We start from the raw sequence: 144179 nt of genomic DNA on the forward strand, positions 1-144179 counted from the left end.
AGCCACGCCATCAAAGACAGCCGAGTCAGGTCCGGGTGAAGGCAAGGACCCTGAGACAGAAGGTCCGGTCGTAGCGGCAACCACAGAGGACTGTCCACGGACAGACCCTGAAGGTCTGAGAACCAGTGCCGTCTGGGCCACGCGGGAGCTATCAACAGGAGCGTCCCTCCTTCCTGTTTGAATTTCCGGATTACCCGTGGAAGAAGGGAGACCGGAGGGAACAGGTATGCGAACCGGAACGTCCACCGGACGGACAGAGCATCCACCAGAGACGCCCCTTCGTCTCTTGTGCGAGACCCGTACACCGGCAACTTGTTGTTGTGCCGGGACGCCATGAGGTCGATTTCTGGAAGACCCCACCTGTCCACCAGTAGTTGAAAAACGTCCGGGTGCAGGGACCATTCCCCCGGATGAACGTCCTGGCGACTTAGACAGTCCGCCTCCCAATTTAGCACTCCCGGGATGAAGACCGCTGATATGGCCGGAAGATTGCGCTCCGCCCAAACCAGGATCCGAGAGACCTCTACGAGAGCCGCCCGACTGCGAGTTCCTCCTTGCCTGTTTATGTAGGCCACGGTGGTAGCGTTGTCCGACTGGACCTGCACCGGGCGACCCTGGAGAAACCGCTGTGCCTGCTGGAGAGCATTGAAGACCGCACGGAGTTCCAAGATATTTATTGGAAGCTCCGCTTCTGTCGGCGTCCACCTGCCCTGGAACAAGTGTGGACCCGAAACTGCTCCCCAGCCCCGAAGACTGGCGTCCGTTGTCAACAGGACCCAATTTGGAACCCAGAACGGACGTCCCTTGTTGAGGTGGGTCGTCTGTAACCACCACGCAAGGGACAGGCGAACCTCCTGGGTGAGCACAATCGTCTGGGACTTCAGAGACTGAGTCAGCCCGTTCCACTTGGACAGGATCAGGTGCTGCAGAGGTCTGGAGTGAAACTGGGCGTATTCCACCATGTCGAACACCGACACCATGGAGCCCAGTAACCTCATCGCCGAGTGTAAGGACACCCGGCGGCTGTGCAGGCAACTGCGCACCCTTGACTGTAAAGCAGAGATCTTGTCCTCCGTCACGAAGATCCTTTGCTGTCCCGAGTCCAATAAGGCTCCAAGATGCAGAATCCTCCGAGACGGGATTAGAGTGGACTTCTGCCAGTTGATTAGCCAGCCGTGCCGTTGCAGCAGTGCAATGGTCAGGCCCAAGTGGCGTAACAGGAGCTCTGGAGATCCTGCCACCAATAACAGGTCGTCCAAATACGGTAACATGCGGACTCCCTGCAGCCGCAGAGAAGCCGCCATGACCGCCATCACCTTGGTGAAAACACGTGGTGCTGTTGCCAGGCCAAAAGGTAACGCCCGAAACTGGAAGTGGTCGCTGCGGATTGCAAACCTGAGGAACTGTTGATGGCGCAAAAGAATAGGGACATGCAGGTAAGCGTCCTGTATGTCCAATGACACCAAGTAGTCCCCAGGTTCCAGCGCCAGAATGATGGACCGTAGGGTCTCCATCCGAAACTTCGGGACCCGCAAAGACTTGTTGAGTGCTTTGAGGTTGAGAATCGGACGATATGACCCATTGGGTTTCTGTACCAAAAATAGATTTGAATAGAAACCCTGGCCCCTCTGGGAGAATGGAACAGGCACTATAACTCCAGCCTGGAGCATAGTGTGCAATACCTTCCGCAGCTCCGTAGCCTTGTTCCGGTCTGATGGGAGACCCGTGGTGAAGAAGCGAGCCGGGGGTCTGTGCCGGAAGGAGAGGGCGTATCCGTGGGAAACCACCTCCAGAACCCAAGTGTCTGTCGTAGTGGTCGACCAACACTGGGCGAACTGTAGCAGGCGGCCTCCCACCCTGGGATCCCCCAAAGGGAGGCCCGGACCGTCAGGCCGCAGGCTTGTCATCTGGCTTGGGGGCCGGACGTCTGGTACTCCATGCCTGCTTCCGGGGCTTGACCGATTTCTTAGGGCCAGCCTGTCGAGGAAACGACTGTGGTTTGGGCCTGCCCTGGGCCCTAGATGACCGAAAGGATGATGGTCCCGAACCAGAAGGATCAGCGGCCGACGGGAGACAAGCAGATTTGGCTGCCGCCAGCGTGGCCACAATCTTATCCAGATCCGGACCGAAGAGAACTTCTCCGGTAAACGGCAACGCTTCCAGACCTTTCTTGGAATCTGCGTCCGCCTTCCAGGATCGCAGCCACAAGGTGCGACGAGCAGCTACCGCTGCTGAAGAAATTCTAGACACCAGAGTACTAATGTCTAGAGCCGCCTCGTTGATGTAGGTGGCCGAATCACGGAGATTGCCAATCAACTCCGCCTGTTCGGCCGGACAGTCGGATTCAAAAGAAGCCTCTAATGAATCCGCCCAGCGCTCCATCGCTCTGGCAACCCAGCAAATGGCCATAGCCGGCCGTGCTGCCCCCCCTGCAAGGGAATAAGCGGACTTCAGGCAGATTTCTACCTTGCGGTCCGTAGCATCCTTAAGGGAGGACATGGATGGCATCGGCAATGTGGCACTACGGACAAGACGGGTCACGTGAGAATCCACCTGTGGAGGGGATTCCCACTTAGCAAAATAATTATCCGCGAACGGATAAGCCACCGCCAGGCGTCTCTGCGGCTGGTATCTTTTGCCAGGTTGTTTCCACGCCTCCTCTAAATGGTCCACCAACTGACCCGAAAGAGGAAAGACTGTGGCATCGCCCTTCACATCTTTGAAAAAGGCATACTTAGATTTAGCCGCTGGGGGAACTTCGTCCTCAATCACCAAGGCTGTGCGGACCGCCCGAATAAGTCCAGGAATATATACTTTGGACTTAGCATCAGCGTCCTTAGTATGGAGAGGTTCCTGATCGTAAGGATCCAGAATCTCCCCATCATCAGAAGTCCCTTTGTCATCCTCATAAGGAGCGGACAGAGACGCCACCGGCCTTTTATGAGGCCGCATCACAGACTCCCCTTGCAACACATCCGACAAGTGCTGTACAGAACTCGTCAGGGAGTTAACCCACGCTGGCTCCTGAGAACCCGGGAGCGGGGAAATAGGGAGACTGTGGAGTACCACCAATTGTCGTGGGAACCCCTGCACGGGTGACGACACCACAGACTGCTGGGACAAACCCATCGGAGTAAACGCGGGCTGCGGAGCTAACTGGCCCACTAAAGCTGTTAACGCCTGAGCGAAACAAGCCCAGGGCGGCTCCTGTACCGGTGCTGTAACCGTAATAGGCCGCGCCATGGACAAACACTGCCGGCAAAGGCCCTCCGCGCTACCCTCCCCCTCCGCTAACGGTACTTTGCACGTGGTACACTGTAGCCGGAGGGGAAAATCACTTTCAGACATGATGGTACCACGTATGTGACCTCTCTCACCAATTAAGTATTAAATAGGCGAGAGACCACCCTGCAGCACCGCACCGCAAGGGCTTTAGCAGAAGAACAGGGACAGTAATAAAGCTGACAGTTTAGAGAAGAAAAGTTACAGGCAGCGCTAGCACAGTCACATACAATGCAGAGAAATAACAATTCCTGCACTAACAGCGCTGATTACTCAACTACACAGACACAGGGCCTGGTAGGACACAGCGCTGCATACACAGACCTGAGCCACAGCGGAGGAGAGGTATGCGGGGGGACCCAGACCACGATGCTTCCGTCCAGCGCTTCCAGCAGCGTTCACCATGCGTTCTGGAGAAGATGGCCGCCGAGGAGCAGAGAGGAGGCTGGCCTGGGGGAGGAGCGCTGCCACAGGACCAGTCGGCAGCATGCAGAGAGGGCTGTGTGCAGCGGGGGAGGCGCCGGCTGTGAGACAGGGAAGGCGCGCTCCCCTGGCATGCATTTAACCCCTGGGACGCCGCAGCACTACCGCTCTGCTGCGGTCCGCTGTCCCAGGGGGTAGTGGAAGCGCAGGTTGGTCGCCTGGCTCCACGCTGCAGCCAGTCCCCAGGGAGCCCCCTGCCTGGGGACTTAGGACCATGTGATCAGCGGGGACCCACCGCGGGACCCCGCTGCTTACCTCTGTCCCCCTTGAATCCGGCCATGGTCCGGAGCATCTGGGGTCACCGCTAGCTGTGACCCCAGACGCCCACGAGCATCCCCGGATCAGTACCGGCGTTCTGGTACCGGCGGGGTGTAGGGAAGACAGCATGGACGTCAGGACTGACTGTCCATGCTGTTCATCCAGATGTGCAGCCACAGCTGCATGAAGAAAAGCTTCAGGGGCTCTTCTAGCCCCCACTCCAACAGGTGCACCCGACTCCGGCCGGGCACCAAACTAAACTGAGGTGCCTTGGCCCGGGGGCGGGGTATAGGAGGGGGACCTAGTGCATCCTGGGAGGCTGAAAGCTTAACTCTTTGGTGCCCTGCGACTGACGTCACACCTATACCCCAAGGTATCCTGTGGATACCCTATGGACCCTGAAGTAGAAACAGATAATACGTGTGTGCTTTTTGTCAACTGGGAATGCTCTTCTTGAGAGGGCAAGGGACAAGTTACATACTGTATACCTGTCCATCAATTCAAGGGTTTAACAAAAATGGATGCCCAGAGGAAATAAAGGCAGAATGGTAATTGAGTATAAGTCAGCAAAAGGCTGCTATAGGTATTGTGGCCACTGGTTTGACCCAATTTCAAATGGACCAAAATACAAGATGCATTTTTGTACTCGATCCAATTGTATTATTCACTTTTAAAAGTTGTTAATTATGACAGAACTTAACCTCTTAATGAACAGGGAAATTTAACCAGACCATAAAAAAAACGTTTTAAATGAAATGTCAAACTGAGAATCATGAACTACTTTGATTAAATGCTTTTTTTTCTTGGTGGGTGGGAACAGGTTGTTTGGACCGGCAATTTCATTTGTTGATTAAAATAAAAATGTTTTTTAAAGTACTATACACAGGGAAACAATGGCATAAAAATATATAATTTTACACTTCTTCCTATGGTAATCTTTATGCAATGAATGCATAGTTTCTTTAACCACAAGAGATTACTCTGCCCTACAGAAGTTGTATTTTCAGGGTATACCAAATCTAGTAATAGACATATCAGCTACCATTATAACAATATTATACCAGATTGTGTAGAACTGCCTTACAAGGGAGACATGTTTCAGAAATTCTCTCTCACGACCTTAAAGCCTCCATACTTCTGCCGGCCATTTGCCTGATCTGACCGAAACTGCTGAAATCAGTGAATTATCTTTGTGTTAAAAATCCCTGATTTGCTGATCCCGATCATATTTCTGTCATGATTGGCAATTTTAACATTTCACTGATGTCCAGACCCTGGCGTCTGGGGAATTGCCCCAATACATCATGTATGTTGGCTTTAATACAGGGAAATGACATGACTTCCCAGGGCTAATGCAAGTGTGCTTTCCTCTCCTACATTGCACTACACGCTATTCACACTGTACAGAGGGCCTGATTCAGCTGAACGCAGATTCCAGATGTTCGGGAATCTGCGCAGGACCCATTCTGCGAGTGTGCACAATGGGTCCTGCTAACACGCTCGCAGACTGTCAGCAGACTGTCAGTGATTATCAGTCTGTTGCCGTTTGTGGGCGGGGAGGGGGCAGCGGTGCCCTCCATTTCCCAAAACGGAGGCGTGTTGCCGCCGTTGCAGGGGGAGGGAAGCAGCAAGGATTTCAGTCGGCTGACTGAGATTTCCTGGCCTCTTCCTCTAAACTGCGGCGGCCGGCTGTGGGACCCCATGGGTTACCGCAGCCGGCCGATGTTACGCAGATTATCCGATGCTGCGTTGGACAACGCAGCTCGGATAAGTAATGCACAGGAGGCGTGATGCCTCCTGCTTCATTACCATATCTGCAAGGATCGCAATTGCAAAGCTGCCTGCGTGCACATATCATATATCTATAGCCTGCGTGCAGCTTTGCAATTACAATCCTTGCAGAATCAGGCCCAAAGATCGGATGACCAAGAACTAACAGCAGTTATGTCTACTTTCCTTAGAAATTTATACATTGAAAAGTCTTAGCCCAAAAATTCCACTGCAGTTCTGTTACACAACAAAGTTGAGAATGTAGAATTAAACCATCACTATATTTCAGACAGATGAAACCACTCCCATCATCTGTAGGGCAGTGTCCTAAAGGTAAAACAAAAAAGATACACACCTATCGGCCGGCTGCAGTCACTTAAGCTACTATGACATATATAAAACAATAAATAAACAAGTCTGTCGATTATACTAACAGGTTATAATGGCACATCGCCCAGGGAACGGACCTCTTAGAAACCACATTGAACTACACTGAAGGGCTCTGCAAGTTTGTCAATAAAATTCTGCTCATTCAGATATAACATGATATCCTGCTAAAGGGTCATAAGCAGAGCATAATCGCCATATCTAGAATAAACATATTTGTTACTTCATGTATATTATTCAGCTCCATGACAAAAAGTAAATATTCATGTAAACAATGATTGTTACCTAGAAGAACTGATGTACATGATGATATTCACCACTAGATCAAAGCCTTATTTTAAGTTTGTAAATTATGCTGGATATACATTTTAGCTTAAAATGATTGTTTAAAAAAATATTACTGTCAAATCTTGTATTACAAACATATGATCTGTTTTTCAAAAAGTACTATGACAATGATAGAATTGTAAAGTTTATTTTAAAAAGTAAAAATAAACATTATATACACATCACAAGGCTAACTGAGGGCGAAGACTGTAGTCTACCTTTATGGGACAATCAATATTGTAGAGATCTGAATGTTGAAAATATTAACTGTGACAACACTGAGATTCACTGATGGACCCAAAATAATGGTTCATTTTCCGATAATGTCCTAGTATCATATGGTGGCAGCAGGCTGTTCTTCGTAGCTCGGAGACCAGTGTATGAGGACTGCCTCCTGTTTTGCTCACATGGGATAGTTCAGGACCACATCTTGTTTGGCCAATTCCAACAACATAGGATCGTCGAAAAATTTGCTGATGCTTACGTCTTCACTCAATCCCTGAAATGAGGAGATAGGAGGTGCAACAGGATTAGACTTTCTGGATGGGCAGAGGGTGTTGGGCTCATCAAATGTCACCCCTGAATGAGATGTGTGTATTTAACATTAAAACCTAATTACATTTATAACAATGACAGACCACTGAAGTTACAATTTAGGAGCTTATATTACAATAATGTTGTGGGATGTTTCCTGAAGGTTTTTTGTGTTAAAACCAAAATTAAACTGTATTTGCAGATGCTTTCATTTCATTTTGTAACCTGCATTTGACAGAAAATATGCATCTTTACACCAGTTTTTCACTTGGCTTAGACATGCAGTTTGTGGTTATTACTAACTTTGATATGACCAATAGGAGGTGAAAATCCCCTTACCTATACCGGACCTGCCAAAACACCTAAACAACTTGGTCGGGTATATACTTTTCACAGCCACCTTTTTAATAGCTAACTCACAGGAAAAATACAGAGCCTGCCAAATAGCAGCTCTGGGGAAAAGGGTCTAGAAGACTTAGAAGATGGAGCAAATGACCAGTATATTACAGAGCTGTTGTGCTTCTATTCTCAAGACTCTGAATTCCCTGGAGTCCGTGTAACAATTTTCCACCCCTACAAGAACCTCTCACATGTGGGTGTCACTGACACTGCTAAGGACTGTGACTTCCCACCTGTAGCATTGTATAGGAGGACTCCTGCCACACACTGTTAGCCATTCTCCTTCCCCTTTACATACAGAATCTACAAGCATCAAAGTGTCTTCCTTTACATTATTGCTCATTACTATGGCACTCTCTTGCTGGTTATTTACGCTGGTCTCCTCTGCCATGATATGTATTTGTATCTAGGCCTAATTGGTTTTATTAGGGTTTCTAAATAAACAATTTAAATGCACTCATGTAAAAATGTCTTTAAACAATTATTTCAACATTAAAAATATATTTTGCTAAATTCCCTTTATTTTCAATAACTGGACGCACGTACTGTTTACCACTATTTCTCATAAGGAATATGAAATATACAACAACCCTTAATTTTTACCTATTGGAACTGTATTAAGAGACTTATCACTTCAAAGCAGTGATGTGATACTCTTATCAATGTCATGCAGGATGATGTCGTGTCTAACAAACCTTACATATAAAACTTTTTTTTTTCTTTTGATTTTATAGTTACCTGTGTCTCCTAATACAGTTTTGGTAATGTACTTTTTTTAAACTAAGGGGCATAAGTATCAAAGCTTGATGTGAGATAAAACTGTGAGATATATATCACCAACCAATCAGCTTCTAACTTACATTTATGCAGGCTGTGTTTAAGAAATGATAGTTTGGAGCAGATTGGTTGGTGATATATATTTCACAATTTTATCTCACATCAAGCTTTGATACATAAGCCCCTTAGTCTACCAATATCAATGATAATTTAGCCTCTGCAGCTACACTACGTAGAAAAAAGATATTAGACACTAACAGCAAATAGATCAATGAGATTTTATTGGCGTTAATAGTTTGTAGGTCCACCATGTGCAGTGATTATTGCAGACACCCTTCTTGGCAAACTGTCCACAAGTTCCTGGACACAGCAGGCGGTGTGTTTTGCCATTCCGCCTTAAGTACAGTGATCAACTGACAATGAAGGTCGAGTCGGCCTAAAACGGACCAGTAGCTCCAATTCGTCCCAGAGATTCTCAGTGGGGTTAAGATCTAGATTCTGAGCTGGCCAGTCCCTCCGGGTTACCGAATTTTTCGGTATACCAGTCCAGCGTCGCCCTGGAAACATGACAGGGGCACGGTCGTCCCGATATGTTTCCATAGAACTGCAAGTGCATGGGCCTCCCTATGAAGTGTTCTTGTCGAAACCGCCACATAAGTAGCCATTTTGTACTCGTGTGCAATGGTATGCATTTCGCTTTCGCAGGGGTTTCCAATCAATTTTGTCTACATAGTGTACCTTAGCAGAAGCAGCAGTATGGCAGCAGTTACAGGCTCTTCTGCTACATAAGGTGTAATCCCCTCTATTTAACTGCAAAGTCCTGTATACTATAAAATAGCACTAGAACATGCTACTACATATAATACCTTATAATATAGTAGAGGAATCAGGCAGCATGCTGTAAATATACATTTTCAAATCTATCAAGTGTTAGTTTATATTGTGATCATAAGGAGTGCATTAAATTGCCTCCTTATATGAGGAAAGGTAAATTTAGTTACAGAAACTCGCTTAGAAACTCTCCAAGTCCAAACATACCTTCCTACGCCTGGTCTTTATCATAAACTCTCGGGCAAGATGCGGTGCTGGCTGAGGTTCCAGTGGGCGTATAATGATGCTTTTATCCAAGGGATCACCTGGCACAATCTGTGTGGAGACATATTAGTGAGTGGTACTGTACACAGAAACAGATGAAAGAATGCTGTAGCCCACCGTTCCCATGTTACCTGCCAGTGATGGAAGACAGACAGGGAGAAAGCCTGCCCCTGGGTGTGAGTGCGCAGATCAGTCTCAAAACCAAAAGAATCTATTGCTGGGATGAACGCTTTGATGGTGTAGAGGGGTGACCCAGGAATAGGGGCATCCTGAGTGACGTGGCCCCTACAGGAGAGAAGTAGCAATGAAACGCCAATTGTACAAGAGCAATGACGCCCCAAATAGGTATAAACCATCATCCCATACCCACCTCCGCCTGGCCAGGACAGTGTACACAGCAGAAACACAGTCAGCAGGAGCTTGCACTTCTACAAAGTAATAAGGTTCCATAAGACGGGGAGTGGCCTGAAAGAGTAAACGGTACAACGAGTGAGCACCTTACCACTGTTCACTCTGTCTCCTAACTCTGCTTAGTAAATAGACCCCAAAATATTGGAGCCATAAAACTATCCAATCTTAGTTTATGCACATCATAGTGTGATGCTCTGACCAATCACTGTAAAAATGTTCCTAGGCTTCATCTGCTCTCGGTCTAATCTCAGTTTTAGGGGTCAATTAAATTAGCCTCGATACATTTGCAGATGCGAGTTAGAGCGGCAGCCGCACTACACTCAAAACTGCTCACAGACCCATATGGCTGTGTGCAAATATGAGCAGATTTGGGCTGCAAATGCACTGCTGTTACCGGAGTTTTACCGCTGTGGCAATGGCAGCTTGCACCCATCGCAGCTAATTGGATTGACCCCTTAGTGTTACATAGAGACGAAAATTTGTAAAGTCACATACATATATTGAACAGTTTATCAAATAATAGTCCCAAACTTCTAATCTGTGATTGTGAGACATGGTACTTGTGGCAGAAAAATGAGTAAAGCGGTTGTAAAATAAGTTTCATGAAAACCAGGAAGATTGCTGAGGACAGTAGCAGAGCAGCGGTATTGAGGCATGACATGACCATACCATCAGGAAGGCAGAGTACACCACTCTGCGGGCTGTAGGAATGATCTGCCCTCCTCCACGGTGCAAAGGTTCCTGGGCGATGACCGCATCCAAGATCTTGAACTTCACATTTCTGATCACTGAGTGAAAAAGAAAGGAAAAGCTGAGAATGGAAAAGGAGAAATCCAATATAATGTTGCAATGATTAAAGTCAGAAAAACAAAAGATGGAAATATGCTTTTGGAGCTGGAATTGTGTTTTTTTTTCTCAAACCATGCAATGTGCCTGGCCAATATATCTTACATACTCACACTCATCACACAGAGGCCCCTCCCTTGTTCCCCATTGAAATCCCTGTACGATACTGTCCTTCACTGAACTCAGCAAAGCTTTGTCCACCTGTAGTGATACATAGAAAAGGTAATTGTAAAATAGCTACAAATTAGTACTCTGGAAAAATCAGGCCAGGGATAGTAGATGGATTTCATTAACTTTTGGAGTTTATATTAAAATCAAACTCAGAAAAATAACATTAACTTGTATTCTCTTCACTAACACTATACAACCAATCTAGCTACAGAGGACAAGACTGAAGGTTGTTACTAAGTCACTTGGTCCAGCAAGACTTGCATTGCAACAAGTGGCTGCAGCCAATATTGAGGGGCTCTTACTCCTCCCATGTAGAGGCAAATGCACCAGGCAGCTCATGTTGCTGGCATCTATCACAGCTGGGAAACCACACTTTCACTCAGGGACCCCTGCAAACAGCAGCAATGGACATTGTATCCATGGGCCCCACAGTTTTGCTGCCATACAGGTGAGTCCCTGCAGCAGGGAGGATAGGGTCATTATTAGGGGAAAGTAACAAGTGGTAACTATATATTGATATTCCTTTGGGGATTTCAGTTATCCAGGTGAATTCCCACAGACTGCAATTTATATATTCCCCCTGCTTAAATAGGAGAGCAGTAAGCTGTACACCTACTAAGGAGTCCCTATAGTGCTCCTATATGGATTTTAATGAATTAACCAGGATTGCAAATTTGCCTAACAAAACTTATGCATGCAAAAATCAAGTAAATAGTCTGTGCCCATATAATAACCTGAGTAATAATGGTGTATTAACCATAGTAATTTGTGCTGTTCTATTAATTTTAAACCTTTATATGGATTTATGGTGATGTATATGAACAGGACACTTATTTAATGTTTGTTTTTTAGAAATTGTGATATTATGTACTGAAAAGAGCCTCTATATAATCTTTTGGATATTTTATAAGGGAGTACCAGGCTCCCTATTAGAGGCAGCAGAAGAGTATATACAAGGTTTATTTCATGATACACATGGTGAGAAACGGCTATGTTTTTCTTTTACCATGAGCTGCTGTTCGTAGCAACCAGCCCCATTGTTATTTTAACTGCAGTTTAGTAAATATAAGAGTACATTTCAGATTGCATGCAATGAGAAACATCTCCTATAAAAGTTACTTCGGTTTACTTTAGGTGTTTTGTATAAATGAAGAGTCATAACATAAAAGCATTTGCTCAGCCCTATAAGCATAAGTAGGCCTGCTATGAAGAGATGACAAGATTTGCTCCTATTACCAGCTCACCACTATACCTATTCTCTGATTTTATAGTCACACATTCTCCTCAACGGCACCCCCATCACCACTAGTTTCTAAGCTCTCAAGAGCAAAACCCTCTATCCTGTCATTGTTTTCCATGTATACAGATACCCAACTGCTGCAATGCTTTGGCGCCTTACAAATAAATACAAGATGTACAATGGCAAATATCGTGGATTACAAAACAGCCAGCAGCTGTCAGGCACATACCTCAGAAGGCAGAGTGTCATCTACTAAGATGTTAGGACCAGTGGTGTCTGGCCCAAAAGCCCAGATAGAACGGGCCGCTAACAGATCCCAATCATATTTGGTCTGGAAAAATTCCCCAAGTTTCTTCCTGTCAACCAAGAATAAAGAGAACAGGGGAAGAGTGAGAGACGCCATTAATAAGTCAGAGAACAATTTCATCACCACTGCAATATTAACAATTTAAAGGAAATTTACTGAGTCAGATCTTTGTTTGTGGAATTTCAATTTGTGTAAGAAATAATAAGTTAAGTAACTCATCTAACTAGATTTAGTAACAATTCTGTGGGTTAAAACCACTATTTACCGTAATAAAAGCGCAGACCAGAAAGTGCACTAGTCCCTAGTGAATAAAACAAACAAAAACGACTGACTGATCATTGCTTTAGCCCACAAAATGGCTGCCTAACTGTGTAGGCCACATATATTTTAATATTGCATTTTCCAGCTCTCCCTGCTGCAGTGTAAAGCTGGGTACACATTAGACGATGTATAACCAGCACGACATAGTTCGTGATGGACCCAGCGGGGGTGCAGGCATTGGCAAGTGCGACGGCGGAGGGTGTGGAGGGGGTAGCGGGGACATGCTGCATTCGGCAGCATGGCAACGCTGGCAACATCCTCAGATCTTTCTGCATGTACAAAAGATCTGAGGATGCGACGGACTACCCGCGGGAGTGAATGTCGGCACCGTGATAGCGCGTACACACTGGATGATTTGAATGATTTGTTGTTCCAATGTGTTGGAATCGGCCAAATCGTTCAAAACATTGTCTAATGTGTACCCCCAGCTTAAGAGTTCATAGCTAACCAGCTGTAGCGGAACTACACGTGCCATTATGCCCTGCCATAACACTGCAGCAGGATGAGGAGGTAAACTATGCAACTATGAAGACATTTATTTCAGTGTAAAAATAGTTCAAATAACCCCATTTATATGTGCAAGGTCTGATATTTTCCACCGAACAAACTTTCTTGTTATTGTTCATATCAGATAAATAAATGCATAATATAGTAGTCAATGCTCTATCTCTGGAAACACACTATGCCTTATGGGACTTGGATTAAAGTTTCTGTTCCTTCATGCATAATGCAGTCTCTGGTATCTCATGATATGCTGTAGAATTGTACCTGTTCCATGATATCTGTACCACTTCATTTTCTATGTCCTCCGCCAGACCCTTCTCCAATGGCTCAGCAATCATTGTAATTTTATTTCTAGGGACAAATAAAACGGAACAATGTGAGCAAAGAGAAGCACATTCTTCAGTGCAATTAAAGCACGGCTGTGAATAGGAGGGTGCAAGACATATTGGACACATTGGGGCTAATGCAGAGTTGGTCTGTTTATTGGTCCATAAGTACTTGCATGCTTACATCCATATGCAGGGGAGAGGAAAAGCAGTCTGACTGCAGAAAGGGTGTATATGTAACAAAGCAGATGCACACAGATACACCTCTTCAGAAAAGCAGCTGTAACCGACATGATCTTCGTGAACACCCTCTGCGCATTCACCAGGCCATAAAAAGAGCCCAAAATTGTAAGGCTTTACTGTCCCAAATCACAATATGATATTTACACATCCTTGATGCCTACAGAGAAAGTGAACTAGTTTTGCTCCACAAGGTTTATGACATACCTCAAAGACTCCATCTTGATCCTGTCCGTGTTTTGGTATCTTAGGTTCAAAATTAGCCAAGAAGAGATGTGAATAGAAAACACAACCCAGCTGGCTAGGGGGTAGTAAAGAGAGTTGGTAGGGTGTATAGCTATTTTTAAAGTGCCCTAACTGCTGGATGCACTTTTTTTTTTAACCCAATATTCCAGGTGTCCCTCAAAATGATTTACAAAACGGTCAGGTCGCAAAACATTAGCAATGCACAAATGGATAGAGTGAGGTGTAAGTATCTGATGTATGCCTGACACAAATCTGGTACTGTCAAATAGAAGGAAATACAATACATTTAAGTGGTGTGTGTAAGGGGGGATGCATGTCTAACGAAGCCGCAGCATTAGTCCCATTATATAAGTCTTAACCCTTCTGACACAGTGAACAAGTCAGTATGATATTTTAGATTGACCATTAATTATGAAGCCTGAGGATCTTACTTCTTGTTTGGAGTCTCAGCAAAACACTTCAGTGATGAAGTTTCCACAACGGTCTCACAAAACGTCACCACTGGATCTGCCACCTGAAAGTAATGCGTTAAACTTGATTTTACAATTGAGAAAAAAATATATATATTAGAAAAACAAACAAATGTGGGTATGTTACTTGCATAGAAGCAGGTAGCCATGTTGTGAACGGAACCTACATAACACGGCTAGCCTCAACTGTGTGTTCATATAAAACATAACCCCTTCTGATTTCAGTACTCACCTTAATGTCAATCTCGGAATACATCTTGCGCAGGTCGTGCATGACACAGTCCAGGTACAGCTCCCCGGTGCCAAGAATGACATGCTCACCAGACTCCTCCACCTAGAGGGAGAGCTAGAAATTTACTAAACTGGACTGAGACATGTAAAGGTACATCTGACACATGGAGGACACCTCAAAGTGCCAATATCAAATATATATCAGTCACATAACGGGTGCAGCAGTATTCAGCAAGAGGAATTTCACTGTCTATAATTAGTGAATATTGGCACAGGTATTTTTTTACAGATCAAACATATTAACAAATGTCAGCTGCCTCATGATGGAGTCTACCAATGATAAATAGATGGCAAGTACCTTCGTGGTAAGGGAAGGGTAACTCTTGTTGACTTTCCTCAGCCCATCCAACATCTTAGGCAGCTCTGAAGGGTTAACAGGTTCCACTGCTATTTTAATGACAGACGTTGTGTTGAACTTCAATGGCCTGAAGATTTGAGCCTAAACAAAAAAAAAAAAAAAAGTACACAAAGATGTCAATTGTGTAAGCATTCAGCAAAAGCTTCTGCTTATTCTTAATTTGCACTAATGAAAAGAACTGCGGTTCTTATTATCCTGGAAAAGGGGCGAATGAGAGCAATAGCAGGGTGAAAATGCTCGCAGATGGGACCAGGAAAATGCTGAGCACCCAGATCATCCTGAGGATGCTCCAGGCAGTGGATATCTAGGCTGCCAACCCCACAGCCCTGCTCTGAAGGTTCTGCATTTATTACCACTATGTGAAAATATTATTATTGTCAATAGAACAGTAATAACTGCTTAATGTTAGAATTATTTCCCACTGCACTAAATATGATCTGGTTATTCCCAAGCTTGTAAGGGCATCATTACACTTGTAAATTGATTGTTTTATCATTATAAAGGTGCCAGAAAAGATCAGCGCCGCTGTGCAAAGAAATTCATTAAATTACAATATGGAACATTACACTATAACATACAGTAACTAACAGCAGAACAAACAGCAGCGAGGCACAAGGTGGGCCGAATGTTCTCACTATAACCTGAAGAGAAAAACAGGCTGAAGAGAGTAGACAGAATAGGGAGCATATAGGATACATTTGAAGTAATGGATACTGGTGGATAGTCTAAGCGGGCATGGGAATTCCAAAGATAGGAGCAGTGCTTTTTAAAGAATGTATAACATATACAATAAAAGGTGTCTAAATATTGCGCTGGCAGTTTTAGTATACAATGTGGGAGGTTGAGAAATAAAAAAAAAATCTTAATATGTGCTCAGGTGTTTTGCAGAACTGTTTTGATCAGAAATCCCCACATTTCTGGAAGGTGGTTGTATGGGGCATATATGTTTTGGTGTTGCCCAATGTCACTCTTATTGTAAACAGCCAGAGGAATACATTTATTATCAAGGTTACGGTTAAATCAAAGGCCTCAATTTTGTTTTTCGAGACTGCCAATTAATATTTTTGTCTTTTTAATTGCATCCATTGGGGGACACTGGACCTTGGGGACATAGAGCCCCAACTTGGAGTTTAGAATCGGAACTTCTCCCCTACCATATCCTCACCCTAAAAAGAAGTCTTATTTACTAGCCATGCACATAAAGAGAAGATGTTTATTTTCCTGAAAACTGAATTTCTATAGTGATACCTACTCTCTATATATGTATACAGAGAAGCTGCCGTCCTATTCTTTAGGGGCTCCTATGTCCAATTTTCTACCTATAGTGAAGAGTACTTTTCTAATTCCCTACTAACCTTTAAGAATTACATATTTACTGCTACTTTAACTATTCTCTTTTTAATATATATCAAATACAAAAAAAAGTAATATTTTATTAGTTATTCAACTAAAGTGTGCCCCCCACAAAGTTTTTTTTTTTTTTTTGCAATCTGGCAAGAACCACCCTTTCAGTTTTAGTGTTGTGGCGTCAACAGCCACACTGTTAAAGCCAGTAACTATAAGCATATTTTATGGGCAGAGCTGATTAATAAATAGACCCCTGCATCACATTGGAGAAATGCCGCAAGTCTCTTATCAGATATATGCGAACCTGAAATATTACATATACTAGGAAAAATGTGGTCCCTGTGAACAGAGTTTCCCCAATGGATGCCTCCTTTTGGTGCCCATACTCCTCCAACTCCACCATATGCCCAACGTATTCCAGTGTCCCCCATGGATTGCCAGAGAAAATAAGTTTTTTTAGATGTAGTAATTGATACACCTTTCTTGCACTGATCTGTGATGATCGTATAGTATATTTTTACTTTCGGTGCACCTGAGGTTCCTTTAATATTTAATACTTGTGTACATTTAAATACATATTTTTTTTTTAAACAGAAGATGTTGTTACCTCCTCATTGCCCCGTGGTTCAGTGATTGTGGCAGTCTTTACAATAGGCTGGTCTACGCCCTCAATAAGAACCCAGTTTCCAGCGGGTACTCTGTTCACCTCGATGTGATACCTATGTGGAATAGAAAACTGCGCTGAATGGAATGAACAAGCCAACATATATATTACCAGGAATAAGAAACTATAGACACCCCTCCCAATAATATCACTTACCTGGCCACAGACACCCACAGTCTTCCCACAGTGCAGACCTGGGAATCCTCTTCATCCTCTAAGGTATAATTCTCTCCCAATACCTTGACTGGTTGCCCAGCATGAATAGTCCCACTCAGCACACGGCCAAAAGCATGAAACTGCACCCCATCATCCGTGCTGTACATCTTAGTTGTGTGACACATCAGGGGGCCCTAATACAAAAAATACATTTGTTACCAAGAAAGGTTTTATCATGTCTACTAGATCAGGTTTTCTTCATGGGGATGGAGACTCAGAAGATGGTAACCATTTAGGCTGTGATCCCACTATTATCTTTTTTTTTGCAAAACTATTTGATTATAAAATATTTTTTTCCAGCATTAGTTTCTATTACTCTTTTTTTTTTTTTTAGATATACATAACCCACAAACCGTAATTAGAAGGAAATTAGGATATACTTTAAAATTATGGCTTTTTATCACAAAGATAATATGCTAATCTATGACTTGTTTATGGCAGGTTAAACCTGGGAAAATATTAGAAGTCCAAAGGAAGAAAAAAAAGAAACTCTCTTTGTGAGAAAGACAACAAATGAATCCTCATTTATACATCATTGGGATTATCTACATATTCACACCCAGAAAATTCCAATCTATTCAAACAGGTGCTTTTTGGATAAATGGAATGCACTTATCCATCCAGAGAGTACCTGTTTGAACAGACTGGTAATTGCAACCTGGAAAAACGCATTCCATTTATCCAGAGAGCACCTGTTTGAACAGATTGGAAATTACAACCTGAAAAAACTGCAACAATATATCTGATGTACCGCAAATAACTTTTTTCAGGAGATATTAATCAAGTTAAGAATCTGGTTGTAATATAATACCTGGAACAATTGCTGGATAAAGGCTAATCTGAGTGCAATACTGGACATAAGTGCCTTCCATTTATCGAGAAAGCACCTGTTTGAACAGATAATCCCACTGATGTATAAATGAGGATTCATTTGGAATCTTCTGTTTCTGTACGTCTTAGTATTTTTGAATGTTTATGGATTTATAATAAAGTTTTAGGAGACAATAATAAAGTAGTGCCCGAGAGTTTCTTTTTTTCTTCCTTTGAGCTATTTATCCACACAAACTCTAGGGGAACACCACCACAGTATCTATCCTTAGTTCCTGCATTACACAGGCTGGATTTCTCTCTCAATTCTGGTTAAACCATTATAAATACACTTATCTAATTAAACCTGTGCATGGCAACTCCCCCTACATACTCTAAGGATATTAGAAGTAACAGAGTTTGAAGACTTTTCCAACTCTAACCGACAAAACCTATTGGCTTGTACTTAACATTTCTACAATCTTTAGTGTGACGTTCCCTTCTGCGTGTTTCATCAAAATCTTTATATAATCATAAAGATAGTTACTGTTATTTCCCTGGAATAGGACAGCTTTGGATACCTTTGTATACAGAGAGCCATGTGGTTTTGGGGTACAAAAGAAAATCCACTCTTCCTGATTATATAAACACAATACTAAAAAGCACAAAGCCAGAAATATCAAGTAATCTATTTAATAAAAGGTGCATGAATGCATATAAAAAAACTGAAAGTAATCTTCAATCTGGTTTAAGTTGACCTGTTGAATATATCCTACCCATCAGTTGCTCTTAAAGGACCGTTGAAACAACAGAAATGCACACACAAGATTCAGGGGTTTATCAGAAATTATAGGTCATGAAATAATGTTCTGATCGCAAAAGAGCCACTATGCTCATCTGATTCCATGTATCTTATAAATACTTGCATAGAGCTTTATGGAATGCATAATACTTAACAATATATTGTTTGTCAAGTGTAGGGATGATATATTGCATAGTGTGTTCCCAGCATTATTATAGACATGCATGTGAAAGTTAAATGTTCATATAAGAATGTTACATTTCCATATAAGATAGCTTTGTCTTTTTGGCTTTGGGAACTTCAATAGATGGCACCACTGTGCACCCCCCCTCAATATTACATTCAATATAAGAACAGATGCAAAAATGTCCATTCTACAAGCAAGGAAATGTGATGTATCTGCATAAAGAGAGATTAGAGATACTCACATCGGAATCACAGAGGCTCATGTCCTCCCCTAGCTCCGAATCTATGCCACCAGTGTAGGTGTGCTCAATCTTGGCTCTAGCACCAGCCTTTGGGGAAGGAATGTGCTGGACACACATGTCTACAAAACCTGTACAGTGAGAGAAAAGTGCCAAATACATGGGTACAGAAAGACAAAACGGAAAACATAGAACAGTAATAGCAAAGTAACAGCAACACACTGCATATAGATAAATAATACTTAAATGAGGGATTAGATAGTCTTTAAAATACATTTAGGGAAAGCACAGCCTATTTATAGCACACATCAATAATCTGAGAATATGCACAATTGTGCTGTATCCTATAGCAAGCAGATGTCTAATAAAGCTATGCTAGAGTAAAGGGACAGGTTCAATCTAATTAGTTGCTATTGGTTACACTGCACCTTCTATTAACAGCCACAGTAGCCATAAGGTGAAGTGTCTGAGGTTACCTGTAAATTCCCCGAAGAAGCGGTTACACACGAGTCTAAGCAAAGGACGGATGTTCAGTTTTAGCTCCTCCTTCGTGAGATGGATTCCTAACTCTTCCAGAGTCTGAGGTAGAGATGTATCTACATCCCCTACCACCTGCATGAGAAATACAATTAAACACAGGTCCATGTATTAAAAGCAAATAAACCAAAATCTGAATTTGTGCTGACCTGAGCTAAGATCTTGTACAGTGGTTCTAGGACAAATTCCACAAAACTGCGTTGGGAGTTGCTTGTTGGAGCTTTCTTGGTGAACTTACGACTGGAGAAAGACAGGAGAAGACAATTTACATATGTGAATGCATTTAAAAAAAAACTTGTACACCTTTGTACAACTGCAGATAGATACAACTTTCCTACGTTGCCATTAACTGGGGACCCCAAAAACCCTAAACCAGTTACCATAATTTAGTGAAGGTAGCTTGGTGCGGAGTGAGCCACTAACAAAGGCCGACTCATCCTGTCCTAGCTGTTACATAATCCACGATTGGGGTGTGTGCTGAATCAGATCATGCACTGGCTCCTGACAATCCAGGATCTCATAGAGGGAGGGGAAATGTGACCATTAAGGATATAAGAATATGTACATTCACTTTAACATAAATTTTAATTGTTACTAGGACATTTTTCAAAGGAGAGTGGGAATGTAAATATACAACCATAAAGCACAAAACAATGAATGAATGTATAGAAAGCCAGCTACACGTTCTGCAACCTCAATAATGCCCTAGTACATTACTTTCCAAGGATACACACAATAAATGCTGCATATATAAGAAACCAAGCACACGAAGGCCAAATACTAAGAAATGTGATGCATTAAAAATAACAAAAAAAAATAATAAAAATGTCAATAGAATGTAAGGAGAAGTGATGGAGGCAAAGTAAAAGCCTATGAGGTTAGTATAATCCTCCAGTTGGACAGCCCTGCACTAACCCATATTGCCCCTGGTTACTGTAGATCTATAAACAAAAGTTTCAAGAACTACCTACGTTTTTGGATTGAAGTAGATATCACCCCACAATCGTTTGGCGAACTCCTGATAGTTGATATCACCTGTAGATCCGAAATTCAATATATATAAAAAATAAAATAAAAAATGATACATTTTCAAAATGTTATATGGGTCTAGGTACATATTGCAAATACCAAAACACCACACATGATGTAGGGTATAAAATTGCATCCAAAACATGGGAACATATATACCCCTTTTTAGATTTATCATTAATATAGTCACAGGATTGCTCCCCCAAAGCAGTGATGTAACAAAATGATAAATATTCTAAAGTAATTGATTTAGATTACTTACAATCAGTAGTAAAACTGGGTGCCTACCAACTGACCCCATCAATTTCCCCTACACTTAGAGCAATTGAATTGTTTATCAGACAGAAGCCCATTAGCCGTGGCAGCCTCCTGAGATGCGAGAATAAAAATGTGTATAAAGCCTATAGTTTAGGCGCCCAAACCAGGAGTTTAGTTGGGTTTAGCCGCTTTGCGCAACTAAACCCGCTGCTTCTAGCCGCGTTAAACACTAATGGGCATCTATCAGAGCAATTCAATTGTTTCTCAGATGCCCATTAGTTAAGACGCCCAGAAAAACAATTTAATTCCCCCCAAAGGTTTGAAACATATCTCAGACTTTCTTTTCTTCAATAATTATCTCCTACAGAGTGCATGACGTGTCCAGAGTGATAAAATGAGAACATACCATACGTATCTGCGTAGATCTTCGCAAAAGAGCCCAGTGTAAAGCAGATGCTGTACTGGGAACTTGCAAAGCAGACATTGCCCAAGAGTGGGGATAGAATCAGGTTCTCATCTGTAGAATACATGCTGGGGATAGACACAAAGAATCATTGAGGAAAGATTATATGGCTACAGAGGGTGGTTTAAAGGCACACTATCCCCATTTTTAGTCATATGATTTATCCAATGGACTTATAAAGAACTACATTGATCTAAACATTTTTACAGAAATGCTGTGTGTGTAAAAAAAATTAAGTTTGCTAAAATTCCCAGGTCCAGAATATGCACAATTTCTCTCACACAATGAAGCACTTTACTCATCTGACTTTTACTTAGCAGGAAGGAGGATGGGAGGAACAAAAAGGACCATCAATGGCCATACATGGCTGCCTGCGGTGCGTATATAAACTCACTGTGTACCACAGAATTGTCTGAATATATAGACAGAACAGACAAAAGGAAAAATACATTAAGGACCAAATGTAATACGGTGACAAAAGTTTACAAATGTGAGAGAGTTTAGCAGTAATCTCTCACATTGGTCGAGTTTTAGCTTCAAAATGGGAAAACATCTGGATGAGATTTACATTGTGAAATTTTTTTGAGTCTGAAAAACATGCGAGTTTGCTCTGTTGCTTTGTTCTCGGACTCTATTACATTGGCCGAGTTTAAACAGTGTTAGAAAACTGACATTTTCTTATCTCTCCCTCTATTATATTTGGCTCATCATATTGAAATCCCTGTAATTTGGTCATTATTTATAGAGAAAGACAAAAAAAAAAAAAAATAGACAAAAGTTCCATGTACCTCAATAATCCATTAACCTCATCCACAATGTGCCTCAGCTTGTAATAGGCATCAGTGGGGGGTAGCTTGAGCTCCAGAATTAACCGGTCTATCTTGTTAATGCAAACTGTAACAGCTAAACGTTCCTGCACAGCGTGTTTAATCAGGCGCTCAGTGTTTAGCATCACCTGGTGGAATCAAAAGTGGCAGATGAAAGAAAAGAGATATTGGGTAAGGAAGGAGAAACAGCATTGCACAGGTCAGACATCAAACAATGCGTGGAGAAAAATATAGAGTGCTGGGCTTTTACACAATCTGGTTCTCATAAGGAATGGATGAACTAATTCACTCTTCCAGCACTTTACAGAAAATAGGTGAGTACCTCAAACATATAATTCAGTAGACTCATGATGGTTGGGAAACCATACCAAATAAATCAGTTGAGGTGGTATGTCATGCTTGGGTGAGTGATTAGGGAAACGGTAGTATCCTACATTATCTTCCAGCTGTGACTATGTAGCCAAATGACCTTCAATTCTGCCAGACATTCAGATGCGCCACTACTGCGATCAACAAATTCTATATATTGCAACCCATTACAGGAATTTAACAGTGAAGTACATCAATAATGTTATGCAGGTTCTAAAAATGGCTGCTCAGAAACACAAAGCTGCTAAGCATAGAACTCATCCATGTAAGCGGGGTTCCCCAGCCTGATTCTGAGAAAATGCCCAAACTATCACCATCAGAATATTGTAGAAGTACAAAAGACTAGAAATATCATCCCTGATCTATGACAGAACGGCCCTGTCTCTCTCCTGCTTTCTGGGCTCTGACGCAACCTCTCTAACAAGGGACACGACTAAGATACTTGCTGAGAATCTCACCCCTTCTGCAGCATCAATAAACAGCACTACGCCATCAGATATGCGAAAGCCAGCTGTCACCTCATCAGAAAAGTTCACGTGACCTTAAACACACAAGAGAAGCACATTTGTACTGCATGTTTTGTGTCATGTCAGGCAATGAAGGAACATTTTAATTGATGACAAGAGGGAAATATGTGCAAAATAAACAGATTATTGGCCTCACACAACACCAGACATGTTGTAAATGACCCTCTTCCACCAATGCAAAGCTGTGAGCCAGTTGACTGGATGTACTGTACCTGGCGTATCCATTATATTAAACAGGTAGGATTTTTCCTTGGTGTCTGGAAGAACAATGGTTACAGGTATACTCTTCATACCGACACCTCTCTGTGGGAAGAAAATAAAAAAAAAGGCACATTATAAGCGACAGAAAAAGTGACATTCTAAAAAATATTTTTTGCAAATAAAATTACTGTAAGGTGTTCCACTAAGACACTTACCTCCTGTTCTGTGAAGAGAATATCCGTATAACAAAGCTAAGGGGGGAGTGGGGAGAAAAAAAAAAAAAAAAAAGTTAAAACATGGTCACAGTGGCCTCATACTAAGTGTAGCAATGGGCATGAGGCAGCCATTTGTGGGCAATAGTCATAAGAATGCAGCCCTACCAATACATTAGGCAATAGTGACGTCACTCCTCGCTAGTAAATGGATCTTTTTTTTTTTTTTTTTACAGTAAAGCTGAGAACACACCAAGATGCATCTCATGATCTATCTTCCCTACGCGGATCGGAACGATACATCGTACATATCGTATAGTGTGTACACCCGATCAGTTGCCAACAGATGATATATTCTATTTTAATGAAACAGGGGAGTGACATTGGTAAAGGATAGCCACCTATACTCACATCCTGGTCATGGTGTTTGCGGATCTCTGGATGTGTTTGTTCGATCAGACAGTCCACAAAGCATGTCTGTGAGGAAATATACAGATTAGTTACTTTTTTTCCTTAGAAATGGAAGTATCATACATGCTGGTCTGAAACCCAAACACTAGTAGTCAGTTTAATTGTCACATATTAGAAACAAGGACAGATTATTCCCATAAGTGACTAAGGCAGGTCTACAGCCTTTAGTGAACTCATTGATGAGAGAACATTTGCAAAACCCAATATAACATACAAAAGGATGATTGTGCTAGTGGTAACATCAACTTTAGCAGGAATAACTTCAGCTAGGTATTTACTTAAGTAAATCTCATACATTGTTTCCATCTTTACAGAGCTGCTTTAATGAAGTCTTCCTTTGTGATCAGGCAATAGCATAAAGTGAGACATTTAAAACAGTCACTCTAAAATGAAAAACCTCTACATCAGCCATTGTACTGTAGCTTAATTGCCAGAAAGCCAGTCATGCCCAGAGATGACAAAACTGACAATAGCTATGTAACTCATGTTCCTGCTTCATGACATAATTACGTTTCCTTGGACAAGACTCTATTTTTTCCTAACAGAAGGGTACAACAAAGTCATAGAAGGGATTATTCATCTGAGGCAAAATAGCAGTAGAGGTCTTTCATGCAGAAGACAGCTCCTGCAAAATGGCCAGGTTCTAAATTTTGTAAAAAATATAAGACTATGATCAGTGCTCCATTTGCAGACCTGTTTTGCTGAAATGCCTGTACGCTATATGCTAAATTCAAGGGAGAGGTATATAGAGAGACAGACCAAACCTCTGAGACTAACTGCTACAGCCGTGGACAGACGCTAAACTGCACGTGTCAACACATGAGGTGGTCATTTATACCAGACACGGGAATCCGTACCCGGAAGATGGCGTCTGGGGGGAGGAGCGGCCGGGGGAGCTCCTTATCTCCCCATAGCTGCGATTTTGATGGCCGGGTACGCTGCACTACAAGGTAATAAAACATTGACTAGTGCGCTCTAGTGCGTCTTACCACCCGTCCCTGGCAACAGACGCTATGGCCAGGCCGCCTTAGTGAGGGCTCGCAGAGCGTCTTTCACCCGCAGCGGCCTCTGGCGCATCTCAACACCTGAGGCTAGGGTCTGCTTTGCGCATTATTCCCTGAGAGGAATCCTTACCTGACATCTCCATTTACTCGACCGCAGTCTCAGACCTCGGCGTCTTTAGGCCGCCAGCTAACCCACGCTGAGGCCTGCCGAGAATCTCAGGGCTTACAGCGGTACTGGTGTTTCGGAGTCGGCAGATGGGGCCGCAGTAGAGCGTCATTACTGGCGCTAATACCGCTAAACTCTTGAAGTCTCACAAACGTAAGGTAAAACATATAAGAAAAAAGCCTGTCCCACTGTTCTAACAGGTGCATCTTGCCGCGCACCAAACAAAAAAACTGAATACCTGTGGCTGGGGGTGGGGTATATAGGGAGGAGGACCAGTGCATGCTGGGAGCACCAAAGCTTTGATGTCTGGTACAATGGACGCTGTCCAACTATATATCCCAAGCCAAGGTAATTCTTGTGGACCCTATGGAACCCGAAGAAGAAAGTCCCTTCTCATCAGAATCAGTTTTATTGGTCAAGTATACAAACATATACAAGGAACTCTTTCCGGTTAACCACTCATCCAATAAACACCACAATACAATATCACTGGCAAGCCACCTCATAATAGACAATCAGCAAGTAATCGCAACCACTAGCTACTTTCTAAAATTAAAAAAAAAAGTTACAGCACCCTACCGCATACTTCCCACTCCACCGCCATCTCATTTATTTCACAAAATAACAGCCTGTGGGAATAACTATTCAAGTGTCTAAGAGTTTTTACATGCTGCGATCTATAACGTCTACCAGAAGGAAGCAATTGAAATGGATCATAACCTGGATGTGTTCAATATACAACAATATTACTTGCCCGCTGACTAACCCTGGACAAATATATTTCCGAAAGAGGGGGAGGTCAACGCCAATAATTCTTTCCATGGCCCTTACCACCTTTTGTAGTTTATCCCTATCCTGTTTCGTAATCAATCCATCACAGAATGATTGATGTAGAGAGAACAGACTGAATTGTTGCAAAATAACAAAAAAAACAACTCCTGTGGCAGCTTAAACTTTCTTAGCTGCCATAAGTAGTACCTCCTCTGCTGGGTCTTCTTCACAATGACATCTGTGTTGGACCCCCACTTCAAGTCCTGAGAAATCACAGAACCCAAAAACTTGAAGGCACCACAGTGTCATTGATAGTAATGAGTGACACTACCGGTGGATGCCTCCTAAAGTCCACTATCATCTCTACAGTTTTAATTGGATTTAACTCCAAATTATTCAGACTGCACCAAAGGGCCAACTGTTCAACCTCCTTTCTATAAGTGGACTTCTCACCATCCTTGATGAGGCCAATGATCATAGTATTGTCCTCAAATTTCAGGAGTTTCACAGACTGATGGCTAGAGGTGAAGATGTTTGGGTATAAAGAAACAAGCAAAGGGGAAAGAACAGATCCTTGGAGTGCCCCCGTGCTAATTGTCCTGCCACTAGATGTAAACCTCCCCACCCTCATCTGCTGCCTCCTATTCCCCCCCCCCCCCAAAAAAAAAATCAACATTCCAGTAGCAAGTAGGAACTGGGACCCCTAACCTAGCAAGGTTTGTTATTATTGAAAATACAGAAGGTTTTGGTCAGCACGCACAATTCCTCACAAAAACTGATATACAATGCTACAGTATCAGTAAAATCATTAAAATCAACAGCTGCAGCCTCAAGTACACTCCAGTCGGTGCAGCCAAAACAAGCCTAAAGTTCCAACTTAGCCCATCTCCTCACGGTCTTAATCACAGGTTTTACAGACCTCAGTTTCTGCATATAAATCCGTAATAATTGAACCAAACACTAAACTGAAAAGATCCAGAGCAGCACGAAAGATAGGTAAGCATCCTTTAAGATGGTATAACAGTGATCCAATGTATTTGCACTAGGGATGTGCAGGCTCGGATTAGTTCGGATTTTCCCCGCCAAAAGTCCATGAAAGATGATGTTTGTCCATGAAAGATGATGTTTTGCCTCTTTCTGAGACCCAATTTTTGGCGGGAAAAATCTGAATTTGGCGAGAAAATCCGAACTAATCCGAGCCTGCACATCCCTAATCTGCACCCCTGGTCGGACACTTAATGTGCTACCTATACTTTGGTAATTCCCAACTGAGATTCGTTTTATTAAAATCTCCCAAAACAATAAGCACGGAATCTAGATGTACTTGCTCCATATCAGTTTTAGTAGCAGCCAATGATGTAGTGCTTCAATTACACAAGCCTGGGGAGGAATATATACCCCAATCAAAATGAATGAGAAACTCCCGCGGTGAATAAAATGGCTTACAATTAATAAAGAGTCTCCAAATAAGGATTACATGACCTATGTAACACTAACATCCGTGCACCATCCTTCATTAACAAAAGCAAATTCACCCTCCCCTAGCTTTCCCCGACAGCTGCATAACAAGGTACCCTCTCTACAGGCAAAAACCCGGCAGGTGCAGCAACTCGTCAGGGACATGCTCTCCAAGCCAGGTCTCTGAAGCACAGAACAGCAGATCCCGAAATGCACCACTTGCACTGCCAAGGAGCAGCAGCAGTTCATCCACCTTATTGACCAAGGAGCGAACTTCGCCAGCAGCACAGCCGGGAGCGCAAACCAATGCCCTCTTCTCCTCCACCTTACCAGTGCGCACCTCCGACGCTTCCTCCTGAGGCCACCAAGAGCCATTCTACCTCTAGGCTCCTCGATCCTACCAGGAGTGCAGACAGCAGCCACCTCCTCCACACCTCCAGCCCCAGAGACCTCACGCTCCAGGCCACCTCCCCCAACAGCACCCCACACTAGACTCACAGGGAGCAGCTGCACCTCTAGTCCTGCAGGAAGCTGCCACGACTCCGGACCGACACGCACATGCAGCCTACACACCTCTGGTCCCACAGAGAGCCCCTGTACAAGGAACGTCAGCAGGGTAAGATCCCCATTCCCCAAGAGCTCTTTTCTGCCATATGACATCAATAGTGCAGAGAATGGGCAAACAAACAGGCACAGCAATAGGGAGAGAATCGTCCACGGTGCCATCTTGGACAAAGGCCAAGATGGTGGCACTGCAAGTACAGCAGCAGCTTGGAAAGATGTAAGAAAATTCTTCTCCTCATACCAGAAGAAGTAGGTTTCCTAAAATCTATGGCAGGCACGGAAAGAGGAAGGTTTTCTGCATGTACTCCGCCTTAGATGAACTGCTGAAGGCCGACTGTTGGATGCTTTTCTTAAAATAAACGGTGCCTGATCTTTGGAGTCCTGATTATTTTGAACTGAAAACAGTGCAAAGTCCACTAAATCAGCCACCAGAAGAAAGCAGTCATGACCGTGAGACCTCAACATATTCAACCGAAGCACTCACAAAAAAGAACAACAGAGGACTGCAAAGGCTCAGAAGCATCTAAGAGCGAGAGGTCTGCATGTTCTCTAACAGACAGGTCTGTAATACAAAAGATCAACAAAATATTTAATGCATGGATAGATTAGCTATGCTAATAGTCTTTCCTGCATCGAAAATCAGGAGAGGCAGACAACTGACTAGCCCAAACAGATGCAAGAACCCTGAGCTGGAAATACTCCCAGGATATTCAGTTGGCAGTAGTGGTCTGGCTGCTACTACGGTAATTTAATCTACAATTTAGCAGATGTAGATCTGGATGGAGGGTTTGGGTCCCTTTGCATTAGAGACTCTTGGAAATACGGCAATGTTTAGCAATATGAAGGATGACATGCAATCGCCAATAGGAAGTGCTAGTATAAGGAGCCTGAACATAAAAAAACCCTCTCACAAATGGTATTTTAACTCTGCGTCGTTGTTCAGACAAAACCAGCAGCATATAATCTTCTCTTAGAGTACACCTCAAACTCTAAATCTTCCTTACCTTCATATTTTATTATAAAAAAAACCAAAAAAACTCTACCTACCCGATTAACAAGGAAAGGTGGACAAATTAAAAAAAATAACATTAGCCCTTGACAGGCTACAAAATAGTGACTACTCACTGGCAAAGGAAGAAAAAAAAAAAAATGTGACAGTGGTGAATGGTTGTCCTCTGGTCACACAGACCAAATTTTCCTATAGGAGTTCAGCAGGAGTCTACAGAGACACTTATGCCATAAGAATTGTTATGTACATTTCAGCCATGTAATATCTTATTACTTGCTAGTGATAATAAACATGTTCTTAGAATGAATTTCAGATCACTGAGTTTGCCACAATTTAGCCCTCTACTACACAACCACTGCAGTACACAAATGGTGAACCAGAAATCTGCAGGAATTGCAGCCACAAATATTCTCCTAACACTAGGCGGCTATGTATTAACATGACAAGTGACAGAAGAGGGGGCGTGGGAGCTCCGTAGTAGAAGCAGCCACAATGTACCCCCTGCAACATTTCAGACAGTTGTCTCCTTTCAAACAAATATACAATAGAGCATAAAAAATTAAATAAAGCCAAAAGCCGTGAGACTCTTCTAGCACCGGGCATCTTTTCGCCGAAAATGCGTCTAAGGCACAAATCGTGCTACAATGTAGCAATCACAGCTTTTTTTATTCCAAGTGTTGCTGTGCTTCATATACAAACTCAGGTGCACACAGACAGACAAGCATCACATATCAAATTAACCAACAGTCTGCTGGGGCATCCTAGTCACATTGCATCCTAGAAGCATTTTCGCTAGGAAAAAAAAAAAAGATGCCAGACGCTTGCAGAGTAGCACAGGATCTGGCGGTTCACACATGCCAGGCAAGTCCAGCTTAATTGCAAATTGAGGCTAGATGTATGAGGATACATCTGTAGAGTGGAAGATCTTTTTTTTTTTTTTTTTATTTGTTTACTATACCTCAATACACTCCAAAAATCTGATTTATTTTTTTTTATAAAAAAAACAAAAAAAAAAAACGCATTTATTTGATTTAAATCAGATTTTTTGGATTTAAATAAAAAAAAATTGTATTAAAATGTTTTGTTAATTAAAAGGTTTAATTTTAGATGTTTAAACCTTGTTTTAGTAATAAATGAACAATTTTTGAAGTGAGAACAGTAACAATGAACACAGTAATAGAATAAATACACACTAAACAGTTGCGTCAAGAAGTACAATTAGGCTCTGAATTTCACTCAATCATGTCTTTGTCCACATCCTAACGTTTGTCCTCAACAAAAAAGGCTCTGTAGAACGCTACCTGCTTATTCATTTCCAAATCGGTTGCGTGTTTTGGATAGTACAAAACCGTACGTTGAAAAAAATCCTTTCAATTCCTGCACTTGATGAAACTGCGGTGCACATCTGCTTCAGAAGATTTACTACAGAAGTGTCTAACTGAAGTTGAGCTGCGTAGGATATCCACCAGGCTAGAGGAGATACTTGGTGTCCACTTCAAACATGTATAGTGCAAAATGGTTTCATGGATGAACGAAAGTTGATGATGACCGGCATAATTTGACAATTATTAACATGAGCAAACTCTATGACAGTCTCAATTTCAGCAGGACTAAGCTTTTTTCCCCCTGTAACTAGGATCAATTAGATTAGCCAAAAACTGGGCATCTGTGAGTGCAATTTTAGCTATTGCCTTTGCCATCTTTACTACATTGCTGTGGTGTCCAATCTCTTCAAAATCATCAAACAGCTTCTTCCACACTTGTACGACATCACTGATTGTGCACGATCCAGAGCTACATCGTTTGATTTAAATCGTGCAACCCTGATGATTAAATAATGATTTAATCATCAGATTTAAATCGTTCGATTTAAATTGTGCAACCCTGCCTACCAGTATAATAACTTTCACTGGACAAGTTGTTTAAATAATGGTTCTGGTATAGATTAGAAACATTTCCTCCTAAAAGGAAATTTGTTGACACTAACTTTTCCCTCCGGTATTTTTTTTATATTTCCCACTAGGACCATAGTTTCTTCTTATTCTCCTGTAGATTTTTTAATTTATGTGTTCTAAAGCCTTCCATTTCCTATCATACATGTCTCTCTACATCGTTTTATATGCTGATCATTAACAATGCTATTGTTTACTTATACTCTTTGTATCTTTTGTTATGTCTCACTGTTATTGTTTGACTCTTTCAATAAATACATTTTTCAAAGGAACACCGCTAGAGACAAATGCCAGGAGCGCTTACAATATAAGAAAATTGCTAATGTCTTTTTAACACAACCCAGTATAACTGCATTCTTTCCACTCCCCCTTACAGATTATAGATTTACAGATTATAAATATAGTACAGCTGTATGTTTAACAGATACATTAAATAACATGTGGTAATTATTTGCTGAGCCGATTTCATGCATGGAGTAGGGTTTACAGTGAGAGGACTTGAGAAGAGGTCCATAACCTCAGTTTACTTGAAGGCAAGTCTCTGCCATCTGAACAGACAAGTTGTGGTGTTATATAAAGCAACCATTTATATTAAGATGTTCCCAAGTGTAAGGGGTGCTTTTCATAACCCTTAACTGGAAGAATGCCTACAAAAAGGAGTCCAAAACATTCAGTAACAGGCACTAAAGAGTTTAGTACTTGATGGTTTGGTGAATGAACCCCTTAAGAGTTTGCTATGGCCTTTACCTTTCCATGATGGAGGTGCCCACACAAGGTCACATTCCGAATAAGCTCAGAGTTATCCATGAGATCAGCCAAGAAGCTAGAAGAAATGAGAAAAATCAGCAACAAGCCAGTCACTAATACAGATGAAGTGGGTTGCTGAAAAAGATACTCACTCCATTGCATATACGGTAGCTGGCAGTCCTTGTTCCATTATCGAAAACTTTTTTGCCTTCACAGGTTTAATAATAGGCTCTTAAGAGTAAATGAGAAATACAATTATTGTATAGTACAGCAGAGACTGTACAAAGACCACTTCATGTGTGTCACTAGATCAGGATGTTTGTATTACCATAATCTTTAGACAACATGAAAAATCTTAAGCGGGCCATACACGGTGCAATGGATCCAACGTCCGACATATCGGGCCCCCCCAAACACGATGGCCGACCACCCAATATGTTGGCTCCCCCCTCCTCCTCCCGCATAGCACTTCATGGGATTGCACATCGCATCCCCTGATCGACTGATCCTGCAGTAAGATCAGGGGATGTGATGTACGACCGCCACGGGAGCGCGCTCTGTCAGATATCATGGCCATACACTGTGTGATATAGCAGCCGTATCGTACCAATCCGTCGGATCGGCTGCTTTATCGCACAGTGTAAGGCCCGCATTACAGTAATTTAACATTGGTGTGTCACAAAAGAACAAACTGTATCACAACACCAAGGGGCAGATTCAATTAGTTGTGCACAGCTGATTTCTGATTGCACCTCCAGAGGGTATAAGCAGAAATAAGTTAACTGCTACCTTGGGTTGTTCGTGGGTCTCTAAATTGATTATTGATATTATAGGCTTAGGTAAAAATATAAAATTACAGGTTTCACGTTCATTTTAGTTGATTTTATCGGTATATATTTGCTTATTTACATTTGTAAAAGATCTCACAAATATACACAAGTCTAAATGAATGCACATAATACCATATAAACAACCTGGGTAGAACCAATTATCGATTACAACCTAGAGCCAGCAAATTACAAACAATACCAGCTAAAAGCTAAATGTTCTAAAAGTATGTTAGAAGTGCAGTAAGACTGTATGGAGGAGATGAGGCAAGAGGTGCAAGTCAAAAACCGAAACTTATTAATGTTAGAAACAGCAACCAAAGTTGCACTCCTGAATTTATCTAGTGTTGTAAAGCACTGAGCTCCCCATTGTAGAATTTAATACTTGGTGGCCAGTTACATAAATCCTCTAAAACCATCCAATATAATTTGGACACATTATGCTTCTTTGTTTGTAATAATATGTCCCTAAAGTGGTCATGTAAACACTCTTTCTTTTTCAATGCTTAGGGATAGTGTTTATGGCCACATTTCTGTCTCTTCTCTTTTTAAGTTAGGAGAACTGACTTGTGTGCATTCAGGAAAACCTCTACTGATCCGCTCATTTGCTTGACGTATACACTGCTGACAATCCCCACGGAATCACATATTAAAAAAAAAAAAAGAAGTTATAAAAGATTACAGCAGGGATTCAATTAGACAATATTTTTTGGGGTGAATAAAACAGGATTTTAAAGGATTCAATTTGATCCAGTCTTATTTGCCCGAAAAAAAAATAAAAAATAATATATATTTATTATATATACACACACACACAGGTTCATACATATATATATATATATATATATATATATATATATACACACACACACACACAGGTTCTGTGGTAAGTCCACAGACCCTATGTGTTAGCGCCGGTGCCTGCCCGAAAACGTGTGTGGCCAGGGAGACTGCTGCTGAGCAGCAGCAGTCTCCTCTCCCTGTGCTGGGGTGTGGGGGAGCAATCACCCCGATTGTGCTCAGCTCGCATGACACTGGTATTTTTTTTTTCTAAAGGTGATGTGGCCACTCCTCCCACGATTAGCCCCCCCCTCCCCCCCGATAAGTGCATACTTGAATTAGCCCGGGAAATCAATTAGCCAGCGGTAAAGTACTGCGGCTAATTGGACACCCCTGCCCCCACCCAAGTGTGCTCTGAGCAGCAAGGTATACATGTTGCCTTTAATGATGTTTCTACTTGATGGATGAATGTCTCTGGTTTTCCCTGGACATTGTTGTAATTTCTGCTACTACATAACCATCTTTGAAGTTACTACAGCATGTGTGTACAATTCTCAACAACTTTATTAGCAGGATCAATCAGAAAAAAATTCCTACATGTAAAATAGCGTGTACTGAGCCTCAATTGTTGTGTCAAAATCTTGCTTTTTTTGTTACCATTCTGGTTCATTACTTTGTATATATTTGTAATGAATAGCAACGTTCCATAATTAATTACCGACATAACGTTTGAATAATTTAATATCCACATTTTTCATTCAGATAATGTTAAGCTTTGGGGGCGATTGCAATTGTTTCTTGCGCGCCTGTTAGTTATGGGTGCTCAACAAAGAAATTCAATTCTTGCTCAGATTGGGCACTAGTGCCGCGGATGCCCAGATTTCTGCTTGCACCCCCCTGACAGTTGTTTGTGAGCTCTAACCAGGACTTTAGACAGGTTTAGCCACTTTGCACATTGGGTCAGTAATTTATACAAGCAGACAGAGGATGGCAATCATTCCCATTCATACTGTGTTTTTCCCACCTGTGAGAGGCTGTGTGTCCTCCTCCTGCACAATAGTCTCCACCTCTGGGCCATAAACTTCTTCAGCAGTGGGGTAGTACTTTTTATCCTCATGGAGAACAACCTCCATCCCTGCACGATCCTCATCAGGATCTCCCATGTATTCATCATCGTCATCTTCATCTGCCTGCAGCAAGAGAAAAGGCCAACATGGAAATTAATTAGCAGTTAATGCCAACTTGCATAAAGGATACTGATGATACAATGTTGCAGACTACAGATATTATTATTATGTGCATTGCCCTGCACTAAGTAAATATACTGACACTGAACCCACAAATGATATACCGCTGTAGAATGATGTCAAACTGTTTTGGTAAATTAAATGGTTAAGTGCAGCTACACATTCCTATGGGATTCCAATAGTTTATACTGATTTCGCTCGACTGATATAGGCAGGAATCATCACTTACATAAAAGTGCTGTACCATTTATCCGTATGTCACAGTTGGGAACAAGCACTTCAGGAAACGTCTTTATTTAACTAATTGATAAGGGATGCTGCTAGTTTAGTTATATTATTCTTACTATGTACATTATATATTTCCTGAGTAGTTTTTACATGAATAGAAAAGATGGTACATAGAAGACTTTAGGGTCTATATATTAATGATCACAGAACTGCCGCAATTATTAAGAATCCATATCGCAGGGGATATTTTCATTTTCATGAAAATATCCCCGCTATGTACAAAGGGGAACTCACAGGGACAGTGGTTGCGGTAACCGCTGTCCCTACAAGTTATATCATCAGCAAATTTGTAGAAATCTTTCACTAACTATGGAAACTTACACTGCGCATACGCACATTGTCAGATTCCGGAGCCTACTGTGAGAGAGAGATTGAAAGACCTCTCTCCTGCTCCTAGAGCCTCCATAGGCTTAACCCTGCGTCAGAGGCAGCTGGCCTGACAGGTGCCACAAAGCTGTTCTCGCTCACCTTTCTGCTGCAAGGGGGTGCAGGGGCCTGTCCCTCCCAGTACCTTCCTATCTCTAGGTGCTGTGTGAAACCCCCCATGTCACTTTTCCCACCGCATGCGTGGAGTGCAGTAGTGACCTTCCTGGCCTCTCGGGCTCATTCCGCCCGAACTAGTCCGACTTTTGCAGTTACGTATTTCTTTTTATTTTCTCACAATTTTGTGTATTTTGCTCATTTTATGAATGAAAATTACAAAGGTTGTGGGTATTTGCGGAAATATGTAGGTTTGTCCAGGGTGGCCTCTTAGGCACACTGTGCCTCTTAAAATGTAGCATTTTTTGTTTTACTTGCTTTAAGGTTAATAAATGTGGTTTTGGGAATCAGATTTCCATATATTCTCTCTTTGTACATCCTAATTAAAGTCACTGATCACTTTAAGAATGTTAGAGTTAATTAGGTGCTAATGACGATTTTATAACAGGTGCCTGTCAGGCGCACTGCGCCCAAACCTGGGAGTCCCAGAGGTGCGCCTTACACAGGGTTAAAGCAGTTTATACCATCTGAAGATGGTGTAAACTATCAGGGCCAAACTCCAAAAAGCTTTGCTTTCTGGAGTTTGATATATAGGGGGCAGATCATAGTCCCCATTGATAATAATGGAGACAGCGATCTGCTGTGCTTAGCAGCACTTTGCCGGAGATTTCTGTGAAATCTCTTGCATTGTGCTATTAGTACATAGGAGCAATACATAAAATTATGCAGAAACTGCAGTTTCTACATAATTTTATGTAAAAAACAGATGGGCAGCACAGACAGTGTAATGGGTAGCGTTCCTGCCTCACAGCACTGAGGTCATGGGTTCAATTTCCACTACGGCTCTAACTGTGTGGAGTTTGTATATTCTCCCTGTGCTTGCGTGGGTTTCCTCCGGGTACTCCGGTTTCCTCCCACACTCCAAAAATATACTGGTAGGTTAATTGGCTCTCAACAAAATTGACCATACTGTGTGTTTGTGAGCATGTGGTAGGGAACATAGATTGTAAGCTCCACCTGTGTTAATGGCCAAATATTCTCTGTAAAGTGCTGCGGAATGTGTGTGTGCTATATAAATAACTGGTAATAAATAAATAAATACATAGACCCCTTTATCGTGAACAAACAATTATAAACAAACAGAATTTTTTTAGACTTCAAATTAAATGTAAGTAAGTAAAGGCACTCTTTTAGATGCTATAACAACATGATACCTTTACAAGAAAGTGAAAGGTATCGCTTCACAAACTGGTACATAATCAAGGATTAGTGGCCTTATATAAATGTGAAATTATAAAATAAGTATATATCTTATATGCCAGAGAATCCCAAACGCCACCATTACAGTCCAGGCTTTAGGGATATCCATGTTTGAGTTCAGATGGTTAAATAAAATTGACTGAGAAACTAATTAAGTCTCCTGTGCTCAAGCACGGAGATCCTTAAAACGCGGACTGTAATGGCAGAGTTTGGGAACCTCTGTTATATGCCTTTGTAAATTGATCTTAATGAACCCAAATTACCAGCATTAGGATGAATATCAATTGACTCCACTCCCTCATTAAAAAGGCACAGTACAGGAGCATAACTGTATTCAGCTACACAAGGACTAGACTGGATTTTTGCTGGAACTAGAACGTACCACATCTGCATCCCTATCATCTCTTCCCATGTCATCATCGTCGTCATCATCAGAGTCCAGCTCAGGTCCAATGTAGTTACCAAACTCATCATATGGGTCAGTATCCATGTCTGCAGATTCTGCAAATGCAAAAAGGGAGAATATGAATCTCCATCCTAAATCACTGACACAAGAAAGTAAGTGTTATTTTCTATCGGGGGACAATATAACAGTATATTCTCTCATAAATGTAAAATATAAGATTCATATTCAGACAGTAACAATAATATATAAACTGTATGTACACAAATGCTGTAGGCCTAAAATCATGGGAAAGCAACAAACAATTAAAAAAAACTCTCCAAGCATGGACAAAAAAAGTGCTACTAGAATGTATGTGTAAATAATACATATAAAAAATATAGTAATAATTAAAAATATACACCAAATATCTTGTCATTAAAAGCGAATGGTTTTAACATAGTATTTGGTCTGATAAACTAATGTGGCTCTGTTCTGTCTGTGAGCCCAAAACAAAGGTCTGTCCTGATCAACATTAATTTGAAACATATGTCGATTGGAGCTGCCTGAATATCTGACCAATGTGTGCAGCAAAATTCAGGTTGCAGCAACTGGATCAGCCAATGAATGGGCATGTTAAAGAGAATCTATTACCACGCCCTCCAATATACAGATCGCTGTATATAGACCACTGAAACAAATGCCCTCTTTGGAAGAGATTCAGGCAGCGTTTAGAATTGGTGTGAATATGTCAGAGTATAAACTGGGTCACAGCATATTATATAGAACATATGTGCAGTGACTTTTTTTTCCATTTTTCAAGACATGCCAACTTACTAAATGTTTCTTTTATATGGTTTCAAATAACAGGAATATGGAAACGTAAGACTTAACACATGTAATGGCATTATTTTCCCATGTATACTGGCAAATGAGCTTAGGATAATATATTCATTTACATTTACATTTTATTGGCATAAAACTAAGACAAAAAACAAACTAGTTTGTAGACACATGAGCCCCAACTAGGCCACAATTACACACAAAAAAATAAAATACAAAGACCACCACTATGGTACATTCAAACTCAAAATAACTGAATGCTCATTATTAGGACACATATTAGCGCTACAACATTACCAGCAGACAATGGGGAAGCAGGCAAGAAGTAATGATGGTTGTGGGAAAAACAGGTGTAGTTCCAGAGAGCTACTATTTCCTGTCTTGAGAGTTATTTCAGCTGCTATCCTGCCCCTAATGCCATCCTTGACCCCCTCTGTACTCCCAGTACTGCCTGCCCCCCTAACCCCCTCCTTGCTCCCCAGTACTATCCCAGCTGCTGTCTGTCTTTACCCCCTGCCTACCCACAGCACTGCCTGCCCCTAACCTCCTCCTCCTTGCCCCAGCTGCCCTTACCCCCTCACACGATCGGCATCACACAGAGGGGACATTTCCCTTCTTTAAGCCACACACAGACCTATATCAGCATTTTAGGTCTACTTTGGCTCTAATAAAAAGACACGGGTATCCACTACAAAATCTGAAAACGACTGCACAATTACGACATTGTAATTGTTCAGTCATTTGTCAGTCGTGTGATGAGCCTGCACTGAGCGAGCAGTCGTTCAGTGCAGGGTCATCAATCATCTGGAAACACGCTGAAGCTGACGATATAGTCAGGTTAACCAGCATGTTGGAAAGATGATAAATGTCTAAACGACCAGCAGGCACGCGCATCGCTGGTCGTTTTAGACACTTTTGCAAATGGTTTACAAACGATTGAACGATCGTTATCGTTCAACTAAATTGTCTAGTGAATATCCAACATGAAGAGGACTGATTGTCTAGCACCCATGCAAACATAAGATCGGTGCGTACAGCATCCTGTACCGTACAGGTGAAAGAATAGGGGAGTCTAGTCAGGAGGTTTCCCAGCATATTATACTCACCTGCATCACGATCACAAGGACTCTACGTCCTGATCACCAGCACAGGGAAATGACATCAGAGTACAACAGCGACAATAGAATCTCTAAACATTCACAATATAAACGTGAAGCCAGAGCCACCCTTCCATTGGTGAGTACTTTAGTCTTATATTTACTGACACAAGTGACACTTTCAGCCCTATTGCACATCACACTGCAGATACAACACATATAAAGGTGTAGCGCTTGTACTACTGACTATGGGACAATCTGGCATAAATGCCATAACGTGTAAGAAGTTATGGGCAGCCTGCAGCTTTCTAGTCCCAGTACTCCGCCGCCACTGCCAGTTGCACGACAGGTGCAGGGACTCAGTAAGCACAGGCAGCCTCGCACAGTGACTATACCTGTAGTTTCCGGCCACCAGCTGCGTATATGAGAGCGATCTCTTCACTCGCACGCCGCCAGTCTCCCACACACACACAGGCGCTTCCTGCGATACCAGGCAAGAAGGACCCAGCTCGTGGAGGAAACGTTCCTCTGCGTGCTGTCCTACATGCCTGCAGTAATGACAACATAAAAAAACTACACGATGTGCACATATTTTATTTCTCTTCACTCCATTACATTATTTATTCCGTTGTCAGATAATTTAAAACAAGATCCAGCAAAAAAGAAAAATTCGACCGCGAACAGGCACATAATCGGTCATCCATGGTACGTTTGGGCCTTTTATAGAGCGACTGCTGCTTCTGTTCTTATTGGCCACATGGGGCTATGGGCGACTCGTTGCTATGGTGACCGAGTAAGCTTCCACCGGGCTGCTTGCGTGTAACTGTAACGAGATCTTCATAACAAGGTATATATCATTCAAGATTGCATATACAGTAGTTCTTGTGTTTTATTTATATAACTATGCAGATCCTGATCTATACAGTATAGAATAGATAGATGTCAAAATATCATTTATAATAGCTGGCAGCATGTAGAGCCTGAGGTACTGAAGTTAAATATGAATATGTAGTTCAGTGATACAGATGGACTAATCTAACTTTAACTTAGATAACTATGTATTTTCTCGTTACCATTTTTAATGATTAGGTTGCAGTCTATCAATGAGCATTATTACTGAAATAGCAATTACTTGCTTGAATTTATGCATTGGTATACAGGATTTAAAATATTACTACTCTGGCCCTGTCGCAACAAAATACAATTAATAAAACAAGTAACAAAATGTATTACTATAAAGCCACTCTTATATTTAAAAACAATATAAAAAATACATTGATTTCACAATAAAAATGATTACTATCACAAGAATACTGGAATAGTGTTTAAGGGTAGGTACATTTGTCCCAGGTTTCTGACCTACATGTTTTAAAAAGCCGGTTCAGGGTTCCTGGGGTTATGGATGGAGAATGAGTGCGGGCTCTCTTCTTTAGGTTAATTTTGGGGTCTCTAGAGCCCCCAACCCTAATTTGGGTCATACATCAGTTCTGAAATTCCCTAACGCACCAACTCCAATCCGTGAGCAAAACCACCAATCTGCAGGTATCGCTCGCCGATCTGTCGGGGATTCGTGGGAAATGCTGCATGTTAAAATTCCCTGACTCGCTGGTCCCAATAATATTTTGGTTGGATTTGGCAAATCAGGAAAATCCAACATGTTGGATTTCCCTGAGGCCCCGACCCAGATGCCAGGGGATCGGCGAATTGCGGTAATCAGTCACAGATGTAAAGGTCCCTTAAGAGTAGGCTGATTAGTATTTGCACCTGTGTGAGTATGTCATAAAGCTGTTATGCTGGACTTTCACTGTCTCACTGCCTGGGAAAAAGTAATGCAGAGTTTCTGTGTGAGAAAACCTGCTACTTGGTACAAGTGAGCTATACTTGCTGAAACTTTTAATGTTTTTGTAGTTGACAGTTAGGAAGGATTTATGTTTAGTTAGTGCCGGACAGGCAAGGTGTTTACTTTTAAGTTTTTTTATTTTTTTCTTGGCTTAATAAAACTGTCTGACATCAGTTGTACCCGAAACCTTGGACTTGTGTGATCTCTCAGCTGCTGTTCATTACTGTCTACCCCAGGAGATAGTACCTGCCCCCCTAATCCTGTTACATTTCATAATTGTTAAGTGCTTTTGTTTGAATCTTGAATTTTATGTTTTAGTTCTCAAAGCTCAAAGAAATAAAGAATTTATAAAAATATTTCAAATAATTGGCCGGACATTTCAATCTCCAACCTTAATCTTGCTTAAAGACAAATTCTTCTTCTGAAATAATTCTAGAAATTGGACCCTAAACCTTGAATAAAAAGTAGTTAAATGGAACAAACTTTCCCTACAACCTAGTTTAATCAGTCCCAATAGAAATGTATCTTGTTTGAAAGAAATGCCATCTGGCTGATCGATACATAGCAAGAGAAGAATCTTTAAGGGGCCTATCCATTTATAGACTTGAAAGTCTGAACGACTAGCGTTCAGACCTCCAAGTCGCCAGGTGCTGAGCGGCACTGAAAGACGTTCACTGAACCTCTTTTCAGTGCTGCCGCTGCTGCACGTCCGGCTTCCTATCTCCTAACATGCCGAACCTGACGACTATCGTCAGGTTGACCGGTATGTTGGAGAGATAGTCAGGGTCGGCAAGTACCCAGCGTGCACGCGCATCGCTGGTCCTTGCCGGCTATCCACTAGCAGACTTTCTGCACGTTCCGACCAAAACCTCCTGGATTTGGTCGCATCGTGTAGAAAGTCGGCAAATGAATAGGTCCCTTTACTTGTGTCAACAAGCTTTTATCAAAATAAAGTTGAAAAAGTAACATCCAGTAGTAACAAACCAATATTTATTTCAGATAGTGGGCCTAAAGATGTCTCGTGCCTAAAAAGGGGGTATGGCTCTTGGGGGGATGGTCATGGACTTGCATCATGCTCCCCTTTCGATCACTCTAGGTGGCGTGCCCAGCACTCACGGAGATGTTAGTCTGTCCCCCTGGCTCTCACCGCACTGTGAATAGATACCGTGCATTTGAGCAGGACACTGAAGATGGTGGGGACAGGGAGAAATGCAGCTGCATAGTGGAAGGAGGGATGCCACAGGCCCCCCCCCCCCCCCAGTGCCAGGCTGTGATCATCTGGGCACCTCCATAAGGGCAGGGTGCATTTTCCCATTATAAAATCGGGCAAGGTATGGCGTCATGATGAAACAGCCTAGCATGAATGCCAGAAGATGTCAAAGTCTCTGGCACAATGAAGGAGTCCTTGTTGACGCCTATGTCTGTGCCATTTTTCAAAAGACATATATAGACCCAAAATTAAGGCTACAGTTATCAGAGCTACTGTGACATCAATGATACTGCTCTGTCTATGAATCCACAAATGCACACAGTGACTATCTGCAAAGAAAGTCTGCCAAGTTATCATTAACGGGAAACATAGGTTATTACATTTAGCCCGATGTATGGAGACAGCACATACTTCCCCCTTCCCGTTCAGAACCCAATTCAAGGTTCTTACACTCACCTACAAAGCCCTCACCCAATAGTCTCCCATTTACATCTCTGGACTCATCTCCTTTCACACTCCCACCCGTCCACTTCGCTCAACAAATACATGCCGCCTCTAGTGCCAACTGATTACTTCCTCCCACTCCCGCCTCCAAGGTTTTGCCCGTGCAGCTCCCTACCTTTGGAACTCTCTCCCTCTCCCTATCAGATTCTCCACCTCTACAAATCTTCAAACGGGCTCTCAAGACCCACTACTTCATCAAGGCATCAGCTCTTATCCTAACCAGCTACTACATGCTCCTTCCTCCCTGTCTGCCCTTCCCCTTTAGATTGTAAGCTCTTACGAGCAGGGCCCTTTTCCCTCATGTGCTTCTTATACTTTCCTTTACTCCTTACTCCCCACAAGGGCATCTAACACTTGATTGCTGACTCCCTGCTGCTTAATTTGAGTGTTATAAGTCGTTAATTCAGCATATCCTTGTCCTGTATTGTACTGTAAATCACTGGTTTCTTGTTCATTTATGTTTATGTACTTTGTAAGGCGCTACAGAACACTTGTGGCACCATATAAATAAAGGATAATAATAATACTTTGGTCTTCCAACTCCATCCAACCATTTTAGTAAAAGGGGGTATTCAATTTGGAGCGAAAAGTCAGTGCTGGACTTTTCACTCCACATTGCAGGTTTTCCGGGGATAAAGTATAGATAAAGTAACGGGCGCGTGCCCGCTTTATCCCCGTATTCAATTAGAAATCAACGAAAACGGGAGCCGGCGGAAAGGTAAGTATCGGCAAAACACAGGAATTTTCGGAAAATATTCCAGGGACCCACCTAAAGGTGTCTAGACATGGGGGATCACTATGGGTACCCACAATTTTACCTGCTGAAGGAAGTTGGGGTTTCTAATAGCCGCGGCAGGTGCATATTTGCGGCTATGAAGAAGGGGTGAAGAATAGCACTTAGGAATAGTTATTTTTTACCAAAAAAAAAATCTATCAAATTTGGGGTACATGAAAATGGGGGTAAGCATATTTTTAAGTCCGTAAAATGATTTTTTAAAATTCTGCAAAAATGCACCTGCCGCTACTCCCGTAATTAAGAAAACACCTGCCGCATACTTGGGGACCCCTCTGAATTTAATTTTGCTATTTTAGAAGTGTGTTCCCTAATTTTTTTTTTTAACCCCAAAATGAAAGTAAATTTTTTGGGGTGTCCCGATTTTTGAAAAACTTTTTTCGACAGTTTATTTTTAAATGACATTCCCAGGGGTGCAGGCTATTTAAGCCTGCACCCCTAAACCCCTATTCTGCACTTTTTTTCGCCACCTATTTCAGTGGTGAAAAGTTATCCCCGTTTTTTTCAAAGACTTTTCGAACTTGCGAAAAGTCTTTGAAATTGAATATGGGGTTCATTGAAATAGGCGAAAATGACGTCATCTGCGATAAATTAAAATAAAAGTGTGAAAATACTTGTGTAACCAGTATGCAGTGGGCATGTATAATTGTTTAGAAGGGCTGAGCCTCCCTTCGGCAACTTCCTCACCAGAATCCATGAACATTATATTTATTTATTTATTAACAGTTTCTTATATAGCGCAGCATATTCCGTTGCGCTTTACAATTGGAAACATTGATAGAACAAAACAGGGTAATAACTGACAGACATAGAGGTAAGAGGGCCCTGCTTGCAAGCTTACAATCTATAGGGAAATAGGCATTGATACACAAGGATAGGTGCTATATATATTGCAATTTGGTCCGGCCAGAATGCAGAGTTCCTTGGTTGGCTGCATGATCCAGTCACACAGGAATGTCGGCAAAATGTCAGGAGTATGTGAAAGAAAGACAATATGTGAGGTTATGTGTGGACTGTAATAAGACATGGAAGCTATGTGGTCAGTTCTGGAATCTGATAAGCTTGTCTGAAGAGGTGAGTTTTCAGGGAACGCTTGAAGGATTGAAGAGTAGAGGTAAGTCTTATTGTGTGTGGTAAGGCATTCCATAGAGTGGGTGCAGCCCGAAGAAAGTCCTGTAACCGTAAATGGGAGCAAGTAATGCGCGGGGATGAGAGACGCAGATCTTGTGCTGAGCGGAGAGGTCGGGTTGGGAGATATTTTGAGATGAGTGAAGAGATGTATGTTGGTGTAATTCGGTTAATGGCCTTATGTGTAAGTAACAGTATTTTGTATTGAATACGGTAGAAAACCGGCAACCAATGGAGGGACTGACAGAGCGGGGCAGCAGACGATGAACGTTTGGCAAGGAAGATAAGCCTTGCAGCTGCATTCATAATGGATTGTAATGGCGATAGCCTGTTTTTGGGAAGACCAGTAAGGAGACTATTGCAATAGTCAATGCGGGAAATAATGAGTGCATGGATTAGAGTTTTTGCAGTGTCTTGTGTGAGATATGGTCGAATTTTGTATATGTTTTTTTAGATGTATGTAACATGATTTTGAGACAGATTGAATGTGGGGAACAAAGGATAGTTCAGAATCAAGGATGACACCAAGGCAGCGATCTTGTGGGGTGGGGTGGATTGTTGAGTTATCAACAGTGATAAAGAGATCAGATTGGTAACTGTTATTGGCCGGTGGAAATATAATTAATTCTGTTTTAGAAATATTAAGTTTCAGGTAGCGAGATGACATCCAAGATGAAATGGCAGAAATACATTCAGTGACACGGACCAATATAGATGGTGATAAATCTGGAGAGGATAGGTAGATTTGAGTATCATCCACATACAGATGGTACTGAAATCCAAAAGAGCGGATTAGTTTGCCAAGAGAGGTGGTATAGATTGAGAATAGCAAAGGACCTAAGACAGAGCCTTGCGGTACTCCAACTGATAGAGGTAGCGAAGAGGAGGCAGAATCAGAAAAACGAACAGAAAAAGAGCGATCAGATAGGTAGGAAGAGAACCAAGAAAGAGCTGTGTCCTTAAGACCTAGGGATTGTAATGTTTGTACGAGAAGAGAGTGGTCAACAGTGTCAAAAGCAGCAGAGAGATCTAGAAGAATTAGGAGTGAGTAATGGCCTTTAGCCTTGGCAGTGACCAAATCATTCACTACCTTAGTCAGTGCTGTCTCTGTGGAGTGCTGGGAACGGAAGCCAGACTGAAGTGGATCCAATAAGTTGTGGGTGTTAAGAAAGTGTGTGAGGCGGGTGTAGACAAGTCTCTCCAGTAGCTTGGAGGGGCATGGGAGCTGGGAGATAGGACGGTAATTAGAGAGAGTGTTAGGGTCAGAATTTTGTTTTTTCAGAATGGGAGTAATCACTGCATGCTTGAACAGTGATGGAAAGATGCCAGTAGAAAGAGAGAGATTACAGATTTTAGTTAGGGTTGGGATGAGCACAGGAGACAGAGCTTTACTAATTTGTGAGGGTATAGGATCTAGAGGAGAGGTAGTAGAGTAGGAGGATGAGAAGAGTGTAGATACTTCATCTTCATTTGTGGGGTCAAATGAAGAGAATGTGCCAGAGGGTTCAGGTAGGGAATTGAGAAGGTCACTAGCTGAGGAAGAGAATAACATTTCATTTCGGATATTATCAATCTTGTCCTTGAAATAGGAAGCAAGATCTTGTGCACAGATAGTAGCAGGTGGCTTGGGTGAGGGAGGGGTAAGAAGCAGTTTAAATGTATTAAAAAGTCGTTTGGGGTTAGAGGCTTGAGCAGAGATAAGAGATTGGAAATATATTTGCTTGGCAGTGTCCAGAGCAGTACGATAAGAGTTGTAGATAGACTTATATGTGAGGAAGTCACTTGGAGTGCGAGACTTTCGCCACTGACGTTCTACTTTACGTGAGAGTTTTTGTAGATGCCTTGTTAAGTTAGAATGCCACGGTTGACGTCTAAGTCTACGCGGAGTGTGATGGGTAGCTGGAGCTACTTCATCGAGGGCTTTTACTAGAATCTGGTTTAGGTGTGATGCAGCAGTCTCAGGAGAAGTGAGTGCAGAAATTGGTGAGAGTCGTTGTTGTAGAGAGGTAGATAGTTGTTGAAAGTTAATCACATTAATATTTCTGCGGGTTTTAGGAGGTTTGGTTGATTTCACTGACATTGAGGTTGATGTAATGGAGGAGAGTGTGCAGGTGATAAGATTGTGATCTGAGAGAGGGAAAGGAGCATTAGTGAAATCAGAAACGGAGCATAGTCTGGTAAATACAAGATCAAGGCAGTGGCCCTCCTTATGAGTAGAGGAGTCAGTCCATTGGGAGAGGCCAAGAGAGGAGGTTAGAGAGAGTAGTTTGGAGGCATGAGGAGATTGTGGACTGTCAATGGGGATATTGAAATCACCCATAATGATGGTGGAGATGTCTGAGGATAGGAAGTGAGGGAGCCAGGCTGAAAAATGTTCCAGAAATTGTTGCGGTGGCCCAGGCGGGCGATAGATAGCAGCAACTCGCAGAGAGAAAGGGGTGAAAGTCCTGATAGAATGTTCTTCAAATGATGTAAATGTGAGTGAAGGTACCTGTGGGAGAACTGTGAATGTGAAAGATTGGGAGAGTAATATTCCTACCCCACCTCCTTTACAATTGCTAGGCCTGGAGGTGTGTGAGAAGTGTAGGTTACCATGTGATTATATATAACTATGGAACAAAATTATTTATAGTGCTATCGCTATCCCAAAACAACAATGCTAAACAGATAGATAGATAGATCGATCGATCTATCTATCTGGTATGTAGTCAGGGGGAGGGAGGATTAGATGTAGGGCTCCCGGGGGGGACTTAGGGTTAGGCACCTCCCCCCGGGGGACTTTAGGTTTAGACACCCCCCCGGGGGACTTAAGTTTAGGTGGCGGGGAAGGGGGGGTTAGGTTTAGGCACTTAGAGGGGGGATTAGGTTTAGGCACTGGGGGGAAGGTTAGGGTTAGGCACCCCTAAGGAGGGTTAGCATTAGAGGGGGAGGTTAGTAAATACTTACCTGGGAACGATCAGGATTTTCACCCATGTCGGGCAGTCTCTGTCGGGATTTGAACTTGCGTCTGGCGGTGATTCATACCGATTCCATCTATCTATCTATCTATCTATCTATCTATCTATCTATCGCTATCATAAAATTATTAAATAGATTTCAGCATGGAATGCAATTCTTGTATTTTTTTAACTGTGTGCAGTGCTAGTTTGCTGTGTGCAGTGATCTCCCCTTCCTCCTCAGTATGCTGCTGCCATCTCCAAACATAAGAAAAAAGTAGCTTCATGTCTCCACCTTGCACTGACTCCTCCTTACAATAAGGAAAAAGAACCACCCAGTGCTAAACAATGAGGAGGAACAGGCACTACTGCAGCAGTATATAAAAAGAGGTATTTGCCAACCTCACTCACAAAAATCACAAGAAAATGATACTATGCTAATATACCTTTGTTGAGATATTCAATTCTACGTAAAATAAGATAAAATTATATTTATTCAATAAATTAAACAATCACTGAAACAAAACCCATACAAAGCATAAGACATAAGTGCATAATCAGATCTTCAAACAAACATCTCATGATTTTTCTCATAATTAGTAGGCGGTTTTCTTATATTCAAATTCGCATGTGAAGATTTATACAGATAATATACTTCCACCTATATATTGTAATACTATCTCATAAAAAAAACCTAATCCCCCTCATTCCTAAAAACAGTGTTAGACAGTATCGATGCGTTGAAAGAGGGGAAACCTCATTTTAGGGGGCGATTTGAATTGGACACTTCATCCTGATGTGGATACTTCCATTTCCTCCCGTAGTCGCCCCTCTAAACCATACCGAAGTGTTAGACACACGCTACACGAGCACCAGCTGATCGATGCGTGGCGTTTACAACACCCTACTGACCGAGACTATACATTTTTCTCTTCTCCCCACAACTTATTCTAGACTGGACTATTTTTTTGCCCCATAGGTTCTTACATCTCTTACAACTTACCTCTATTGAACCAATGACTTGATCTGACAATGCCCGGATCACTCTTACACTCTCTACCAGTCTTCTTTCTCCTAAACCTTGCACTTGGCGCTTAAATGAAAGCCTTCTTTCGGATGCTTATTACAAACCTCAGTTGGACCAGACTCTCACTGACTATTTTTAACTAAATGACTCTCCTGAGGTTTCCAGCCTCACTGTTTGGGAGGCTCACAAATGTGTATTGAGGGGGAAATTGATCCAACTGGGTTCTTATATTAAAAAAACAATGATAGGATTGTTGTAAGCTACACTTGCTCCAGCAAATTAGATTGTTTGAATTGAAACACAAAGCCTCTTTGTCAGCTGCAGATCAGAAAGCTTTATCCTTGGCCCAATCTGAACTCAATAAACTATTGAATGAAGGGGTGAAAAGAGATTTTCGTTTATGTAAAAATCGTTATTTCAATGGGGCAATAAACTAGGTAAATTATTGGCACGGGCCTTGCCGGCTCAGAGAGCGGTATATTTTATAGAGGTGGTCAAGGATGGGACTGGTATAGATTGCAGATTGACCCCTGATATTTCATTTTTGCTATTCGAAGCTGTATGGCCTTTCGTCCTTTGGCTCTCCCTTAGAGGTTGCTGCTTTTCAGGAGACTGTATCTAATTATCTCCGGAAGGTTAGTTTCCCCTCTATCTCTGGCGAGGACAGAGACTGGTTAGACAGCCCATTCACATTGGAGGAATTGGAAGAAACTCTAAAATACACCCCTACTGGTAAAAGCCCGAGCCCTGACGGCTATATGGGTACGTATTCTAAAATGTTTATGACCACTCTTTTACCCAAGATGTTGTCGGCTTTTAACTCTGTATAGGTTTTTTTCATCTCAGTCCCTTGAAGCCCATGTTGCGGTTATCCATAAGGATGGTAAGGACCCGGCCGTGTGCTCTAGCTATAGGCCTATCTCCCTACTAAACACAGATATTAAACTATTTGCCAAGCTTCTTGTGAACAGACTGAAGATTCTTCTTCCTGCATTAGTTTATTCGGACCAGGTTGGTTTTGTCCCGTTGCCGGGAAGCACGAGACAACACCACCAAGGTAATTGACCTGATGCATCTTGCTGTAACTGAAAAGTCCCAAGCTCTTCTGTTATCCACTGACGCAGAGAAGGCTTTCAACAGAATAAATTGGCAGTTCATGAGGGGTTTGTTGGCACACATGGGGTTGGGTCCTGCCTCCTTGCATTGGATCCTGGTTTTATATTCCGCACCTACGGCACATATTAAGATAAATAGTGCCCTTTCCGAGCCAGTGCAGATTTTTAATGGCACTAGACAGGGATGCCCCCTATCCCCCATAGTTTTTGTTTTGTGTATGGAGGCATAGGCTAGGGCTATCAGATTAAACCCTGACATATCTGGGTTTGTTGTAGATGGGCGTTAATACAAGCTGGCCTTGTTTGCCGACGACCTTCTGGTCATCCTTGCCAACCCGTCTATTTCGGTACCTAACTTAGGGTCTCATTCAGACCCTGTCGCAAGTGCTGAGCGTTCGCAACCGGGTCGATGTTAAGACCCTGCACACTTGCAGCGACCGCACTGCGCGTGCGCATGCCCCGATGCGAGGGAGAAATGATCTCGCTCCGGGGCTCACTACAAAGGGGGCGGCTGTACAAAAGGGGCCGTTTTGTAGGCGGGGCGGGGGGGGTGTCTACACAAACGGAGGCATTCCTTAAACGCCTGCCGTTTTGTGGGTGGCCGCACTGACATCAGCAGTGATGTCAGTGGGGAGCTTCCTGCTCGATCAGAGCAGGAAGCTTCCTGGGGCTTGCGGTTGCCGAGACCCAACCTTAGGGTCTCGTCGCAAGCCCATCGCGCCCATCACCCTGGTCGGTCGCTAAAGCTGTGGGTGGTAACCCACAGCTTAGCTAGCGACCAGGAGGCCGCAATAAAAAAAACAAGCGGCCGCCCTCATTCAGAACGAGCGCTCGCTTCTTGCGAGCGCCTCTGAATGAGGGCCTTAGCTTCTGTGTTCCGGGACTTTGGTGCTCTCTCTAATTTCAAAATAAACTACTCTAAATCTATAGCAGTTAATATTACACTCCCCTTCCCCTCCCCACAGTGGCAGAAGGTTTACAGGCCTTTTTACCCTTCTCCTGGCATCCCTCGAAACTTAAATACTTGGGGATTTGGTTGAACCGTGACCTGTCCAGGTTGCATTCAGATTACTTTTTACCTCTTTTGACAAAGATCAGAAGTGAACTTCGGGACTGGCATCGGGGTACGTTCTCGTAGTTGGGTAGGGCGAGTATAATCAAAATGAATATACTTCCTAGAATACTTTATCTGCTCCAGACCCTCTCGATTTACGTACCTAAGAGCTGATTTCTGAACACTCACCGCTTGGTGAGAGACTTTGTGTGGGGTGGAAGACGGCCTCGCTTTAGACATTATGTTCTCTTCAGACGGAGACACTTGGGGGGGGTTTCAGTTGCCCCATTTCTTTGCTTACTATGAGGCGGTGGCCCTTAGTAGAGTCGTCGAATGGACCCAACCAGATTCTGACATACAGTGGGTGAGGCTTGAGAGCCACGGTCTCCCAGCATGCCTTGGATTGACAGCGTGATTTCAGGCCCTTCTCTCTATTACCAAACCCACTGTAGGCCCGACGCTTACACTTTGGAAATCATTAACGAAAAGACCATGTGTTTCCTCTACAATCTCTCCTATGACCCCTCTTTTTCATAATACAGAATTTCTACCAGAGGTAATTTTCTCCACATATCAACTTTGGATACAGATTGGGTGACGCGTGTTGGTCAGCTGGTGTCCTCGTCTGGGGTGCTTTCTTTTGACCAAGTTCGGGAAACTTGAGCTCTATCGGCCTCCGAGATTTGGAGATATCTCCCTATTCAACATTTTCAAACTAGTAAATTGATCCGAGAGGCTGCCCGTAGACTCCCGACTCCCTTTGAATCGATGTGTCAGTCTCAGTTCCCTTCCCCAACATTTTCTCTCTTCTGGATATAAATTACTTATTGAAGACACATTTTCCACATTGCCACGCTTCACAGCTGACTGGGAAAGGGATCTGGGTATACAATTAGTCCCTAAAGATTGGAATAAGATTTTTCAGACCACTATGTCCTGTTCGGTAAGCTATTCAGTAGTGGCGACTCGGTTTAAAGTTTTGGCCTGCTGGTACAGATGCCCTCGGTTTTTGCTAAAATGTACCCTGGTGTTTCCGCTATATGTTGGAGATGCGTCTCAGCTGTTGGTTCCCCTCTCCATATATGGTGGGACTTGCTTCTTTACGCCCCTTCTGGAATTTGGTGATCTCTTTATCTAAAGAGATTGTAGGCCAGGACGTTAGCTCAGAACCTGATTTCTGGCTCCTTAATAAGATAGAGGGTCCTGTGTATTTATATTAAAAAATCGATTATGAAACACCTCAACAGTGCTGCCAAGGCTGTAATCCCAGTCCACTGGAGATCTCCGAACCCCACAACCATAGCAGAGTGGTTCTCCAGATTGGATTTCTATATGTCTATGGGTGATCTTATGATGTCTGGTGCTACTAGATATAGAGAGTTCAGTGACATATGGGGACCTTGGTTTCTATATATAGATTCTCCCTCCTATTCAGACCACATCAGTGCAACTTGATGACTCGCCTCATATATTAATTCATTTTTTAGGATATTATCTCGGGTGGTTCCCGTTACCTTATCCACTTTGATAGTCGCGTATATGCACGTCAATAGTTAGGGTCCCCGTGATACCTGTAGCTGGCGACTCGGGCTCAGTGTGGTAATAGACAACGGCTGTGGCACCTGCTGTCCCGTGTTGAAAGACAAAAAAAGTCTGTCATATTACACTAATTTGGCTATACAGCGAATTCACAGGCTTATTGAGACTGGATACTTATTTCTATACAGCAATAAACGGAGAGCTGGCTTAATGCTACATACTATCACTGCATATGTCAGAGGAAATCCCACAGGGAACTGTATCTTTTTAGACACAATTAGTAACAGCGTCAGTTACACTGTTCCGGATATTGGCCAATAAAACCACAGTCTGGATTTTAGGTCATTGGCCACAGCAACATATATGATTCTTGGATCATTAAAGAAGATTTGTTGAAATTCTGCTTATAATACTTCGTGACCACTGTTCCTTTTTTACCTTTTTATGGGAAAAGCCTGATCAGCTCTTTTTTTATGAGATAATATACTTCCACCTATATATTAGTCGTAATACTATGTGTATAAATCCTCACATTTGAATATAAGGAAACCGCCTACTAATTATGTGAAAAAACATGAGATGTTTGTTTGAAGATCTGATCATGCACGTATGTCTTATGCTTTGTATGTTTTTTGTTTTATTGATTGTTTAATTTATTGAATAAATATAATTTTAACTTCTTTTATGTAGAATTTAATATCCCAACAAAGGTATATAATGAGGTGTCATTTTCTTGTGATTGTCCTCCTTACAATAACCACAAGACATCATTGATGGCTGTACAGAAATGCGTTATTATTGGTGGCTAATAATGCAGCGGTCTTCCAATAACTACTGTGATCACACTTTATCCACCAGCAGCTACAATTGTTATTATGCAAACTTATCTATGTTCCTCATGTAGGTAGTATCATCTTTACCTTCTTTTTCATGTCATTATATGTCATTTATTGGTATCATGATCCCTTCAATGATCAGTGCTATGTAATAAAATATAAGAATATATCTCTGTAACTAGCCCCCCCTATCCGCAGACATACCACCATTTCTCAACTAATCCTCAATATGGTTTTTATTCGCCATCTTCATAATACCGCCTCATTCTTCCATCCTTGCTATTTATGACCCCTTTATATTATCCCCCTTTTTAACCCCCATCCTTATTATTCACTATCCCTTTCATTCCTGCCTCTTCTCTTATTTATACATAGAAACTGTAGAGGAGCTGGGATCCATCCCTGTATCTGATTGCATGATGCTGCCGAGCTCTGGTAAGGTATGTGATGAGCTGGGAGGGTGTGGTGCAGTAATTCAGTCTCTGTGATCACAGTATGGGGCCCATTTATCAATGTATATTTGAGGTATAATCCCCGAAAACAACCGTTTTCGGGGGTTAACCACAAATATTTAGTATCCCCTGGATGTATGAAGGAGGGATTGCAGCATCTCTGATACCTGCTGTGATCCCTCCATTCCCGCAGGCAGCCGCACCCCCCCATGGCGGATGTGATGCTGCCTTATTTACCACACCCACAATGTGATACATTCCGGATATTGGCCTCCGCAGCTAACGCCATCTGAAGCCTATGGGCTACACCGCACATAATTAGCCGGTGGAGGGTTCCTCTGGAACCCTCCCCGGCAATAGCGGCCGTGCATGTGCAGTCAGCGTGACTGCGCATTCGCAGCAGTCCTGGCACTGGCCGGCAGCTCTCCGGGGACATCGCAGGAACGGGCTCCTTTAGGAGCCCATGTCCCAGATGATACATCCAGGCGCTATGATTGCATAATGCAATGCGATCATGGGCGGTAATGTCATGCCAAGATCGCATTGCAATAGTGATCATTAATAAATGGGGACCTATATCAGCAACTAGGATCTGCAGCAACATGTCAGCAAATGCACTAATACTATGGAAGGTAAGAAAAGAGTCAGTGACTGCAGGATGGCACCTCCACGTTCCTCCTGCTTTTAAATAGTTTTACACTCTCTCACCCACTGTCCATCAGATGCCCGCTGTAGAGATGAAAGAACTGTTCACCACTGCGATATAAGCCTAGCTGTGAGCCTGACACATAGCTGAATAGGGAATTAATTGGTGTTGATGAAGTGCCCAGTGGGTGGTTGGCACATGGAACACATGCTCCAGTTGCTCAGCCCATGTTTCAACCCTGGTTGTCAGTCACCCTGTGTTTGCTGTATTAGTAAAGGGCCTCCTTTTTCACAATGCAACCTACTCCAGAGAAATGAAGGAGAGTTTGTTGGATCTGTATAGATGTAAAAACACTGAAGTTAATAATACACAACCGGGGGTGGCTTAAGAGAGGAGGGAGCTTGTGTGCACTCTGTGTGTGTGTGTGTGTGTGTCCCCTCCTCTCTCGAAGGCGGTGCCAGTGAGTAGACTCTGACACTGTACCAGAGTTTACTGCGCATTCGCAGATCCCCGGGAACTTGGGAGGCGATTCAATTCAGCACGATGTGTATAGTGCCGGGAAGGAGTCCCCGGAGCTATTCAATTGACAGCACTGTTATGTCTGACGAGTCAGATTTCTGCTCACACCTCAGGAGGGTGCGAGCAAAAATCCTCTAAAGTGCTGGCGACTATGCTGTTTTCCTGCACTTCATTTGGAGAATGCCGGTTACTGCAACTTAACACCCACTAGATATACGTATGTAATCTATCAGGAGTGAGGTATAATCTATTCAGCAGTTTGACTTGCATTTACGTATGATTCAAACAGCGAGACATACGAAAGGACATAGAATAGACCATATCCCATTGTGCTTCAGAAAGTGGGTGACCCAGATCTATCTACCTTCTCAACTGGGCAGATGATTTAACAGAGGGGCACAACCCCAGGAGATATTTATACCAAAAAGAAATACTCCCTCTAGTCCCTCCCCTCGTTAGATGCGTTAAGAGGTCAGTTGGCAGAGTTTGCAGTGGGCCACAAGAACGAATCACACTATTGAACCTCATCTTTGTAAACAGCGGCTGTGCTAAAATGAGCAAAAGCCACAGGAGGCGTCTTGAGTAAAAAGACTCCCACTGCTGGCTTCTTTGATCTGATGCTGCTTCCGAAGAAGCGGAGGGTTACTCAGATGTCCTCTGACATATTTCGCTCCTTCACATGTTTAGCCCCTTTAGTCTTTGAAAAAGCCTCTATGTGAAGGGGCAAAACATGTCAGAGGACCCCTGAATATCAGCACCCCCAAATGTGTCAAGTGCACTGGAGTACTGGAATATTTTCTGGACATAGGCCTGTATTCAATTTGAGGTCGAAAATCTGGAATCTGCGGAAAAGTTTCGCTGATGACGTCATTTCGTCAGGTGGAAAAGTATCGCCGTATTCAATTTGAAAGGCGAAAAGTCAATGCAATGTAATAGGCAGAAAAGTTTTGCCTATGAATAGCAGGCGGAAAAAAGTGCAGAATTGGGGTTTTTGGGGTGCAACGTTGCGGGAACCTCCGTGCAGCTTTCAGACAGTCCCCCAAAGGTAAACTCTGTCAATTTTTTTTCAAAAACACTTAAGAACACCCGAAAAAATCACTTTGAATTTGGGGGCAAAAAAAAATTAAATTGGGGGACAAAGTTAAAAACTAGCGAGCTAGACTCCGGGGGGATCCCCAAGTATGCCCCATGTGTTTTTTTTCATTGCAGGGGCTTCCGGAAGGTGGATTTTTCATGATTTTTTTAACTTAACTTTAGCAACTTTAAAATATGCTGGCCCCCAATTTCAAGTACCCCAAATTTGCTGGGATAAGTTATTTTCTGCAAAAAAATTCCTGAATACTATTCTGCATCGCGTATACAAAAACGCTATTGAGCCAGTTTAAAAACACCAAATACCTTCAGCAAGCCAAATCGGGGGTATCATAGGGAACCCCCATGTCAGAGCATCTTTTGGGGGGTGTCAGGCTGATTTCCCCAAATCTGACAGGACTTTCCGCTTGTTTTGAGTTTCGCCGGGTCCTGCTTTCGCCTACTTTCAAATTGAATACGGGGATGCATGGGCATGCGTGCGATACTTTTCCGCCTGCAAAACACGCGATGTAGGCGAAAAATGTCCGGCAGGCGGAAAAGTATTGTGGGTCTGCTCAAATTGAATACGGCTCTTAGACGGAAAAGATACGGCAAGTCGTTACTCCAATCCCACTGGGCTGTTATTTTAATCTGGATACACACACGCGGCTTTATCAGCTGTTCACGAACGGGAGACAGAGAGACTACTAGAGCAGCGTATCCCGGCTCAGAACGCCGCTCACTTTACTCTGGATAACTTAAACGGACCAAAGTGTGGTAATTATACACGATTTGGGATAAAACTTTTTATCTCAGCTCGTTATTTCTGTCTTGAAAGGAATTGTATGCTTCGTTTATATTCCATTTCACATGGATTTCCACTTAACTTTGGACTCATTTCCAATGCTGGAAACAATCTCTCCACCCCCCCTCCCCCTATACTCAAGGTCAGAGCCGTAACTAGACTTTTTGGTGCCCTGTGCCAGAAAGAGCATTGGCGCCCCCCTCATTTTTCAAAGGGACATAATGCACCCAAAAAAGGGCCATGGCTTCATGGGGAAGGGCCAGGGTAGAGATAGGAGAGGCCAGGAGATAAACAAAAATTTGACAGGCCCAAACAGCGCCCCATGACCTGTGGTGCCCTGTGCGATGGCATCGGCTGCACTACCCTAGCTACGGCCCTGCGGAAGGTGTTTCATAAGGTACATTTTCATAATTTAATGGGAACAGATTCTATGTCCTATTCTACCTCAACCCCCTCTCCAATAATGAAGTGGATGGCTTGGCATGAATACAGTCAGGTGCATAAATATTGGGACATTGACAGAATTTTCATATTTTGGCCTCTATTCACCACCACAATAGCTTTGAAATGAAGCAAACAAGATGTGCTTTAACTGCAGACTTTCAGATTTAATTTGAGGGTAATTACATCCAAATCAGGTGTAGGAATTACAACGGTTTCTATATGTGCCTCCCACTTTTTAAGGGGCCAAAAGTAATGGGACTATCAACTTAAAAGCTATGTTATGGACAGGTGTGGGCTATTCCCTTGTTATTTCATTATCAATTAAGCAGGTAAAAGGTCTGGAGTTGATTCTAGGTGTGACATTTGCATTTGGAATCAGTTGCTATTGACTCTCAATATGAGATCCAAAGAGCTGTCACTATCAGTGAAGCAAGCCATCATTAGGCTGAAAAATCAAAACAAACCCATCAGAGAGATAGCAAAAACATTAGGTGTGGCCAAATCAACTATTTGGAACAGTCTTAAAAAGAAAGAACGCATCGGAGAGCTCAGCAACACCAAAAGACCCGGAAGACCACAGCAATCAACTGTGGTGGATGACAGAAGAATTATTTCCCTGGTGAAGAAAAACCCCTTCACAACAGTTGGCCATATCAAGAACACTCTCCAGGAGGTAGGTGTATATGTGTCAAAGTCAACAATCAAAAGAAGACTTCACAAGAGTGAATATAGAGGGTTCACCACAAGATGTAAACCATTGGTGGTCCACAAAAACAGGAAGACCAGATTAGAGTTTGCCAAACAACATCTAAAAAAGCCATTACAGTTCTGGAACAACATCCTATGGACAGATGAGACAAAGATCAACTTGTACCAGAGTGATGTGAAGAGAAGAGTATGGAGAAGGAAAGGAACTGCTCATGATCCAAAACATACCACCTCATCAGTGAAGCATGGTGGTGGTAGTGTCATGGCGTGGGCATGTATGGCTGCCAATGGAACTGGTTCCCTTGTATTTATTGATGATGTGACTGCTGACAAAAGCAGCAGAATGAATCCTGAAGTGTTTCGGGCAATATTATATGCTCATATTCAGTCAAATGCTTCAGAACTCATTGGACGGCGCTTCACAGTGCAGATGGACAATGACCCGAAGCATACTGCAAAAGCAACCAAAGAGTTTTTTAAGGCTAAAAAGTGGAATGTTATGCAATCCCCTGACCTGAATCCGATTGAGCATGCATTTCACTTGATGAAGGGAAAATGCCCCAAGAACAAGCAGGAACTGAAGACATTTGCAGTAGAGTCCTGGCAGAGCATCACCAGGGATGAAACCCAGCGTCTGGTGATGTCTATGCGTTCCAGACTTCAGGCTGTAATTGCCTGCAAAGGATTTGCAACAAAGTATTAAAAAGTGAAAGTTAGATTTAGGATTGTTTAGTTTGTCCCATTACTTTTGGCCCCTTAAAAAGTGGGAGGCACATATAGAAACCGTTGTAATTCCTACACTGTTCACCTGATTTGGATGTAATTACCCTCAAATTAAATCTGAAAGTCTGCAGTTAAAGCACATCTTGTTTGTTTAATTTCAAAGCCATTGTGGTGGTGAATAGAGGCCAAAATATGAAAATTCTGTCAATGTCCCAATATTTATGCACCTGACTGTATGTGATGTGATGGGGTAGGTGCTAATCTTCTCTGCAAACCGTCTATGTCCGACCCTTTACAGTTTAGCTTAAGTGAATCTGATGCCTCTAGTTGATTCATAAATGACCAGGGAAGGGGGGAATAGGGGGATATAGTTTGAGCACAGGATATAATATATTGGATATAATTAGTCAAAAGAATAATGAAAATCCACAATTATAAATATCAAACCCTAGTATAGGTGACAAGCAAAAATATTGTAAAGTGTGGAGGTGCTCCCCATGAGAGTATAGATAAACGTAGTATGGGGAAGAAGAAGAAAACTCTCTTGTTGGGGGCACTCGAATGTAAAGGTTATAATAAGAATAATAAATAAAAAATAACTTTTATTAGATATATTTTAAAATACCAAAAACAAGTCTGAGCCTGTTACTTATTGGCATTACTGTTGGAATAACAGCTATAAATTATCACAAGCAGAACACGAACATACATAGAACATAAGACAACATATAATACAATACTTATCACAATTATGTGAAGCTAAGTGAAATATTACAAATAGGTCTATAATTCTCTGTCTCATACAATATTGAGACCTATATAAAACATATACTAGTTCAATGACCTCATAATGTCGTCATAGCACAATGGCTACTCAGAATTACGGCAGAAGCATACAAGGAAATCTTCTAGAAAAGAATGTGATAATAACCATACAATATTCAATATAGGTTACGTGAGATATCACAGCACAATAACACTGAACAGTAATCAGAGAAATACAATGATAAGGGGGTCAGATGAAATAATAGCTGACCCTGCAAATATCAAAATGAATATAAGTAAATCACAGGTTGTAATGAGAGGCAGATCACACGTAGGTCGCCTGTGATGCCACCCAGGTACTTGTAGACAGTAAGGTTATAGGAAAAAGTAAAGCTACTCCTTTATGTGGAGTTTACAAAATAGCAGCTGCTGCATGCCATTGTATAGCCATTGAATGGCATGTGAGCGTACTATAAAGGTACTCCCAGGGTAGGGAATAAGTACAATGAGTATCTGCTGTTGGACTGCGTTAAAAAGAAGGCCCTGGTGTAAACATTGCAGGAACCTCTAATAGGCGCACCCCAATGAGAGTACTCATAGAGACAATAGTTATCGTAATGAAATAACACAGCATAGGTTTGCGATCTGTGCTGCTGCCAGTCATATACCAAAGGTAGTGGTGAGTGGTGGGAAACCCAGATCGCATATGCAGTGATAGGAAGAAAGAGTATGAGTGTAGCTGCACTATGGCTAGTACAGGACAAGTGGAGCTCTGTTGCCCTAAAGGTATTGCAGGGTCACAAACTTGTCTCTGTTAAATAAAGCCACTCAGTGCGCTAAAGAAAGTGTAGTATGAAAAGTACCTGAGCGCTCACCTCCAGGGAGCCGGTGTGTAGTATAGAAAATCTGCCGCTAGAAGAGCCTGTCAGTATGCTGCCATGACGAATCCCGCCTGTACACAGCCGGATTCGCAGGTCTGAGACGCGCGTTTCACTGTCGCTTCCTCAGTCAGATGTACTAGCCATAGTGCAGCTACACTCATACTCTTTCTTCCTATCACTGCATATGCGATCTGGGTTTCCCACCACTCACCACTACCTTTGGTATATGACTGGCAGCAGCACAGATCGCAAACCTATGCTGTGTTATTTCATTACGATAACTATTGTCTCTATGAGTACTCTCATTGGGGTGCGCCTATTAGAGGTTCCTGCAATGTTTACACCAGGACCTTCTTTTTAACGCAGTCCAACAGCAGATACTCATTGTACTTATTCCCTACCCTGGGAGTACCTTTATAGTACACTCACATGCCATTCAATGGCTATACAATGGCATGCAGCAGCTGCTATTTTGTAAACTCCACATAAAGGAGTAGCTTTACTTTTTCCTATAACCTTACTGTCTACAAGTACCTGGGTGGCATCACAGGCGACCTACGTGTGATCTGCCTCTCATTACAACCTGTGATTTACTTATATTCATTTTGATATTTGCAGGGTCAGCTATTATTTCATCTGACCCCCTTATCATTGTATTTCTCTGATTACTGTTCAGTGTTATTGTGCTGTGATATCTCACGTAACCTATATTGAATATTGTATGGTTATTATCACATTCTTTTCTAGAAGATTTCCTTGTATGCTTCTGCCGTAATTCTGAGTAGCCATTGTGCTATGACGACATTATGAGGTCATTGAACTAGTATATGTTTTATATAGGTCTCAATATTGTATGAGACAGAGAATTATAGACCTATTTGTAATATTTCACTTAGCTTCACATAATTGTGATAAGTATTGTATTATATGTTGTCTTATGTTCTATGTATGTTCGTGTTCTGCTTGTGATAATTTATAGCTGTTATTCCAACAGTAATGCCAATAAGTAACAGGCTCAGACTTGTTTTTGGTATTTTAAAATATATCTAATAAAAGTTATTTTTTATTTATTATTCTTATTATAACCTTTACATTCGAGTGCCCCCAACAAGAGAGTTTTCTTCTTCCCCATACTGCCTCTAGTTGATTGCTATGTTTTACTATTTATATTAGTGTTTGAATATATTAACCTTTAATGTGTTTACATTTTGTCGTCTTACTATGTTTGGTATTATTTTGTGTGTATCGTGGAATGTGTATTATAAATCCTCATTATGTACATCCCCCTCCCTCCCCTCCCTTTCTTTTTCTTGTACCCCTTAACCTATAAAAATTTTCAATAAATATTATTGATGTTTAAAAAAAAGTTTATTTCCTTTGCCAGAAGTGTCCCCCAAACTCAAATCGACTCAGAGTACTTAGCATAAAAGACCAACAAATTCTATCAAAGACTTTCTCTTCGTTAATAGAAGGCACTAGCGATTTCCAAAACTTAATAATGTAGATAAGGCTGATAGTCTTAATAATAATGTCACTGGCGGTATCTGAATATGGATAAGCATAAGTAGCTTTAAGGGAAAGGCGGCTATTGTACTGTAGATGAAAATCTGGGCAGTCTTGCCTACCCTCCCGATTTGGCCGGGAGCCTCCAGATTTTCGGGAGCTGCTCCCGGCCCCCCGGAAAGGCAGGCCAGCCTCCCGACATTCCCCAGCCCTCCCGACCTCCCCCCAGAATACACTAGCAATCCCCGCAGGGGGGGGGAGGTGACGCGATTCGCGTTATCGTGGCCCCGACCCCTGCTTCACAGTGCCGAAAATAAAGGCATTGTTAAGACGGGGCGGGGCCACGATGACGCGATCGTGCTGCCCCGCCCCCAACGTGTCACAGCTATCTGGACACGCCCCCCGCTGTTAGCCAACAATCAGCTCCCTCCCGGAAGGCGGTTCTAAGGGTTTATCACAAGTGTATGGTGTTATTTGTAACGCATAAGTTAGGTACAGACTAGACGACTTGCAAACAATGCAATGTCGTCAACTATTTCCCTTGAATTCCCGGACAAACAATCTAGTACGTACATACACACTGCAATCTAATGCTGGGCATACACTATACAATTGTCTGTAAAAATCTGGCTGGTTGAAATGAAAACCTGGTAATGTATGGTAGCAAATGACAGTCGATCATATGGTTTTAAATACTGGAAAGCGGACAAAAAAGAAATTTATAAATTGATTAAATTTGTGTGTTTTAACCAATTTGTCTGAACAACCATTTTTGTCTGTTTTCCAGTGTTTGTGAGCAAATGGTCGATTGTCATTTGCCCCCATACATTACCAGGTTTTCATTTCAACCAGCCAGACTGGACAGATATCTGACGGGTAATTGTATAGTGTATGCCCAGCATAACAAACGACCAAACCATATATCTTGCATTGTTTGGTGGTTAGATCGTCAATTATATAATGTAACCATGTCGCATGGTCGTCCGGTAGAACGTACATACTGCACGATCTGCGGGGAATCGTTAACGAGATTGACAGATTGAGCTGCATGTAGAGAAGATCTGAAGATGTGACGTACGCCACTGCAGGAGCGTGCATAGGGCCTGATTCAGAGCCGCTCGTAAGCGGCCGCTCGCTAGTTCCGAGCGATGTTTGCACAACTGCGCATGCGTACGGATCGTAATACACATGCGCGAACCAGTCAGTGCGGCCGAAAATCGTTTGTTCGCTAAGTACCGAATGCCTGCTATTTTGAGTGACAGGAGGAGGCGTATGTGGGTGGTAACAGGGGAAGGTGCTTGAAAACGGGGAGTGGAGATCCGAACGCAGGCGTGCCTAAAGGTCAAAACTGGCGTTTTATGGGTGTGCATAATTAATACAGCAGCGTCATTGACCACGTCACTGGGTTATTTTATAGTCAGAACTGCTCGCAAGATTGCGGTAGGAAAAACCAACCACAAGAATAGCGAGCAGTTCATAAGCTGGTCGATGTACTCGATTAATCTAATAAATAGCGGACATGACATAGGATGCGAGTGGCCAGGGGGCGTAGTTTTACAAAAAACGACCGTATGTTTGGTTCGCTTGTTCAGACCTAGAGGCGTGAACAGACCGCAAAGAGCGAACGGTTCATTTGAATAGCCACCCCTTTTTTCTGAACGTGCGAGCGCAAACAGCGTCCGGCTCTGAATGAGGTCCATAGTGCGTACACACTTGACGACATAAAATCGTCTGTCCCGGCTGACATGATTTATACTGGCTCCAGTAAAAGCATGACAGCCAACAATCCGTATACATATATATTTATCTTCAGCTTCCACTATAATATTGACATATGTGTAACCTTGACTCTCATATATTCTCCACTCAGCAATGAATGATTCAGAAGCACTTGATTTTCGGGAGCTGGAAAGGGAACTGGCCAATGCTGTGGCCGCAGATCAGAAGTATCAGAGGGAAAATGATGCCAAGTTCCGTGCCATCCATCAGAAAGTGGCATCGTATGAGGAGTTCAGGTACATAGCATCATATATCGCCTCAACTGATGCAAATCTTATGCAGTATACAGCAAGTATATGGTATCCAAATAATAAATTGAAGGAAAAGACTATCTCTATGTTTAAAATACTCAAATACAAACTCGTGGTCATTTTAACTAGTGGAGTGCCACACAGTATCTGTATTTTAGGACCTGATTCATTACAGATTGCTATTGCAATCACAGCTGCGATTACACACGCAGTCCCACTGTGGAAATATGCTAATAGTTGCAATCACAATGCCCTCGCAGCCAGGTGCATAAATATCGGGACATTGACAGAATTTTCATATTTTGGCCTCTATTCACCACCACAATGGCTTTGAAATGAAACAAACAAGATGTGCTTTAACTGCAGACATTCAGATTTAATTTGAGGGTAATTACATCCAAATCAGGTGAACGGTGTAGGAATTACAACGGTTTCTATATGTGCCTCCCACTTTTTAAGGGGCCAAAAGTAATGGGACTATCAACTCAAAAGCTGTTTCATGGACAGGTGTGGGCTATTCCCTCGTTATTTCATTATCAATTAAGGAGGTAAAAGGTCTGGAGTTGATTCTAGGTGTGACATTTGCATTTGGAATCAGTTGCTGTCGACTCTCAATATGAGATCCAAAGAGCTGTCACTATCAGTGAAGCAAGCCATCATTAGGCTGAAAAATCAAAACAAACCCATCAGAGAGATAGCAAAAACATTAGGTGTGGCCAAATCAACTGTTTGGAACATTCTTAAAAAGAAAGAACGCACCAGAGAGCTCAGCAACACCAAAAGACCCGGAAGACCACGGAAAACAACTGTGGTGGATAACAGAAGAATTATTTCCCTGGTGAAGAAAAACCCCTTCACAACAGTTGGCCAAATCAAGAACACTCTCCAGGAGGTATAGAGGGTTTACCACAAGATGTAAACCATTGGTGAGCCACAAAAACAGGAAGACCAGATTAGAGTTTGCCAAACAACATCTAAAAAAGCCATTACAGTTCTGGAACAACATCCTATGAACAGATTGCTAACCTCATTGCACGCAGTAAAAACCTAAGCTGTGTATGGCATCACAGTGGCTAATTTATGCTCATCCCAGTAACTGTGTTCAAAAGCACTAACACGACTGCGTTTCGCTGCCCCCCGTAACCACTCCCAAACAGTCACTTCCTGTCAATCACTCTGCGGTGGGTTCGCATAGTCACTGCGATCGCAGTGAGACCTTTGTGCATGTGCACTGCGATGCATACACGCACAGAACGCAACAATCATCCGTCTGTGTGCGTAATCGCAGTTGCGATCAGTAGTGAATCAGGCCCTTCATTCAGAGCTGATAGTGATGGGAATTCCAATATATTGGAAACGGTCATTACTTATACTATAATGGATAGTGTATATCCTTAAGATATCAGGTAAGACCTAGGGTTATGATTATTGAATGTATAACCTTGGAACTCTATATACTATATTTGGAGAACATTTTCTCCCCTTTGTCCTGAGGCTGTGTTTTGTCTTCATTTTATCCCATGTCTATTTAAAATGTATTGCTCGTTATATTTTTAGGTTTAATTGTTGTTTGTGTTATTTATGTGTGAGTGTAAGTGTTGTTAGCGTGATTTTTCATCCTGTTACATTTAATAGGATTGGTGATGGGATTGGTAGTAGGAAGAGAGAGGATGAGGCCAGGGATAGTGATAAGAAGGAGACAGACATTCCCTAGGATCTCAAGTAGCAGAGGATGGTCGAGAGCAATTTGGGAGCTAGGTAACTACTCCATTAGGGAAAACAAACACCGACAGAAATGTCATATTTACTTTAAAAAAAATTTGGGCAACCTAGTTATTAAAACATTGATGACCAGAAAATGTCATCTGAGGGCAGGCGTAGGCGGAGCTGGCAATTAAGTGGGTTCTTCAAAATGGAATATGGACAACTGCAGAAAATAGATTTTATCATGTAAAAATATGGGTTTAAGGCAAAATAGCTAAGGAGAGAAGAGCATAGCCTGGCACAGGAGAAGAAGAATTGAAGCAAGTTTTTCCTCGTGAGATCCTAGAAGGAGTTAATGTCCAAGGACAACCCCTCTCACAAAGCCAGTCTGGTGAGCATGCCCAACACTATATCACCATAAGCATATAGTGATACATTGTATTTAATTGATCCCCCCCGCTTGACATATGTATGTATATTAATATGCCATGGCTAACACAGGCTTTGACTTTACAATAGGAGAAAAAAAAACCTTGCATCAAATAATATATAAATAACCCAATGTTTACATTCACATGTCAGCACAAAGCTAGGACCACCATTGTAGGTAGCATAGTAGTAGCCAGCCAAAATTAGTTTCAGACATAGGGGTAAATTTACTAAAGCGATAGTTTTTAGAAGTGAGTTTTAAAAGTGATGTTGCCCATAGCAACCAATCAGATTGTAGCTATTGTCTTCTAGAAGGTGCTAGTTAAACGTTAAGTAGAATCTGATTGGTTGCTATGGGCAACATCACTTCTAAAACTCATTCTTACCTTAGTAAATTTACCCCATAGATATTCTCCATAGCTGTACATACACGAATGTTACTTTTTACAAGACCTCTTAAGATGACACGCACAATGATGCAGAATGTCGAGGAGCAGTATGTGCCACAAGCTCAAAAAAAGAACTAAGGGCCTGATTCAGAGCCGCTCGCTCTGAATCAGGGCGGGGATTTTTTTTTTCCTGCCCGCCTGCTTAGCTATGGGTGCCCACCCACAGCTTGTGCGAGCGGGCTGGAGATGGTCGCGATTATCGCGACCATTGGGCTTGCGAGGAGACCCTGTGGTAGGGTCTCGGCTCCCGCAAGCCCGAGTGGACTTCCTGCTCTAATAGAGCTGGTTCCTAAGGGAACGCCTGCATTTGTGCAGCCACCCCCCCTCCCCGCCTACAAAATGGGGCGAGCTGTCAATCAACATCGAGAGCCGCCCCTTCTTGTAGCGAGCCCCAGAGCGACTGAACTTCAGTCGCTCGCTGTGGCTCGCGCATGCCGGATGCGGCGCATGCACAGGGGCCAAACATCGACCCACTTGCGAGCGCAATGTGCTTGTGAGAGGGTCTGAATCAGGCCCTATATCCCCAACACCTTGCCATGGCTGCTAAAGCTGCACTTGATCTTCATGTGGCTGCAGCTCTGTCTGAGTTCCAGACAGTGAAGAAAAACTACATGGATGTACAAACAGCCCACATGCGCAGGGGCCTAAAATATATTTGCATCCTAACACCACAATCAAAAAAGAATTGCACATTTACTAAACCACATCGATACTAGTCTAGTCCAATCAATACATAACTGCTTCAACAAAGACAAGCCAAACAAACACACCAGCCACTCTGCCAAGTTGCTGTGTGAGGACCACTGAGGCCGCAGGTGGGAACTCAGTGGGAGCTCGAATGAAGAGGGACCTGCAAAACAGAATTATTAGTGCTCATTTAAGCATATTTTGTATCCAATATTAACAACAATTAAAGATACTTGATATTGCAATAAAATGTTTGTTTTTTTTGGTCTTTCGCTAAGGAGCATAGACCAACCTGCTTGTGCCTCGCTATATGACGCTTCCAACAAATGACCCTGAGACATGTATTGGGCAAAAATCGGTCACAGCTTTATTTTTCCATTTACATGATTGCAGGATGAGGAAGCCGTGGGAAAGGCTGCCATAAATTTTCAAGTTCCTAACACACGGTTCTGCCTTCCATGTAGGCCTCTTCAGCCTACCATTTAGGTGCTGCAACCTTAAATTCTTCAAGCTTTGTAAGTAGGTAGGGACATGTGTCCTGCCATCATGTGGACATCTTCAATTTGCCATGTAGTTGCTGCCACATGCCATCTGTGTTGGCCCAACTGTTAAAACTGGAACCAGGCGTGCGGCCGTGCTCCCATGGTAATTATACAAGGCACTGCTGGCTCCCCCCAATTACTGTGCTTTGTACACCGCTTTCCCCCACAACACATGGACCTTAGGAGCCCATGAGGACTGAAGCTCCGCCCTCTGCTCCCATTTTGTGCTACCCTTTAAGCGCTTAGTGCATTACCTTGCTGAATAAGTCTAGAGCAATGTGCCATGTTGCTGCTATTAAATGGGACCCATCTATAAAATGCTAATGTACTTGTGCGTTCACCACCTTCCGATAGTGCTGGTGCTCACCTTGACTTTTCCCTCACTATGCTAATCCTGTAATGTAATTGGGCCCTAATAGTGTCCTGGCACTGTCACACTTCATGACACATTGCCTCTTGAAAGCGCTGCTGAAAATTTTAGGGCCCACCATGACGGACATCAATTGTTCCAAAACCACACCTGCTGAGTGCTGTCAGGATTCTACTATAAGGTTGTTTTAATATTTCAGCGCTGAGAACCTCAGGTACCTATTGCTTAGAGTCCCCAAAATAATCCCAACTGTGTTTTTCTTATCACAAACCCCATGTGCCCACTGCATGTTTAAACTGAGTAGTGGGTACATTATTGTTCTCTTAACCCAGTGGCTCCCTAACTGGGTTCCACAGTGCACTTGTAGTGGTGCCACGGGTTGGTGGTACAGAACCAAACTATTTATGGTCAGTGTAATAGGCTAAACCAGTGCTGGTTTAGCCTATCATCAAATATAGATGTGTCCTCATACATCTAGCCTCCTGGCGCGTTAAACAGCCCTTGTAGTTGTTCCATGCCGTGGCGTGACTCGATAGCACCGAGCTTCTTTTTGTGCGACTTGTTAATCTTAAAATGCGTCTTATTCGCACAGCAATGTGAATAGATCACATAGATCAGCTTCTGCTGATTAAAATGATATGCGGCATGCCTATTCTTTGTGCAACTACGGGTGTATCTGCATGCAAAACGCTACGTTACAGTGTCACAGCCGCTGACACTATGTGCTAAGGACTAAAAAGGTTAAAACAGTACAACATTCTAAACTGGGCTTATATAACTATGTTATTATAACTATTTTATTTTATTAAATGTTTTGTAAAACATACCTGTGGTATTCTCTTTTCTACCTTATCTGCACTGATGTATTTATGAACATGGGAAGGAACTGCCACATTGTTTGCAAAATAACATTCATTGGAAAAAAGAATCTTCCTGCTGGTTAAATTATTAAAACTCTTTGAGCACTTGTGATGTGACCAATGGACCTTGGTCAGAACTGAGTCATGACCCGTGAACTGGGCTGACAAGTTATACAGAAATTGTGTAGGCTGGTTTAGATGTCTATTCATGGGTAGGACTCATATGGTATATGACCTAGTGTCTTCTAAGAGGTCAGCAATCACTGGAAGGCTCCCAGTCTATCCCTGGAACCAATTGAGTGGAACTCAACGCCCTAGTCCTGAACGCAGGAGTCAGGGGCTGGAACCAGTGTTTGAGAACTCAAGGAGCAGTTAATCTGTAGCCTGTCTGGAATCAGCTAATGATAGAGTAAAAATGATTACCAGAGCTGGGTGCCTGGAATCTACACCCTCAAAGAGGGATGCAGATCCAGTCCCCAGCACCTAGAGTGACTACTCCAGCAGAAACTCAGCATGAACCCCAGCACTCAGAGAGCGGGTCATCAGGACAATAGCCACCATCGATGGTGATACCAATGGTATGGAGAGCAGAGAGTCCCTCTGAGATAGGCAGTAGTCTCAGTGAGCAGCAATACAATATAACGATACTACCTTTGAACCTCTATATACCCCTGCCTATACCTTCTAATATCCTGCCTATAAACCTCTAATGATGACGCTAATTTGCGTACGCAGTCATACAGTAAATAAAGACTCCAGATCTAGGACCTGTGGTTCCAAAGCACAAAGTATTATTCAATTAAAAGTACAGCAGTTACACACTATGATCCTCATATAATCTTAGCGCAAAGAGATTATACAGACCCAAGTACAATTATACATACGCAGCGCTCTCTGGTCCAGATGTTAGACATCAGCAAGAAACCCCTCGTAAATCAGCATTCAGCACAAAGACTAGGAACCCAGGGTCAGAGCACACATATTTATACCCCCCAGGAATAAACAACACAATAGAGAAGTTTGTTGCTAATACCATTGGTCCTAAAGGAGAGGGCATATGTTACAAGGAATTTAACACTTTGGTTCAAATAGACACAGTCCAGCCTCTAACACCTGGAGGTCTCTGGTTTCCCGCCTCATGCAAATCCTAACAGTTGTTCATATAATGTACATTTTGTTGCTTGAAGTCTCTGCGGTCCATAAGTTGAGAATGCATGTTGCGATCTCTCCATCGATATTACTGGAATACTGTTGAGAGAGTACGCATCAGTACAATACCAAACATGGCTTACTTATCACGTATAAAACCTTAGTTACGAAATAATCTTTATTTCATCGCAATTATAGTAAATGTGCATACTTGAATCTTATACCTTAAAGCTTATGGAACCTTGTATGTGAATATGTAATGTGTGAGTATGTGGGGTTTGATGTAAAGTCGCTAGTTAACTTGGGGCAGATGCGTGTGCATGGAGCTAATATTCAGCGTATTCATACAGGGTCTTATGCATTCGCTAATATGCAACTAGTTAATAGCGCAATTGTGCGTATTAATGTGTGTATGAGAAATGGTGCACTTTAATCTCACTTAAACTCACAGTGATTACGCAATTACAGCATGAGCCTCTACAGGCACGTGAATTCATTAGAGCACAGAGATGACGCTGATCTGAAGTCTTAGAGAATCTGTGTCGAGGGAGACCACCATAGACCGACATGGGGAGCACTTCTTCGCTCTCAGCTATCCCTAGAAGGGAACACCTAGCAGTGTGGAATGCTGAGCATTATAGTTCCATGACTTGCTCATGCCCCAGCAGCCCCCACCCTTTTCAGGCTCCAAAATACTGGTCTTTGTTCTCTCAGGGCCTGTGTAGATGCAAATTAGCACAGCTACAAGACCCAAACCTCAGATAACACTCTTGGCTTTGAAGGTATTTTATTGTAGGAAGCCTGCTAAGGTAAGGTGCTACAAACGACCCTCTTGCTGCATTCGAGCAGGACCACCTGGAGTGAGAGCAGACGTTATGTCCATGAAGCTTGTCTTCACAGGCTAGTTGTCATGTGGCCATTTGCTCTGTTTAGCTAATGCAATCCAATTTTGACATACTGTACAGCCATTTCTGAAATATATCCTTTAGGGGAATTATAATAATGTACACACTTTATCCAGAGCACCCAAACAACGTAAAGTCATGAAATGGACTTTTGATGAATCGCCGTAACTTATGGCGATGGTCACAGATGCAATCGCATGATGCTAATAGTAATATCGCCACATGTACTAAAGTGTGAATTTATCTAAAATGGCGCTTAGGCGGCCATTCGCAAAATGGCGTCTTGCGATCTCATTTCCAAGATGGTGTCTTGCGGCCAGTCGCAAGATGGCATCGCTGCGATCCAATTTTAAACTGATCTTGTCTCAGCCAATTATCCAGCTTCGACAAATATGAAGTGCAAAACAGGACTTGAGGCCGCAATGAGCAGGCGAGTTGTATTCAGAAGACTTGCTTGAAGTCAGGATAACAGCAGACTGGATTCGGAATGAAAGACACAGGTTTTGCTGCTAAAATGTAGCTGTGAAGGTTTACAGTGTACACTGCCGGAAACTGTATAACCGCAAACGCGTACAGACGGGTGGGGGAATCTGAACAAGATACAGCGGGGCTCTGGGGAAGAATTCCATTTGAAGATGGTGTCACTACCAGCAAACACACTCTGAAAATAAATATATATATATTTTCGGAGTCCTTTGAATATGGGGGAGGCCTTATTAGGCCACTAATATTGATTGGGCCCATTACATAAAACATGCAGAAATTAGGGTTTCACATGTGTAACGGGCACCTTAAGCTTCCAAGAAATAAATTGAACAAGGTAACCTTTAGCCCAAATGTAGGCTCTTCATTTGTTGTGGAAATCAAAGTTCCAAACATGGTGGGGTCTATTGTTCAAAAAGAAATACATATGGCAGACTGGCAGTCGGGATCCCGGCGGTCAGAAGACGACGGTGGCATCCTGATGCTCAGATTCCTGATGGGCTCGGTAAGTAACCTAACCCTCCCTTCCTGCATCCTAACCCCCCTCTCTCCAAGCAGAAAACCATAACCCTCCCCATTATTGCCTAATCCTAACCCCCCACCCCGGTGGTGCCTAAACCTAACCCACCTCGCTATACTTACATTCGGGATGGGATGCTGGCTGACGGGATTCCGGCGTCGGAATCTCAAGTGATGTCGGGATTCTGGCCGCGGGTCAGGATTCCACAGCTGGGATTTCGACTGCCGGCATCTAAACTGCATCCCGCTCAAAAACACAGTGGAAAAACAATATTCTTAAATAGTATTCAAATTATTTTTTGAGTTCACTAATCAGAAAACAACATGTTCCTGTTGTCATGTTGGCTTTTTCTTTTCCCAATATATTCCTCTTTCTCTTGTTCTCCGCAGAGATATTGTACTAGCATCTAACCTGAAACCCTTGGAGCGGAAGGACAAGATTGGAGGTGATAGGAAGCAGCCATGGAACCCGACTGCCTCAACAAACAGCTCGTCCAGAGAGCCAGCTTGTGCCGTGTTACAGGTGAGGCGGAAAGAGAAATTGATTACATCTGCTTGTTCCAACCACTCTGCTTTATTCTTTATAACACTATTTGAAACTCCATCTTCTCTTATAATCCAGATGTATCCGTTTGATTACCTCCAGCAATGCTCAGTTCCCATACTGTGATTTACAAATTGTAACAATGAAAAACTATACATTTTAAGAAACATTAGCCTACAATAATATTTTAAAGCGCATCTGTCACATGCAGATAGTGGAGATAGCAATTTTGTGACTCATCGTCATTTATTTGTATGTTGCCCCAACTCTATAGCATCGGACAATGTTAATAAGGAGTCATTCATAAAAGCTGCTTTCTCAGTGATGTGATTGGCTCATAGTGATAACTGAACCATCATCTGGAACTTGGTTTGCTGGTACCTGTGTACTATTGACTGATACTAAATCTCAACAATTTAGCAGCTCATAGTAATCCTGTTGAGTGTATAAGTACATTGATTGTATATACAGTTTCCCAGTGAATTAAAAGGCTGCATTCTAGGAAATATCACTGTTTCCTAGTGAATTGATAGGCTGCATTCTCATGCTACAAAATAATTTCCTCAACTGTGTATAAGCAATAGGTGCACTTTTGTGAAGTAGTGTATTTTGCATAACAGCATTGTAAGTCTAATAACCAGTCGATTGGATGTTTCCCTGTCCTCTATGCCAAGAGCCTGGCTTCGATGAGTAAATAAACTGCGGTATTGCCTATAATTTATGTACAACTGGCTATTTTTCTTATTTTATTGATTATAGCTCTGGTTTTGTTTTGTTTTAGTTTAGCTACTTCACACCCTCTCATTGTGCGGCTTATGCTGAGTTTGTCACAGTTTGCATCTAATTGAAAACGTAAAATGCGTTCTGTAAAAATACAAGCATTTTGCTACCAATGCAGAGTTGAGTGTAAAAGTGAGCTGCAACCCTTATGGCGTGGCTGGCTAATTGCATTTCATTAATACTGTAGACGTTAAGCAAAGCAATATATGTAAACACTGCTTCAAACTGGTGACAAGACTAGAATCGTGCCGTTAGTGGTTGTGTTTGCAGTGATGAGCTTCCAAGCCATTTTATTTAGTACATAGGCATTTAACCATTGTTTATTAACCTTCAGGTGCAAATCTGCACTAAAACCATTGAAAACTAAAAATTAGTTTATATTTTTTAGACAGTGAAAACAAATGACTTTGGTTGCTATGGTTTTAGAGCCTGATTCAGAGATTTACGCAATGCCGATATTTATGCAGATCAAGCGATTATTTTCCAGTGCACTTGAGTATAAGCCGCACTGTGCGTGTGCAGCGATCGCATTGTGATTATGGATGCCCAAAGGATCCACTTGCAAAGTGAGTGACCGGTAGTCAGCGTTTGGGGGTGGTACCGGGGGGGGTGGTCAATAAAACGCAGGCGTGTGTGACTGTTGAAATGCCATTACATGGGTTAGCCCTTGCGATCTACTACGCAGCATGAGAGCTCTCTGCGTGTCTGCGGCTGGTCAGACCTGCTGCACGGGCAAGATGACCACTCGATGTGCATCGATGTTACCGATATTTACGCAGGTAAGCAACGTCGTACACATCTAACACATCTAAGAAGACAGCAGTGGGCTGTGCTTTGGCATGCATTAGCATATTTTCACAGCTGCGTTCTGTGCAAAATTGCAGCGGCGATCGCATTAGCGTCCATCTCTGAATCAGGCCTTATAACACTGCCCCAAATTCATAAGATGTTATGTTCCACAATTCATTATACAGTATACCACACAGCTGTATCCCCAATTTGTAATTATGCTACACATCAAGGCCTCCAATACATAATATGCCACATGCTTTTTCCCCAATACATAATATGCCACACATTTGTGCCCAAATACATAATATGCCACACACTAACGCCCCAATACATCCACATTTGTGCCCCCAATACATAATATGCCACACGTGTGCCCCCAATACATTGCCACACAGCTGTGCATCAAACTTATTGTTTGCCACATGGCCATGAGTTATGCCAAACAATGCCCCTAGTACATATGCCACACATGTGCCCCAAATTATTTATATGCCATAAAGCTGTGCCCAAATACATTATGCCACATATCCATGCCCCATTATATTTATGACACACATTTGTGCTCCAATATATGTCAGTACCCATTACCCCCCCCCCACACACACACATTCACTCACATTGCCAGCACTCATTAAACCTACACACACATACACTAACCCTGTCAGCATTCAATAAAACCACCCCCACACACACTAAACCAACCTGACTGGGACTAAGAGACATCCGTTTTTTTTACTCAGCGTTGTCCTCCAGTGGCCGGTACCCCTAGGCAGCCGCCTAATGATAGCATCGCCCCTGCCTGCAGATACATATATATGTATCTTTATTTCTGCGGTTTATAGTTTTGTCTTTTGCTTTTTTTTTTTCTTCTCAGTAAGAACATGTGTATACAAGTATATATATCAACTTTATATTGCCTTTGTAGCTGAATCCCAGTACATTGGGAAAGTAATTTGGGGTTATTACATTACATACTATTTGCTGTTTGTTTCATCCTTTATGTCTTTGTTTTATTTTAATATGTTACATTCTAAACTTCCTACACGTTCTGTTACTGTTTTGATAATTTTTACACACAAACTTCTGCAATTTTCACAGCACTTTTGGACTAATCTACATGTTGATGCAATTGCAGTAGAAAAGCAATACAAAGGGAGGAAAAACTTTGTCTACAAAAAAAAAAAGAAAGATTCACATGCATATTTATACATACGTTATGCATGCATTTACATTTTTGTTAACACATGAATCCTGTTTGTGATCTTTATCTAAGGAAGCTCTGTCAGAACCCAAAAATGCATTTGAGTTCACCCGTTACTGGAGCAGGACAGATGTGAAGAAAAAATATGACTTTCTTTTGGATTTCGGGGCAAAGAAATTATCCTGTATATTCCAGACGGAAGTGTCTTCTGGGCTGGTGGGCGAATTTCTCCTTGTGTTGGGGGAGAACTTCCAAAGCATTCATCTGGAGGAGGTGATGGAGATCTTGCAGTGCCTGGCAGAGACGCAACGCTTCCATCTCAGCCTCCTCTTCCTCAGTGATCTGGAGAAAGAACGCTGTAGGGAACTATTTGTGAAGCTACAGACTGTGGTAAATGACAAAAAGGAAATGTATGATGAAAGGAACCTGGAACTAAAGCAATTAATGGATCTTTACAAGATCAGTGTGTGAATTTACAAGAGTGCCATATTTTATGTAATATTTAGGTGGTCATCTTCTTCAGTTTAAAATAATATGAACATTTCTATCTTTAACCTGCAGTTAGTAACATCATAGGGCTATATTTACTAAGCAGTGGCTTTTGTAAGTCTCCAATCCTCATCCCTTGTGACCTCAAAATTTAAAACAATAATAATTTTAAATGCAAAACATGCCTGGATTTGAAATGTAATATTTCCATTTTAATCTCGGGGTCAAACCCACAAAGAATAGATGATTTGTGAAAGCCACTGCTTTGCATCAGGTGAGCACTGTTTGCTCTTACCTTGTCACTTATCAGCCCCCTAGGTACCAGCTTGTCTTGCCGGCAAATTTCTCCTTTTATAGTATAAACAATATCCGTTTAAAACATATTGGAGTGTTTTTTAAAATGAGAATTCTCATGGGATTGACGTGCGATAATGTCATTTCACAAATGCTTAAATATGTGTTTCAAAATGTTTTTGACACTTACAAAATACACTGCTAGCAATGCAATAACTATATAAATACACATTTGTAAAGTATGTGAGTTTGTGTATAGTATAATTATGGAAGAAAATAAATATGAGAATTATTGTGGTTTGGTGAGTGACTCAGGATGAAACATATATATGTCGGTGTCAAAGTTTAGCCACAGGGAATACACATACATTTAGAGGCCAATAGCCATACAAAGTCAGGATGGGTTATGTGGAGCAAACCAGTGCAAAAGAAAAGAATTGTGTTGCACTTACTCATTTTATCACAATTAAGTTAGATCCACAATACTAATTAAAGATCTAGAGTTCAAAATTGTGGTGAGCCACTTGTAACCTTTGGACAAGCTAGGTGGGTCCTATATCTCTACCAAATCTTCACAGTTAGTCCAGATTAGATGTATTTATATGTACATATTGGTTTTGCAGGTTATTGAAAAACTTGCATATACATTCTTTCATACTAGAAGTTTGAATATCGAGCATATGGGAGGTTCTGTTTTCTTGATCATTTTTATTCTCATTGGTGATACTTCCCAGGAGCCCTCATCTTACGTTCTTGCAGATGCTGCATTCCTGCTGTACCTTCCTCCCGCATGTAGCTTTGAGATGGTAGAATAAGAGGACATACAGTATACAGGATGGTTCACTGCCCAACATTCTCGGTGTTTGACACAGCTGCATACCTTTCAGACATGACCTTGGAGCTTCCTTGCCATTGCAAGTCTGATGATATTAAGGGGTATATTTTACTAAAGTGAGAGTTTTTATAAGTGGTGATGTTGCCCATAGCAACCAATCAGATTCTAGCTATTATCTTCTAGAATGTGCTGGATAAATTTAAGTAGAATCTGATTGGTTTCTATGGACAACATCTCCATTTCTAAAAACTCTCACTTTAGTAAATATACCCCTTAGTCTGTAGTGTGATACTATCAAAAGACCTTGGGGAAGATGTATGAAGCTCTGGGAAGTGATGATAAAGTGGAGAGTGATAAACGACCAACCAATCAGCATCTAACTGTCATGTTTCAAACACAGCCTGTAACATAACAGTTGGGAGCTGAGTGGCTGGTAATTTATCACGCTCTAATTTATCACTTTCCAGAGCTTCACACATCTGCCCCCTTGGGTGGTGAGCTCATAGATGTCAAACCCAAGTTTATAGTGATAACATTCATAGTAACTATGATGTCCTGCAGGTGTTCAGTATCTGATTGTTAAGTCTAATTTCCTTCTAGGCACAAGAAAAAGATTCAGGGCATTACATATGTGGCAGGTGGGAGAAGTAGCATTTTTATGGATATACTGTAATGTTGATATCAGAAATCCCAAAAAGCATATGTACTGTAGCATGTGAAGAGCAGAAAACTACATATAAGAATTCAAGAGCACTTATGTAATATTAAGAATAAAAAGGATACACACAGCATTCCAGTACACTTTAAAGAAGCTGACAATAGCAATCCTGAGGACCTGTATTTTGTAGGCCTCAAGAAAATAAATATACAGTGGAGAGGAGGGGATTACAACAAAATACTGTGTAAAGAAGAAATGAGGATGATATATGACCTCGGTACCCTCACCCCGGAAGACCTGAATATTGATGTAGAGATCGCACCTTTTCTAAAATAACTAAATATTGTTTTTTTCCATAACTTAATTATCCTTTTTAGTAATGAATGATCCTCTTTCGAATATCTCCGGACTTTGGTATATTTTATTATTTTTTATTTTTATTTATATTCTTATTCTTATATATATATTTTTTTTTAATTAGTTTTATTAAATAGTGTTTTTTATTCATACTCTCAACAACTCTTATTTATCTACCAAATTTAAATAGGGTAGTATAGTAACTAGTGAGACATAAAGGACCAAAATTGATATTAATCGGCAAAATATACTTCCATCAGGGAATATTCCTTTATTTAATTTTTTTTTCTCTAATTTCTATACCAGGGGCGCCCATAGAGGATTTTAGATTAAAATATACATATATATATATATATATATTATTTTTTTTAATGAATTTTTATCTCTATATTAATTTTTAGTCATTTTGATATGTATAGTTGATACTATTGTTATATTTGTGGATTAGACCTATTTTTAATATATATAATTAAAGGACATACTATTGCTATATATATATATATATATATATTTTTTTTTTAATCTAATAGAGATTTATGAATTTATGCACTGTTAAATGTTTGTAATTGTCATATGTGTCTGATTGTGTATGTTAAAATTTGATTAACAAATATGGGTACATCAAACCACCAATTGCCAACTAGAAACGGTGATTGTTATCCTTTTATGCCATCCGGAACCGGAAGTTATGTATAAGAACGGTGAGAATCACGAAACAGCAGATGAGAACGTCTGCCGGAAGTTAACCATCACGTGATTCTGCCAACCAAAGAAGCCAGAAGCATACATTCTGAGGGAGGAGCTCGCCCACGTGGAACCGCCAACCACAAGCAACCGGAAGAGACAACGTAGAGCCGCCAACCAGAGACAGGAAGTAAAGGAACAGGACGGCAAGGAACAGCCCCAGAATGAGGCTACACGTACACTAGCGAACACGTGTAGGCGCCATCCAGTACCGGATATGCAAGTAGACCTAAGGCTTACTCGCGACTATACATATCAGTCGAATAATTAGCCAATCGTTACCCAGAGGAGGTATGGAGAGACAGGAGAGATGCCAACCATATGCTAACCTGCCAGCCAGGACCGGAAGTAATAGGACACAGCTGAAGCCCGTTGTGATTAAATCAAACAGTATAAGTAGATGAAAGAAGATGGTGAGTACTTCTCTATTGTTTGTTCCTGAAGAAGCCCTATCATAGGGTGAAATGTTGGACAAGGAAGTGACAGTCTGCCGGCAGACCTCGCATCTACCTACATCTACGATTATCCCTGCTAAGGATACCTACCTTTTACAGCAAGGTAAACTAACCGATGTTATTGGATATACCAGATCAGATCTCAAGATCCCTGGGGTAGAGACCTGGATGTCTCCCTCAATATTTATTTAGAATATCGGAAGGTACCATTGCTCACATTTATATGACACTTTTTTTCCCAATACACAAATTGGGTACTGATTTTTATAAGGAATCATTTAAATGCCTACTTTCTTGGGTGGCATAATAGACTTCAAGTACTTTGCCACTTCATTTATGTTCTATGTCATAATGTTTGTTGTCATTATTGTTGTATACCGGTATTAGGACCACATTGATTACTATATTGTTAGGATATACCTTTGTGATTTACATTCGATCTATATTTATTACAATAAACCCTTTTTAAATTAAAAATAAGGTTGACTATTATGATTTTATTGTTGAATATACTTTATGTGGTATAGCGCTTAGACTTGGAGATGGGATTACCCGCACAGATATATAAATATCTTCTAAGTCCTTCCTTATAATAATCAGAAATTTGTAATATATACTTTAAATAAATAAATAAATCAAAATTATCATTATTAATAAAGGAGGTGCACCTTGGAATAGAAACAACAGTATCAAAAGATCCAAAAGAGGAAAGTAATTCCTTAGTGGGGCACTCATGGACTTATTACTGAAACATTTCAGCAAATTATTTATCAACTGTTACAAGGAAATTATTGTCAGTTAAAATGTAACCTTTATTGGTATTTCAATTAAAATATTTGTCCGCGAAATATAGAAAAAACAAACATAACCGAGTGTCAAAATAATAAACAATGTGATATTAAAATCCAATTATACAAATCCAACCACTACGAGTCTCCTGTGTTTAATGTTCTTTAATTAATGATATGATATAATCATAAATCATTCGGGTGTCTGTAGACCTGAGGACATCTCATTTTGATATATGTATGAAAAGGTTAATATATCAATGAAAGAAGAGTATCCTGAGTTTTAGTAAACCATCAATATCAAATTCTATCAATCAATGGGAAGGTATGTATTACAGACATAGAGGGTGTGAGTATCATAGTCTGTTAGAAAAAATGTGTATATAATTCCTTAATATTTATGCAGATCTCACTTCAGACTATGTCACAAAGAGAACATACAATTACATCAATTTGGAAATAAAGGATAAATCCCAAACTGGACTTATATGGTATCACACAATTCCTGTGCTTAAAAAAGAGAAAGAAAAATATGTAATTTGGGAATTATTAGAAATCCCACCTATATTGTGACTCTTAACTAATATGCTGATGCCATATCATTAGAAGGTGCAGTTGCTACTTAGAAGTTGTTATATATCCCAAAAATAATGTAGTTCGCACTGTCACCTATATTTCATATCGTGTTCATTAACACAACATTATTAGGAATCATAAGCATAAATTAGGCACATAGATATATTTCTGTATGTCTCTTAAACTATATATAATATTGGCAACCAAGTTGCATTAGTAGGCATGTATCCACTTGTTATGCCTGCTTATCTAAGCTCACATCCCTCCTACAACAATTTAGCTACAGCAGGTTTATTGTACTTAAATTGTATATAATTGACAACAAAATGTCCATATAAGTTGTATCATTTCATATATACCCGCTCTTTGTAGCTATTTGTCTGTACATGTATCCCTCTTAATTTATATATTTCACAGTCCCATGATAATCATGTGGAATAATGATACAGATTTTTGATAATAACTTCTGCATATTCACTCTAATGGTTACTAGTTCAGGAGAAATTGCAGGTTTGGCATGTGATATTCCTTCATATAGCTCTCACACTATCATCTAGTCTGGTTACTAAACTAAGATGTATAAAGGTTCCTTCCATACACATGCGCCCACTTTTTGTGTCCACCTGTCTAACAGACACCCTTATCGGCAATGTATTCACACTTCCGTAGTGGATATAAGATTAATACTTTATAACAAACATAGCACATGCTTATTAGCGTGTGCCGCGTGTCTCCTGACGCGCGTTTCGCTTAGCTTACTCATAGGGTCAACCCGTTCTCAGGGTTGACAGTTCTATTATACTGTCTACTAGCCAATCACAGCATTATCTGCATTGATGGACAGCCCAATAGACCAATCATAAAGCTTCTAGCTGAGTGATCCATGTGAGAGCCAATCAGTGCTGCCTGTCAGCTTTCTTATTGGTTGAAAAACGTCTGTAGTAAATACTCCAGGTAAAAATAGAGATAGATGACGATCTCTTGTATAGACAAATGGTTTATATAAATATTACAGAATTTTAATAGGGTACCACTCATAACTAATATAGCTTAACATGATTCACATATATTCCATACTATTAAAGAAATGCTGTATGCTTTATATAAGTAAAGTTACCAGCTATATATTATTACTCCTATTCAGGTATAGTATTAACCTTAAATGTGGTATAAATAAAAATTATATGTAAGGTATTGTGATAAACATTAATTACAATAATTAAGTATTCTACATAATATAAATACATTTATTTGCATTTCTATTATTTAGTATTTTCAACTAATATATAATATGTGTAAACATTAGTGAGTGACAATAGTGCATATCAAAAATGTAACAATATATAATATAAATAAAACTATCATAATAGTGTATAATATGAAAAATGTTGTGAACATCAAGTGGTGATAAAACTAAATTCAGAAATCATTATAATAAATAATATAATGATAACGTGAAAGTGTATAGTGCATGGAATAAAATTAAATAATAATTAATTCATAAGTAATATGAAAATAAAATATATAAAATGTCCCCTTATTCGGGGAGTGCATATATATTATTAATCAATGTGTAAAACTGAATAATAAAACGTGTAATATATCAATATCATCAAACCATTCTATAAGGTATAGCGCTGGAAGGTATTTGTTTGGAGTGTATTGATATTTGATGGGGGTAAGGTGAAGTGTACCCTCTTACTTCCTAGCAGCATAATACACATATATAAGAAAGAGGTTGTCTAGTATCGAAGCGCAGTGTTTACTCCTGTATTATGTGAAGAGCAGGATGGCCACCCACAAAAAGATATGGAAATGAAAGACTTTTGAGTCCTTCACTACTTTTTGAGACTTGACCATATGTGGTCGCTGTGATTTGAGAGAACAAAGGAGACTTGGCTTCTGCTATACCAGGAGCGCACAAATCACCCGGGATACTGCGGCTCCCTGTGGATCAGATGCTGTTCTAGCAACATTTACAAAACTTACATTTGATCACAGACCCAAAATCATGATCAGGAGTTGCATGTCCATGCAGCAAGAACGAATCAGACATCCTAGGCAAGAATTACAGTCTGAAAAGTAGTGTAATCAAAAGATCCTTGGCTTCTAAAGGTACCAACTCAAATGCACACTCACACTCACTCTGTAGGCAGCAGCCTGATCATTGAATGTCTGGGAGCAGGGCCAGATTAACAATGGGGAGGATGGGTCTATGGCTACAGGCCTCCACATAAAAATAGGCCCAACATCATTACAGCATAATAATAATCGCCCTTGATTATTTTCAGCCCCAGGCCCATTTGTCCCTTTATCCATTCCTCTACAGGAGCCAAGCCAGGACATGCTGTGGCTTGGGATAAAGATGACCAAAGTTTTTATACTATTAGGACTAAGGAGTCTACATAGGAGAGTGTATCATAACCATGGAAACCATCAGTACAACTCGCTGACAAAGGAGTCTACTATTGCTAGCTTCAGAGGAAGATGAAGTTTGGATTCAGATTGGCCGTACATAGCGACATTGAACGGATATGCAAATTAACTGATTAAGACTCTATGCCAGAGGTGGTGAACCCACGGCTCTCGAGCCGCATGTGGCTCTTTTGTGTTTCCCTTGCAACTCCCAGCTCGGCAGACCCCACTGGTACTGAGAATGCTGGTCTCTGAAACGATCAGAGACTAAAGAAGCCTTTGATTGCTTCAGTGGCCAGCGTTCCCATAGAGCCAGCAGTCAGCGGAAGTGGCAGCAGCAGCGACGGTGGGACTCTGGAGACCTGATGGCGTGGAGCGGTGCCAGCATGAAAACAGGTAAGTTTCTTCATAGGGGTGTGGGTGGGGAGGGGAAGCTAGTATTGGGGGCACTACCTTAGAGGGCACGACTGCAGGGAGCATTGCAGAAGGGGCACAACTACTGGGGTCATTGCTTAATGGGCTCAACTACTGGGGGCATTGCATAGTGGGCACAGCTAGAGGGGGAATTGCATAAGGGCCACAACTACTGGGGGCATTGCTTAATAGGCACAACTGCAGTGGGGCATTGCAGAAGGAGCACAACTACTGGGGGCATTGCTTAATGGGAAAAACTACATGGAGCATTGCAGAAGGGACACAACCACTGGGGGGGCACTGCTTAATGGGCACAACTAAATTCCATTTGGAGTGACACATGAGGGGCTGCTGCAGTGGCATAGGGGGGGCTGCAATGACACATGAATGTGGGCTGGAATGGCAAGGGAGGGGGCTTGAGTGACACATGGGAGATCTGAAGTGTGTATTATGTGAATCTTGCTTTTTCAATGTATTTTATGTGGTTCTGGATTTCAATATGTAGTTTATGCGGATCAGGCTTGTTTCTGTGTAGTTTATGTGGACGTGGCTTTTTCAATGTTTTCAATATTGCTCTGGCGTTTTCTTTCACTTCAACAGTGAAAAAATTATAATGGGAGGTTAATGTAAATTGTGTATTTTCAATGTGCTGGGCTTGCCCCAAGTGTGACTAAAAACGGGTGTGACACAAGGTCATGCCTAAGGTGTGTGCACAAAAATGGGGCATGACCTTGTGACAGCTAGGCCACGACCCATTTTTTGCGTGCGCATGCTATTGGCTCTTTATCTTGACTACAGATATTTTTGGCCCCTTGCCTCTGACTGGTTGGCCACCCCTGCTCTATGCCATCATATGCATTAGCATGTATTGTCTCTCTTTCATTATTTTTGCTTTATTCAGAACTTCAGCTGTTTGCCATTTTAGTTACAGAGTACATGGACTCATAAGACGTGATTATAAATCTCTCAAGAACAAGTTTTTAAAGTTTGAAAATAAACTTCTAATTGCCAAGTTTTTTTACTTTTGTAATATCATTTGGCATAAAGATAGTGGCAGGACATCTTGTGAGTGGAACTTAATATTCAATGGAAACTAATAACAACAAGGTCTATCTTGTCTGCTTTTTTGAGGAAGAAAATCTTATTTGGATCAGATTTTAATAGCAGACTCAAAGTGAATAGTATTTTCTATGAAACTGTTGATGCCTTTACCAAGGGGGGGTCAGTAGTTTCTATCTATCGGATAAGTCGCCAATGATTACTTATCCCACACTAACATACACTGTATGTTAGTGTATTATAGTGTATTATATTATATTCTGAAGTTCCTAAAGTTATGGGATAGGAGCCTAGCATCGTGTAGGGCCCTCTCTAGCCCGGCAAGTACAGCAACTCGATGTGGCATACATTCCACAAGTAGACGGAAGACCTCTGGAGAGATGTTGACCCGTGCGGGCTAGATAGCTTCCTACAGCTCCCTGATATTTGTAGGTGCAGGATTGTGGGGGCGAATGGACCTCTCTGCTTGATTGGGTTCATGTTCAGTGAATGGCCACAGCATTCATTGGAACTCTCCAGAATGCTCCTCAAACCAATTCTGGACAACTTGGGACCGATGACACTCTGCATTATCTTTCTGGAATATTCCATTGTTGTGGGGGTACATGAGGTTTATGAAGGGCTGCAAATGATCATCAAGCAATGCAAAGTAGTGGTTACAGGTCAATGATATGTTCAGGAGGACCAGTGAACCCAACCCATACCACGTGAAAACACCCCATACCATTATGGAATCACAACCAGCCTGCACAGTACCTTGTTGACAACTGGGGTCTTTAACCTCATGGGGTCAGCACCACACCTGAACCCTACCATCAGCCCAAAACAACTTGTACCGTGACTCATCGGAACACGCCACATTTTGCCGGTCCTCCAGCAACAGCACAAGCCCAGGTGAGGCACCACGTCCAGTATTGTGTTAACAGGGGCACTCTGGTGACTCTTCTGCTCCCATATCTCATGGAAGCTAAAGAATACTGCACTTACCTGCTGGATATGTGTCTGGTTCCTTCTGCATTGAATGTGGATGTGATTTGAGCCAGTGTTACTTGTCTGTTACCACTGACAACTCTGGCCAGATGCTGCTGGTCACCATCATTATGCACCCGTGGTCGGCCTCTGTGCTGTCCACGGTGGGTGTTACTGTATTCCATGAGATACACACGTGACACCGTAGATCGAGGAATGTTGACAGCACAACTTCAAAAATAGAATGTCCCTTGCTTCGGGTACCCACTATCATGCCCCATTTAAACTCCAATAATTTACATCGCCATGCCATGAGCAGCCGAACCTGTGTGCAAACTGACTCACAAGATGTCAGATTACAACTGATGCAGGTCTGGGGATTTCCAAGACATCAAAGTACGGTGGAAACAATTTTATCTATTATACTATTATGTCATGGGCTTAAATTCTGTTACCACAGATGCGCATTAGAATGAGGGGAGGCCCCCTCTTCCTAAGAGCTTTTAGTGCTGCTAGATAGACATAGGGCCCGCTACACCTGCCTCTGCCCCACCCCATAACCTACCTTCAACACACTCATGCTAATCCCTTATGCTCCTCACCTCCTTTTTGTGTGACCATTGGGGGCACCACGAAATGCAAGTGTGCCTAGCGCAGCAGTACAGAGCACTTCTAGTTACCAGTACTATCGATGATCGCCTGAACTTTATACATCAATGGACTGCAGGGAAGAGAAAAATGAATGGGACAACGACATGGTGGGGGTGAGGCGATAGAAAGGAAGGAGATGTGACAAGAGATAGATGCTGGAATACTAGTATAGAAAGAGAGAGAGAGAGAGATTGTGTGATAAGGAATGGGGGAATGGCCAGATAAGGGTACAGAGAATGCAAGAATAAAACACCAATTCCTGCCACACAAGCTAGTGACCTGGCCTGCACGCTCACAACCCCCAGCACCTGCAGCGAGAAAAGGAGATGCAGGGGAGAGAGAAATAGGGGAACAGAAAAGATGGAGAGAAGGGAGGAGTAGGAAACCAATAATGAGCTAAGAAAAACACAGAAACATTAGTAAAAGGGGGGAGACAGGAGGAGTAGGAGGACACTGGAAGAATAGGGGAGGTGGGAGGAATAGAGAGAAAAATAGGTGCGAGGAATAAGGGAAATAGGGGGCGATGGTAGGAATAGGGGGAAGGAATAGGAGGTACAAGGCAGGAATAGGGGCATGAATAAGAGATGAGAGGAATAAGGGAAAGTATAAGAGGAGAGGGGAGAAATAAAGGGAAGAATGGAGGTAGATAGGATGAATAGGGTGAGACGTAAGTATGTTAGCATATTATAACATACCTAGCACAATAGCTTGGTATGTTATAATATGCTAACATACAATGCACGCACACCAGTGATGACCTGTCTCCGAGGGATGCCCTTAGGGATGTTTACAAGTGACTGGAATCCTCCTCTCTAGCCGACTAAAAAAAAACCTGTCCATGGCAACCTCAAAAAAATATATTGGTGTAATGTGTATGATTCAATGGGAATGGGATTGAAATGCCTCTGGCTGCTTAGCCGCCGGTTCAAATCCCGACAGCGGATGCCCGACAGGGTCAAGATGCCGACAGGGGCAGGTAAGTACTCTAACCTCCCCTGTCCCCCCCTTAACCCTAATCCGCCCTTAGTGGTGCCTAACCCTAACCTCCCCCCTTAGTGCCTAATCCTAACCTACCCATGGTGGTGCCTAACCCTAACCCCCTCTTACCGCTCCCTAAACCTAACCTCTCCCTGGGGATGCCTAACCCTAACCCTGCCCCCTAGGGGTGCCTAACCCTAACCCTGCCCCCTAGGGGTGCCTAACCCTAATCTCCCCCCCCCCCCAAAAAAAACAAACAACTTAACTCTAACCCCGCTAGACTCCCTAATCCTCCCCCTCCCCCCTGCGGCTAACGCTATGGGCGCCCCGAACTTATGACTACACATGACTACATCCCATGCAATGTGTACATTTGCAAAGTTGCAATTGTTCCTTTTTTATCACTGCTTTTTTCCTACTGTGTTGTATGCATTCAGTGGGGTATTGGGAGCTTAAAGTGTTCCTGGGGAAAATGTGCCTCATGTTGGTGGGGCCAAATCAACTGTAGATGAGGTCAACACAAATGTAGGTGGTTTAAAACACACTTTTCCTAGCAGTGTAAAATAGAAAAATGAATTACATCGCCTACCTGTACCTAAACATTAGAGCATCTTAGTGACAACCACATAATACATAATGTAGTTTACATCCCGGAGGACAAGATGCCTGCGGTCGATATACTGATGCTAGCATCCCGCCGCCGGGCAAAATACCGACAGCCGGAATCCCCTTACTCATCAGGATACCGCAAACGGAATCCCAACACCAGACGCAAGTAAGAGTTAGCCCCGGGGGGGGTTAGGCACCCCCCTGGTAGTGTTAGGGTTAGGCTACGGGGAGGGGGGGGTTTAGGGTTAGGCACCCCCCCCGGGATACTTAGGTTTAGGGTACTGGGAAGGGAGGTTAGGCAAGGCACCACCGGAGAGGGGGGAGGGGGGCTAGGGTTAGGCACCCCCCCAGGGAGGTTAGGGTTAGGCACCACAAAAGGAGGGTTGGGATAGTATACTTACCAGCCAGTTGGGATTCTGTCCTAGCCAGGCTTCCAGGGTTGGGATTTGAACCAGCGGCTCTTCAGCTGCCATTCCCATCATACAATATACAAAGCATCCCAGTAATCACCATACAATACAGAAAGCATTCTTGTGACTGCCATACTACTGGATTCTATTAAATAAGCAATAAAACATAAAAGAGTTTTAAACTTCCTTTGATCATACACCCAGGAGTTGTAACTGGCTATGTGCAATATTAGTCTAGGGTGTACAATGGGCGTATAACCACATTACTCATAATTACTTTATTCCACTTAGTGGATGTTGTCTCTGGTACAAAAATATATTCTGTGTATGTTTTAATTCACTCTTAAGCTGGGTACACACATGTACAATCTTACTTTCACGATTTTACTTACGTTTGGAAGTCCCGACCACAGTGCCGATATGTGTGTACACACCTATACAATCTAACTTGTGATCCCCTAAAATCATCTTTCTAAAATGTCAGAAGAGAAGATTGTAACATCATACACACTCTACAGATTTCAGGCTACGCTGATATCAGATGTAAACACAATTGGCATAATGGGCTGGATTAACAGCACATAAACAAACATAAAGGAAGAGAACTGGAAGCATCACATCACCATTTTCTACAGTAGTGCGTGAGTTTGAACTAAAAAAGGTTTTCTGTACCTACAAACATACAGATGTAAATCCCGGACATATAGGACAATGGGCCTGATTCAGAGGCGAACGCTATTTGCGCGCTCGCGCTCTGAATCAGGGCGTCCCTATAATCTTTATTTACCGACCTCCAGGCCGCTCACACAGTTGTGGGTGACCACCCACAGCGTGTGCGTGCGGCCTGGCGATGGTTGCGATAATCGCGACCATCGGGCTTGCGAGGATACCCTGTGGTAATAGTAATAGAGCAGGAAGTTCACTACTGACATCACTAGTGATCTCAGTAGGGCCGCCCACAAACGGCAGACGTTCCTTCGGGAACGCCTCTATTTGTGCAGCCACCCCCCCTCCCCGCCTACAAAACGGGACGAGCTGTTAATCAACATCGACAGCCGTGATAAATCAGGGCCTGATTCAGTACGGATCGCAACTGTGAATGCAATAGCAATTACGCACGCAGTCTCACTGCGATAGTATGCTAATCCATTGCGATCGCTATGCCGTTGCAGCACTACACAGGGACGCCCACCTTGGGCGTCCCTGTGCGGGGTGGGTGGGTTAGGCTACAAGAGGGGAGGGTTAGTGGGAGAAGGGAGGAGGGTAAGTATACTTAATTTTTAGCAAGGCTGCAAAATCATCGGTAACATCGAGTACCATTGCAGCCTCACGCACACTTGCACAAGTTCTGACCTTACTGAAATTGCTAACCTAGTCGCACGCTATGAGTGCTCAGGCTGCGTATGGTATCGCAGTGGATAATTTATGCACACCCATGCAACGACGTTCAAACGCACTGGCACGCCTGAATCTGGCCGACCACCCCCCAACACCACCCACAAACGGTACTTCCTGTTAATGACTCTGCTATGGGCCGGCATAGTCTCTGCAATCGCAGTCCCGATCGCAGTGGCTGGTTCGCACACACGCACTGCGATGCATGCGCAGATCGCAACAATCATCCGTTTGCGTGCGTAATCGCATTTGCGATCTTTGCTGAAACAGGCCCTAAGTTTGTAGAACTGTAACGTGTATTGTGGGTATCAGATGCTGTAATATATTCTTGCTGCAAAAAAAAAAATATTTCAGGAAAACTTGTAATCTATACATAACTTGCAAAATATAAATTACTTAAAAAAATTTGATTTTTCTGAGTGAAAATAAGTGATAAAAGTGTGTGATAAATGTCTACACAGAATTCATGAAATGTGGTACAGCTGCAGGCTATAAGCAGGTGTGCAGAATCATGGGATGGATAGGGTATATGCATTTATATATAAGGAGCTGGCTGCAATACATTAGTAAATGCCATGCTTGACAAGAGATGACAAGTGACATCTTATTGAAAAACAAAAAAACTATTTTTACATGTATTGCAGTGTCACAGTCTCAATGCCACAACGCGATTGTTTACACTTTATTTCATGTACTGATGTTAAAGAACATACGTAGCAAGCTACATGACTTAATTATGCACGCCAACAAAGGCGGTGCTGCTGCTGGAGGAGCATCGGCGGAAGAATCGGACATAAGAGTACACACTTCACTTTTTTGCCGATATTGTATCTTTGAATTTGATGAAAACGAAACTGCACATAAAACCGGGTTGTAGATATAAGACTGGCGATGCCGCCGGTCTCAATCTCGAAGCTGACAGCCCGACAAGGTACTTAAGATAGGCGTCGAAATACAGACGACTATCCTAATCCCGACAATGGACCAACGATTGTACAAGTGTGTACCCAGCTTTACTGTCCATGACCCACCATTGAAGTAATAAGCAATGTTTTTTGCTTGGGATAGCAAACATGTAGTACTTGCCATATGATTATATACTAGATTTTGCTATTTCGATAAAATATACCTAATGGCGGCAGGACACGCATGTACTTTCAGTGTCTAAGCCCTCTATGCTGTGAGGTGGTGGAGGGGTAAGCAGATGGTTAGAGGTACAGTATGTGTATATACAGTGCTATATTTCAGCAAGAACCAGCAGGAACTCAGGAGCTCATGCAAACCCTCCCGCTATGATGCGAACGCTCGTAGCTGACCGATAGTTGCGGTCTGCGCATACGTATGCATTGCATTGCGTGTGCATGAACCTCAGCGAGAGATCGGGAAGCATACGCTCGCCCAACATAGGGCCTGATTCAGAGCCGGATGCTATTTGCGAACGGTCGTTCATAAAAAGGGGGTGGCTATTTAAATTGAGCGCTCGCTCTTTGCGGTCTGTTGACGCCTCTATGTCTGAGTGAGCAAACAAAATATGCACTCGCTATTTTATAAAGACGCCACCTGGCCGCTCGCATCCTACGTCATCTTCGCTATTTATTTGATTAATCGAGTACATCGAAAGGCATCTGAACTGCTCGCTTACGAGCGGCTCTGAATCAGGCCCATAGACAGCCCAGCTGAATGAGTGACAGGTAAAGTCGTTTGAGGATGGTGACAGGGGCAGGCCACTAGAAACGGAGTGGAGGTGCGAACGCAGGCGTTCCCGAGTGTCCCAACGCCAATACAGAGGCATGCATAATTAACAGGCAGCGTCATAGTACACGTCACCTGGTTGAAACAGACACTGAAGTGATAGCAGTGCTAGCAACAGGGTATGTTCTACCTTAATCGCTGCGATCGCATCCCATGGTGCTCGATGTACCAATGGTTTCAAACACTCCCAGGAGATGACGTGCGCAAGTGGGCGTCTTATGAATGGCTGGTGGGCGTCTGCATACACATAGTGATCGCATGCAAGACATGGTGGGCTTGCTATTGCCTTGCCGTGTGATCGTCTGCCTTGCTGGGCATGCGCTGGATTTGCATATGCATCAATCGAGCGTTCGCATCTAGCGAGAGGGTCTGAATGAGCTCCTCAGTTCCTGAACCTCTCATTAACAGTGACGTAATGTGCTGGGCCAATATGTATTTTCCATAATTAAGTTTAATTTTAAAGTCCCTTTTGAGTACCTTCTTTGCTAAATACTGTATATATGTATATAATATATTTTATTTTTTATTTTTTTTTTCGCTATAGCTCTACTCCCTGTAGCCCAACCCACAGTTCTGGAACCTATTTTTCCAGAAAAATAGCCCTGTGTATATGTATGGTCAAGTGGGAGCAGAAATGGTGACAAAACAGAAACGTACAAAAAGGTCAGCGTGTGTGAATGTGGCTTTAACCTCTGTGCTGGCAAAGCCCACATTTTGTACCAGCCGCAGACTGACGACAGTCGGTTAAATTCTGTCAACTATGCCCTATATATATATATATATATATGTACCCTCCTCCATGCTGCATTAAAACTCCGGGCCTGATTCAGAGATGGACGCTAATGCGATTTTCACGCAGATGGCAGTTTGCCATTGCGCATGCATATTATCTGCACTGTACGTGCGCAGCGATCACATTGTGATTACGCACGCACAGAGAGTCCCATAGCAAAGTGAGTGTCAGCATTTGAGGGTGGTAATGGGGTGTGGTCAGAAAAACACAGGCGCGACTGACTGTTTAAACGCTGTTACATGAGCGTGCATAAATTAGCTATTGTGATCTTCTACGCAGCATGAGAGCCCTCTGGGTCTCAGGAAAGCTGCAGAGTCTGGGCAAGATGGCCGCTCGATGTACGTCGACGTTAGCGATTTTTATGCAGGTAAGCGACGTATTCAGGTAAGAAGGCAGTGCGAAATTGCAGCTGTGATCGCATTAGCGTCCATCTCTGTATCAGGCCCTCAGATATTGTTACACTGTGTGTATTAAATTATAATATTAGATTTTTATGCAGGTAAGCGACGTATTCAGGTAAGAAGGCAGTGCGAAATTGCAGCTGTGATCGCATTAGCGTCCATCTCTGAATCAGGCCCTCAGATATTGTTACACTGTGTGTATTAAATTATAATATTATATTTTCGGAGCTTGATGAATACTGTCCTTTCCACAAAAGGAAGGTAAGTAGGAGATATCTGATATCTACTGCTTTACCTTCTTGATGAATGGGCCGACAACTTAATTTTCACAATTGAAGTAGAAAATGTGCATTTTCACCTTCTTTTGTGAAAATTAAGTGAAGATGAATAGACCACATAATGTGAAGCATTGTGCTTTCACCTATATGTCAGATACACCTAACATTCCCACAAGTTCACTGCGCTATCGATTACTATTCAGAATTAGTAATACATCTATCTGTTTATCTACACTATATGGACAAAGGTATTCAGACACTTGACCATTACACCAACAGTGACCGTAATGACATTGTATTAAAATACATATACTTTAATATGGAGTTGGTCCCCCTTTTGCAGCTATAACAGCTTCCACTTATCGTGGCAAAATTAAATACACGAAGAAGTCTCCTTGAAGATTTATTATGTACTTTCGTACAGAGCAAGCAAAAATAATTGCAGGCTGATGATACATTGATTGTACAATTCTTATATACCATACTTGATTTTTAACTTAAACCAATGAAATATTAAATTACACAGAAATACTCCCCTAAGGGAAGACTTCCAAACTCATGATTATGATGATAGTTTTATATTTAACTGAAAAATGTTCACTTCCCTAGGTTTCTTAGAACTGGCCAACCACAATTTATTGGCAAGCTAGATAGAGCCAGCAGCTGGACATACTTCCTCAAGCAAAAGTGCAGGATTCTGCAAAATACTAAATCTTTGCATAAATCAAGAAAATATATTTTAAATGCAAGCTACTTTTATAATGAAAACTCAATCATTCAGCTTCCATTTTGTGCTCAATTATCTATATCACACTCTTCTTGGAAGGCTTTCCACAAGGTTATGGAGTGTTTCTGTGGGAATTTGTGCCCATTCATTCTGTAGAGCATTTATGAGGTCAGGCACAGATGTTGGACAGGAAGGCATGGCTCACAATCTCCATTCCAGTTCATCCCAAAGGTGCTCGATGTGGTTGAGGCCAGGGCTCTGTGTGGGACAGTCAAGTTCTTCCACAGCTAACTCATCAATCCATGTCTTTATAGTTCTTGCTTTGTGCACTGGGGCACAGTCATGTTGGAATAGAAAAAGGCTATCCCCAAACTGTTGCCACAAAGTTGGAAGCATAGCATTGTTCAAAATGTCTTGGTATGCTGAAGCATTAATATTGCCCTTCACTGGAGATAACGGGCCTAGCCTAAACCCTAAAAAACAGCCCCATACCATTATTCTTCCTCCACCAAACTTCACAATTGGCACAATGCAGTCAGGCAGGTAACATTCATCCACCAAACCCAGACTTGCCCATCTGACTACCAAACAGAGAAGCGTGATTCGTCACTCCACAGAACACATTTCCACTGCTCCACAGTCCACTGTCAGTGTGATTTACGCCACTCCAAAGCTTGGCATTGGACTTGGTGATGTGAGACTTGCATGCAGCTGCTCAGCCATGGAAACCCATTCCATTAAGCTCCCACCGCACAGTTTTTGTGCTTACATTAATGCCAGTGGAAGTTTGGAACTCTTCAGCTATGGAATCAGCAGAGCGTTGGCAACTTTTACGCACCATGCGCCGTAGCAGTCGTTGACCCCGCTCTGTGATTTTATGTGGTCTTTCGCTTCGTGGCTGAGTTGCTGCTTTTCCTAAATGCTTCCACTTTCTAATAATATCACTTACAGTTGACCGTGGAATGTCCAGAAGGGATGAAATTTCACGAGCCGTCTTATTGTAAAGGTGGCATCCTATCACAGTACCACGCTTGAAGTCACTGAGCTCTTCAGCATGACCTATTTTTATTACAAATATTTGCAAATGGAGACTGCATGGCTAGGTGCTTGATTTTATGGCATTTAATAATTAACAGGTGTAGCCAATTATCCATCTGTTTTTACAATTTTAATAACAGTCCTTTTCATGAAAGTGTTCTATGTCCTGCATGCATAATTATATCCATGATCTATTATATTATCCTTCTAAATTTCTGTAAACCACATGCGCAGTAGAGCGGCCGACATGGACACACCCTTTGTTGAAAGCTCCCTCCTGTGCAGTGAGAGCCGTACAGGGCATGGACTGCCACCAGAGACATGGACAAAGAATGGCTTGTCTGCAACATTACACCATTACATTGATCCAGCCAGAATATCACTGTACAACTGCTAACCGCGTCGCCAATAGCCGATTGGGTCCTCACTTCGAACATTTGCTACAAAACAGAGTCCTGCCCACACGGAGTAGCTGGTGCTTTATCCAATGGGCTGCCCGTCTGACCTCAGTGCCACGATTGTGGACTTTTATACTTTGTCACTGGAGAGTTCTCCTGCTCTCACCTGCGGTCTGATTGCCCAGACTACTTTGCCCAGGCCCAATTGCAGTAATTGAAACTTGCTCCGCTGAGCAGGGATCAGCATTTTTACCAAGTGCTAGAAGATAAAGGTCTGAGCGGCATCCAATAAAAAATCAATTTCTAGGGCTATCTTAGTTAATGGGTGATGCATGGTACACTGTCACATATGACTGACTAATCACTGCATACTGCAGAGTATTGCACCCTGCCACTCACTGTATACTGTCACATATGACTGACTATAATCACTACATATTGCAGAGTATTGCACCCTGCCACTCACTATATACTGCAGAGAATTGCTCCCTACTACTCACTTTATACTACAAAGCATTAAACCATGCTCCAGGAAGAGAGAGAGAGAGAGAGAGAGAGAGATAGAGAGATAGAGAGAGAGATATGGGAGGAATAGAGGGAAGAGGGACAGATGGGAGGAATTGGATAGGTGAAGTGAATGATTGGTCCAGAATATTTATGCTATAGAATAAGGTGAATGATGCAATGTGCAGCACAAGCAGGTGGCCACCATAGGAATATATAGGCAGATTGTGGCTCATTGCTTACATGTTCGGCATTAGGGTGCCTGGTAGAAGCCAATTTCTGGGTTAATCCAAAATACTGTTCAGAAGACCTCTCCATATGTTGTTTCTTTTTCTTTCTTTTTTATAAATTCAGTTGTTTATTTCCAGTGATGATTGCAATATTGTAACACAGGCATGCCAAAATCAAAATCCCTGCCAGGCCGAATATTCCAGGTCTAAAGGTGCCCATACATGGTGCGATTTGTATATGATGCGATCTGGTATACGTTTCCCTTGAAATTCTTTATGATTGTACAAACGAGAATACGATTAGATGTGTTGTAAAGCGATTGCAAATCATTTAAGATATATTGTATGCAGCAACAACCTCACGATGCATCTTCTGGAATCTCAATAGGGGAGGGCTTATCTAGGGGGTATAAAAGGCAGCATCCATTTTAGATTTTGGCACACTCTGCTCTGTGACTAGTGAGCAGTGACGTCCCTCCCGCGCGGTGACACCCGGTGCGTGGAGGAATGCCATCCGCACGCCGCCGAAAAGGGGCATGGTATCTGGAAGGGGCATGGCCTCGGGGAAGAGGCATAGTCTCGTGACCCGAACCCAGTCCCCGGCCCGTGGTTAAACTTAAAAATTGGGGTAGTGGGGAGTACAGGAGGTGCGGGCACGGGCAGTGCCGGCTCCCTCACTGTGACAGGAGCCGAGTGCTGCACTGTAGCATTAAGTGCAGCACTCGGCTTCTGTCACTGAGGGAGAGCCTGCACCTTGGTGTCACCCCTTGGCGGGTGACACCCGGGTGTGGCCCACACCCCCCTTATGACGCCACTGCTAGCGAGGCTTGGTTTTATACCCTGCTGAATGCTGTACATTGCTATTGTGCTTTGCTTTGTTTTGGGCTTGCCTTTAACAAAGTGTGTTCTATACTACATTTTGCGGTGATGGATTCCTATCGCTACAAGCTTCTGCTAGCCTATGGCTGAGGAGAGGCTCATTGCTACCCTGAGGTACCTGTCTACAGGAAGGTCCTTTGAAGACCTGAAGTTTGGGACCCTCATTTCCCCACAGGCTTTGGGGCACATCATCCCGGACACCTGTGTTGCCATTGTCAATGTCCTGAAGTTCCACTACTTTAAGGTGAGTAAAAACACTACACATTTTTTTTTCTGGTGAAAGAATTTTTTATTTTTGTTTTTCACACTGAGGGAAAAAATCAACCAACATGGCTGTAAATATCAAATGTATTTTCACTTAAAAGCAAAACCAACATGGCTGCTTTTTAATGTTTACCAAAACCAACATGGTTTTAAATGTATAAAAACTGCTATATCAACAAGTTTTATCTCTCCCAATAGCTAGGCAGCTGCATGGTATACGGTGTGTCAAACGACGGAATGAATAGGCCAAGAAGCACATGGCACAAGTCCAAATTGAGGCCCCGGCATTCCCCCAATCTGTCCTTGCGCCATGCGTTTAGTGACCCTGTCCAATCCGCGTCATCCGCACCGTATACCATGCAGTAGCTATTGGGAGAGATAAAACTTGTTGATACTGAAGGAAGAAAACTTCTGAAAACTATTTTATCCTTTTCAGGACTCAACATATTTTTATTAATGTAAAATAAATGCTATATCAACAAGTTTTATCTCCCAATAGCTATGCAGCTGCATGGTATATGGTGTGTCAGACGATGGATTGAATAGGCCAAGAAGCACATGGCGCAAATCCAGATTGAGGCCCCGGCATTCCCCAATCTGTCCTTGCGACATGCGTTTAGTGACTGTCCAATCCGCGCCATCCACACCTTATACCATGCAGTAGCTATTGGGAGAGATAAAACTTGTTGATATTTTAAATTTACTATAATTTACTATAAGCGCATCTTCAATTGCCGTCTATCCAGGGCATGGAGGATAGTGGAAAAACACCTTTGTCATTCTATGCAACCGATTCAGAATCTACGTATGGACAAAATAGATTCCGTCGTCTTGGCCTGCTGTATCCTCCACAATTTCCTTCGCAAAACTGCCACTATACAACAGTGAACATTAGACAGATATGCCAGATGACCCGGACCATCCACAGGAGACATTGCAAATGCCGTGTGTGGCCCCATCTGCAGTTGTGGAGTCAACAGGGACTAAAGAGGTCAGGGAGCAATACCTGGTCTACTTTAATGGAATGGGGACAGTACCATGGCAGGAGGACAGAATCCGCTAGCGTGATATGGACAGTTGTGAACTATTGAACGTTTAAAAAACATTTGGCATGGTGTGTAAGCACTATGGGCCTGATTCAGACCCGCTCGTTGCAGATGATGTTCGCTTATGTGCGCATGTGTGTAGTTCGCAGTGCGCGTGCGCAAAGTAGTACAAGCGATCGGAATCTGCTTGCTCGCCCTGCATAGACAGCCCAGTGGAATGAGTGACAGGAGAGGCCGTTTGTGGGTGGAACAGGGGCAGGGCAGTAGTAACGGGGGAGTGGAGTTGCGGACGCAGGCGTGCCAGAGTGTTTCAACGCCGTTTCTGGGGTGTGCATAATTAACAGAGAGTGTCATAGTACACGTCACCTGGTTGAATAATACACTGAAGTGATCTCAGTGCGGTAGGGTACAGTCAACCGCTAGCGCTGCGGTCAGATCCGATGCAACCTGATGTACCGATGGTTGTATATACCTCCTGGAGATGACGTATGCAAGTGGGCCGCTAAAGACAGGCTGGTGGGCGTCTAAGCACAAAGTGATCGCTCGCCAAGACATAGTGGGCGTGCTTATGCCTTGCCCTGTGAGCTGCTGCCTTGACGTCACATAGTTGAATTTCCATACGCTGGGAGCGAGCGGCCGTATCTAGCAAGCCGGTCTGAATCAGGCCCTATGTCTGTACCACATCCAAAGAGGAAGTAAGTTCTGTTTCAGTGGTGTCCTCTTGCTGCTCCCCAGGTACACTCTCGACCATGAGCGCTTGTGAAGCTCTCTGTGGCTCCTGCTTGTGCAGGAACTTGAGGAGGTCGAAGTACCACAAGGTACTGGTGTGTACCTCATCGGCCCCGCTCCAGATGCCCACGACTCCTGCTGTTTTTTAATTTCTTTAATATACAATGTACGTAAATTTTGTGTTTTGGTTTTTACCCACTTCGGGGAAGCCTCGTCGTGAAATGGCTTGCTAAAAGATACAAGCTTTTCAATTGCAGCAGCTCTTTTGTATTTATTGCTGTAGTCGGGCCCCTTTATGCGCCACAGACATTCGTGGGCGTGATAGCGCTTGGGAAAACCGGTGACAAATTGGCGCTCTTTTGCACTGGTCATTTCTGTGGGATAGCAGAAAAAAAAATGTTTTTAAAATTTGAAAGTTTTAATGTTTTAACAGTTGAATTATTTTAATTAGTTGTTATGGTTTTAATGTGTTCTAAATACATTTTTAAACCTGTGTCAGTTTATTTTCAAAGTATTTTTTTTTTTGACCAATTGGGGGACAACTTGCATTGAGCTACACTGTCATAACAATGGCTGGGGCAGTGGGTACATTGCAGGTGCGGTGGATATTAACCATTGATGGGCTAGTACGTTGGTGGCATAGGGTACATTGGGGGTGCAGTGGTTAAAATACATAATGGGGGTGCAGTGGTTAAAATACAAATTGGGGGAAGTGGTTAAAATACACATTGGGGGTGCAGTATTTAAAATACACTTTGGGGAAGTGGTTAAAATACACATTGGGGTGCAGTGATTAAAATACACATTGGGGGCAGTGGCTAAAATACACATTGGGGAGCAGTGGTTAAAATACACAATGGGGGTGCAGTGGTTAAAATACACATTGGGGAAGTGGTTAAAATACACATTGGGGTGCAGTGGTTAATATGCATTGGTGGGGCAGGGGTTAATACACATTGGTGGGGCGGGTGATAATAGGCATTGGTGGGGCAGGGGTTAATACACATTGGTGGGGCAAGGGATAATATGCATTGGTGGGGCAGAAGTTAATACACATTGAGGGTGCAGTGGTTAATACACATTGGGGGTGCAGGGGTTGATATGCATAGGTGGGGCAGGGGTTAATATGCATATTAACCCCTGCCCCACCTATGCGTATTAACCACTGGACCCTCAATGTGTATTAACCCCTGCACCCCAAATGCATAGGTGGGGCATTGGTGGTGCAGGGGTACATTGGTGGTTCAAGGTCTACATAGAAATTCTAGACTACAGACAATTACTCACTGTTTATGTGAAACCTCCGCAAGAGATGCTGCTTCTCTTCACTTCTCCCTTCGTCTGTCACAAAATGGAGGATGGGAGTGGCCAGGGATATCGTAAATCACACATCGCAATCGTACATCAAGCAAAACACCATACAATGTGTGTCAAATCCTACACAATAGGTCGAAATCTTACTGCAGGTTCAGTTGATCTGCGATGCCGATATACGACACCAGGGACGCGCATCTCCATCATAATCGTACTGGAATACGCCACTTTTTACACGATGGGTCATTACGAATGATTGAATACGACCAAATCCTGTAAAAAATTGCACCGTGTATGGGCACCTTAAGAGTGTGTGGGCCCCAAGAAAAAAAAGTCTTATATGCAATTTTGAAAGGTTTATTATTTAGAAAAACCAACAATAAAGTATAAGCAAAGAGATGTCAAGTATTAACTTTAATGTTTTCTTCACGATATTTGACTTCCTTTTGCTGTCACCAATTTTCCAATTTCAGGAAAAATCTTATTGGATGTGATAACTTTAATGGAGCATACACACTGTCAGATTTGTCAGATTTTTCAGATCTGACAGATGATTACCAAAGATTTGAACGATTTTTGACTGCATAAAAATGAATGGAATTGTCCAAGTCTGACTGCAAACACATCAGATGTCAGATATCGTTATCTGACCATCGGGAACGCGCATCGTTCATCGTTCAGGCATGTCAGATATGTCAGATTTTCCTTCAGATATGAACGATTGAACGATTTTTTAAATCGTTATCGTTCAGATCTGAAGAAAAATCGGACCGTGTGTATGCACCAAAAACTGAAACAAGATGAAAGTCTGTCAATCTGGAGCTAGCAGGAGACTTGTTTCCTTTCATTAATGAGAATAATTACAGGCAATACTTACAGGTGTAATATTATGAAGTGACTCCAGTCTCAGCTGCAGCGCTTGTCCTGTCCCAGCTGGCTGAGCTTGTTTCACGGGTGTCTGTATAGAGGTCTGGGTGTGCAACAGTTGGGAGCGCGGCGGTAGGCCTTGTGGTGTCTCTAGTCAGCAGCATGTTACTGCCGGAAGGCAGGATTCTTGGAGTGTAGGTCTTGTGGGGTCTCCATCCGGCAGCGTCACTGTCGGACCGCATAATATGTGTATTTGGGCCCACACTGTCGGACCGATTTGGGCAGCATGTTTTACTTGTCTGTTGTATCATAACCTATTCTAGGTTGGCAAGCATTGTACAGTTTTATGCTGGATACACACTGACAGATATATCACCCATTCCATTGAACAATGATATATCTGTAGTGCATTGGCGGGTGTGTACAGAAGATGTTTGTGAACAACGTATCACCTCTGCTCTGCAGAACAGCCAATACCGATATATCTTGCAGACTGATATCTCAACTGGGCAGGCAAATTTCTATGTCTGCCCAGTTGTAATATCAGTGCAGACCCATCGAGCGTCAGATTGGTAAGTGTATATTGGAAATCTCTTAACAATTTCAGCAGTCTAGGATACTTCATGCCTTTCAAATTATTGGTTTCGCCCATAATTGTTTTTTGCCAACATGCAGGTTATTTAAGACCCACATGTTTCCCATCACATTTTGTTTAATTAATAGAAAAGAACAAATACATACACCGATTTGTGAAATAAAATATATGATCGAAACTCAAACTTTTGTAAGTCAGCAGGGGGCAACAGTGAGCTATAGTTCACAAGCCAGATCTCCTAAAGCTTAAAGGGAAATGCAGCATACACTTTTATACACAGTAATTTCATACCCTCCAACATAAGACATTTCTTCTAATACAGGACTGTACCTGTTTTTCTTACTGATTTTCCAATTGCTGAGATGAGGCATAGCATAAGGCTGCATTACCCAGAGTATCAAGAATTTGATTAATAAGGTACTTGTTAGATACATCCTACTAGAGCAGTGGTTCTCAAACTCATGGACCCCATCCATCTGAGATGGATTACCACGATCCCGCGATGCTGCAACCCGGCATTGCAGAAATCCAACATGTTGGATTTTGCCAATTTGCTGATCGCGATCATAAAATGATCGCGATCATCAAATCGCCGTCATTTAACATGGCAATGTCTGCGATCCGGCGACGGATCGCACACCATCGATGGTGGGCGATCGGAAGTTTCCGATTGCATCTCTGCATCTCGACGATCCATCGCAGATGTATGGCCACCTTATGTCCTCAGGACCCCACACAGGTCACGTTTTCCAGGTCAACTAGCAGCTGCACAGGTGTATTCATTACTCACTGACACATTTTATAAGATTCACAGGTGGAACTAATTAAAAGAATTGCAAAAAGATTGAAAATAAACGCACTAAACCCCCTTCCCTCCCAAGCAGGGGTGGATTTACCGCTAGGCAACCTAAGCAGTCACCTAGGGCTTGGCAGGTCCCAAGGGGCCCAGCTATGGACCACCCTGAAATCAGTCCCTAGAGAGAATCTGGCCCGGCTACCTGCGCTGTGTTTCCCACAGCACACACAAGCAGCAGGCAGTATACTATCAGCTTCACAGGGGGGGTAAGAGGAGGGAAGAGGCGGAGTTACAAGCCAGGGCAGGGGAATCTAGACACTACCATGAGTAGATTGGGCTCGCACTATTGCGGGGACGGGTGCAGTGATAAGGCAGTGATTGGTGTTCTGAGGAGCTCTGTGACATTAGCCGATGTAATAACCTTGTTGTTTTTTTTTGTATATTGGTACAGCGCGCGTGACGTCATGACGTCACGTACTGTGCAGAGAGTCTGAGACTGCCGATGAGGAGCCACTGAAGAAGAAGAAGTAGTGTCTGGAATCCCTTCGCGGAGAGGACAAGAAGAGCGTCAGGGAGGGAGAGTGAAGACCCTGAGAATGGTAAGTGAGGCTGCTGCACGGTGTGCTGCTGGGCTGACATGAAGTCTGTGTGTGCCTTGTGATCCACGATGTCAGGGGGAGGGGTAAGGTCAGTAGGGTACTAGTTTTACTATCCACCTGTTAACTCTGTCCTGTCCACTGTGTTCTGTCCTAGCCCTGTCCCCTCTGTCCTGGTCGTGTCACCTCTGTCCTGGTCCTGTCACCCCTATCTCCTGTCCCTTCTGTTCTGTCCTGGCCCTGTAACCCCCATCCTTTCCATGTCCCCTCTGTTCTGGTTCTGTCACTTTTTTCCTAGTCCTGTCAATGCTGTCCTGCACCTGTCATCTCTATGCTGCCCCACTGTCCTGTCACCTCTGTCCTGTCACCTCTGTTCTGGCCCTGTCACCTCTTTCATGTCCCTGTTACCTCTGTCCTGCACCTGCACCCCTCTCTCCTGTCCCTTGTTCTTTCCTGGCCCTGTCACCTCTTTCATGTCCCTGTTACCTCTGTCCTGTACCTGCACCCCTCTCTCCGATCCTGGCCCTGTTTCCCCTGCCACCACTGTCCTGGTCCTGTCACCTCTGTCCCTGTTCCTGTCACCGCTGTCCTGTTACCTCTTTACTGCCCTGTCCCCACTGTCCTGCACCCCTCTCTCCTATCCCGTTGTACTGTCCCTGTCACCTCTGTCTTGTCCGTGTCACCTCTGTCCTGTCCCTGTCACCTCTGTCCTGATCCTGAAAATATAGTGCTGTGGATTGTTTGAGGTAGGGGGAGGGGGGGGGGGCAAAACCGTTCTCTTGCCTAGGGCCCTATGAGATCTGAATCCCTCTCTTCCCCCAAGATGTGCTCAGCACTGGTTTTGTAAGTGTCCCAATATGAGGGATATACAAAAGAATAAAGAACAGCTCTGAAGTTAGACTATTAAAATACACTAATATATGTTAACTTGTATATATAAAGTGTCAAGTGCTGTAGAAGGCGTGGGATGGTGCTCACTTACCCCAGAGCCGGAACGAGACATTTTGGTGCCCTGTGCCAGAAAGAGCATTGGTGTCCCCCCATTTTGTAAACAGGGACAGCATGCGTCGCAGGTGCATGGCCGAAAAAACGATGTGTACTCGTAGGCAAAGGGCATGGCCACACTATAGTACCCACAATACTCATTACAAGACACAGTAGTGCCTCTTATTCAGATTACACTACATAGTGTCCCTTATACAGATTACGCCACACAGTAGTAGTGCCCCTTACAGATTACACCACACAGTAGTAATGCCCCTTACAGATTACACCACACAGTAGTAATGCCCCTTACAGATTACACTACACAGTAGTAATGCCCCTTACAGATTACACCACACAGTAGTAATGACCATTACACAGTATGGCAACACGTTAGTAATACAGATTACACCACACAGTAGTTATGACCATACATTAGTAATGCCCTTTACAGATTATGCCACTCAGTAGTAATGCCCATTACACAGTATGACAACACGGTAGTAATGCCCCTTACAGATTACGCCACACAGTAGTTATGCCCCTTAAACATTATGCCCACAGCAGTAATGCCCCTTACAGATTATGCCACACAGTAGTAATGCCCATTACACAGTATGACAACACGGTAGTAATGCCCCTTACAGATTATGCCACACAGTAGTAAAGCCACTTACACATTATGCCCACAGTAGTAATGCTCCATACTAGGGGTGAGCGTGTTCGGATTTCTGAAATCCGAACCCCCCCGAGCCCCCCCGATCCGAGGCCGATCCGAGTCAGGCTCGACTTTTCCCGCCTGACTCTGATCTGAAATTGAGGCAAAACGTCATCATCCCGCCTTCCGGGTCTCGCGGGTTTTGGATCCTATATAAGGTACCCGCGTCGGCGCCATTTTCTCACTCGGCTGTGGACAGTGAAGAGGGAGGTTGGGAGTTAGGGCTGGCTGGGCTGTGTAGTGTAGTGTAGTGTAGTGCAGAGTAGTGTTGTGCTGTGCTGTGCTGCTGTTGTCCATAGGGGCTGTGTCCACTACTTCAAAGTCCATAGGGGCTGGCTGGACTGTGTTGTGCAGTCAGTTGTCCACTCCAAAGTCCTGTGCAGTGTCCCAGTCCTAAAGGGATGCTGTAGTGTTGTCCAGGGGGTGCTCTGTCCGTCAGGGGTGCTCCCCCCAAGTGCTAAAAGAAAATATATTTTTTCTGTGTTTGTGAATTGTGTGCACTGTGGCTGCACGTGCATCAACAAAGGAGCAGCGCCAAGCGTGCGCCTGTGTCCCATAAGTAAAAGGCCGGCTGGCTTGTCCGTTAAAGGGTGCTGTAACCCCCAAAGGGCACTCCAAACAAAATAAAAAAATATATTTTTTTGTGTTTGTGAATTGTGTGCGCAGTAGCCGCACGTGCATCAACAAAGTAGTTCCAAGCGTGCGCCTGTGTCATAAGTAAAGGGCCGGCTGGCTTGACCATTAAAGGGTGCTGTAACCCCCAAAGTACACTCCAGTCCAAACCAAAAAAATATATATTTTCTGTGTTTGTGAATTGTGTGCGCAGTACCCGCACGTGCATCAACAAAGTAGTGCCAAGCGTGCGCCTGTGTCATAAGTAAAGGGCCGGCTGGCTTGACCATTAAAGGGTGCTGTAACCCCCAAAGTACACTCCAAACAAAATAAAAAAATATTTTCTGTGTTTGTGAATTGTGTGCGCAGTAGCCGCACGTGCATCAACAAAGGAGCAGCGCCAAGCGTGCGCCTGTGTCATAAGTAAAGGGCCGGCTGGCTTGACCGTTAAAGGGTGCTGTAACCCCCAAAGTACACTCCAAACAAAATAAAAAAATATTTTCTGTGTTTGTGAATTGTGTGCACTGTGGTTGCACGTGTATCAACAAAGGAGCAGCGCCAAGCGTGCGCCTGTGTCCCATAAGTAAAGAGCCGGCTGGCTCATTTCTTAAAGGGTGGTGTAACCCACAAAGTGCACTACTCTCCAGCAAAAATAAAAAAATATTTTCTGTGTTTGTGTGCGCCTTAGCCGCACGTATATATCAAATCGATTAGGGGTGTGCACCGGCCACTTTTCGTGTTTTGTGTTTTGGTTTTGGATCTGGATCTTTCTTCGTGTTTTGGATCTGGATTGGTTTTGCCAAAACCACCCTTCCGTGTTTTGGGTTCTGGGTTTTGTGTTTTGGATCTGTATTTTTTTTTAAAAAAGCATAAAAACAGCTAAAATCACAGAATTTGTAGGTTTTTCTGCTCCTATGCTATTATTAACCTCAATAACCTTAATTTCCACTCATTTCCAGTCTATTCTGAACACCTCACACCTCACAATAGTGTTTTTATGTCCAAAAGGTTGCACCGAGGTAGCTGGATGACTATGCTAAGCGACACGAGTGGGCGGCACAAACACGTGACACATCTAGGCGTGAAACTGCAGTGGCAGACAGGATGGCAGTTTGAAAAACTAGGCCCCAAACTGTACATAATGCAAAGAAAAAAAAGAGGTGCAAGATGGAATTGTCCTTGGGCCCTCCCACCCACCCTTATGTTGTATAAACAGGACATGCACACTTTAACAAACCAATCATTTCAGCGCCAGGGTCTGCCACACAACTGTGGCTAAAATGATTGGTTCGTTTGGGCCCCCACAAAACAAGCTGGCAATTAATCTGTCCCTGCACAAACTGGCTCTACGGAGGCAAGATGTCATCCTCATCCTCCTCATCCACCGATTCCTCACCCTCTTCAGTGTGTACATCCTCATCCTCACAGAGTATTAATTCGTCCCTGCTGGAACCACAGGTCCCTCTGTACGTTCTGGAGGCTGGTCTCCCTGGAAGAGTTGATAATTCATTTTATGAACATCATCTTCTCCACATTTTGTGGAAGCAACCTCCTACGCCTTTCGCTGACAAGGTTCCCGGCTGCACTAAACACTCTTTCGGAGTACACACTGGAGGGGGGGCAACTCAGGTAAAATAGAGCCAGTTTGTACAGGGACCTCCAAATTGCTTCTTTTTCCTGCCAGTACAGGTACGGACTGTCTGACATGCCTACTTGGATGCTGTCACCGATGTAATCCTTTAACAGACAGACGCACGCTTGTCGCTGCTGCTTTGAGGATGCAAGTGCGGCTACAGCCCACACAATTCACAAAGACAGAAAAAAAAAAAGAATATTTTTATTGTTTGTGGAGCACACTTTGAGGGTTACACCACCCTTTAACAGACAGACGCACGCTTGTCGCTGCTGCTTTGAGGATGCAAGTGCGGCTACAGCCCACACAATTCACAAAGACAGAAAAAAGAAGAAGAATATTTTTATTGTTTGTGTAGCACACTTTGAGGGTGTCACCACCCTTTAACAGACAGACGCACGCTTGTCGCTGCTGCTTTAAGGATGCAGGTGCGGCTACAGCCCACACATTTCACAAAGACCGAAAAAAAAAGAACAATATTTTAATTGTTTGTGTAGCACACTTTGAGGGTGTCACCACCCTTTAACAGACAGACGCACGCTTGTCGCTGCTGCTTTAAGGATGCAGGTGCGGCTACAGCCCACACAATTCACAAAGACAGAAAAAAAAAGAAGAATATTTTAATTGTTTGTGTAGCACACTTTGAGGGTGTCACCACCCTTTAACAGACAGACGCACGCTTGTCGCTGCTGCTTTGAGGATGTAAGTGCGGCTACATCGCACACAAGTCACAAACACATAAAAAAAATAGTTTTTTATTTTTTGGAGCACTTTGAGAGTTACACCACCCTTTAACAGACAGACGCACGCTTGTCGCTGCTGCTTTAAGGATGCAGGTGCGGCTACAGCCCACACATTTCACAAAGACCGAAAAAAAAAGAACAATATTTTAATTGTTTGTGTAGCACACTTTGAGGGTGTCACCACCCTTTAACAGACAGACGCACGCTTGTCGCTGCTGCTTTAAGGATGCAGGTGCGGCTACAGCCCACACAATTCACAAAGACAGAAAAAAGAAGAATATTTTTATTGTTTGTGTAGCACACTTTGAGGGTGTCACCACCCTTTAACAGACAGACGCACGCTTGTCGCTGCTGCTTTGAGGATGCAGGTGGAATCTAGACGGGATTTGGAACCGAGGACACACTACCTCCATCAATTGTCTAAATCCCACTGCACTAATGGCGGATACCGGACGCACGTCTAACACCAACATAGCAGTCAAGGCCTCAGTTATACGTTTTGCTTCAGGATGACTGCTGTCGTACTTCATCCTCATCGCTAGGGACTGTTGGAGGGTCAATTGTTTAGTAAAAGTAGTGATGTTCCTACTTCCTCTCTGGGATGATGAACAACTCCCAGCAGCAGCAACAGCACTAGGAGGAAGTGGTTCTTGATCTTTCCCTATTTTATTTTTATCGGAGAAAGTTTGGTCCTCCATTTATGTTATATTGATATATACGTGCGGCTAAAGCGCACACAAACACAGAAAATATTTTTTTATTTTTGCTGGAGAGTAGTGCACTTTGTGGGTTACACCACCCTTTAAGAAATGAGCCAGCCGGCTCTTTACTTATGGGACACAGGCGCACGCTTGGCGCTGCTCCTTTGTTGATGCACGTGCAGCCACAGTGCACACAAGTCACAAACACAGAAAATATATATTTTTTTATTTTGGAGTGTACTTTGGGGGTTACAGAACCCTTTAACGGTCAAGCCAGCCGGCCCTTTACTTATGACACAGGCGCACGCTTGGCACTACTTTGTTGATGCACGTGCGGCTACTGCGCACACAATTCACAAACACAGAAAATAATTTTTTTTTTGGTTTGGACTGGAGTGTACTTTCGGGGGTTACAGCACCCTTTAACGGTCAAGCCAGCCGGCCCTTTACTTATGACACAGGTGCACGCTTGGCACTACTTTGTTGATGCACGTGCGGCTACTGCGCACACAATTCACAAACACAGAAAATAATTTTTTTTTTGGTTTGGACTGGAGTGTACTTTGGGGGTTACAGCACCCTTTAACGGTCAAGCCAGCCGGCCCTTTACTTATGACACAGGCGCACGCTTGGCACTACTTTGTTGATGCACGTGCGGCTACTGCGCACACAATTCACAAACACAGAAAATAATTTTTTTTTTGGTTTGGACTGGAGTGTACTTTGGGGGTTACAGCACCCTTTAACGGTCAAGCCAGCCGGCCCTTTACTTATGACACAGGCGCACGCTTGGCACTACTTTGTTGATGCACGTGCGGCTACTGCGCACACAATTCACAAACACAGAAAATAATTTTTTTTTTGGTTTGGACTGGAGTGTACTTTCGGGGGTTACAGCACCCTTAACGGTCAAGCCAGCCGGCCCTTTACTTATGACACAGGCGCACGCTTGGCACTACTTTGTTGATGCACGTGCGGCTACTGCGCACACAATTCACAAACACAGAAAATAATTTTTTTTTTGGTTTGGACTGGAGTGTACTTTCGGGGGTTACAGCACCCTTTAACGGTCAAGCCAGCCGGCCCTTTACTTATGACACAGGCGCACGCTTGGCACTGCTTTGTTGATGCACGTGCGGCTACTGCGCACACAATTCACAAACACAGAAAATATTTTTTTTTTTGGTTTGGACTGGAGTGTACTTTGGGGGTTACAGCACCCTTTAACGGTCAAGCCAGCCGGCCCTTTACTTATGACACAGGCGCACGCTTGGCACTACTTTGTTGATGCACGTGCGGCTACTGCGCACACAATTCACAAACACAGAAAATAATTTTTTTTTGGTTTGGACTGGAGTGTACTTTCGGGGGTTACAGCACCCTTTAATGGTCAAGCCAGCCGGCCCTTTACTTATGACACAGGCGCACGCTTGGCACTACTTTGTTGATGCACGTGCGGCTACTGCGCACACAATTCACAAACACAGAAAATAATTTTTTTTTTGGTTTGGACTGGAGTGTACTTTGGGGGTTACAGCACCCTTTAACGGTCAAGCCAGCCGGCCCTTTACTTATGACACAGGCGCACGCTTGTCACTACTTTGTTGATGCACGTGCGGCTACTGCGCACACAATTCACAAACACAGAAAATAATTTTTTTTTTGGTTTGGACTGGAGTGTACTTTCCTGGGTTACAGCACCCTTAACGGTCAAGCCAGCCGGCCCTTTACTTATGACACAGGCGCACGCTTGGCACTACTTTGTTGATGCATGTGCGGCTACTGCGCACACAATTCACAAACACAGAAAATAATTTTTTTTTTGGTTTGGACTGGAGTGTACTTTGGGGGTTACAGCACCCTTTAACGGTCAAGCCAGCCGGCCCTTTACTTATGACACAGGCGCACGCTTGGCACTACTTTGTTGATGCACGTGCGGCTACTGCGCACACAATTCACAAACACAGAAAATAATTTTTTTTTTGGTTTGGACTGGAGTGTACTTTCGGGGGTTACAGCACCCTTTAACGGTCAAGCCAGCCGGCCCTTTACTTATGACACAGGCGCACGCATGGCACTACTTTGTTGATGCACGTGCGGCTACTGCGCACACAATTCACAAACACAGAAAATAATTTTTTTTTTGGTTTGGACTGGAGTGTACTTTGGGGGTTACAGCACCCTTTAACGGTCAAGCCAGCCGGCCCTTTACTTATGACACAGGCGCACGCTTGGCACTACTTTGTTGATGCACGTGCGGCTACTGCGCACACAATTCACAAACACAGAAAATATATTATTTTTTTAGCACTTGGGGGGAGCACCCCTGATGGAGAGAGCACCCCCTGGACAACACTACAGCACCCCTTTAGGACTGGGACACTGCACAGGACTTTGGAGTGGACACAGCCCCTATGGAGAACTGACTGCACAACACAGTCCAGCCAGCCCCTATGGACTTTGAAGTAGTGGACACAGCGCCTATTAACAACAGCAGCACAGCACAACACATCCAGCCTCTATGGACTTTGAAGTAGTGGACAACAGCAGCACTACACTACACTACACTACACAGCCCTAACTCCCACCCTCCCTCTTCACTGTCCACAGCCGAGTGAGAAAATGGCGCCGACGCGGGTACCTTATATAGGATCCAAAACCCGCGAGACTCGGAAGGCGGGATGATGACGTTTTGCCTCGATTTCAGATCCGAGTCAGGCGGGAAAAGTCGAGCCTGACTCGGATCGGACTCGGATCGGGGGGGCTCGGGGGGGTTCGGATTTCAGAAATCCAAACCCGCTCACCCCTAAAATCGATATAACATAAATGGAGGACCAAACTTTCTCCGATAAAAATAAAATAGAGAAAGATCAAGAACCACTTCCTCCTAGTGCTGAAGCTGCTGCCACTAGTCATGACATAGACGATAACATACCATCAACGTCGTCTGCCAAGGCTGATGCCCAATGTCATAGTAGAGGCCACATAAAATCCCAAATGACAAAGTTCAGGAAAATTACCTTAAAAAAAACATTTAAATCATCTGAAGAGAAACGTAAACTTGCCAATATGCCATTTATGACACGGAGTGGCAAGGAACGGCTAAGGTCTTTCCCTATGACTAGTGTGTGTCATACTAGTATGACTAGTATGTTCATGACTAGTGGTTCAGCTTCACATGACGATGGAAGCCCTCCTCCCGCTAAAAAAATCAAACGAGTTAAGCTGGCAAAAGCACAGCAAAGAACTGTGCGTTCTAAGAAGATATCACAAATCCCCAAGGAGAGTCCAAGTGTGGTGGCGGTTGCGATGCCTGACCTTCCCAGCACTGGACGGGAAGAGGTGGCTCTTTCCACCATTTGCACGCCCCCTGCAAGTGCTGAAAGGAGCACCCACAGTCCACTTGCTGATATGCAAATTGAAGATGTCACTGTTGAAGTACAACAGGATGAGGATACTGGTGTAGCTGGCGCTGAGGAGGAAGTTGGCGAGGAGGATTCTGATGGTGATGTGGTTTGTTTAACTCAGGCTCCGGGGGAGACAGTTGTTGTCCGTGGGATGAAAAAGCCCATCACGGTCATGCCTGGGCAGAAGACCAAATATTCCACCTCTTTGGTCTGGCAATATTTCTATCCAAATCCGGACAACAACTGTCTTGCCATATGTACCATATGTAAAGGTGAAATAAGTAGGGGTAGGGACGTTAACCACCTAGGAACATCCTCCCTTATACGGCACCTGCAGCGCGTTCATAAAAAGTTACTGTCAAGTTCAGAAACTTTGACTAAGACCGTAAGCAGTCCAGGGACACCTAAATCCCTTTGTCCTGTTGTATCCAAGCGCCTGCAAACCACACCATCAACTCCCTCCTCGTCAATTTCCTCCTTAGTCAGGATCGGAAGTAGTCCTGCAGGCCATGTCACTGGCATGACTGACTCTCCTATCTGGGATTCCTCCGGAGGATCCTGCATTGCTACGCCTCCTGCTGCCGCTGCTGCTGTTGCTGCTGCTGGGAGTCGTTCGTCATCCCAGAGAGGAAGTAGGAACACCACTACTTTTACTAAACAATTGACCCTCCAACAGTCCTTAGCGAGGAGGATGAAGTACGACAGCAGTCATCCTGAAGCAAAACGTATAACTGAGGCCTTGACTGCTATGTTGGTATTAGACGTGTGTCCGGTATCCGCCATTAGTGCAGTGGGATTTAGACAATTGATGGAGGTAGTGTGTCCCCGGTTCCAAATCCCGTCTAGGTTCCACTTCACTAGGCAGGCGATACCGAGACTTTACAGAAACGTCAGAAAAAGTGTCCTCAGTATCCTGAAAAATGCCATTGTACCCAATGTCCACTTAACCACGGACATGTGGACAAGTGGAACAGGGCAGACTAAGGACTATATGACTGACAGCCCACTGGGTAGATATATCACCTTACGCAGCAACAGCAGCAGCGTCACCAGTAGCAGCATCTCAGAAACGCCAGCTCATTCCAAGGCAGGCTACGCTGTGTATCACCTGTTTCAGTAAGAGGCACACCGCCGACAACCTCTTAGAGAAACTGAGGGAAATCATCGCCCAGTGGCTTACTCCACTTAGACTCTCCTGGGGATTTGTGATATCTGACAACGCCACCAATATTGTGCGGGCATTACATCTGGGCAAATTCCAGCACGTCCCATGTTTTGCTCACACAATAAACTTGGTGGTGCAGAATTTTCTGAAAAGCGACAGGGGCGTGCAGGAGACGCTTTGGGTGGCCCGAAAAATTTCTGGCCACTTTCGCCATTCAGTGACTGCGTGCCGAAGACTGGAGCGCCAGCAAACACTCTTGAACCTGCCCCGCCATCACCTGAAGCAAGAGGTTGTGACGCGGTGGAACTCAACCCTCTATATGCTTCAGAGGATGTAGGAGCAGCAAAAGGCCATTCAAGCCTATACATCCACCTATGACATAGGCAAAGGAGGGGGTATGCACCTGACTCAAGCGCAGTGGAGAATGATTTCCTTGTTGTGCAAGGTTCTCCAGCCCTTCGAACTTGCCACACGTGAAGTCAGTTCAGACACTGCCAGCTTGAGTCAGGTCATTCCCCTCATCAGGCTTTTGCAGAAGCAGCTGGAGAAAGTGAAGGAGGAGCTAAGACGGAGCGATTCTGCTCGGCATGTGGGACTTGTGGATGAAGCCCTTCATTCGCTTTGCCAGGATTCCAGGGTGGTCAATCTGTTGAAATCAGACCACTACATTTTGGCCACCGTACTCGATCCTAGGTTTAAAGCCTATGTGGTGTCTCTCTTTCTGGCCGACACAAGCCTGCAGAGGTGCAAAGACCTGCTGGTGAAAACACTGTCAGCTGAAGCGGAACGTGACACGTCAACAGCTCCTTCTTCATTTTCTCCCGCAACTGGGGCTGCCAGGAAAAAACTTAGGTATCCTAAGCAACCCGCTGGCGGTGATGCAGGGCAGGCAGGACCAAGTTTGGACATCTGGTCCGGACTGAAGGACCTGGCAACAATTTCTGACATGTCTACTGTCACTACATATGATACTGTCACCATTGACAGAATGGTGGAGGATTACATCGGTGACAGCATCCAAGTAGGTATGTCAGACAGTCCATACCTGTACTGGCAGGAAAAAAAGGCAATTTGGAGGCCTCTGTACAAACTGGCTCTATTTTACCTGAGTTGCCCCCCCTCCAGTGTGTACTCCGAAAGAGTGTTTAGTGCAGCCGGGAACCTTGTCAGCGAGAGGCGTAGGAGGTTGCTTACACAAAATGTGGAGAAGATGATGTTCATAAAAATGAATTATCAACTCTTCCAGGGAGACCAGCCTCCAGAACGTACAGAGGGACCTCTGGTGGTGGATTCCAGTGGGGACGAGTTAATACTCTGTGAGGATGAGGATGTACACAACACTGAAGAGGGTGAGGAATCGGTGGATGAGGAGGACATCTTGCCTCCGTAGAGCCAGTTTGTGCAGGGACAGATTAATTGCCAGCTTGTTTTGTGGGGGCCCAAACGAACCAATCATTTCAGCCACAGTTGTGTGGCAGACCCTGGCGCTGAAATGATTGATTTGTTAAAGTGTGCATGTCCTGTTTATACAACATAAGGGTGGGTGGGAGGGCCCAAGGACAATTCCATCTTGCACCTCTTTTTTTTCTTTGCATTATGTACAGTTTGGGGCCTAGTTTTTCAAACTGCCATCCTGTCTGCCACTGCAGTGCCACTCCTAGATGGGCCACGTGTTTGTGCCGCCCACTCGTATCGCTTAGCATAGTCATCCAGCTACCTCGGTGCAACCTTTTGGACATAAAAACACTATTGTGAGGTGTGAAGTGTTCAGAATAGACTGGAAATTAGTGGAAATTATAGTTATTGAGGTTAATAATAGCATAGGAGCAGAAAAACCAACACATTCTGTGATTTTAGCTGTTTTTATGCTTTTTAAAAAAAAAATACAGATCCAAAACACAAAACCCAGAACCCAAAACACGGAAGGGTGGTTTTGGCAAAACCAATCCAGATCCAAAACACGAAGAAAGATCCAGATCCAAAACCAAAACACAAAACACGAAAAGTGGCCGGTGCACACCCCTACTCCATACACATTATGCCACACAGTACAAATCCCCCCTCCCCCTTACACATTATGCCACACAGTACAAATCCCCCTCCCATCACCTCACACATTATGCCACACAGTACAAATCCCCCCCCCCCTCACCTCACACATTATGTCACACAGCACAACTCCTGGATACCCTGGGTTTCTTTCCTAAATACAGCACACTAACCTGTATAACATAGCTCCTCAGCGCGTCACTGTGGGAGCTGGGGGGTAGCCGCAGTCTGTGTATCCAGCAGTTGCAGGCAGGGGTGGATTGGGATGGAAAACCAGCCCAGGAAATTTCTGTAAGCAGCCCTAAAGGGGGCGTGTCTGTGGAGGGGGCGGGATACTCATTCCTCATAGGGCCTGATTCTGAGTCGGAGGCAGTTGCGACCTTCCTTGCATCTGAGACTTTATGCTAATGCCGCTACAAAGCCCTTCCCTGGTGTACACCTGTGCATTTGTATGTGCAAGGACTGAGACGCCCACTTTCAGTGTGTACAGACCCTGCAGCCATTGTTTTTGTGTCTTTATACTCCACCATATCAGGGGCAAACAAGCCTGTTAGTAGAAAGTGCCTCCAAAGGATATCAGAAGTTGGCTCTAGTTTGAAAACTGAGCCACAGTGCTTTCTACCAACATTCTTGTTTGCCCCTAATATGCCAGTTTCTAACTTTTCTGATGTACGTATGCTTCTGACATACTACACTATCTGCGCCCCCTATTTCTTTTTGTCTGTGATATAAATATATATAATTATTTATAGATTTGCCTACTGACAGCATCTCTAATTCACCACTTGCATACAAAAACACAGCAACGGGCGTACATTGTACTTCTCCGGGGTCTTTACAGCTGTGTATGAATTCGCAGTTGGAGATAAGTCCCCGAACCAGTCACTACACATCTGCGTTTTACTCATCACCCCTGTTACCTCCCACAAACGCTCTCTGTCTGTTAATTACTCTGCACCAAAGGATTTTCCCCTGCAATGAGCTTCTGCGCACGCGCAGAAGCTCTCAGCCCTGCCCGATCGGAGCTGGGCTCCAAACGCGGCAGTACTAAATCGACCGTAAGGGGGAAGGAAGGAGTAGCGGACCCTCCCTGAAGACACTACAGCAGATGGGGAGGGGACGGACCACAGGGGCAGGCAGCTGCAGCCCTGCTTGCTGTAATGTGTATTAGTAGCGGTGTGCCTGACAGATAAGGACACGGGCACAATGCAACTATTATACAGTGTAGCGGGCGGTAGAAGACAGCTAGTGGCCGTGATCGCGGGTGGAGGTGGCCGGTTCTGCCCACAGGGCATGTGCACTCTGGGCCTAATTCAGACACGCTCGCAAGCGCTAAGCGCTCGCATGCGGGTCGATGTTGGCCCAGTGCGCATGCGCGCGACGGAGGCGGCTCCGTCGTGCGCATGCGTGAGACCCGGATAGCGACGGGCAAGCCGTCTCTATGGGTCTCGCTACAAAGGGGGTGTGCTGTCGATGGTGAGTGACAACACGCCCCCTTTGGTGGGTGTGCCGGAGGCGTGGTTGGCCATGGGAACGCCTACCGTCTGAAGCCGGCCCCACTTACATCACTAATGATGTCAGTGGGAGTGATTTTGGCTCTGATAGAGCCAAAATCACTCCAGGGCTTGCGGCAGCAAGACCCTACCGCAGGGTCTCGTCGCAAGCCCGATGGTCGCGATGGTCTTGACCATCGCGACCATCATCATGGACGCTCGCATAAGCTGTGGGTGGTCACCCACAGCTATATGAGCGGCCAGGAGGCCGCTCTAAAAATTCAGAAGGACGGCCCTGATTCAGAGCGAGCGCTCTGTCAGAGCGTCCGGCTCTGAATCAGGGCCTCTGTGCGGGCGCTCTGGACGCTCCACCCTCGTTACGGCCCTGTCTTACCCAGTCCTTCTCTTAAAGTGATTGCAAAAAGCGTCCATTTCATGGGAGTGTCACGGGCGTTTCTGGGAACGCTACTGCATTCCTAATCGCAAATCCAGTGCTTCAGAGGCTATGTTTAGTTGAATTTGTAGACCATAGCTAGAGTAGGCTCTAAACTACCGCAAATGTCAATGATGTGGCCGATATTGCATCAGTGTTGGAGTGTTTACAATCTCCATTGCAAATGCACAAACCACTGAGCCTGAAAGTGGGCGTCTCAGGGCTCGTACTTTCTATCGCACCATGGAGTACAAAGGTAAGTCTGAGATTAGCATTTGCATATTCCTGCAACCACTACTGAGAGAGTGGCTACGATCAAGGCTGCATAACCAACCGCCCTCAGATTAAGACCCATTGTCTGGAGATCACCTGTATGGAAAAATTTAGCTTTCCATAGTTGGGGTGGGAGGGTACACTGGGGCTGATTCAGATTTGTACGTTATTAGCATTTCTGTTTTGTCCAAAAACGCAGCAGTGATGCTAAAATATGCTAATTCAGCAGGGGCATCCTGTGTAAACAGACGTCTCCTGCCAGCTTCTGTGGTCCACTGTTGCATCTGAGGACGCAGCCATCGAAACATTGCTTGACCATTGGTCATCTGAGTAACATTTAGGTTGCTCAGAATGACTGGGGGATTCACACAGTTGAAGTCAGTGAAGTTGCATACAAGGAGGCAGACACTGGCTTTGGAACCCCCTGAAAATGGGACCGACACCATTTTCTAGGCTGCTGCCTGACGCTGCCCCCAATGACTGCAGCCTGTTAATCAGTCTGTGGTGTCCAGGGCTCTGTGAGCATGCTCGCAGAAGGAGATTTGCAATTGGGCAGTACAGATCCTGCTCATGTGCAGATTATCAAACTTCGGAGTTGTACGCCAACCATTGGTGGCTCCAGAGGTGGGGCTGCAGCGCTGTTCAAAATTCAAACAGGGGAGCCACGCCAACTGTCATTTCAAACGCTGCCAAACATAGATGGCTGGGACTCACTGGCAGTTGGTGTAGCTCCCCTGTTTGACCTTTGGACTGTGCTGCAGCCCCACCCCTGGAGCCGCCACTGACGCCAACCATCGGATTTACATAGAACTCTGAATCAGCCCCACTGTGCCCCATTTCCCCCGTACTGATCTGAACACGTGGGGGCACCCTGGTTTGAAAGAGGGAAATCTTCTCATTCAAACAATATGCCCCTTTAGTAGCGATTGTCTGGTGATAACTTAAGCAGCACACACAAATAAAATCCACTCATGTGGATCTAAAGCCCAGATCTCCCTCATTTTGTGTCAAATATAGGGATCCCTAATGTAACGCGGTAGGTTTTCTAGTTTATTATATCAACACATGGTTAGCATCTAAATAGAGACGGTTAATATGTACACAATTTTTTTTAAATATTATTTTCAAGTGTACAAATTTAAAATGTACATGTTTGTCTAACATAATCCGCCATTGATCCCCATTGGGTTAGAATTGACATCCGGCCGTGGCATCTACTAGATGGTTTCTATCCAAACCACTGTGGATTAGAAGCTATTCGATTCTATTTGTTATTGAAAGCACCATTCAGTTGACATGATAGAATCAGACAGCTGGGCCACTTCCTCTGTTACTTTGGGGGTTTGTGAGGAGATATAACGAGAAAGTTGTAGGAAAATATATACAGTAATTGCTGTTTGTGGTGATTTAGTTGTCTTGTTTCTTCTTCTGTATATTGTGTATTTGAGGTGTATTTTCCTTATACATATTAAAGTCATGTGTGCGTGAGGTGGACGCTATACCGATGTTTGCGCAGCTGGGCGTAGCTTTTATACCGCGCATGCACATAAATTGCACTGCGCATGTGTTGCGATGGATTACTGTTAGCGGTTATAGTGAGTATTTGGATGCATAGTGATTGGCAGTCAGTGCATGTTTTTGGGAGGTAACGGGCTGACTAGTCGAATGTGGGCGTGTTGTGACGTTTTGTGGGTGTGTTGCAGCGAGCGACTGTGTCTTTGTACGCAGCTTCACTGCCCCGGCGGCTTATTTACAAAAGACATGCTGAGCAGCAATAGGGTTGCTAAGAAGATCAATGGTGCAACCGATGGTGCGTCTTTGTATGTGGCCATTTATACCCCTTTTACACCAGAGCTAAAACCTGGGTTATTGCAGAGTTAACCCGGGTTGCTCCTAGGTGTAAAAGGGGACAGAGTTAGATTCCCAGGTCGAGTGACCCGGCAATCCAACCCAGGTAACTTGCAGGGTTTTACACAGGAACAGCCCTGCAGTGTGAAACCCTGCAGTGTAAAATGGAACCCTGGGTCATTCGACCTGGGTCCTGTTGACAGCATGGGTTTCCGGGTTTCTCGGCGCTTCGAGATGATGTCATCTCCAAGCGCCAGGAGAAGTGTTCCACTGCACCCATGTGCAGTGTGAACAGCGCCGATCCGGGAATAATCCGGATCGGCTCCGCAGTAGAAAAGGTCTGTCCTGGGTCTGACCCGTTATGGAACTGTGGGCCTGATTCAGAGGCGATCGCAAAAAGCGAGCACTCGGCGCAGGTGGGCATCTCAATACGTTCCTCAGCGTCCTACGACATTTGCATATTTTCGCACAGCAGCTGTGTACAATGACGCAGCAGTGGTATTAGCGTACATCTCTGAGCCAAGTCCATTGTGCAAAATACAATCCAAATTGAAAACATCAAACTAGTGTGCTTCTAGCGTTCAATACTTAATACTGTTTAAATGTAGCCTTGCTCTACAGTCTTATTCGCTGTGACTTCCTCGCTGCAAAGTCATCTATCACATCATCATAAGACAGCTGTTGTGAGACCACATGATTAACACTAATGATGGAAAGTCCACTGAGGCGTGTTTGCGCCATAGTATATCTCTAGTAGGTTTTAATCAGTTTGAGTGTAAAGAAGCCCTATTCAGCATCAGTCAATGATACATGAAGAGGGGCAGAGATTGTCAGAGCTACCCACATATTGGAATATATTTCTGCTCGTGCAGGAAAGTCAAGAGTCCTGTATGTATCAATTTTTTATGGCAAATGTATGAAATTTTAAACTGCAAGTTCCCAACTCTTAGGGGTATATTTACTAATGTGCATGTTTTTAGAAATGGAGATGTTGCCCATAGCAACCAGTCAGATTCTAACTATTATTTTCTAGAAGGTGCTAGATAAATATTAAATAGAATCTGAATGGTTGCTAATAGTAACATCTCCACTTCTAAAAACCCGCACTTTAGTAAATATAACCCCCTTATATATGTCTCTCCATCTACAGTTAGAGCAGTGTTTAACCCGTCATTGAGGTTAGGACATAATGACCCAGGGCGTTTTAAATTATGTGTATCTTTTTACTTAGTTATACAATGCTACCAAACCTCTTAGTAGCTGGAGATAAGACCCCTCCCTACCCATTTCCCGCTACCACTCAGTCAGCTGGCGTCAGCACAGAGAACTAGGTGCAAACACCAAAAAAGTTATTATGAACCAACCTCAATGTCAGTGTAAATTTTTTTTGTGTTTTTGTATTGTTTTAATTTTCAATGATCTCATACTTAAGTAAATGAAAAAAGATTAATATTAGATGAAAATTTTACTTTCTTGTTAAGTTATTAGCAATAACACAGAGTTTTTTTTTATGCCTACGTAGATATAAAAAAACTTCCTGCAAAATCCCTGACTGTGCAAGTTTACCTAGAAGAACTGATGATGTTTTGAAGGCAAAGGGTGGGCACACTAAATATTGATTTGATTTAGATTTCTCTTCTGGTCATTCACTCTGTATTTTGTTAATTGATAGAAATTAACTATTTACACTTCTATATTCGAAAGCATTCTGGCTAAAACATATATATAATATATATATTATATATATATATATATATATAATATAAAAGCAGATAAGGTATATACTCAGAAAGATTATCAAAGATATACTTAGTGATAACGCTTATCTTTGTAGACCCTTTATCCTCCATAGCTCTCACATACAGTGGTCAGCCACCAGTTAACACAATGCATTTTACGGCCAGAGAATGATGGGAAACAACAAGACATGTGTGTTTCCAAAACTACTCTGCCTTTATTTTGGAAAGACAGATTATTTGATAGCACTTAAATTAACATAGAGACAAAGAAATGTAATCTGCACATGCTGAATAATTTTGCCTATCTGATCTACTTATAATATCTATGAATATATTTCAAGCATTAGATACATCGTCAGTAGATGGCAGTATTGCCTAACTTATCAATAAACGAATATTAGTATCTATAGATATAAATTTAAAGACATCTCCTTCACAGATTTACTAGCTACAGTATGTCTAGTCTTGGAGAATATTAATCCTTGATAGTAGACAGTGTCTGACATTTTACACCACTGTTCTGAATATAAGTATAGAATCTCTTATCTTTCCTGTCATATAAATCAGAATTGAATACAAAGGATGAATACACTCTACTATAGTCTTAATTGGCTAACATAAGTTATTCTATATCATTGGTGAGGAACCTTTTTTCTGCCGAGGGCCATTTCAATTTACATAACATTATTTGCGGGCCCGGTGCAGGCCACACCTCCTCCGTCTGACGTCACACAGTGGCGGGGCCATAATCGCCAGTGATTACAGCAATGCCCAGAGCATCCTGAGGATGCTCCGGTGTGACCCCCTGAAGTGTTCTAAGGACGCTCCAGGTGGCACAGCTGCATAGATTCTGGCAGCAAGGTGCCATTATAAGCACCCTACTAGCCAGATGAGGCTAGCAGAAAAAAGCTCAGAGGGCCAGACCAAATGATTCCGAGGGCCATATATGGTCCCCGTGCCTGAGGTTCCCCATCCCTGTTCCATATGAATACATTCCTAAAAGCTAGAATAGATAGATAAGGAATGAGGCCCTTCTCAGGCACAATGTCTCACACATAATATAATTTCTTCTTAGCATTTGAACACAAAATGGAGTCATGCTTTAACATGATTCTTCACTTTAACATTAGCTAAAGTTTATATTCACTGCATCGATTTCAACGATCCCTGGGGAAACCCCTTTGTCTTAATAAGACACCCAGATTGAAGAACTTTGATACTGGACAGCATTCATCCGTATTGGCTCCAGTCACAAGGGGCAGGGGCTGGCTGGCAACTTTTAGCCTGGGGGGCAAATGCATGCAGACGGCCCTGGCAGAGGAGTAGCGTGTAGCCAGGGTGCCCGGAGCACGTGCATGCTACAGTGCAACCCCCCCCTCAAGTGTTCCAGGGAGGAGGCAGGTCCATATGGGATTAATGTAAAGTAAATATAAAGATTAAGGGCAGCTTTCTGTAGTGGTGCCCATATGCAGAGCCCCCCTGTGCCCCAGGAGAGAACCGCCTTATGCAGGCCTCCAGTAGTGCCCCCAGTAGTGTTCCCTCCTATGCAGTGCCCTTTATACAGTGCCCCCAGTAGTGGTCCCCCCTGTGCAGTTCCCCTTGTGCCCCCAGTAGTGGTACCCCCTATGCAGTGCCCCCAGTAGTGATACCCCCTATGCAGTGCCTTTTATACAGTGCCCCCAGTAGTGGTCCCCCCTGTGCAGTGCCCCTTGTTCCCCCAGTAGTAAGCCCCTTATATAGCATCCCCAGTAGTGGTCCCCCCTGTGCATGCCCCTTGTGCCCCCAGTAGTAAGCTACTTATATAGTGCCCCCAGTAAAGTACCCCATATGCAGTGACCCCAGTAGTGGTACCCCCTATGCAGTGCCCCCAGTAGCAGTCCACCCCCTCATGCAGTGCCCTCAATAGTGGTAACCCTTATGCAGTGCCCCTTAAATAGTGGCCCCAGTTGTCGTCTCCCCCCTATGCAGTACCCCCAGTATTGCCCTTTATATAGAGAACCCAGCAGTGGTCCCCCCTATGCAGTGCCCCCAGTGGTAGTCCCCTCCCCCCTATGCAGTGCCCCTAGTAGTAGTCCCCTCCACCATATGCAGTGCGCCTAGTAGTAGTCCCCCCTTGTAGTGCCCCCAGTAGTGATCTCCCCCTTGTAGTGCCCCCAGTAGTAGTCCCCCACCTTGTTGTGCCCCCAGTAGTGGTCTCCCCTCTTGTAGGGCCCCCAGTAGTGGTTTCCTCCCTTGCAGTGCCCCCCCAGTAGACACAGGTAATAAAAAAAATAAACACTTACCTGAATCCCCGCCGCCGCCATCTGCTCCTCCGTCTGTCCTCCCAGGCCGGCCCGCTCTGCATTATGGGAGAGACGTCATGACGTCTCTCCCATTACCCACTGCAAGAGCCGGAAGATGGAGCGGCTCCGGCAGTGGGCGCAGCAGCAGTCAGTGAGAGTCTGACAGACTCTCATTGGCTGCTACTTAAAACAAACACACAGCTGCCGGCGCCGGCGGCTGTGTGTTTGTCAGTCACTGTGTAGTGCTGACCGAACTCCGTCCGGTCAGTGCTACACGCGCGGTGCAGGCAGCTGTGTCACAGAGACACAGACTGCCTGCAGCCGGCATGGTGCTGCGGCCCGGGGGGTACATGGCACCCTGCACCCCGGCCCAGCCTGCCACAGACAAAGGGATAACATGTGTCACATGAATATTCCTTTTATCCCCTTAAAATTAGGGGAGGTGTCACCCCAGAACACATACTTTAATACTCTACTTTTATTAGTAACACGAGGCAGTATTATCTCAATCATAATTAATACATATTAATTGGGGTGTTTACCTTACTGAAATATGCCAAGGCCATGACGTCTTGTAAACCACCCTATTGACATTTTTGCCCCCAATAACAACCTGTCACAAAATGCCCAACACAGATTTGTGTAACTTAGAGCAAGATATGATGTGAGTGGCCAAAATATATATTATCTGTAAAGCGCTGCGAAATATGTGTGCGCCATATAAATAACTGGAAAAAATAATAATAATAAATAAGATAGCCTTGTTCTAACACCAAAACCATCTGCAAAGCTTACATCAGCAGATGAATGTGGGACAAAGGTCACAAAACAACTACTATTAACCCTACTGGTTACAAAACCACTTTAAATAGTTATTATACCAGTTGTGATATTTGTGATTGCAGCACTTTTCAAGCAAACTAAGGGCCTGATTCAGAGCCGGACGCTATTTGCGAACGGTCGTTCAGAAAAACGGGCTGACTATTTAAATTAAGCACTCGCTCTTTGCGGTCTGTTGACGCCTCTATGTCTGAGCGAGCGAACGAAACATGCGCTCGCTATTTTGTAAAGACGCCCCCTGGCCGTTCGCATCATACGTCATCTCCGCTATTTATTAGATTAATTGAGTACATCGAAAGGCATCTGAACTGCTCGCAGTGCTTGTGGTTGGATTTTCCTACCGCAATCATCAAAAAGAGACTACCAAGTGACGTGGCCGATGACGCTGCTTTGTTAATTATGCACACCCTTAAAACGCCCGTTTTGACCATTTGGCACGCCTGCGTTCTGATCTCCACTCCCCGTTTTCTAGCACCTTCCCCTGTTTCCACCAACAAACGCCTCATCCTGTCACTCAAATTAGCAGACACTCGCTATTTTGGAGCGCACAATTTCCGACCGCAATGACTGGTTGGCGTATGCGCATTATGACCCATACGCATGCGCAGATGTGCAAACATCGCACGGTGGGAACGATCGGCCGCTTACGAGCGGCTCTGAATCAGGCCCTAAGTTATCTTAAAACAATTAGTTACATAAATCAGAACACAGAGTCCCAGTATTTGTACTGGTTTGGGGTTGGGACCTGCGATGCATCGAGAATTATTGGGGTCTGTTTGTGTCTAGGGGGAAGCTGCTGGACCTCACAGGACAACCCAGCCTGTAGGAGACAATTTAGTAGTAGGTATTGGGGGAGGTCCGCACTAAGCAGTGTTTAATAAATGTGATGTTCAGTAAGATTATGACGATGATGTTTAGTTTAAAAAATATTTATTTACATAATCTGTGCACTAGGAGTCACACTGCTCCCTTGTAATATTGAATTAAATCTCCGCTATTCCCTCTGTGGGATGTATAGATGTCCGAGTTTATATGCTAGAATGGGTAGAAGGCTTCTATATAACTAATAATAGATGAAAAAAGTGGTGGAAAACATTAGATCCCTTTGGGGAGTCAACTGTTTGTATAGTCACGTATTCCAACTATCAATCAGTCCCAAGTTTGGGGGCATTGGGGTTGTGTCTGGTGGGGCAGCGTCCCGTACCCCCAGGTGCATTACTTCTGGTGTGTGGTCTGGTCCCTCTGTCTTCTTCCTGTGGTATCCTCCATACGCTGCTCCTCTATGTTGCCGCGTGTGATCAGCAAGTACACGCTGGCTGTGATGCAGCTTCTCGCCGGTTCACCTCGACACTTCCAGTGTACCGCGATCTCGCGAGATCACACAGTCCCCAGGTCTCAGTCGGTGTGTACGGCAGCTCACTCCAGTATGCTGAGGAGACTTACAGAACTGACAGCATCCTAGTGACTGCCATACATTAAAAGAGAATTCCAATGACTGCCATATAGTACAAAAATAATCCTACCACCATTCAGTACTGTATACTTGTGACCTCAATACAGTAGAAAAGGCATCCCACTGACCACCATGCTTCATATTGAGCTTCCCAGTGACAGCCGTATAGTACAACCATCATACAATTCATCGTGCCCAGGGCAGATCTGTGTGGCCTAGTATTAAGTTCCAGGCAACAAATAAATAAATAAAACCCAGCAGGTACCTGAGATTCTGACCACCAGGAAAACTCTCAGTGAAACCTATGACCAATTTGCCTTCGGGTATCATGCGCATTCTTTTGTATCTTTCAGTAAAGAGAAATAGAAATAGAGGGGTATATTTATTTACTAAAGTGTGGGTTTTTAGAAGTTGCCCATATCAACCAATCAGATTCTATTTAACATTTACAGTATCTAGCACCTTCTAGAAGATAATAGCTAGAATCTGATTGGTTGCTATTGACAACATCTCCACTTCTAAAAACCTGCACTTTAGTAAATATACCCCACAGAGAGAACACGTTTGATTCCTAGTAGTCTCATACCATTTGCTACATGTGTATGAGTTTCACCTTTTCTAAAATCTTTCTTACACAAAACCGATAACAGTTAAGAATTTAGATCCTTTTCTAACTCATTCCAAGAGCCCTAACTTACATTACACTGATCAAATGGTGTTAAATTCTAGGGTAATAAACAAGAAAATAATAATAACAATCACAATAATCTTTTACAATAATAAATTATTAATATAATATTTGCAAACATAAATATAACATGATTAGACAACTTCAGGATTGTAAAACTTTCCTGTTAATTTCACATATATCTAATCAAGCATAAATAATATTAATCCATGTAGACTTAGCGGACAGTGCAGAGTTGAAAGTAAAAGTTACTCAAAAGAAATATATTTCAGTGCATAAGATACATTTCTTGCTGCCGAGCCACCATTATCAGCGTGTGCTTGTACCTTCCTATAGCAGGAGCAAAAGATACCCCCTGAACATACTCCCTCACTGCCTCTTCCCATCCCAGTTCCCATTCCTCACTTGTACAGATTGCTGCACTCAAATTGCATATGACACTATATCGCCATATTTGCGTGCACTCATTTTCTGAGCAGTATGAATTCATGGACATACTGTAGGTGTACGTACATTCATCTTTGCATCAGCCTATTCTTTATCTTAGTATATTTTAATAGTCTGATAATTCTGCACTTTTCTTTTTCATAGGTATTTAGGTTATAAGGATTTGCAATATCCTTACAAACAACAGCTTTACAGTCTTTAAAAAGTTATTGTGTTTCGTAGCACATGAAATCTCTTTCCATTATGTGGGATATTCTCAAATATGTCGCTAGAGGTTTTATTGCTGGGAAATCTAAAAATAAAATGTGTTTATTCAATCTTATAAGATTGAGTTTTCATTCAGTCCTATTTTGAAAGGGATTTCAAGCTTTGACCATATTTTATAGACTGTAATGGTAAATAACATCACACTTGAGACTCCAACTGAAATGTAATGTTTATTTTATTTTGACCAAAACAAAATACTGGTTTAACGTTTAAGGCAGCAATCCCATTTAAAAATAAGATGTGATTTTTAACATAACGCGGGCCATACCACTACAAGCCAAGTCCCCAATGCCAATCTGATCCGCCAATCAGCGATTCGATCTGCCAATCGACAAACTCCGATGATCAGCGATTTGTTGCAGAATCCAGCATGTTAAAAATTTCCTGACTCAAGAATTTCCTACATGTTGGATTTTGCTGATTCCCTGACCAAGGCATCGGGAGAATGGTGCATTGGCATGATACACTCCTGATGTATGAGCCCCATAAGTCACTGTGGCAGGCAATCTTCCACAGTGTAAACAACTACTATGGCAATAGCAGTCACATGCCTCATGATGTAGTGAGCAACCATATTTGTTTTCCCTCCAGATAGGCATTAAAAAGGAGTTTTCTCCTTCATCCACCAGGGGACACTGGGTATAGACGGTGGATGAGTGGAGCTGGCACTTTAAATTTATAAGTGTGACTCCTCCCCCTCTATCCCTCAGAAGCCCCAATTTCAGAATCGTACCCAACGGAGCCGGTCACTTGGGGCCGAACTCAGCCCAAACTTAGTATTTTACTTTATTTTCATTTTATTTTAATTTTATAGCTTCCGACAAGCATTGAGGACAGGCTGACAGCTGCATCTGTCAGCCTGCAACATGGTCATATCAGGGGACCCGCCGACACCACTATAGAGTGAGTGTAGGGGTCCCAGGCACCCTGACACTACCGGGGACTGAGATGAATAAAACCTGCGGTCCCCCCCCCCCCTCTTCTCTCCCTCAGCCCTACCCGATCTCAGACTTGACAGTGCTGTTATTGCTGTGCTTGGCAGGCTCAGTGTACAGAGCCTCCTGTACAGTGTGTGAGAGGCTTTTCCAGGGCAGCGTTTTTACAGCAGGGGGGAGAGGGCGAGAGATCTCTAGAGGGGAAGCTGTTGGCAGCGCTGCTTGTTACAGCACTTAGCTAACAGCTAGCATCAGCATCAGAAAGGGGCAGAGCCTCCATACCGCACCTCGGCAGTGTGTCAGACGTCGAGGCAGCACATTCATTGGCTCTCCCCAGCAGGGGGTTGGACCAATACAGCCCCTCTGCTCTCTCTTCAGTGCCATTTTATATGAAATGGGTGCTTAACACAGAGAGACAAAAGCCTTCTGCAGCAAATCCCACAGCAGACAAAGCTGTGGCAATAGCATTCCAGCACTCTCCCTATTTAGAGGTTGTGAATACACTGGGGTGTTTTCTGGGCTGCTGAGTGAGGAGGAATTTACATTAGGGAGGGAGATAGTGACTCCTCTCCCTCTGTACCCAGTGGTTCCTCTCCTTATCTGGGTGTGTCCTCTGTTCTGTCTGCCTGTGTGTGTATCTGTGTACAGCATCATGACAGATAAAGGAGCAGCTACTAAAGCATCACAAAAGGTGTTTGTTTGCTCTAGGGGGCAAATTTTCTAAGATGGGAGTTCTATTTAAGAAGTGATGTTGCCCATAGCCACGTGGTGGCAATTTCAGCCGTGTTCATTCCGGGAGGCCGGCTATCTCAGTCATCTGGACATCATTCCTGGAGAATGGGCTCTTCACCCAGACGTTTTCCAACAACTAGTATGGAAATGGGGTTTGCCAGAAATAGATCTCATGGCTTCCAGACACAACCATCAGGTATCCAGGTATTGTTCCAGAACTTGAGACCTGAATGCGGAGGCGATAGATATATAGATAGATATGGCTGGGTGTGGGGGCCCTTCAGGTGTGGGGGCCCAGGGACGATCGCCCCTGTCGCCCCTCCTTTAATCCGGCCCTGGGCACATGTAAATGCCCGCCCTGTTGTGACGTCAATCAAGACACATAGGGCCGACAATTGATAAGTGTGTATGCACTTACCAATCGTCAGATAGGATGGCGGATCGGCCGGGTGGCCGATCCATCATCCTAGTGTGTACCCAGCTTAATAGCCAGGTCAACTGCTTCACTGTAGCCTTTGGCACCTTTCTCACAAACAAAGTATTTTCTTTGTTGTTATCTTCCTTTTCTACTACCAATCTTGATCATAAATCCCTTAAAAACCAGTTGATCCCTGTCTCCTGCGATCATCCCAACTTTAACTGAAATCTGTAATCTACCTTACTCTATAGGTACTGTATCATTCAAGCCTCCATTATTATACATGCTTCTTGAGAGGCTTGCCTACACTCACCCCACATGTGCGTTCTTTGCTCACACAATCTATTTCAGTCCAGATGACGTTCCCAACCTTCCACAGAGGGTGTGGGGTTAGGGTAAGGCACTAGGGGAAGGGTTAGGCACCGGGGAGGGAGGGTTGGGGTTAGGGTGAGACACACCATTCTTCCCTATGGGTGTCGGATCCTGGCTGTCAGGATGCTGCTGTCGATATTGCGACCTACGGCATCCAGACAGCCGGGATTTCATACCCAACCCCTCTATGCCGGTGATATCTAAATGTGCCTATCCTCTCCATATCTCTCACGGTATCTGGTCTAAAGATCTACAGTAAAAAGGTCGACAATGTCTAGATACTCACCAGATGTTAAACAGTCAATAGGTTGACAGGGACAAAATGTCGACATGTAAGTAGGGCGACAGGTACAAATAGTCAACAGGGTCAAAAGGTGACACAAAAATGGTCTGCACATTTTTATTTTATTTTTTTTAGGTTTAGGGTTAGGCACTTCCCGGAAGGTTAGGGTTAGGCACTTACTGGAGGGTTAGGGTTAAGCACTAAAAGGGACGGTCAGGGTGTTGCTGAATAACTTTCTGTCATTTCATCTTGGATGTCCTCTCGACACCTCAAACAGTCCAGATTACGTTCCCAACCTTCCACAGAGAATGCATTGACTAAGATGGTCTTTGGTTTGATCACTGTTGAATCTAAATGCCATTACTCACTTTTAATTCTCATGCATCATTTGACACTGTTGACCTCTTTCTTTTCATACAAATGCTACAATGCATAGGTCTTTTGTGCACTGTCCTATCCTGAAGGACACTGTTCAATCCTTGTATCAAATCGTTCTTTCAGGAATTGTTTGGTTGGTTTTCAAAACTCCTCTCCACTTCCTCATTTGGTGTATCACACGGATCAGTCCTAAGTCCTCTGCTTTTCTCTATCTCTAACACTTCTCTTGGAAAACTAATAAGCACCTTGGGATTTCAGTATCATCTCTATGCAGTTGATATCTAATTGTGCCTATCCTCTCCATATCTCTCATGGTATCCGGTCTAAAGATCTACAGTAAAAAGGTTGACAATGTCTATATAGATACCAGATATTAGACAGTCAATAGGTCGACAGGGACAAAAGGTCGATAGGTACAAATGGTTGACAGGGTCAAAAGGTCGACCAAGCAGGGTACATATTAGACGATATGTACTCAGCACAACATTATTCGTGACAGACCCGGAGGGGGTTCCGGCATTGTCAAGTGCATACACATTTGCCGAAGCCGGCAGCGACGGAGCGACGTCGGGGAGGGTATCGGGGGCCATGGCATCACTAGTGACATCCTCAGATCTTTCTGAATGTACAAAGGATCTGAGGATGCGATGGCTGACCCATGGGAGCACGCATCGGCATCGTGATAGTGGGTACACACTACACGATTTGAACTATTTGTCATTCCGATGCAATGGAATCGGCCAAATCACTCAAGATATCGTCTAGTGTGTACCCACCTTAAGTGACAGAGCAGTGCCACTAACACATGGCACAGCAGTCGCAGACAGGATGGCAGTTTAATAAACTATATGATTCTATTTAATGTTATTATTAATCAAGAACTAATAGTCTAAAATTAAAAGCTTAGTAGTAAAAAAATATACTATATTACCAACACACTTCTCTAACCAGCAAATCAGAAATCTCAGGCCTCAGGCCAATACATGCGATTCAAGCCAGAGTAACAGGCTAGTACAAGAAATTGCTAATTAATTAATAAAAATAATTAAACTAAGCCATAGAGAAGTGCAAGAAACACATGGCAGTTTAAAAAAATATAGTACATCTATGATACACAGTCGCACAGCATTGGAAGACAGAATGGCAGTTTAATAAACTATACAACCCTAAATAATGTTTTAATTAATCAAGAACTAATAACCTAAAATTAAAATCCTAGTAGAAAATAATATATTACCAACACATTTTTTCAAAGATGCTACTTTAGATGCTGCTTGTAGCGTCGAAATACTTAAATAAAAAAATAATAATAATGTGAGGGGTTCCCCCAAACCAGTAATTACCCCTGAACCTCTGAGACTGGTCTGGTTTTGGAAAATAGGGGGATACACTTATACAGCAAGTAGAGTGCAAGTCTGTATGTATCAGGTTTGCAGTTTGTTGTTTTCTGAAGACTGGGGAGGCCACTCATGGGTCTGATTTTTAAAACATTCAGTGTGCGAGTGCTGTCTTTATTTAATTATTTTTTTATTGTGGAACTACAGGTGCCAGAGGGTCCTTAGTGTCCGGGCATGCTGGCACTTGTTGTTCTACATTTGCCATCTATACCGGGACTGCATGTCTGGGGCTTGTAGTCCACCAGGGGCGTCGGAACAATTGTATGTTGAGGGGGGCAACATAAAATAGTTCCGGCACCACCCCGCCCACCCCCTTGCCGATCTTACTCAAGCATAGTGACGGGATACATTTAGTATACCAGCACAGGGGATGCCGGCGCCTAGAATAGCGGAGTAAGAATCCTGACACCTGTTAGAATCCTGGCGCCGGCGTCCCGACCAACGGAATCCCGAAAGGAAAGTGGGGGGGGGGGGGTTGGGGGAAGGGTTAAAGTTAGGGGTTAGGCACTAGAGGGAGAGTTAGGGTTAAGCACTAGGGGAGGAGGGATGGGTTTAGGGTGCAGGGAGGGGGTGGTTAGGTTCAGGCACCGGGGAGGGAGGGTTTGGGTAGGGAGAGGGGGAGGGTTAGGATACTTACCCACGGGTATCGGTATCCTAACCATATCGGGATTTGGACTGCCGGGATCCTGACCGCTGCCATGCATCCCCATAGGGACACCCACTGCTGCCTTCTCATCTGCGTCCGATGTCGTTTACCTGCGCACATCGACCAGCCTTACAGCCTTGCAGAAGGTCTGACCTGTTTCAAATACAGTGGCTCCTCTGACATGTAGAAAGCTTCCCGTAGGCACAGTTCAGTGAGGGTGTGTTGATGGAAGTATGAGTTATACAGAGTTGTTTCCAGGCATATTGTTTGCACCTAGTATAGGGTAGGTGCATGTGCACACTCATAATGATGACTAGTAGCAAATCAGGCATTCACATAGGGGATGGGCATGCCGCAAGATGTGTTCAACTATGCAGGCAATGCAGGAGCACATAGAGCAGGAACCAGATTTACTTATGTCCATCAGACTCGATATGAATATTAACTTGAAAGGAAAAGATGGAATCCCACTTTATGGATAGAATATGTAATGTTGCTCTACAGAATCACATCGCACATTGAAAAGTTAGCTAGAACCAAGGTGAAAATGTCTGACATTTGGAAGTAGAGAGATAAGACACTCTCTCCTGTTGAATATCGAGCAGGAGTGTGTAGTGAGGTGTCAAGGATCTCCTGAGACCTGACTCATACCCTGAAGCTAGTTCTCATTTACATAATATTTATTGCATCTGGATTTTGTGGGTGTTGGATGTTTCATACATAATGCATATTCTTTGTACTCTCTGTAAGAAGTAGCTCTGTTTTATGACTTTTGTTTTGATATCTGAAATAATTATGCGCCCCAGATTTGTCTCCGATTTAGTAGCTAAACATTGCTCATTGACAAAAACAAAACAAATCTTATTTTATTCCAAGTCCTGCAGGTTACAGTACCATTTACTGCTATGGATGACAAAATCCAGATAAAAATATTTTTATCTGTAGTAAGGTGGTTACAATATGCTGGTAAATCACGAAGTACTGAACATGCAGCATGTCTGCTTATCGATGGATTCCAGCCACTCTATAATGAGGAGCATGCACAGCAGACAAGTTGCAGTATCCCAGTCCTGCACTGTTAAGAAAGTCTCCATTGCTAAGGAGACGAAACGCGTTGACGTCAGCACTCTGCTTCTCAGTGTGCACCTGCCTTCTAATGGTTCACGATTATTTTGTTTGGATTTTGCGGATACAGATACGTTTATAACGGCTTAGCACCTATTATAATTGGGAGATCATTGGTCGCAAACCATCTCTGCTGGGACAGCCACACTACTTCAGAGGTAACAATAGTGCTCCCAATCAATTATCCTAATACGAGGGTTGATGATCAGCCATCTTAGAATTACGCTGATACAATTAATTGTGGACTCTGGCCCTGATTCAAAGCCAGACGCTCTGACAGAGCGTTCACTCTGAATCAGGGCCGTCCTTCTTGTTTTTAAGAGCGGCCTCCTGGCCGCTCGCATAGCTGTGGGTGACCACCCACAGCTATAGCGAGCGGCCAGGAAGATGGTCGCGATGGTCAAGACCATCGCGACCATTGGGCTTGCGTCGAGACCCTTGTGGTAGGGTCTCATTGCCGCAAGCCCTAGAGTGCTTTCGGCTCTAACTGAGCCGAAAGCACTCCCACTGACATCACTTGTGATGTCAGTGGGGCCGGCCCCAGACGGTAGGCGTTCCCATGGGAGCGCCTCCGTCTGGGCAGCCACGGTCCCCGGCCCGCCCACCAAAGGAGGCGTGCTGTCACTCACCATCGACAGCACGCCCTCTTTGGCATGAGACCCGGAGCGCCGGATTGCCCGTCTCTATCCGGGTCTCCCGCATGCGCACGATGGAGCCGGCTCCGTCGTGCACATGCGTACTGGGCCACCATCGACCCGCTTGTGAGCGCATAGCACTCGCGAGCGGGTCTGAATCAGGCCCTGAGGCTACATTCTAAATGGGTATATTTTATTGTTATTTTAGAGTCTAATTTGTTTGCAACTGTCCAGCAACTATTTGAATTTATTGTGGACAGAGAGACTTTTTTTTCTAAAACATCACTTCATTTTTATTGTGAACAATAGTGCCTTTTTATGCAATTCATGCTATTTATGTGATTTATTTAGTTGTTTAAATGCTACTACCAGTACTATTTTTAATTTTAACTTTATATAAGTAAAAATGGATCATTTTTGAGCCTCATGTTTCTTAAGCTGGGTACACACAATATGATATGTGTACCTAGCGATACAACGGGCGACCCCCCCGCCGACGGGTCGACATATTGGGCAGGGCCATCTCTTCCATTGGGCTTGTTGGGCAGTTGCCCAAGGGCCCAAAGCTTGTAGGGTCCCGCCAACCCACCCCCTTGCAGCCACGGGCAGTTGGTAAATTTGTGATGTTTTTATAAGCCAGCCGCCGGTGCACAGTATTCTGATCTAACCTCCCCCACCCCATCCCTCCCCCGGTGATGAGTACTCGCTTCAGTCCCAGTTTCACTTCATCCGCCGGCTTCAGACCAGTCAGACAGAGTCTCTCTGCATGTGTGGGAAGTCTGATGGGCATGCAGGAGGGTTTAATTTTATTAACCATTTACATTTTTTCCCCGTGAATGGGTGGGTAGGGGCCCCAGTGCATTGCTTTGCCCAGGGCCTACACTGCTGTTAAGACAACCCTGATATTGGGCGATCCGATGCCCGACCACACGATATGTTGGCCCCTGTCACATCCAGCCACATGGGGTCATCAGTCGCATCGTCAGGTTCTGCTGCATGTAGGGACAAACTGATGATGCGGCTGATGACCCCACGGGAGCGCGCAACAGCCGACATAGTGAGTACACACTACACAATTTTGACGATATGTCGTTCTGATCTGTCGGAATTGGGCATAACGTCTGAGAAATTGTATAGTCATGGCTATTTTTCTGGAAAAATAGGTTCAGGAACTGTGGGTAGATCTACTGGGGGTGGAGCTATAGAAAATCAATTTATATATATTAAATATACATATATAGTAGGGGTGTGCACCGGCCACTTTTCGTGTTTTGGTTTTGGATCTGGATCTTTCTTCGTGTTTTGGATCTGGATTGGTTTTGCCAAAACCACCCTTCCGTGTTTTGGGTTCTGGGTTTTGTGTTTTGGATCTGTATTTTTTTGAAAAAAAGCATAAAAACAGCTAAAATCACAGAATTTGTAGGTTTTTCTGCTCCTATGCTATTATTAACCTCAATAACCTTAATTTCCACTCATTTCCAGTCTATTCTGAATACCTCACACCTCACAATAGTGTTTTTATGTCCAAAAGGTTGCACCGAGGTAGCTGGATGACTATGCTAAGCGACACGAGTGGGCGGCACAAACACGTGACCCATCTAGGCGTGAAACTGCAGTGGCAGACAGGATGGCATTGAAAAACTAGGCCCCAAACTGTACATAATGCAAAGAAAAAAAAGAGGTGCAAGATGGAATTGTCCTTGGGCCCTCCCACCCACCCTTATGTTGTATAAACAGGACATGCACACTTTAACAAACCAATCATTTCAGCGCCAGGGTCTGCCACACAACTGTGGCTGAAATGATTGGTTCGTTTGGGCCCCCACAAAACAAGCTGGCAATTAATCTGTCCCTGCACAAACTGGCTCTACGGAGGCAAGATGTCATCCTCATCCTCCTCATCCACCGATTCCTCACCCTCTTCAGTGTGTACATCCTCATCCTCACAGAGTATTAATTCGTCCCTGCTGGAACCACAGGTCCCTCTGTACGTTCTGGAGGCTGGTCTCCCTGGAAGAGTTGATAATTCATTTTATGAACATCATCTTCTCCACATTTTGTGGAAGCAACCTCCTACGCCTTTCGCTGACAAGGTTCCCGGCTGCACTAAACACTCTTTCGGAGTACACACTGGAGGGGGGGCAACTCAGGTAAAATAGAGCCAGTTTGTACAGGGACCTCCAAATTGCTTCTTTTTCCTGCCAGTACAGGTACGGACTGTCTGACATGCCTACTTGGATGCTGTCACCGATGTAATCCTTTAACAGACAGACGCACGCTTGTCGCTGCTGCTTTGAGGATTCAAGTGCGGCTACAGCCCACACAATTCACAAAGACAGAAAAAAAAAAAGAATATTTTTATTGTTTGTGGAGCACACTTTGAGGGTTACACCACCCTTTAACAGACAGACGCACGCTTGTCGCTGCTGCTTTGAGGATGCAAGTGCGGCTACAGCCCACACAATTCACAAAGACAGAAAAAAGAAGAAGAATATTTTTATTGTTTGTGTAGCACACTTTGAGGGTGTCACCACCCTTTAACAGACAGACGCACGCTTGTCGCTGCTGCTTTAAGGATGCAGGTGCGGCTACAGCCCACACATTTCACAAAGACCGAAAAAAAAAGAACAATATTTTAATTGTTTGTGTAGCACACTTTGAGGTTGTCACCACCCTTTAACAGACAGACGCACGCTTGTCGCTGCTGCTTTGAGGATGCAAGTGTGGCTACATCGCACACAAGACACAAACACATTAAAAAAATTTTTTTGATTTTTTGGAGCACTTTGAGAGTTACAACACCCTTTAACAGACAGACGCACGCTTGTCGCTGCTGCTTTGAGGATGCAAGTGCGGCTACAGCCCACACAATTCACAAAGACAGAAAAAAAAAGAACAATATTTTAATTGTTTGTGTAGCACACTTTGAGGGTGTCACCACCCTTTAACAGACAGACGCACGCTTGTCGCTGCTGCTTTAAGGATGCAGGTGCGGCTACAGCCCACACATTTCACAAAGACAGAAAAAAAAAGAACAATATTTTAATTGTTTGTGTAGCACACTTTGAGGGTGTCACCACCCTTTAACAGACAGACGCACGCTTGTCGCTGCTGCTTTGAGGATGCAGGTGGAATCTAGACGGGATTTGGAACCGAGGACACACTACCTCCATCAATTGTCTAAATCCCACTGCACTAATGTCGGATACCGGACGCACGTCTAACACCAACATAGCAGTCAAGGCCTCAGTTATACGTTTTGCTTCAGGATGACTGCTGTCGTACTTCATCCTCATCGCTAGGGACTGTTGGAGGGTCAATTGTTTAGTAAAAGTAGTGATGTTCCTACTTCCTCTCTGGGATGATGAACAACTCCCAGCAGCAGCAACAGCACTAGGAGGAAGTGGTTCTTGATCTTTCCCTATTTTATTTTTATCGGAGAAAGTTTGGTCCTCCATTTATGTTATATTGATATATAATATACGTGCGGCTAAAGCGCACACAAACACAGAAAATATTTTTTTATTTTTGCTGGAGAGTAGTGCACTTTGTGGGTTACACCACCCTTTAAGAAATGAGCCAGCCGGCTCTTTACTTATGGGACACAGGCGCACGCTTGGCGCTGCTCCTTTGTTGATGCACGTGCAGCCACAGTGCACACAAGTCACAAACACAGAAAATATATATTTTTTTGGTTTGGAGTGTACTTTGGGGGTTACAGAACCCTTTAACGGTCAAGCCACCCGGCCCTTTACTTATGACACAGGCGCACGCTTGGCACTACTTTGTTGATGCACGTGCGGCTACTGCGCACACAATTCACAAACACAGAAAATAATTTTTTTTTTGGTTTGGACTGGAGTGTACTTTCGGGGGTTACAGCACCCTTAACGGTCAAGCCAGCCGGCCCTTTACTTATGACACAGGCGCACGCTTGGCACTACTTTGTTGATGCACGTGTGGCTACTGCGCACACAATTCACAAACACAGAAAATAATTTTTTTTTTGGTTTGGACTGGAGTGTACTTTCGGGGGTTACAGCACCCTTAACGGTCAAGCCAGCCGGCCCTTTACTTATGACACAGGCGCACGCTTGGCACTACTTTGTTGATGCACGTGCGGCTACTGCGCACACAATTCACAAACACAGAAAATAATTTTTTTTTTGGTTTGGACTGGAGTGTACTTTCGGGGGTTACAGCACCCTTAACGGTCAAGCCAGCCGGCCCTTTACTTATGACACAGGCGCACGCTTGGCACTACTTTGTTGATGCACGTGCGGCTACTGCGCACACAATTCACAAACACAGAAAATAATTTTTTTTTGGTTTGGACTGGAGTGTACTTTCGGGGGTTACAGCACCCTTTAACGGTCAAGCCAGCCGGCCCTTTACTTATGACACAGGCGCACGCTTGGCACTACTTTGTTGATGCACGTGCGGCTACTGCGCACACAATTCACAAACACAGAAAATATATTATTTTTTTAGCACTTGGGGGGAGCACCCCTGATGGACAGAGCACCCCCTGGACAACACTACAGCACCCCTTTAGGACTGGGACACTGCACAGGACTTTGGAGTGGACACAGCCCCTATGGAGAACTGACTGCACAACACAGTCCAGCCAGCCCCTATGGACTTTGAAGTAGTGGACACAGCCCCTATTAACAACAGCAGCACAGCACAACACAGCCAGCCCCTATGGACTTTGAAGTAGTGGACAACAGCAGCACTACACTACACTACACTACACAGCACTAACTCCCACCCTCCCTCTTCACTGTCCACAGCCGAGTGAGAAAATGGCGCCAACGCGGGTACCTTATATAGGATCCAAAACCCGCGAGACTCGGAAGGCGGGATGATGACGTTTTGCCTCGATGTCAGATCCGAGTCAGGCGGGAAAAGTCGAGCCTGACTCGGATCGGACTCGGATCGGGGGGGCTCGGGGGGGTTCGGATTTCAGAAATCCGAACCCGCTCACCCCTAATATATAGTATTTAAAAAAGAAGGCTTCCCCGTTTTTAATGATCAGCCCCTGTTACCACCTACAAACTGCTTCCCCTGTCACTCACTCTACTGGGCTGTCTGTGCGCAGCGAGCGAATGCATTGTGAACTTTCGCTAAGGTATGCACATGCGCACTGCGATGCAAATGCATGCGCACAATGCATACACACTGCATACCATCGGCAGCAGCGAGAGTATGCATCTTAGCGAGTGGGTCTGAATCAGGCCCTGAGTTCCTGCTTGTTCCTGCTGAAAAATAGTCCTGCGTTTAGTGTGTGTGTACCAAACTTTATATGTGAGTTTTCTGTTTTTTTACATAATAGTTTATCCAATGCAGTGAACCCATTTGTAGCTCTTTTTGTTGTATTTTTGCTGAAGTTGAGCATTACTTCTTTCACTGCAGGCTAATCTGAATGTACCAGCTGTATTAGAGCCAGGAGGTTTAGTATGGAGTTTTCCAATACTTGTTGTTTTTGGTTCTTTATTTGAAAGTTAATATATAGCATATTATGATTCTCCTATAATGGCAGGCCACGCCTCTCTGGTGGTTGGCCACACCCCTTAGTGGGCCCTATCATTGCATTCCCCTTGTGGTCCATTCATGCCCGGTCCGATACTGGCCGCAGGTAACATTAATGGCGAGGCAATACTATAGGCATTACTGGGTCGAATCTGGGAGATGGTTTGAAGTGAGCACAATAAAATCTGTTGCATGAGCGTGTTATGGGAGTGTCTTTCCAAATGGGCTGCGTTCTCAGATGCACAGTCAAAGGCAGGTGCAAGTGTCGATGGTGGAATGTCCAGAACTACCAGCAGAATTAAAATGGACAGTAAAAGTGGGTGTCTCAGGGCTTGCACATTCAAGTACACGCTAGTACTGAAGGGTAAAGGCCGCCACACACTAGACAATGTCTAGTGTGTACTGACCTCATTAGCGATGGGTCCCGGCGGGGTACTGGCATCAGCAAGTGTGTACACACTTGCAAATACTGGGAGCAACGGTGTGACAGCGGGGGCCATGCTGCATTCAGCAGCATGGCCCCCACTGACGATATCTCTAGTCGGACCTGCACGCAGGTCTGACAGGCGATGATGCTGATGATGATGATGCTGACTGGAGCACGCATCGTCAACGACATAGCTGGTACACATTGACCGATGTGCCCGATATGTGGTCCAATCCACCAGATTGGACGACATATTGTCTATTGTGTCTATTGGCTTTAAGCTGAAACTAGCATTTGCATATTATTGCAGCTGTGGTTGCAACTGCGTCCACCTCTGAGTTAGGCCCTAAGCGTAATGAGTCTAATACAGGGAACACACTTAAATGACTTAACGGTCAGAAGACCGATCCTCCATCCGAGCGGCCAATGTGGTGAGCTATACACACTTACCAATCAGCTGATCAATATGTCTGGCCAAATAACACAGCTAGGCATCATATAAATTTGCCCACCCAGTTGTCATGGTCAGTGTTGGCGGTCCCTGCAGCCAGTGTACGGTTGGTTAACGGGTCTCCCGTACACACAGCCAGACGTACTGATATATTTGCATGATATATTGACATCGGTCTTGCTGCAGGGCCGACCCGATATGTCTGTGAACGTCGACGATGCACTCGCAGTATGTCATTCCTCAATCGACCAAACAATATATCACAAGTTTAATTTGTTTTTTTACATTAAAAAGAGGACATCTTGTTCCTGTACACCTTACTGTATTCAATTTCATTCTTGTTTCATTTACAAAAAAAACCAGAATACTGTGGATTGTATCACAGTTTAGGAGAGAACACAAGCAAATCCAGGAGGTTTTCTGAGCTCAGCACAATCTCACACTGTCTGCACACAATGCTTCTGTCACTCAGAAAAAGAGAGGTGTTTGAACAAAGAAAGAAAATGTAAATATGTCAGTGTATGTAACTATGTTTGGGTGCAGACTCTGTAAGATACTGTAGGGGAAGGAAGACAGTGTGAGGTGGTTGGCTTGATATTAGAAATGCACATTAGAAATATAAATAGTTGAATAGATTCAAAGGGGTGAAAGGGGTGGGGGGCAATGTAATCGGCCGATTGTTGCGTTCTTGCATGCATATATATCGCAGTGAGCGTGTGTGAACAGGCCACTGCGATCGCAGTGACTACGCAGACCCAATGTAAAGTGATTGACAAGAAGTGCCGTTTGTGGGAGGTGACGGGGAGTTGGAATGCGAAACGCAGGCGTGCCAGTGCATTTGAATGCAGTTGCATGGGCGTGCATAAATTAGCCACTGCAATGCCATACACAGCCTGAGGACTCTGGGCCTGATTCAGAGCCGGACGCTATTTGCGCTCGCTCATTTAGAAAAAGGGTCCGGCTATTTAAATTGAGCGCTCGCTCTTTGCGGTCTGTTGACGCCTCTATGTCTGAGCGAGCGAACTAAATATGCGCTCACTATTTTGTAAAGACGCCCCCTGGCCGCTTGCATCCTACGTCATCTCCGCTATTTATTAGATTAATCGAGTACATCGAAAGGCGTATGAACTGCTCGCAGTGCTTGTGGTTGGATTTTCCTACCGCAATCATGCGAACAGTTCAGGCTAAGAAACAACCAAGTGACGTGGTCGATGACGCTGCTTTGTTAATTATGCACACCCTTAAAACACCCGTTTTGACCATTTGGCACGCCCCGTTTTCAAGCACCTTCCCGTTACCACCCACAAACGCCTCATTCTGTCACTCAAATTAGCAGGCATTCGGTATTTTGCGAGCACACAATTTCCGACCGCAATGACTTGTTCGCGCATGCGTATTACAACCCATACGCATGCGCAGTTGTGCGAACATCGCTCGGAGCGAACGAGCGGCCGCTTACGAGCGGCTCTGAATCAGGCCCTCATAGCGTGCGATGAAGTTAGCAATTCCTGAGTAAGGTCTGACCTTGTGCAAGTGTGCGTGAGGCTGCGATGGTACTCGATGTTACTGATGGTTTCGCAGTCTTGCTAAACATTATGGATGTGTGTAAGGTAAAGTGGGCGTCCTTATGTTGTTCTGCGACAGCATAGCGATCTCAGTGGATTAGCAGACTATCGCAGTGAGACTGCTTGCATAATCGCTATTGCAATCGCAGTTGCGATCGGTAGTGAATTCAGGCCCACAGTATCAAATATGAGGCTGCAGTGGGGGAGAGGGAAAACATGCAGATCGTGGGGAAGCAGCACAGTACAGAACATATTTGTGGAGGAATATAGACCATAATACAGATTAAACAAGTGAGGGAGAGATCACACATTATAGATCGTAAGGGGGATAGTAGGGAAGCACAATATTGGACATACAGATGAGGGAGGGAGCACAAAACAGTATAAACAGATGGTCGAATATGTGGAGGGAGTGGGTCTAATGGGCCATATAATAGGCATGGGGAAACAAATGGATCTGTGGAGTAGATTTGCCACTGTTGGTTTTTTAACGCATTTTATTTCTTATCAGTGGCAAACGTAAGATTTCTAGAGGGGGGTTTCCAAATGCCTGATTTTAGAGTGAGTGTGGCCAGCCCAAGAAGAGGGCATAATTAGCACTTAACCAGCTTTAATATGCATCATACAAAGTGTATCGTTCGTCACAATTCCAGCATAGAGAGGACCAGCAACCACTGTAACCCATTAAATGCGGCAGTAGGGCCATCCTGCCTGAGCTGAATGGTTTTATTTGAGATGTGGGCACCATTCCAGAGCATTGGAGCAAGTCCAGGAGTCTGGGGAAGCAGCAGAGGAACCTAGCACTGCCCTGGACATATATGTACATACTGGGCTCTATAGCAGCACATCCTTAACAGTGAATGTTTTCCAGATCTACTAGTTGGTGCACAGGTTATTTATTACTGGCTGATACATGTTAAAAGATCCACCGGCGGTGTTAATTATTTCATTTGTGACACTGAGAAGAACAACAGCGCTAGTAAAATGACCTTACTATTTCTATTGTGGTCATGGTGTGGGCTGGGGAGGTGGGTTTCCAGGCAGACGGAAACCCCCTCTGCGTTTGCCTATGCTTATCCTCCAAAAAAATTGTTAGAAGTAAATAATCCACCACTGGGATGTCCGATCAAGGTAGGGACATACATTTTAGAAGAAAGATATGGGGCCAAATGTAATAGGGTGAGAGCTTATAAAATGTGAGAGTTTAGCAGTAAAACTCTCACATTAAAGGCCCCCATACATCAGAGATTGATTGCAGCAATCGTGCAATTTGCAATCGATTGTGTATAAAAATCTTTACCTTTTTCAATCGATTGCAGATGGCAGAATTGCCACTATCGATTGAAAAAGGCAAAGATTTTTATACACAATCGATTGCAAATTGCACGATTGCTGCAATCAATTGCTGATGTATGGGGGTCTTAATACATTGATGAACTTGTATTTTCAAAACAGGAAACACCTGGATGAGAGTTTACATCTTGAGAGTTTTTTTGAGTCTGAAAAACATGGGAGTTTGCATGTTTTGTGCTTTTATTACATTGGCTGAGTTTAAAAATGTGACAGTTTTCTCTCACATTTTCTAAACTCTCACCAGGGGCGGATTGGGCCGCAGGGATACCGAGCCAGTTCCCGCTGGGCCGGTCCCCTTGGTGGCCAATGGCTGCACAGCCCGCACAGCAATGACTCTTCCCTGTGCCTCCGTTCCCCAGGCCTGCAGCTGCCGATGCTTACAGCTTCTGCGCAGGTGCAGAAGCTTTAGTGACATAAAAAAAAATGGCCGATGGGGGAGCTGCTGCGCATGCCCAACCGCAGCAGCGTACTCCCATAAGCCTTTGCAGAGCCTGGGGCCATCAGTCAACACTGACAGCCCCGCCTCCAGTCCCTCCGCAGCCCGCCTCCAGTGACAGGCACATACAGGCAGCACAGTGCGGCACAGTGCGAGCTGCAATACAAAGGGAGCAGGTAGTGGCTGCTAAATATCTGTGCTGTCACACACTGACTTATGGCAGCAGCTGAGGTGAGTGCTGGAGAAGTCAGTCTGGTCACTATGACAGTGACTGACGGCACCAGCGTGGCGCAGCACAGCCTCTATAGCCACTGCACATGTGCCCGCCCCCTCCCTTTCTCACTGGTAGTGGCTTTTAGTGGCTTTCAGTGTAAGTGCTGTGGGACCTGCTCCTTGTCTTCCACGCGGGTGTGAGAATGTACTGCTCACAAACTTAAACAAATTACCCAACCAGCACTGGGCACCGCACATATCGGGGCTGAACCTACCAAGCCCTCCTCTTCCTGATGACCTACTCCTTGCCTGAGTCACTGCCTTTTCTACAGGAGGAAAGAAAAAAAGCAGGTACCATGGTGGCACTGTATGTATTGGGGGGTAACACGGGGGAAGGGGGCACTGTGTATTGGGGGGTAACATGGGGGAAGGGGACACTGTGTGTATTGGGGGTAATACGGGGGCACTGTGTGTAATGGGAGTTAATATGGGAGCACTGTGTGTACTGGGGGGTAATATGGGGGAACTGTGTGTACTGGGGGTAATATGGAGGCGTGGGGGCAAAATGGGGGTGTACTGGGGGGTAATATGGAGGTGTTGTGTTTATATGGGGTAAAATTGGGGTGCTGTTCGTAATGGGGTAATATGGAGGTGTTGTGGGGGTAATATGGAGGCATTGTTTACTAGGGGTAAAATGGGGGTGCTGAGTGTACTGGGGGTAATATAATATGAGGGTGCTGTGTGTACTGTGGACTAGTATGGTGGAGGACACTGTTTATACTGAAAGGTATTATGGGGGCTCTGTGTGTACTGAGGAAAATTATGGGAGACACATATTGAGGATTATTAGAAATGTTTTGGGAGATCCTGTGTGGTTACAGGGTGTTGGCTAATCAGACGCAGATATCAATAGTATGGGGTATTATTGGAGTGACATGGGCGTGTTATTGGAAGTGGATACATACAAGGACACTGAATCGCTCACATTGGAGGTCATAATCAGACAGATGATCTGCACTTAGCGTAGGGCTGGTGCAAGTTTTAATGGTGTGACCGATGGTCACGTATACAGAAGCACAAAGCATGATTGCAGCATCTATAGACACTGACAGTGGGCGTCTCAGTCCTTGCACATTCAGGCGCACAGATGTGCACCAAGGAAGGGATTTGTAGCAGCATTTGCATAA

At 43.6% G+C, this 144179-nt stretch overlaps 2 protein-coding genes across 4 annotated transcripts; one reads left to right on the forward strand and one right to left on the reverse strand.

The window, feature by feature from the left end:
• Nucleotides 1-6639: 6639 nt before the first annotated feature.
• EFTUD2 (elongation factor Tu GTP binding domain containing 2) lies at nucleotides 6640-39590 on the reverse strand. 2 transcript variants are annotated; one of them, XM_088470669.1, is made up of 28 exons: nucleotides 39469-39590; nucleotides 37134-37252; nucleotides 34501-34666; nucleotides 32022-32100; nucleotides 31870-31945; nucleotides 24139-24204; nucleotides 23731-23766; nucleotides 23527-23617; nucleotides 23246-23328; nucleotides 22380-22546; nucleotides 21535-21659; nucleotides 20813-20876; nucleotides 19991-20081; nucleotides 19781-19916; nucleotides 19308-19435; nucleotides 17211-17404; nucleotides 16998-17109; nucleotides 14984-15124; nucleotides 14627-14728; nucleotides 14356-14438; nucleotides 13377-13463; nucleotides 12210-12336; nucleotides 10683-10770; nucleotides 10393-10511; nucleotides 9683-9777; nucleotides 9444-9597; nucleotides 9256-9363; nucleotides 6640-7006 (listed from the first exon to the last, which is right to left on the reverse strand). In XM_088470669.1, exons 2-28 carry the CDS (start codon nucleotides 37239-37241, stop codon nucleotides 6911-6913), a joined length of 2922 nt encoding a protein of 973 aa, XP_088326795.1. In that variant the 5' UTR covers nucleotides 37242-37252; nucleotides 39469-39590; the 3' UTR covers nucleotides 6640-6910. The 2 variants fall into 2 exon arrangements, with proteins under 2 accessions (XP_088326795.1, XP_088326796.1); XM_088470670.1 differs by lacking the exon at nucleotides 39469-39590 and adding an exon at nucleotides 39083-39367.
• Nucleotides 39591-39814: 224 nt separating this feature from the next.
• Nucleotides 39815-75895, forward strand: DNAAF19 (dynein axonemal assembly factor 19). Of its 2 annotated transcripts, XM_088470673.1 has the most exons (5): nucleotides 39815-39920; nucleotides 53431-53495; nucleotides 63443-63587; nucleotides 72090-72222; nucleotides 75089-75895. In XM_088470673.1, the coding sequence occupies exons 3-5, from the start codon at nucleotides 63445-63447 to the stop codon at nucleotides 75485-75487; spliced, it is 675 nt and encodes a 224-aa protein (XP_088326799.1). In that variant the 5' UTR covers nucleotides 39815-39920; nucleotides 53431-53495; nucleotides 63443-63444; the 3' UTR covers nucleotides 75488-75895. The 2 variants fall into 2 exon arrangements, with proteins under 2 accessions (XP_088326799.1, XP_088326798.1); XM_088470672.1 differs by lacking the exon at nucleotides 53431-53495 and having other exon boundaries at nucleotides 39816-39920.
• Nucleotides 75896-144179: the final 68284 nt, after the last annotated feature.

Source organism: Taudactylus pleione, unplaced genomic scaffold (genome assembly GCF_031769625.1).
Source record: "Taudactylus pleione unplaced genomic scaffold, aTauple2 ptg000102l, whole genome shotgun sequence".
NCBI classification, from domain to species: Eukaryota; Metazoa; Chordata; class Amphibia; order Anura; family Myobatrachidae; genus Taudactylus; species Taudactylus pleione.

Coding starts and splice junctions, on each gene's coding strand:
- EFTUD2 (XM_088470669.1), bottom strand. CDS start 37,241: ATGGATACTGACCCATATGATGAGTTTGGTAACTACATTGGACCTGAG. Junction 21,660..22,379: donor GAGGTTAATGGATTATTGAG/GTACATGGAACT, acceptor GTCTATCCCCAG/CATGTATTCTACAGATGAGA. Junction 17,405..19,307: donor TGAGCCTCTGTGATTCCGAT/GTGAGTATCTCT, acceptor TTTTTGTATTAG/GGCCCCCTGATGTGTCACAC.
- DNAAF19 (XM_088470673.1), top strand. CDS start 63,445: ATGAATGATTCAGAAGCACTTGATTTTCGGGAGCTGGAAAGGGAACTG. Junction 63,588..72,089: donor GCATCGTATGAGGAGTTCAG/GTACATAGCATC, acceptor TGTTCTCCGCAG/AGATATTGTACTAGCATCTA. Junction 72,223..75,088: donor CAGCTTGTGCCGTGTTACAG/GTGAGGCGGAAA, acceptor TCTTTATCTAAG/GAAGCTCTGTCAGAACCCAA.